The sequence below is a fragment of the Haemorhous mexicanus genome, chromosome 11, assembly GCF_027477595.1.
Source record: "Haemorhous mexicanus isolate bHaeMex1 chromosome 11, bHaeMex1.pri, whole genome shotgun sequence".
Classification (NCBI taxonomy): Eukaryota; Metazoa; Chordata; class Aves; order Passeriformes; family Fringillidae; genus Haemorhous; species Haemorhous mexicanus.
This window is the reverse complement of record NC_082351.1, coordinates 4941625-5081065: the sequence shown is the minus strand read 5'-3', so window position 1 is coordinate 5081065 and position 139441 is coordinate 4941625. Positions and strand designations below refer to the sequence as shown.

The 139441-nt window shown below is 47.4% G+C and overlaps 6 protein-coding genes across 15 annotated transcripts; 2 read left to right on the top strand and 4 right to left on the bottom strand.

The window, feature by feature from the left end:
* The first annotated feature begins 1310 nt into the window (after nt 1-1310).
* Nucleotides 1311-8279, top strand: ISY1 (ISY1 splicing factor homolog). Of its 4 annotated transcripts, none has more exons than XM_059856113.1 (11): nt 1311-1432; nt 2575-2597; nt 3247-3298; nt 4049-4114; nt 4547-4589; nt 4755-4867; nt 5050-5167; nt 5755-5877; nt 6072-6175; nt 7136-7222; nt 7504-8279. In XM_059856113.1, exons 1-11 carry the CDS (start codon nt 1430-1432, stop codon nt 7609-7611), a joined length of 840 nt encoding a protein of 279 aa, XP_059712096.1. In that variant the 5' UTR covers nt 1311-1429; the 3' UTR covers nt 7612-8279. The 4 variants fall into 4 exon arrangements, with proteins under 4 accessions (XP_059712096.1, XP_059712097.1, XP_059712098.1 ...); XM_059856114.1 differs by lacking the exon at nt 1311-1432 and adding an exon at nt 1486-1512; XM_059856115.1 differs by lacking the exon at nt 1311-1432 and adding an exon at nt 2150-2176 and having other exon boundaries at nt 2576-2597.
* Nucleotides 8280-10740: 2461 nt separating this feature from the next.
* On the top strand, nt 10741-19878 carry LOC132332134 (haloacid dehalogenase-like hydrolase domain-containing 5). The gene is made up of 8 exons (XM_059856111.1): nt 10741-10895; nt 12877-13086; nt 13743-13855; nt 14550-14643; nt 15763-15796; nt 16690-16864; nt 18323-18511; nt 19308-19878. The coding sequence occupies exons 1-8, from the start codon at nt 10782-10784 to the stop codon at nt 19702-19704; spliced, it is 1326 nt and encodes a 441-aa protein (XP_059712094.1). The 5' UTR covers nt 10741-10781; the 3' UTR covers nt 19705-19878.
* A 3671-nt stretch (nt 19879-23549) lies between these two features.
* RAB43 (RAB43, member RAS oncogene family) lies at nt 23550-39552 on the bottom strand. 4 transcript variants are annotated; one of them, XM_059856108.1, is made up of 3 exons: nt 39259-39537; nt 30062-30239; nt 23550-28764 (listed from the first exon to the last, which is right to left on the bottom strand). In XM_059856108.1, exons 1-3 carry the CDS (start codon nt 39466-39468, stop codon nt 28511-28513), a joined length of 642 nt encoding a protein of 213 aa, XP_059712091.1. In that variant the 5' UTR covers nt 39469-39537; the 3' UTR covers nt 23550-28510. The 4 variants fall into 4 exon arrangements, with proteins under 4 accessions (XP_059712091.1, XP_059712090.1, XP_059712092.1 ...); XM_059856107.1 differs by having other exon boundaries at nt 30062-30245; nt 39259-39534; XM_059856109.1 differs by lacking the exons at nt 23550-28764; nt 30062-30239 and adding exons at nt 30252-30719; nt 30781-31182 and having other exon boundaries at nt 39259-39552.
* Nucleotides 39553-51101: 11549 nt separating this feature from the next.
* On the bottom strand, nt 51102-53740 carry GP9 (glycoprotein IX platelet). The gene is made up of 2 exons (XM_059856940.1): nt 53621-53740; nt 51102-52321 (listed from the first exon to the last, which is right to left on the bottom strand). Exon 2 carries the CDS (start codon nt 52313-52315, stop codon nt 51722-51724), a length of 594 nt encoding a protein of 197 aa, XP_059712923.1. The 5' UTR covers nt 52316-52321; nt 53621-53740; the 3' UTR covers nt 51102-51721.
* Nucleotides 53741-69946: 16206 nt separating this feature from the next.
* On the bottom strand, nt 69947-105793 carry LOC132332130 (EF-hand and coiled-coil domain-containing protein 1-like). Of its 4 annotated transcripts, none has more exons than XM_059856102.1 (7): nt 105210-105793; nt 80819-81012; nt 79387-79504; nt 78901-79126; nt 76509-76667; nt 74991-75060; nt 69947-72964 (listed from the first exon to the last, which is right to left on the bottom strand). In XM_059856102.1, exons 1-7 carry the CDS (start codon nt 105494-105496, stop codon nt 72831-72833), a joined length of 1188 nt encoding a protein of 395 aa, XP_059712085.1. In that variant the 5' UTR covers nt 105497-105793; the 3' UTR covers nt 69947-72830. The 4 variants fall into 4 exon arrangements, with proteins under 4 accessions (XP_059712085.1, XP_059712086.1, XP_059712087.1 ...); XM_059856103.1 differs by having other exon boundaries at nt 79387-79501; nt 105210-105792; XM_059856104.1 differs by having other exon boundaries at nt 78967-79126; nt 105210-105780.
* Nucleotides 105794-106754: 961 nt separating this feature from the next.
* Nucleotides 106755-107592, bottom strand: LOC132332131 (EF-hand and coiled-coil domain-containing protein 1-like). The gene has a single exon (XM_059856106.1). It carries the CDS (start codon nt 107523-107525, stop codon nt 106770-106772), a length of 756 nt encoding a protein of 251 aa, XP_059712089.1. The 5' UTR covers nt 107526-107592; the 3' UTR covers nt 106755-106769.
* Nucleotides 107593-139441: the final 31849 nt, after the last annotated feature.

The following is a 139441-nucleotide window of genomic DNA, read 5'->3' as shown; positions in this document are numbered from 1 at the left end:
TTTGAGCTGTCACAGTGGCACTGAGAACTGAAGGCTTCTGCACTTGTCCTGTCCCTGTGCTGGTTCACTGGGGGTCAGTGACCAGGCTGAGAAAGGAGCTGATAGAGAGGCTCTTCACATGCACTCAGTGAGTAAAGTCAGAGTAAAGCGGCTCTTGGCTGACCAGTGCTTCACCCTAAGGCAGCTGGAGGAGGGGTGTGCTAACACCTGGTGGGAGGACTGGGCTTTGCCTGGAGTGTCTGAGCTGCTGGCTGTGCTCCAGCTCTGGCCGCTCCCCTAGAATCTGGAGTGCTGGATTCGTGTTTGAATTGTCACTAAAGGTTTTCCTTTCCAGTCCCAAAGGCTGTGGGTGCTGTAGCACTGAGAAGGGGGCTGTGGTGTCTGTCCCTACAGAAGTACCAGACTGGCATCTGCAGCTGTGCTGGAGACAGCTGAATTGGCAGTGGCACTTGTAGCTCTGTTATCATTACAGTTACTGTCAGGGTAACATTCCTGGTAATTTTGGAAGCAGCAGTGAAATGTCTGGGCTCTTCTGGGGTAGTGCAGATACACAGCACAAGGTGGCTCAGCCTGCTAGGCTGGGACAAATTTAAGTTTTTGCACACAATTATCTTAGTTAAGCAGCAGTAAAGTTTGGACCTCTCTGATTGCAAACACTTGGAAGTCTTTGGGACTTCAATGACAATTACAAACTGGTATTTTCCCCTAAAAAGATCTATATTTTTATACAAAGAAAAAAAGATTTCAAAGCTGAGGAACACAAACTAGGCTGTAAGTTCCAGAAATAGAAAATTACTTCAAAAAGAGTTGTCTCTTCCTTAGTCGTCTTTCTGTGAGAACATTGGTGCTGCTGTTCATAGTGTTTCCCAAGCGAACAGGAGCTGGAAAAGCTTGTGGTGATTTCATACATTGTGAGACGTGGGAAAAATCAATTCTTCATATGTCTCATGTTCTTTTTCACTAACACTGAGGCATCTCCTCACTCCTTATGGCAAACTCATGAAGTGGTTACAGAGAAGGACTGTTCGTCGGGAATTGAGTGACCGGACAAGGGGCAGTGGGTACAAACGGAAAGGGGAAGCTTGGATCAGGTATTGGAAGGAGCTTCTTTGCATGTGAGGGTGGGCAGGTCCTGGCACAGGGCGCCCAGAGCAACTGCGGCTGCCCCTGGATCCCTGGCAGTATCCCAGTGTCGGTGCCATGGCAGGGGTGGCACTGCGGGGTTCCCAAGGTTCCCCCGCACCCGAACCCTCCCGGCTCATCCCAGCCCCGCCAACTCCAGTGGCGCGCATGCGCGGGGTCACCGAATCCTGCGCGAGCGGAGTGCGCAGGCGCACTGGGGAGCGGGGCAGGGTTCAGTTCCGGGGCGTGGAACTGCTCTGTGCATAGCGCGTTCGGCGGGACCTGGGGCTGAGGGCATCGCGGGACCATGGTGAGTGCGGGACAGGGGCTGAGGGCACGGTGGGACCGTGGGGAGTGCGGGACAGGGACTGAGGGCATCGCGGGACCATGGTGAGTGCGGGACAGGGACTGAGGGCACGGCGGGACCGTGGGGAGTGCGGGACAGGGGCTGAGGGCACGGTGGGACCGTGGGGAGTGCGGGACAGGGACTGAGGGCACGGCGGGACCGTGGGGAGTGCGGGACAGGGACTGAGGGGCTGAGGGCACAGCGGGACCATGGGGAGTGCGGGACAGGGACTGAGGGCACGGCGGGACCATGGGGAGTGCGGAACAGGCACTGAGGGGCTGAGGGCACAGCGGGACCATGGGGAGTGCGGGACAGGGACTGAGGGCACGGCGGGACCGTGGGGAGTGCGGGACAGGGGCTGAGGGCACGGCGGGACCATGGGGAGTGCGGGACAGGGACTGAGGGCACGGCGGGACCATGGGGAGTGCGGGACAGGACTGAGGGCACGGTGGGACCGTGGGGAGTGCGGGACAGGGCCTGAGGGCACGGCGGGACCGTGGGGAGTGCGGGACAGGGACTGAGGGCACGGCGGGACCATGGGGAGTGCGGGACAGGGGCTGAGGGCACAGCGGGACCGTGGGGAGTGCGGGACAGGGGCTGAGGGCACGGTGGGACCGTGGGGAGTGCGGGACAGGAGCTGAGGGCACGGCGGGACCATGGGGAGTGCGGGACAGGGACTGAGGGGCTGAGGGCACAGCGGGACCATGGGGAGTGCGGGACAGGGACTGAGGGCACGGTGGGACCGTGGGGAGTGCGGGACAGGGGCTGAGGGCGCGGCGGGACCGTGGGGAGTGCGGGACAGGACTGAGGGCACGGCGGGACCATGGGGAGTGCGGGACAGGGGCTGAGGGCACGGCGGGACCGTGGGGAGTGCGGGACAGGGACTGAGGAGGGCACGGCGGGACCGTGGTGAGTGTGGAGCTGGGGCTGAGCAGCTCCCGGGCACGGAGGGACCATGGGGACTGCAGGGCTGAGGGGCCCCTCGGCACTTGTCCCCTGGTGCCACTGCCCGGCGAGGGGCTCGGAGGGGACCGGCTGAGGCTGGCGGCGCTGGAGGAGCCGGCAGGGCCGGCAGTGCCTGAGGCCGCTCTGTTTGTGTCTTGCAGGCTCGCAACGCAGAGAAGGCCATGTGAGTGCGGTGGGGCACTGCCGAGCCCGGGCTCACCTCAGAGCTGGTCTCACACATCCGTGGCTGCTGGCCCTGACTGTACCTGATCTCTCGCACCTGTGCCTGCTGGCCCACAGAACACACATCTGTGACTGGCTGGCCCATAGAACTCCCTGTTCTGCCTCTTTTAAAGCACCAGAAGTTTAATGATATTTTTGGGTAGTCAGTTGTATATATACTGGCCCAGAGGTAGTGGGAGTGTGAGGGCACCTGCACACACGTACCTGGTGCTGTGCAGCTCCTGTAGCTCTGCTGGGTGGTTCTGTGCAGGAGAGACCCTGTAGTAATGTACTTGCCCTCCTGCAGGCTGGGGGATAAGTACACTGAAATGTCTGTAAAGGATCTTTGTGGGTTTAGGCAGTTCCCATTTTGGGAACAGAGATGCCAGGCCAGATAGGAGCAATCAGTCAGCATTGCTTTACTTGAGAAATGAACCACTGAGGATTTTGAGTGTTGAGAAGTTCATTAGCTGGAAGAGCTGGAGGTGGTCAGTGAATGTGTTCAGGCCTTTGTTTTCTGCAGGCTGTAATTGAATCCATAATAAGTATCCAGAGCAAAACTTGTTCCTGTTGCAATGTGGATTTGTGTAAATCTGCTTTCTTCTCTTTAGGACGGCCTTGGCAAGGTTTCGGCAAGCCCAGCTTGAGGAAGGAAAAGTCAAGGTGAGATGTAAAAGCCCTGGATGTTTGGTAGCTCAAGGCAGGCCTTGTTCAGAGCCTAGGTGTTCTGTGCTTGACTCCAGTTAGAAGGGAAATATTTTGGCTGACTGTATTTCATACTCACACAGCCAGGAAAATTCTCCACTAAAGTTTCTCCAAACCTTTTTTACTTTTCTGTTTCATATTACATATTAAGCAGAGAAAAGGGGTTTAATACCTTTTAATAAAAGGTGGAGCTTTAGTAAAAAGATAGAGCCTTTCAATAAAAGGTAAGACTGTGGGGAAAGGCACAAAATAACTGCACACAAAACCCTAGAAGCGAGATGATGCATCAGTTCGTGGAAGCAAGCCAGTGGAATGTGGAGAAGGTTGAGAAGAAGTTACTCTGTATAAACTGGAAAAAAATTACATAATTTAGTAGTAGCAGTTGAGAAAAGCTTAACCTTAAGAAGGTGGTGTGTGCTGAAAATGGTGAAACTGTCCTGAATGGAACATTTGTTGTATTGGAGAGGATGATGGGGTGAGAGATTTTGGTTTGGATAAAGTGGATTTAAGTAGGTTTTTGTAGTCTGTGATAGTTTAGTTTGTCAGGACTGTAAATCATTATTGTTCTTCACTTACTAAAACTCAATGGGAGCAGAAGGCCCTGGAGCTTGGTAGCATAATTTGGCATTAATGGAGCAGTAAAGCCTGTGTGAAATGCAGTGTGCCAGTGCTCAGCTGAATTTGATGTGTGTGGTGTTCTGTCAACAGGAGCGAAGGCCTTTCCTTGCCTCAGAGTGCAATGAGCTGCCCAAAGCTGAGAAATGGAGGAGACAGGTAATGGCAACCTGTGGATTTTCTAATTCTATAGGAAGGAGATCTTTACACTCCCTGCTTAGGCAGCCTGCTTACAAGGGGTTTTCCACACTTGTCAGTACCCTGAGAGTTAAATCACAGAATGCTTTCTAAGATTGTCCAGCTCAGTGTTCAGAGTAGCTCCTGCCACGTCAGGTTACTGCAAGGCCATGTCCTGCTGAGTCTTTACCATCTCCAGGGATTTAGATTCCAGTTTTTGTGGCTGCTGTTCCAGTGTTTGATTATCTTCCTAATGATTTCTTTCTCCTTGAATTTAATCAGAATTTCTCCAGTTTCAACTTGTATTTTATTGCTACTTGTCCTATTGCCATGCTTTTCTCAAACAATCTGGCTCTGTCCCCTTTGTTTCCTCCACTGATTTAGAAATTAATTTCTGTGTTCTTATTTGACTAGATCATTGGGGAGATTTCCAAGAAAGTGGCACAGATCCAAAATGGTAAGATTTTTCTAACTATGTTTTATTTTTTGAATATCCAGTCACAAGCAGTTACAGTAAAAACCCCATTTGCTGTGAAGTATGCTATTTCCATTGCATAAATTCTGAAATTCCCGTGGTGTTTCTCTGAGCTGCCTGATTTATTGGTTTTTTCTTCTCTAACAGCTGGATTGGGTGAATTCAGAATTCGGGACCTGAATGATGAAATAAACAAACTACTGAGGGAGAAAGGACACTGGGAATACAGAATAAAGGAGCTGGGAGGTCCAGATTATGCTGTAAGTGTGGAATGTGTTGTACTGCATGGTGGTTCTGCTTACAAGTGAAGTGACTGCTGAGAAAAATATGTAACATTTAGTTAGCCATGGATGGCTTGGCCTGTGTTATTTTTATTCAGCCCCTAAAATGTTTGGCTGTGTTAGAAGAAAGTTTTAAACTATGAACTCTGTTTATTTTCCAGAGGATTGGCCCAAAAATGTTAGATCATGAAGGGAAAGAGGTTCCAGGAAACAGAGGCTACAAATACTTTGGGGCTGCAAAGGATTTGCCTGGAGTAAGAGAGCTTTTTGAAAAGGAACGTAAGTAAAGAGCAGCTCCTCCCAGACATGAATCTGTGTGGTAGAATATCTTGAGTAAAATGCTGTTGTAGTTTGTGGGGAGTGCTGGTAACAGCATTTCTGAATGTCTTTGGCTGTTTGCAATTAAGGAAATGTAGTACTGGTTTCTACTGGGAATTCAAAATGCTAAGGACCGATGGCCTATAGAAACTTTCAGCATAAAGAGGCAAACTTCATTGAGAAGTTGGAAGTGGTACTCAAGAGTTCATGACTAGAAATAGGGAAAGCTGGGTTGAACATAATTTTAGGAGCAGGAATGAGTTTTCATAATGAAAAACTGGAGGTAAGGGGATGAAACTTTGTCATGAAATGAGTGGGAATTGCTTGGGCCTGAAAGTGAAGCAAACACAAATTATGGGAAATACTGCAGGGTGTGGGGGAACCACTGGGTCATGTACTGAACTGGTTTGTGCAGGCCACAGGGTGGCACCAGTGCCCCCAGTGCTGGCAGCAGCTCCATCGTGCTGGGTGCTGTGAGGTTGGGGACACCTGGGGACACCCAGCAGGTGATGGAGGTGACCTGGTGGGTGACAGTGGTGTTCTCGCAGCCCTGCCACCCCCACGGAAGACTCGGGCTGAGCTCATGAAGGACATCGACGCCGAGTACTATGGCTACAGGGATGAAGATGATGGGATTCTGGAGCCCCTGGAGCAGGAGCATGAGAAGAAAGGTATGTGAGATTCCAAACCTGCACAGAGCAGCCCAGGAAGGGATGGTGATGGACTCTGAAATTAAGGCACCATTTTTTTTCTGGTGTAGAGGATTTAGGCAAGGAGTTTAAGTCTATTAGAAAAGCTCTGGCAATAAGACCATGCAGCTCTGAGTAGCTCTCACTCAAACTTGCCATTTTCCTTTGCTCCCCAGTTATAGCAGAAGCAGTGGAAAAATGGAAGATGGAGAGAGAAGCACGACTTGCAAGAGGCGAGGAGGAGGAGGAAGAAAACATCTATGCTGTCCACGAGGAAGAGGTAGGGGGTGGCTCAGGTGATGTGACTTTCCTTGTGTCTTCTGTGCCTCCTTCTTGGACATGACATCACTCTGCCAAGGTCCTGTCTGCTGCTGTTCTGGCCCTCTCCCCACCTGGCCACTCCACAGTTTAGTCAGAATCAGTAGTTAGGGGAGTGCTCTTGGCCCAAGCTTAGGGAGTGCTGGAGGCTGGCAGGTGAGGACAGACCTTTCACTGCAGTGAGAAACACCTTGCTGTGATTTCAGTGGCACTGCTCAGTCTGGTTCCTGAGCACAACCTTCCTCAGTTACAGCACAAGCAGCTTTGGGGACAGGATAATGTCACACACTGTGTGAAAACCCAAGGGGTGCAGGGCCTTGATTACACCTGGATCGTGATGCAGCAGGGCTTTGCTGGTGCTGCTGTCACTGCTGTGACATGGCTGTTTGTTCTCTCTGCTCCCAGTGAGATCTGGAGGAGGGTAGTGGAAACAAGGTCTCATTTCTCAGTCTGTATCTAAGTGGGCTAAGCACAAGAATAAGAAGGAGGAATCCATCAGATTGATGTGGTGGCTCCTCCAGTACCTGTTTTATTTGTATGATCCCATGGACCAAAGCAGTACAGAGCTGTACAGGGAAGTGGTACCCATATTTTTAAAGCACTTGCTGCTTAGCTGGCTCCTCTTCTGTTCACAGCTCTGCTGTGGCAGCCAAAGTTATGGAAGGGGAGGAAATACAGCTTTACATTCATGACCATGCCACAGCAGAGCAAAGGCCATGTGAGAAATGGAAGCAGTAATGCTGAAAATGTCCAGGAGCAGGGTCTGTGTGTGATCCTGGTGTTCTTTTGGTGCCGGGTCCTCTTCACTCATTCCTGTGTTGTACTGTTGACCATGCTTTGTTCTTTCTGGCAAAGCAAATGAAAAAGGGTTTTTTATGACCTCTATAGAAAATAAACTTGATGTGATTTTTTCACTTTTTAGTCTGATGAGGAAGGTGGCAAGGAGAGAGAAGGTGAAGATGGCCAACAGAAATTTATTGCACATGTTCCAGTGCCAACTCAACAGGAGGTAAGGCAGAGCAGCACTCAGCTGTAGAGGTGCACACTGGCTTTTGCAAGACACATCTTAATGTACATCAGGTCAGCAGTGAAAGTGCCCTAAATTTGTGATTTCTGTGACTTGGCTCTGCAGCTGTTTAATCCCCTTGCAAATGCTATAACCCTTTTCACCTGCGAATTTCCAAAACCTTCCTAAGTATTCCATGAATTAGGAAGTGTTGTGGTATAGCTAAGCATCTGAGGTCTCAGCATCTCAACTGAGCTGAACCCAGCCTGTTTTTATCTCTGCAGATTGAGGAAGCTCTTGTACGAAGAAAGAAGATGGAGCTGCTCCAGAAGTATGCCAGTGAAACCCTCCTGGCCCAGAGTGAGGAGGCAAAGACACTGCTGGGGCTGTAACAGTGCGCCAGTGTCCTGGTCAGTGTGTAATCCCTCTGAAAGCAGCAGGCTCCTAAGTTCTGGTAGGAATGGGTTCTAGCTCTGCAGGTTCCTTTGGATGTGGAGCAGACTGCTGGAATTACAGTGTGGTGTGCAGGAGGAGAACCATCATTCTGGTTTCTCCACTAGGATGACTTGTACTCCAGTGCTGGAAAGGGTCAAACCTTGGTGAACTTGCCTGCATCTAAGAGCTGTCTTCACTGCTTTCAGTTTGGGAAGGGATCTGTGCAGTGGGGCCTCCTGCAGGCAGAACCACACCCACTGAGCTCCTAAATCCTGGAAGGTGCCAACCAATCCATGGTGTTCCTGCCATCCTGTCTGCTCTGTCCTGACTGTAAGTGTGCACATCTTCTCATACTGAGCTGAGAAGTAACTCACACTATTGCACCTGCTTTGTTTACTAGAATAATCTGGAACCTGTCTAGAGGGGCCTTGAAGGCAGATCTTAGGAGTGACTTTGGAGGTGATTTGATTTTTTCTAAAACACATGCAATGTCTAAAACCTGTTACCTTTTTTGTGGTTTGTAACTGTGCCCGGATGAATTGCTTAAATGCTGGATATTCCAGCAGCTACTGTAAAAAATTTTGCAATACCTTGTTCAAATATTTTTATTAAAACTTACTTACAACCTGGTGTCTGTTTCATTCTAGCTCAAAGGATTGGGATGATTCCCTAGTGGTAGCCAAAGACTGGGATCATAGACAGCCATCCCTGTAGGGATAGAAGCTCTGCATCCCCTACTGCTCTTGGCTTGTGAATCCTGGGACAGGAGGCAAGGTAGAGCCTGGTCAAAGTCTTATGGATGACTAATACTGTTGTACAGGTCTGAGTGAATGGCATTTGAAGGTGGACATCTGCAGCCCTGGAGAATTTCTGTCTTAAGAACAGAGTATTGAACAGCCAGGTCTGGGATCATTCAGCATTTCTGGGTGCTCTCAGTCTTTATCTATTATAATCTATTGTTGAATAATCCACTCTGGAACAATTAAAGCTCTAAATTATAGAGACAAGCTTTCTGTTACTTGATGGAGTGATCAAACAAAAAAAAATAGAATTGAAAAAGTAGAAAGCATAGCTGCCAAATTAAAACTAAAAAAAAAAAAAAACCCAGACTAAATCAAAAGCTCAATTATTGGTAGCAAGCAGACAACTAGCATCACAAACACATTCTTCTCTCTTCCTGGCAGCAGTGCAGCTCTCTCTGCTTTGTAAGAAAGCAGCAAACAATGTCTATGGCTTATGATAATTTGTTGTAGATTTGCTTAACTGTATACTGGAGATAACCAAACTAGATTGAAGCAGGGGGAAAACCAGCTAATTCTTATGGCTGATACAGTCTGAGGGCTTGGTAATACCAGTGGTAGATCCCTTCTGTTACTGTGTGAATCTATAAGATAAAAGAACACACAAGGGTAAAGGCAGATCAGGGACAGAGTGATGATAACAGAAATAGAAAAGAAGAATAAACAGAAAGAATGTGAAAAAACCAACAGGATTGTAATTACAGTCTTGTTCAAAGGAGTATGACCAACATCATGATGTAAAAGGCAGGTTTGTAAGGCAGGGCTGATCTCTGCCAGCCAACACAGAAAAGGAATAAATGCACAGAACTGCAGTGTGTAACTGAAGGCACACTGGCTGCTGCCTGGCCCTGCTGTGCCAGGTCCTCTCTCTGTAGCTCTGTGTGGAGCATTTTTGAGCTGAATGCTCTTGGCTGCATCTGAGGGAACAAATTGCACAGTAATTATTTCCCACAGTGGCCTATAGCAAAATCCTGTGTCCTGCCAGGCTGTGGAATTGCTGGTGGAGTCAGGGTGGGGAAGATGCTGTGGTCACAGCCAGGAAATGGATCCTGTTTGTCCTGGAGAATGGAGCAGTGGGCAGGCTCTGCCTCAGCTCGGAGAGTGCAGCTGTGCTGGGATGTGTGTGTGGTGCCAGGCTTATGGCTCATACCATCTCTGGAATGCCTCAGCCCTGAGCACATCCAGCTTATAAAACAAGTACTTCATGTATTCCTACATGTGTGCTTCAGAGTTCTGCCCTGTGTGTCATCCTGGCTTGAGCAAGGGCAAAAACTCTCTAATTGTTCTGTCTCCTGCATCGATTTGGGCCTGCTTTTGTCTCTTAGAAATGCATTTGTGTGTTTCATTTAATGCCGGCCACGTCAGTGCTGCAGAGGGAGGGCACCTTCCTTGTTCTGTGTCCTGGTGAGTGCAGTGCAGTCACTGAAGGATCAGTTTCCCCTCGCAGTCACAGGGGTGCTGAGGAATATTTGTGGGTAGCACTAGGAAATAAGTGGATTTACCTAATCTGCATTAGCAGATGAGCAAGATAAACAGAGAGAGCTTTGCAGAGTATCCATTAACTAATGGCATTTTGTGCTCTTGTCTCACTTTCAAGTCTAGCTGCAGGGGCTCAGAGCTGAGGGACTGTGCTGTTTGTGCATGTTAGGCTTTTTCCCAAAAAATTAATCACAGAATGGGTCAGTCTGGAAGGGACCACTGTGGGGCATCTGGTCCAGCCTCCCTGCTCCAGCAGGGCCATCCCAGAGCACCGGGCACAGGATTTGTCTGGACTCTTCTGGGATAGGTCCAGTGGGACAGCTCCACACCCTCTCTGGACAATGTTCCAGTGCTCAGTCACTGCACAGGGAAGAAGTTCTTCCTAGGCATCATTTCCTGCCCGTTCCTCATGTCCCAACGGCTGGCACCACCAAGCAGAGCCTGCTCCATCCTCTTGGCTTCCCTCTCAGACCGGACATGCGCAGCTCCCTCAGCCTTTCCTCGCAAGAGAGATGTTCCAGTCCCTCCATCCCTCGGCTCGGCAGAACCAGACAGAATGTTTCTTCTGCTCTGTTACTAAATTGAACAAGTTATCTCCTGGGTCGGGATGTCGTACTGACTGCTCTTGGCAGCGCTGCCAGCCGCGGTGCGCCGGAGGGGCCGAGCCCCGGGGGAGCGGTGGCGGAGCGGGGCTCGCCGGGCGCGGAGCCCTCGCAAGAGACGGAGGATGTCGCAGGGCGCTCCTCCGCTGGCCCGGGGCTGACGTTGGCCCGTGACGCTTGTGACGCTGCCCCGTGAGTTCACGCCGGGCCGGGCGGGGCGGTTGCCGGCCCCGCACTCCGCTCGCCATGCGCCGGGCGCTGCCGCCGCTCCGCGCCCTGCTCGGGGCCGCCCGCCCGCCGCGGCTCCCGGCGCCCCGGGGGATGTGCGGCCCCTTGGCCGGGCGGAGCGGGCACAGCGCGGTGAGCGGGGCCGGGGCCCGGGGCGGGCGGGCCGGGGCGCAGCGAAAGCGAAACGGGCGCGGGGCGCGGCGGAGAGCTGCCGGACCAGCCGCAGTGCCCGGGGCCGGGGATGCCTGGGGGCATCCTCGCTTCCCCAGGACGCCGGGACGGATATCCCGGGCACTGCCGGCCGCAACTCCTGTCCTGGGGCTGCGTGTGCTCTGGTCTTACAGAGCGAACGAGGGAAACTCGTTCCGACCACTGCCGGCTCTGTCCCTTTGGCTGTGCAGCGCGGCACAGCACTCCTGTCACCAACAATTTCTTTAGGGTCAGAAGGGAAACAAAGCTGTTGACTTCATTACTTCTATCTGTCCTGATATCTGTCATATATACATGTTCAGTTCTTTCCTTTGTGCTTTTCCCCCTTTAATACTTTCTTTTTCTTTCTGCTAGTGTTACCGCAAAATTCCCGTTTGTAATCTGTTATCTATACATCTGTTATTTATATGTCGCAAAATTAACGTAAGGAATCGCATCTGCTACAGAATTATTCCAATGCCACTCTAGTTTCAGCAGTTTCATGTACCCATTCACAAAGCCTGGGAAGACTGCTATACATTTATTAGCAAGCCTTTAGCAGCATCTCTGCAGCTGCTGGGTTATTTCTGACGTAGCTTTCCTGAAACGGGTGCAGGCTCTGCGGAGACAAGGTCTTCGGGGGTTTTGTTCTTAAAAGGGTGATGATTCTACAGAGGAGAGAGGAGAAGGCTTCAGGGGGAGTTCTTGCATGTAAAGACCAAACCCCAGCCTAATTTAAATGAATGGGAATGCAATATATTTACAGTGTTGACGTTATTAACTCGGGCTGCCTGGGGGGCAGATTTCCGCTGTTGTTTGAGCAGCCCTCCATTCCCAGCTGTGCCTGTCCCTGTGCTGTGCCCGGCTGCAGGAAAAACGTGCTGTGTGAATAACTGGTGTGGAACAAAGTGCTGCTCGAGTAGGCAAAGTGCCCTTCTCCTTCTGCACAGGAGAGGCGGTGGCTGCGGGTGCGTGCCCTGAGCCAGCCCCGGCAGCAAAGGCTGTCCCAGCTCCCATGGCTGCAGTCTTTTCTGTGCCTGTTCCCCCCACCGCCCTCAGCCTCGGCCCTTAACCCCTCCCTTTTCATCACTGACCATAAATCCCAAGGTTCGTGGTTCCTGCTTCAGGCTCGGGAGAGAGAGGAGCTTTAGATGATAGGTTTTGTTCCGTGCTTTCCCAGCCTGATCCAGTGACAGTTTCATTGCTCACACTCCTCTGTCTGTCTCTGCTCCTTGCCCTGACCACCCAGCTCATCCTTCCTCACTCTCCTTGCCGGGGCTCACCAAGTCCAGCTCCTCACTGCCTCAAAGGCAGGCAAGGAGATGCATTTTGGTAACTCTAGCAGCACCTAGGTTCGAGGAGGTGCTGCCTTTCCCAGTTAGCCTGCCCTGTGTGAAACTGGGACTGGAGCCATGTGTAGGAGCACAGCAGTCCCTTGGCTGTAATCAAACTCTTGTGGAACAGAACAGTTTCACTACAAACACCTTGTAAGGGAGCAGCCAAGTACAGCAGCTGTGTCCAAGACCTGCCTACTGCTGAAAAATTTACTTTTGCATATTTTGTTAGTATTCTGTGAGGGTTAAGCCATTAAAGAGTGACTCACTGGCAGAGCAGCATGTATTTTGTACCTCTTGGCATCAGTTAATTTTTCCCTATCTTCTGAAATAGTCTGGAACTATTTGTAAGGCAAAATAGCTCTCATGAGTCTGTATGCACAAGGCAGAGGGAGTTGTGGTGCTCCTTGTGTCAACATGCTTTTAGCATGAAGATGTGCCTATAGGGCACAATAAGATGTGCAGTGTTATAGCTCTCCTGCTCTCACTGGAGCTGTCTGTTCTCAGGGGGCTGTAGCTGCTGTAAACTCTATTAAATATGTGTACAGACATGCACAACTAACGACCCTTTGATTTCACCCTCCTCCCAGCTCAGGGGGCTGCCATCCTTTGGATTCCTCTTTGACATCGACGGGGTGCTGGTGCGAGGCAGGACCCCCATCCCTGCTGCCAGAGCAGCCTTTCGCAAGCTGGTCAACCCTCAGGGACAGTTCCTGGTGCCCGTGGTCTTTGTCACCAACGCTGGGGACTGCCTGTGCCAGAAGAAGGCTGAGCAGCTGTCTCACCTGCTGGGGGTCCCAGTGAGTCACCTCAATGCCATTCATTGCATTAGCGTGTTGGATGTGCCAGATGTGTTCTCTTCCATTCAAAGCTGCTCAGTCCATCAGGGCTGCTTTTCCCTTAAGCCCCCTGAGGTGCTTTGCTGAAAGTAAAAAGTGCTGTCCAAAACTAACTGGTGAAGGCACTGTTGTTTCCAATAGTAAAGCTAAAAGTATTTCTTGGGAAAGATGGTAAGTAGTGATTCACAGGAGCTTCTTTCCAGAATAATGGCTTAACTGGTTACTCCCTGTCCTGTTGAAGGGGTGGGGATGTGTGAGCTAAAAGAAGGTGGTAATCTGGTACAGTTAAATCACAGCTGCAGTTTAGCAAAGGGCCCTCAATTGGAACCACTTCTGATTCTCTTTCCCTGTTTGCATCCAAATGAATTTGGTGATTTTATAAAACCAGGAGAGAAAGGCTTGTTCATGTTGCATTGAGCTGGAAGCTGAAAGGGGATGTGTGGTAACTTGTCAGTAAGGTATTTTTTCCTGGCATATTGTCAATACATCATTTGTGAAAGGAGAAAATGCTGATTGTTATGCAATTCCTGGGATCTGTCACATCTGTTAATTGAATCTATGTACAAACAACGTCTCTGAAATGCAACAGACTCCTTTTGTTTTTAAATCCCAAACAGATTTCCCAAGATCAAGTGATGATGTCTCACAGTCCTCTGAGGATGTTCAAGCGTTATCATGAGAAATGTGTCCTGGTATCTGGACAAGGACCCCTTCTTGATATTGCTCAAGAGTATCTTTAAAAAAAGAGTTTTAAAAAACCAACAACTTTCTGTCAGTGTTTTCCTTATTCAGGTTCAGGGGAGCCTATGGATGAAGTGAAAATCAAATATTTCAACCCTACAAATGCAGTAATAAATAGTAATGATAGTTCCTAGTATGGTGCCAAATTTATGTTTTGAATGTGGTTTTATACCAAGTGCCCAAAGAACTTGAATTATATTGATATCATGGTTGTATCAAAATTTCAAACTGTATCTTGGCAACCTTAACTTCTGCATAAGCTTTGCTGAGGTTTCCATTAAGTCCCTTCTGCACTTCCTCCTTTAGTGAGATTTTCACTGAAGTTGGTGTAAATCATAAGCTGTAAAAACGTATATACAAGTTTTAAACATAAGCTCTATTTGAAGTACAAAACTGAGAAAGGTATTGTCTCTTAGAAAAGCATTTCTAAACTCAAAATTCATTAGGTTTGGCTAAGACAGAAGTAGATGAGAGAACTGAAAACAAAACAGAAGAACTTTGGTCTCTCATTTATCAGCAGTAGGATGATCATTTTTTGCCTCACAGAAAGAAAACCTGTCTTTGATGTTGCTTTCATTGCTGACTAATTTGTCAGTTGAATCCCTTTGAATGGTCAAGGTGGAATGAGCAGTTAGGAAACCTTTCCCTGTGAGCAGCTGTGTGTCCTTAGCTGGCTGCCCCAGCCTTGGCTTCTGCCAGCCCATCACCATTGACACTCTGAGGGAGAAACGCCCTCTGCTCGATGCAGTTGACCATGACAGAAGACCCAATGTCCTGGTGAGTGAGATTTTTGTTTCAAACCTCTCTGTTTGCTCCTTGCATGACATCCTATAGCAGGGATCAATGTTTAACTACCAAGCCAATGCTGCTGTTCTTACAGTGTATTTTGACTTTGCTTTTCTGCTTCCTTATTTGTTTTATTACGACGTTCTCAAGAACAACTCTTTTCTCTCAGCAGTAATTCTTTAACCCAGCCTTTGATTTTATCGCCTGCTGTTGTGGGAAAACTCACAGTCTAATCCAGATACCTAATGCAAAGTCTGCCTTGGAAAGCTGATGAGCTTCCTCAGAAGGTGTGGAAGATAACATAAGCTTTTTCCTGAATATAGGATTGTGTTGCTATTGTTTCTGACCCTTGAGGTTGCTTTGAAGAAAATAGTTTTCCCTTTGCTGTTTACAGCACTATTTAATGTCAGCAGCAGGTGCAGTGGTTCCAGTTGAATTGTGCAGAATTTAAGTGAATATCTGGGCGTGCTGTACATGCTCAAAGTGGATTTTCCCCACTTGCAATAGGGACATTGTGGCTCACAGAATCATAGCTCAGCTGTGGCACCTTTTGCTGGGCTCCTCACCCATGGGGATGGGGAAGGTCAAGAGCCTGTTCAAGTGTTTGTCACCACAGGGAGTAAATAATGAAGTGCAGACTCTTAATTGTTTAGCAAATATATTACATGTTATACAGTGCATTCTTTATTAGAACTGTTAAAGAAAAACATCTCAAAATCTGATTTTCAAATGTCTTGGTACTGCTGGAGGCCTCTTACTCCTGTGGAAAAATAAACACCATACTTTTATACACAAGTAGTTAAAACAACTAATTAAACAAGTAATTTAAACAAGTCAAATCACAACACAAATAATTTTAACAACTGGAGTTAAAAAGCTCCAGAGCTGCTGAGGAGAAGCAGGAGGCAGGGGCAGGTACAGCACAGTCACAGCTGTCCCTGTGCCAGAGATGTCACTTCAGAGAGGAAACAAAAGTTTTTGAGTGAACTGACATCAGGAATATACCAATAGAGAGTGCATTTCCTCCTGGAGTGGCAGGAGGCAGCTATTTATTTTGTTAAAAATTGATGTTTCACCTTGTAGAAAATTGTCACTTTTTTCTTATTGCAGTCCCCATCTGCTGTGGAGCTTCCCAAGATTGAGGGTCAGTTATCTTTATTTAACTTGCATTTATCCATTAATAAATGAAATATCTTTATTATTTTATTTTATTTTATTTTATTTTCAGAAATTACTTTTAGATTGTTGGGCACTTTGAAAATTTGTCTGAGACAATCCTAAAATTTCCTTGTTAATGACATCTGTCATTCATTTGAAAGCATCATGTGTTGTAAAGCTGTTTTTTAATGTGTGCAGTTTTCAGCCACTGAGTTTTGAAGTTTGAAGGGTATATGAGGTCTCCTTTCCTTTTCATCTGTTTTTAACAGGCTATTGTTGCCCTCCTTTCAAAAAAATGAGGAATCAGCTGATGTTCATTATCCAGAAATAATTGATCTTGTTCTTACAAGTAGTCAGAATGCAGCTGTAGTGTGAGAAAGGTCTTGTGTTCATTCTCCTCTCATCTGGACTACAGGAGAGTAGAAACTGGACCTTGGGATTTAAAAATACCCATGTCAGATTATTGCTGGAGACCAAAGCAATTTTTAAAAACAACATCCAAATTGTGCTCTGAGATTAGGAAATCAACATCTCTGGTGTTGTATTTAAATGCTGCACGTAAACAGGGAACTCATAAGTTATGGAAGACTTAGAAATACAGTTTAGAAGTTAATATTGTAATTTCTAGAGAAACTTCACCTGCCAAGTAAAATTCCTAAACCTGTAGATTTTGCAGTGGGGTCTTGTTACTGCTGAGATTTCTGTGACTGGATGTGCATGTGATATATTAGGCCCCTAAATTAATGAGACTGTTTGATCAGTTCCTGGTTATATTAAATGACTTGTTCAGACTCCTTAGGCCAAGTTTTAGGCCCAGTGTCAGAGACTCAGTGCCGTGTTGACAATTCCATGACTGTTCTGTGCCTGTGCTTCTCACAGCTGTGGTGCTGTTTGGGGAGCCAGTCAGATGGGAAACCAGCCTGCAGCTGATAATTGATGTTCTGCTGACCAGTGGCTATCCTGGAAATCCCTATGGGCAGGAAAGCTACCGTCACATCCCTGTGCTGGCCTGTAACATGGACCTGATGTGGGTGGCTGAGGCACAGTCCCCAAGGTAAGTGCTCTATTCGTATCCTTGGGATTTATTTGGGGCTTCCTCCTTTTTCCAGCAGGATTCAGAGTCAGCACTTGAATACAGAATGCTTCATGGCTTGGCTTTGAATGCAACATCCCTAATGCACTTTCAGCTAATGCTGCCTGGCTCTGGCTGCATTGTTGCATCCAGGAAATCACTTCTCAAGAGAAAAGCTGCCTTTAAGCTCTAAACCTTTGGTTTCCTCAGTCCCAGAACAATGGAGAAAAGAGAGTTTTTTTCCTGAGGGCCTCAGAGCCTCGGTTCAAAGGCAAAAATGAAAAAATTATCAGGGCCATTGTTTCATTTCATTAGGACCCTCTTTGGCATTTCTCTTTTCCTGGTAGGGTAAAGAGCTGACCCTGCTGATTGAAAGCAGTGAGTGGTTCTGAGCTGAGGACAATGCAGGGAGCTCTTTAAGGAACACAAGGAAAAACAAGTAGAACGTGCAGAACAAGGTGCCAGGACCTCTTAGAGTGGTTTTGTTTGATTTTGCTTTCAATAGAAGGTACTTCTTTAATAGGTTTGTTTCCCCTCCCTTCCCCTCAGTCTGTAATTTGAAATAGAAACTTGTTCCTGTGACTTGGTTGCTGCCTCAGTCCTGGGTCAAAGATCTGCTCAGGTACCAGTCTTTGGAAGCAGAGGCCATCTCTAATTAGCACACTGGAGAAGATAGATGTGTGATGGCTTCAGGCTGCAGTAAGGCAGCCAGGATACCTCCAGTGAGCAATTTTAAAATTAGATAAATCTGTTGTGCCATCCCAGTAATGTGGGTTTTTTGTGGTGTCAGTTGTTCAGCTAATCAGCACTTAATTTTCAGTGAACCAGCTGCAGAAATGTTGCATGCTGAGCAGAATTTGAAAGTTATAGGACACTATTTATTCCTAAAAAATAATGAAATAAAAAAGCCTTGTTTGATGTTTAAAATCTGTGCTTAATGTGATTTGATTTGGTATTATACCTGTGTAGGTTTGGGAATGGAACATTTATACCTGTATAGGTTTGGACACAGAATGATCATGGTTTGGTTGTATATCTGTGTAGGTTTGGGCATGGAAAGTTCATGGTTTGGATTTATATCTGTGTAGGTTTGGGGATGGAAAGTTCATGGTTTGGATTTATATCTGTGTAGGTTTGGGCATGGAAAGTTCATGGTTTGGATTTATATCTGTGTAGGCTTGGGCATGGAAAGTTCATGGTTTGGATTTATATCTGTGTAGGTTTGGGCATGGAACGTTCATGGTTTGGATTTATATCTGTGTAGGTTTGGACACAGAGCTTTCATGGTTTGGATTTATATCTGTGTAGGTTTGGGCATGGAAAGTTCATGGTTTGGATTTATATCTGTGTAGGTTTGGGCATGGAACGTTCATAGTTTGGATTTATATCTGTGTAGGTTTGGGGATGGAAAGTTCATGGTTTGGATTTATATCTGTGTAGGTTTGGGCATGGAACGTTCATGGTTTGTTTGGAAAACATTTACAAGAAGATCACTGGCAAAGACCTGAAGTACGAGGCGCTGATGGGCAAACCCAGCAGGCTGACATACCAGTATGCAGAGCACCTGATCCGGGCCCAGGCCCTGCAGAGGAGCTGGGAGCAGCCCATCCAAACACTCTATGCTGTGGGGTAAGCTGTGCTGAGCCCCACAGGTACAGCAGGAGATCCCAGACCCTCCAATAGACCAGGAAATTACTCACAGTGTAAATGCCAGCCAAGAAAAACACACAACACTTACCAGCTTGTTTCTCCTACCATTAAGACCATCTAACTTTCTTGGTGCTATGGTATACTTTTTATGATGTTTCTAATCTTAAAGATTAATGATGCTTTGCTCTTTTTATGTGTAATTTCTACAGGAGCACAAAAGGTGTTTTATATGCAACTAAGATTTCTCCTGATTTTTTATTTAGTTTTTTTTTCTGTAATAGGCTGTGTGAATCTCACAAAAAGGGTTTGCCTGGGTGTTTATTCTGTTGGGTTTAGTGGTGTAACACCAACTGCCTTTGAGCAAAGGACAGTTAGAGGCTGCAGAGCTAGAATTTATCTCTGAGGTCATTTAGCTTGGTCATATGCTTCTGCACGTGCTGCCACATCATGGAATCCTTTTCAGAGAAAAAGATAAAGCTGCATTGTACTAAAGACTGTTTCAGAATCTTCAAGATCTTTGGCAATATAGCAAGCTCCTTCATGGGCTGCTCATACCTTGATTTTCTCTCCCCTTGCCCCAATATGGGGAGTGATTCATTTTTATCCTGCCATGCTTCATGAAAACAGTGCAATAAAATAGCTGAGGGGTTGGCCTTCTCCCTGTCTGCCTGATTCCACACCAAGTGGTGTAAAGTGTACAATGAGCTGTTAGATGGAAACCTTGGATGCCTTTGACAGCTGCAGCTGAGGTGCTGACTGAGTTTCTGGTTTGCAGGGACAATGTGATGACGGACGTGTACGGAGCCAACCTGTACAACCGCTACCTGCAGGAGAGCTCCGGGAGCGGCCCCCGAGCTCCCCTGCCGGCCCAGGCTGCGGCGGGCACAGCCCCTGCCCGGCGGGCACAGCCCCAGCAGCCTGGCCCCGGCTGGGAGAGCGAGCTGGCTGCCGCAGCCGCTGCCCGCTGCAGCTCCGTGCTGGTCTGCACCGGCGTGTACGACCCCCACAGCGAGGTGGCCCTGCCCGGCAGGGACAGCACCGCCGAGAACGTGTTCCACGGGCACAGGGATTTCGGCTTCGACCCTGCCTTGGTGGAGCCAGACCACATTGTGCCCGACGTGGATGCTGCTGTAGACCTGGTCTTCCGGCTGGAGAACTTCGCACCTCCTTGAGGCCACAGGATTTCTTAGGGACCACTCAGTGCTGTGCTTTTCTTGCCCAAAACACACTGTGCTTTACAGGCGTGCCACAAAGTGCTGCCTTCTAAATTTTTTAACCTCTATTAGGTATGCTTATCAGTAGTACATGTGTTTAATTATATAAAACATCAATAATGCTTTTTATAATGCTTCTAAATATGTAATTTATGGCTGGAGTTACCCTTTACTGTCTTCCTCTATGTTATGTTAGGGACTTTAATAGCAATATTTCATTGTAACCTATTCATGTACTGGTACTTAAATCCCTCCACGACAGCACCTCCTTTTGTTTGCTGGAAGATTGAGCTTTTAGGTGTTGAGGATCTTGAGAATTCCAGATCGTGGTGCTGGGGTCACTCAGTCCATTCCGCGTGGGCTGGCCAGAGCACAACATGTATCAATGCCTGGAATGCTGCAAGTACTGAACGCTCCCTTCAATCAGAGAGGAGTTCAACCTGTTCCCCTTTGGACTTGCTCTCATCTGACCTGCTGCTGCCTTTCCTGGTGTCTGTTTTCCCATGTCCCTGGAGGTTTATTGCTCCTCTCTGCTGTGTGAAGCCTTAAGTGTGTTGGAACTCCATAGTCCTGGAGGGGAAGCAGCAGACCTGGCTGCCCTCTGTGGTCTTCTTGCTCTTTGCCTTTCTATATGCCTCTCCCTCCCCTCCCCTCCCCTCCCCTCCCCTCCCCTCCCCTCCCCTCCCCTCCCCTCCCCTCCCCTCCCCTCCCCTCCCCTCCCCTCCCCTCCCCTCCCCTCCCCTCCCCTCCCCTCCCCTCCCCTCCCCTCCCCTATTTTAGGAATTTAGAACCTTAGAAAGCTTTAGCAGTTTTGTTTCATGTGTTTCTGTGAGTTGGGACTTAACACTGAATCAGTGACTACTGCTCAGCCAAAAAGTGCCTCCTAATTTACTTGAAGCCTCATACCTCTGTGGTAATTAACTGGCCTTTAATGTAATATATTTCATCTCATGTCAATGTTATTTGTTGTTTGGTTCGTGGATTTTATAGCTGTTAGTTTAAAAATTAATTTATTTTTTGTTATTTTTGTAAAATACTTCCAAAGTTTTCATCCCAAAGATACCTTGGAAAATATTTGTGTTATTTGTTATAACACATAAGCTTGGAAAACATAACCCAATTAATTGTTTTAAACCAAAGTCAACTTACACACAAAGATCAATTCACTTAGGGACTAGTCAGGTTTTTAAGATTGTTTGTTTTTCAAATCAGAAATTGTACAAACAAAACCTGGTGTTCCTTTCTCCCAGGTTCCTGCAGGGCTGTCAGAATGACTTCCTGGCCAAATCCTTCCCTGCTCCCTGTCCCAGCAGCAGCTCTGAGAGCCCACAGCTGCTGTGCAGTCAGATTTTGTTGTTGTGTTCCCTCTGTTTGCAGAGCACTGCAATCCCCCTGCACTGTCAGGATTGTTGATTCATCTCTTGTAATGTTTCCTGAGTACTTTCAGTGTCTCACTGAATGCAGTGTGAGGACGCTGCTCTGAACAGTTCATGTCCTGCTTCTTCACTGGAAAAGTATTTACAGCAGCACATTCTTGCCTTTTTGTTGGTACAGTGAACAGATATTCACCTGTTTCTGTAGCACTTTCCTGTCATAAACCAAGTATTTGCAAAGAACGCTGAATCTAAGCAAAGATTGTAATTCTGTAAGGTCAGGATGATTTAAAGTCACATTGTTTCAGTACTAAAACATGTTGCAAAACTCTCTAACTTTACCAGAATGGGTGAAGCAAGGAATAAAAAATGTTGGAAGTTGCTGAAGAACAGAAAATGTTCCATTTGTTTCTCCTTTTTTTTTTTTTTTTTCCACTGTGTGGACAAACACTTCAAAAGGCTCTTGAAGGAGCTGCATATGGACCTCTTAGATCTCATCCCTCATGGAAACATGCACATAAAATGTGTTTGTAGAAGAGGAAGACAGCCCCTTTTTCTCTGTCACATCACCAGTAAAATCTAAAACCCTCCAAGGCTCAGGGTGTTCCAGATTCTCCAGCTCCATGGACTGAGCTCCAGCCTGGTGAGTGGCAGACCCTCAAAAAGCCAAAATGCTGAAAAAACAGCAGATGAAGGAAATAAAGGAAATTAGAAATAGTGACCTGGGTAACACTACACACAGAAGGCAGTTGCCAAAAGAGGTGTAAATCTCTTCCCATCAGTGTAAACGGGAGCAGCTGGGATTACAGGAGTTTCTCTGGAACTCAGTGCTGCCCTTGTATGCTCTGAAACTCGTGCAGAAATGGGGACCAACAGACATCACAGCACATCTCACACAGCCTGTGTTAAACTCCTCTGTCTGAATTCTGGGCTGATGGGATAAATCCTGTTTCCAACACTGACAGAAACAGGCTGCACACTTACAAGTTTCAGCAAAGTCTTCCTGTGGTCACTTCTGTGAATAAACCAGGTGAGTGCATATTCCAGACAGCACAGGTGGGTTTACTTTGTGTAAAGATTGCTTTAATTTGTCTAATTCACACCACCTGGCACTCAGCAGGTCTTAATTAAAACTTCTCCTCCTTGCATTGTGTTGGTTTTGAATGCCAAGCTCAGAATTCAGCACTGGGGTCATGTTAAATGTGCCTCACAGTTAACACCCAGCAGGTGATTTCTTTATTTACTGGTTTATTTACTGACCTTCTCCTGAAGCAGAAGCAGCACCTGCTGTACAGGCAAGAACGTCAGAATCAGATTTTCAATAGGATTTGGGATTGGTGTCTTGTTTTCTGGAATTGTATCTGGGAAAATGGCTTTTTGCTGGTTTAATTGCTAACTTCCTGCCCACAGATGTGGAAGATAAATATTAAGTGAACTTAAACTATAAAAAACACAGGGGTTTTTTTGCAGGTACAAACTACATTATAAAAGGTCAGGTCACCACAGCAAATGAAAAATGGTTGTAGTGTGTGTAGATCTCTTGCATCCAAACTATTTCACAGTCTTGGAGAATTCCAGGGAGAGTTCCCAGAAGTGGGAAATCATTTCTGGGAATCACATGCACTTACAACAAGCCATTAAAAGGGAAAGCTGGGTTTTTTGCCCACGCAGATTTAGAAGCTCCAGTTTAATGTGCAGAAGATGAGAAGATGCAGGTCAGTCCCTCCCAGGAGCAGGAGAGGTTACTGATGACACCTGCACTGATCCCCTGCAGGGCAGTCACAGCCACAGCGTCACAGCAGGAAAACTGTGTCCTTCGGGAGAATTCAGTGGGAAACCCAGCTGCACCAGCTCTAGAGCCTGGCCATTGCACTGACAACTCCTCCTTTGACACCTGAGGCTGTTCCTGAAGCAGCAGACAATGCAAACCAAGAAATTCAGCCTTTGGCTTCTGTGGATCACCAACTCCCATCTGCTGAGCTCAAATTAAAGAGCCAAGCAAAGAGAAATGGGTGTTGCTTTGTTTAATTTACAGCACCTCAATCAAATCCAGGATCTAAACATTCCCCTGGGGAGGTACAGCTGGAACTACATTGTTCACACTCAATTGCAAGCACTGGAAAGGTTATCTGCACTTTTCCAACACTGAGCATTTGGGGTTTCATTCTTCTTCTTCCAGACAGCTCTGCTGGAGAGTTTGCTAAGTGGGAACAACTGGAAGTGCATGCATTTCTGGAGGCAATGGACATTTGAAGGATAAGAGGAAGTTAGTCCAGCACCATTTGTTTAATTAAGAGTACATCAGGTCATATCTTGTGTAAAAGTAGACCATACATCACTGTAGGATAGAACACATAATTTCTTAAAATTGATTTTGGTTCTGATCAGATACCACGACAAGGTACCTGCATAAAATAACAACAAAAGGTATGAATTGCCAAATGTTTACTTTAATTAAACCTTTTTTAATGATACACAGTACAATGTATCCACTACTTTGCTAAAATTCACAACAAAAGCAGGTTTCATGTTTAAAAATACTTCTCATAATAAATTCATAAATAGATGAAGGTAAAGTATAAAAAATTACCGTAGTATGCAAGCTTGCTCCCTTGTCTCCTCAAATTCCAAATCATTTAGTCAGTATCGAGATAAGAAAGTTTAAAAGCAAAACAGTTACTGATGATTAGAAATGTACAGCCTGCATCTCTCGAAGAAACCTTGAAAAGCAACAGATTTGTCCTAGAAAATGCAGAACCATTTTAACACTGTTATCACCCAAACCCCTCAAATAATTTTGGAATGCAGTGAATGAATTCAATATGAATTAGAGATTTTTTTCCTTCCCCCCCAGAGGTGTGTGTGAGCCAGACTGGCTGGGATGCTCCCTTCTCTGGACTTGTGGGGTTTTTACCTGGCAGATCTCAGCAAGCGAGACACAGGAGAGGGAAAATCTGGCTGACAGCACAGAGCACACCTGCCTATCAGAAATCTGAAACAGAAATCTTTAAAAACAGTCACAAAGAACTAAATTCACCTTCTGCTCAGTACCAGCCTGTGTCTGTTTTCTGTCTGGCATGCAGGGCAGGGTCTGGTGTCCCCCACTGGCTTCCCCTGTTTTGGGAATGGTTTTTGTGTCTCACATCATGCCAACACAACTCTGTGGGGAATCCCTGACACTGCCCCACCAAACCCTATCAGCAAAGTTATTCTCCTCATCAATATTATCACTCTCCTAAGAAAGCATTAATTTTGTCAAGTATCAAACTACTCTTCACGCTTTATCTATTTTAATATCATTTATAAAGGGAAAAACCCTATGCACAGCATTGAACTAGGAAATGAACATGAAAAATGCAGAATAATCAAGATGCTCTGCCTTTCACATTAATGATTTTTTTTTCTCTGACAATGATTTCCCTTTAGTGCAAAACCACTTCCCCACAAGTTTTGTGCTTTATCTGCAATGGTACCGAGATGCTTTTGAAGACACTGGGAGGCATCTGCCTGCAGCTTTCCTGGCTGGGGGAATCCAGCTCCTGGCTCACTTTGAAAAAATGCCTTCAAGTTTTCAGGACAAGTTTGCATGCCATGTCCAAAGGACAATCTCCCAAACCCTTGTTTTCACATGTGACAGCCCAGGCACCCAAAAGGAGCAAGAGCTCCACTTTTGGAGAAGTTCTTGGAAATCTATCAGTATTAGCTAATAGGAGAGCTGTTAGTGGTTTTAGCTGGGCTTCAATTGGATTTTTCCCCCTGAAAAACCTGCCTGCCAGTACAGTGAGAGTAAGAAAATCATCAGGACTCTGGTCTTATTCTCATTTTTCTCAAATTCTGCTTTGCAAAGCAAACGCTAGCAGGTTTCTGGGCTGACATCTGGTTTTATAGTTACATAATTATAAATATTTGTACAGGTTCCATCCACGATGATGGACTGGATGAGAAACTGGAGATAAAATTAGCTTAAAATCAATACAAAGGGTAACAAAGGCTCCTGGGAACCACATTCTGCTGATGATTTCATTTCAGTATCTGCCTCTGCATTCCACTCCCAAGTGCTACAAGGCAGAGATCAATGTCCCCTCCTGTGCTTTTGTAATATTTTTGCACACTTTGGTACTGCCAAAAAGAAATGATAAATACTAATGCAAATACATGATCAGCCAAGGGGATCTGCTTAAAAGCAATTACTGCACCACAGCCTTGTTAATGTTCAACTGGCAGCAAACACAGTTCTTGGCAAATGTTTATGCTGTGAACTCTGAACAAGCACTACTGAATTATTCACTTGATGTACATCAGTGCCCATTTATACCCTAGAGGTGAAACTCAGCTCTTTACCCATAAATCTCAGATTTATTGCTCCTCACTCCCTCTACCCAGGTAGCCTTTTGGTTTCAGTAGGATTAATAGAGTTGAACCAACCTAAATTCCTAAAGCCTGAATTCCAGAGCTGTGTGTGAGCCCCAGGTTTGATAAAGCCTCCAGCAGGGCACTGAAAAGCTCCACATTTTCTGTTTATTTCTGGTCAAGGAGCTCCCAGCCTAGTGGGCAGTGAACAAAGGAAGGGTTTGGTAATCAAAATAAACTTTAACCACTGACAGCCCAGCCTAAAAAATCAACCAAGGCTTCAGGTTTCTTCTGAAAAAAAACCCAAAAAAACCCCCAAGTTTTCTTCTATTTCTTTTGCTCAGTTAGGAGGGCATGCAAACTTGTATTCCACTTGTTACAACACAGAAGAGCCAAGAATTAAAGGACAAAGCTGATTTAAAGCCATGGTTTTAGTTTTCTGCAGGAAACTGAGAACTAACTGGAATTGGTGCCTTCATTTAAAGTACAGCAAACAAATCACTTCTGCTGTATTGCACATTTTCTAACTGAACCAGACTGACCTGCAGACAGAGCCTAACCCTTCAAGCCTAATTTAACAGCTAAATCCAGGCCAATTGTAATGAAAAGTGTAGTGCCTGGTCTAATTCTACTTATTCACTAAACAAACCTCAAAATGAAGAAAATGGATCAGTAATTCCTCAGTTCTTCATCTACTGTAAAAACACAATCATTCACTGGCTGCACTGGAAGCAGGATTTATGTTCAGTTTGCTTCTTGTTCCAGTTTTAAGATGAGTTGCTATGTAAACTATGGATTTCAGTCTGAGAAGTAGCAATACTGCTCTTAAATGCAAATGGGTTTTTCCCAGCAGTCAGAAATTTGGCACTAATGCTGCAGGAAGTGGGGGCTGAGCTCATCTGGGGGTCCCTGCTCCAGCAGAACTGCAAGACCATGACCTACAGGTACAAACTGGAATGGGAAAGCCAAATGTCTGCAAATATTCTGTGCCTGAAGGACCTCACCAGCAGGAAAAGCAGCCACCTGCAGTTTTAGCTGGGACTGCCTTCACAGCTTCTCCTGAGAGCAGAACACAGGGAATACACCAGCACCCCCAGGGTTTGGAAAATTCCCATTTTCCTTCCCATTCCCAGTTTCAAATTCCCAACTGTCTAACTGGGCATTTATTGCCCACTCTCTTTGGAAGCAGGAATATTTTGGAAAACCATCCAAAACCACTACCAAGTACTGCAGCTCAGCCTGCCCTTCTGCAGAAAACACCAGAATTGTGAAAATTATACTAGTTGAAAAATTTAAGGCCTTTTCATTCTCTCAACTATAAAATTTGAAAACTAACCCCTTAGACAGAAGCAAACAGGCTACAAAGCACACATTACTCCTCAGTTATCTATCTCACAGTTTCAAAAAACAGGAAGAGCAGAGAATGATTCAACATTTGCTTCAGGAAGATGAATAGGATTAAAATTGGTATCCATTAGCCCTTTCCTAAATCTTCCTAATTCTCATGACACTGGATATGTTGGATGACTGGTGCAGCCCTCATAGCAAAACAATTCCAGTCCTTTTGTACCTGGATTTTTCAAAGAGACAAGACATTCCCTTCAAATGGTGCTTCTTGAAAGTGACTCCTTCCAATTATCAGATTGAAAAATTCCCTTGTCACACCTGAACACCTCTGCTTTATCTGCAGAGTTTAAAATATTGCTGCTCCTACTCTCTTTGCAAATCCACTTTTGTAAGGTGCCTGAGAGTGAAACTGCAGAGGAATCCATCAGTACCTCAGCTCCATCTACAAGGGACTCCACAGAGCTGCATCATGAAATCTATTTTACTTCATGTAGACTTTTGATTCACTATGAAATATTTTTCCTGCTGAGTGTTTTAAAGAAATGAAAAGCAACTGGTAACTTGTGACAGGGAGAGGGGAACATTTGGGTACAAAGCTGGGAGGGAATCACTCAAAAAGACACTGGTCTCTCACAACCAAGAGGTTGCAATCATGCAGTTCTCAGCTATTCTGAGGTCTTCTTTCCCATTATATGCCCGTGCAGTTTTTAAAGAGATGGTTTAAAAAACAAAACAAATTAAAAAAAAATCAAACCCACTTATGCCACTGATGCACTCTGGTAATGTAACACCAAATGCCTGACCAGAATGAACCCTATGCTTGACCATCAGGCACATGGCAAGAGATCTTGGCTACAGTCAGGTCAAGGTTTCTCCAGTTCCTGTTTCCAGTGGTGCAGGGCGTGAGTTGTGGAATGAAATGATGAGACCTGAGAGCAAAGTCTCAGTGATGCTTCCACCTGGAAAGAGGAGCTATCACTGTGCAAACAACAGGCAAATGAAACGCATCTCCCCTCTCCTCAAGGCTGCTTTAAATCAGCACCCCGGTGCAGTGACAGTGCTCAGGTTGGTTTTGCTTTCTGTTAAAACTTCAAATGACAACAAAACCTGAGAGAAGCTCCCCAACCTGGGCCTGCTCCAACAGCAACTAGTAATCCATATGTCCTAGGACAGGTGGCTGCTATTTGGTCCTGTAATCAAAATCTTGGCTATTCTGGCCCTTGAAATCCCATTATCAACGACACTGACACTTCCTGGTCACTCCTGCAGTGCTGAGCATTTGAAGAGATGCTGTCAAGACTGCCTATTCCAAAAGTGACCTCCTTTGCCACCAGCCCCATGCTAAATGCTCAGACCTTTGGGACTGCATCAGTCTCTTCCCCAGCCAAATGTCTTCCCACCCCAAAATACCAAGTTCAAAGTAATTTCCTCCATTTTTTGTAACTCTTATGAAGGTTACAGAAAATAAAACCGTGGGGACAAATGTTGAGTAAGTTTTTCAGAGGACCACCTCTCCAAAGTCCCTTTTTAAAAATAAGACACCAAAGCAAACAGGATTGTGTCTAACTTCTACAAAATTGCTGGTTTCACAGGAGGAGGAGGAGGAGGAGAAGAATATGGCTACCATGCTACTCAGCATTAGGGTGAAGCACCATCTAAATTCCAGTAAAGTTAGGGATATCAGCTAGAGCTTATCAGCAACCACACCCCCAGCCTTCCACAACGTCTTTGCTGTCAAGCTTGATGCTGTCAGTGTTTTTCTCACTGAACATGGGCCCTCCATGCCTCATCATCAGCTCTGTGGCCATCTTCACAAAGGCCTCCTCGACGTTGCTGGAGTCCTTTGCTGAGGTCTCTATGGCACAGATGATGTTGTCATAATGTTCAGCCAGGCTCTGAGCTTCTTCCAGCTGAACCTCTCTAAGGTCACTTAGGTCAGACTTGTTTCCTGGAAGGGAAGGGAACAACAGAGGGATTTGTAACTGCTTGTTTGTGCTTGGCAGGAGGGGCTGGGGCTGCCCAAGGAAGCTGAAGAATTTCCATTCCTTAGATTTTCAAAATGTGACTGAAAAGGCCCTGACCAGCCTGACTCTGGCCTTGCTGTGAGCAGGAGCCTGGACTGGATAATCTCCCCAGCCCTTTCCAACCTGTATTTCTGTATTACCCATAAAGAACAGGAAAAGGAACTGAAGAGTGGTGCCTGTAGACCCTAACAGAAGGGAACAGGCTAGAAATTGAAGTTAAAACCATTCTGTGAAAACAGCAGCTGTCTGCTGATTCCTAGGGAAATCCAGAATGGCACTGCTCTTGTATTAGCAGCTCTACAGACCCCCAGAGCCACATCTGAGTCCAAAACACTTGGGCTGGAAAGCAGAACTTCTAGCAAAGAACTGACAAACTCTGACTGCCCCAAAGTCCTTCCAGAATTCCATGTCTGCTCAAGTGGGTGTGTGCTCCAACTCGCCAAAACACATGGGAAGGTTTGGGAAGGGAAGGGAAGGGAAAGGGAAGGGAAGGGAAGGTTCGGGAAGGTTCGGGAAGGTTCGGGAAGGGAAGGTTTGGGAAGGGAAGGTTCGGGAAGGGAAGGGAAGGTTCGGGAAGGGAAGGTTCGGGAAGGGAAGGGAAGGTTCGGGAAGGTTCGGGAAGGGAAGGGAAGGTTCGGGAAGGGAAGGGAAGGGAAGGTTCGGGAAGGGAAGGGAAGGTTCGGGAAGGTTCGGGAAGGGAAGGTTCGGGAAGGGAAGGTTCGGGAAGGGAAGGTTCGGGAAGGTTCGGGAAGGTTCGGGAAGGTTCGGGAAGGTTCGGGAAGGTTCGGGAAGGTTCGGGAAGGTTCGGGAAGGTTCGGGAAGGGAAGGGAAGGGAAGGGAAGGGAAGGGAAGGGAAGGGAAGGGAAGGGAAGGGAAGGGAAGGGAAGGGAAGGGAAGGGAAGGGAAGGGAAGGGAAGGGAAGGGAAGGGAAGGGAAGGGAAGGGAAGGGAAGGGAAGGGAAGGGAAGGTTTGGGAAGGGACTCCACAGCAGTTGTGCTGCAGAACTGGGAAATCCTGGGCATCCCAGTTCTCCATTAAATGAGATGCAAAGGATTCAAAGCTGTCTACTCCTTAACAGAAGGCAACCAAAGCAAAACACCTCTGCTCCAGTGAATCAGTTCTTCTGGTAAAACTCCCAGTCGGGTTATTGCACACACCTTAACTCCAAGCAAAACCAAAACCTGAGGCCCTACTGCACAAGCACTGGCATTCCCTACTCACCAATCAGCAGCTGCACGATGTTGGAGCCAGCATACTTCCTGACATCCTCGATCCAGCGAGGGATGGACAGGAAGGAGCCCCTCTTGCTGATGTCATAGGCCAGGATGGCCCCGTTGGCGCTGCGGTAGTAACTCTGTGTGATGGTCCTGAAGCGCTCCTGGCCTGCTGTGTCCCAGATCTGCAGCTGGGAGACACAGCAGGGTCACACACGGCACACAGGGACACACAGGGACACAGCAGGGTCACACACAGCACACAGGGACACACAGGGACACAGCAGGGTCACACACGGCACAGAGGGACACACAGGGACACAGCAGGGTCACACACAGCACACCCGGACACACAGGGACACAGCAGGGTCACACACAGCACACCCGGACACACAGGGACACAGCAGGGTCACACACAGCACACCCGGACACAGCAGGGACACAGCAGGGTCACACACAGCACACCCGGACACACAGGGACACAGCAGGGTCACACACGGCACACCTGGACACACAGGGACACAGCAGGGTCACACACAGCACACCTGGACACACAGGGACACAGCAGGGTCACACACAGCACACCTGGACACACAGGGACACAGCAGGGTCACACACAGCACACCTGGACACACAGGGACACAGCAGGGTCACACACAGCACACCTGGACACACACGGACACAGCAGGGTCACACAGGGACACAGCAGGGTCACACACGGCACACCCGGACACACAGGGGGACACACAGGGACATACAGTGACACACACAACATACATGGACACACAGGGACACACACAGGGACAACCTGCAGCACTCCTGGCCCGTAGTGTCCCAGATCTGCAGCTGAGGTGACACAGCAGGGTCACACACAGCACACCCAGACATACAGGGACACACAGGGACACAGCAGGGTCGCACACAGCACACCTGGACACACAGGGACACAGCAGGGTCACACACAGCACACAGGGACACACACGGACACAGCAGGGTCACACACAGCACACCTGGACACACAGGGGGACACACAGGGACATACAGTGACACACACAACATACATGGACACACAGGGACACACAGGGACAACCTGCAGCATTCCTGGCCCGTAGTGTCCCAGATCTGCAGCTGAGGTGACACAGCAGGGTCACACACAGCACACATGTCACTGTCATATTTTATGAAAAATCCCTTCTCCAGGACTTTTCTCCTGAGAAGCTGAGAAGCCTCAGAAAAGAAATGTAAACAATAATTATCTGATTGCTTGGAATGTGGCTTGGAGGTTGCTCACCAACAGGTGCATCTTTGATTGGTCTCATGTGAATTATTTTTAATGAATGACCAATCTCAGTCCAGCTGCATCAGGACTGTGGTCAGTCACAGGTTTTTATTATCATTCTTTTCCAGCCTTCTGATGTCTCCTTTCTCTTTTTTTAGTGCACCTTTAGTATATCATTTTCATATAATATAATAAATATAACAGAATAAATACAATATAACAACATAATATCAGCCTTCTAAGAAATATGGAGTCAGATTCATCTCTCACCTGGTCCCGGGGACCCTCACAACACCACAACAATGAATAACCACACACACAGGGACACACAGGGACACACAGTGACACATGGGGAACTCAGCACTCCTGGACACCTGACCCCTGTGATTAGGCAGAAGCCATTTATTGTTTACATGATGCACTCTGTGATAGATTCCAGCCCTGCTGCACACACTGAGCACTCGTTTCCTATCGGTGCCTTTGCCTGTCCACGTGCTCTGCGGGCACCTCTCAGAAGATGGCACTGGTCACAATCCAGGTGGCTCACAACTCTCTGCCAGCTCTTTCTTGTGGTCTTGGAATTCAATTTCTTAGCTTCTTTACTATTTTAGCACAGTTATGTCCTAGTAACCTTGATGAATTCCAGAGGGCCCTGAGAAAATTCTGGTAAGAACAGTTACAAAGGGGATGGCTGGTGTACGCTGCAGCCTAAGTGGTTCAGAAACATTGCTACAGTGACACACAGTGACACACAGTGACACACAGCAGCTGCTCTCCTCAGCCAAAGCAGAGGACTTGATCCAAATCTCCTGTATATGCAATGCATTGTACCCCTGAGTTTATCTAGCCTTTTGTACATGATCTAAGGACAAGAACATATGCTTAAGATCTTTGATACAGACATATATATAATAACTACATACATATATATATATGTAATCTATGCTGAGAACTTGGCTGCTCAGAGTTTGTAGCTGCATCAGTTGGGACCCTGGTTTCTGACAGCAAGCTCCTCCTGTGCCAGATTTTGGAACTCTCCGGTGTGCCCTGCCCTCTGTCACCCTTGGCAGCAGAACAGGGTGCCAGCCTGCAGCCAAGGCCACCCAGCGTGTCACTGACACTACAGGTGGGTTTTGGCCACCACACCATGTGTGGCTCTGCCAGTTCTGCAGGGCAGGAACAAAGGGAGCAGGATGTGGTCACATAATCTGAGAGCACTGAGGCTGCTTTAGAAGGAAATAGCAGACACTTAAAAGAATATAGATAAAAGAGTGTGTAAATGAAGTGCCAGCAATCCTAGGTCTCAATAAAGACAGTGAAGGATCTGTCAGTCTCATCACCTGTCCTTTTCTGGGTGTAAAACACACATTACAACTGCCCAGGAAGAAGAAATGCTTGGTTTCCATACTTTTGCCTAAATCCAGCAGCATAAGAATTATGAGTTTGGTATCAGAGTTTGAGTTGCCAGTACTAGATGTCCTTCCAGAGGAAGAAACCAAATAATTCAGTGTGGACAAACACAGTATGCTGCTCATAGGGAATTTCTTAATAAATTCCATTGTTTTATAGGTTGTCTGATGTCCTGGAACATGATGGCTTATATTCCAGGATCTGTTAATCTGAAGTAACTGTGGATGTTCTCATCCTCAGTATAAATCTCTAATCCTTTCTGAATCTTCCAGAGCTCTTGGCTTCAATATATAGTCACACTGAAATGAAAGAACTTCCTTCTAAAAATTTATGTTCTGTTGCACTTTCACTTCTCACATTTCACATTTATCCAAGTGATAAATGGGAGACCACTGCCTGTCTTTTTGTGCCATTCCTTATATTCTGCATCTCCACTGAAAAAGGACATAAGCAAATATTACTGGGGTTTTGAGTCCTCCCATAGCATGGACCTTTTATTTATGGTTTCCCCTCTCTCTGAACTTCCTTTTTCTGAAGTGTTGTCAACAAGCTAACACCATGTGCCAGAGCTATTTTATACCAAATAATATGGAACCATTTTTCCTTTTATTTCTTTTGCACAGTAGTGTTTTCTTTGTATCTTCTGACTCTGCTGCATTTTTGAGCAGCAAATTTCCTTCTGGAAGAGGCTGTGCTGATAAGATCTCATTTCCTGTGCTAAGCAAGCATTCAGACCCAGCTGATCTATGTACAGCTGGAAGGGAATCAATCCCAGCAAAAAGGACTTCTCAGAGCAGGGGAAGGACTGTAATGGACTCAGAAAACCACAAAGCACTGATTATTAATGACACTGATAATGGTTCAGAGCAGTCAGCAGCAATTAGCAGGGAGCAGGAAACTGGGGGCAGGTTTATGGCTGATCTCTGCACTCAGGTCTCTCACCAGCCCTTTGTGTTTGTTAAATCTCAGTACCTGATCAGGTCAAGTGCTAGAAAAGGCTAATGATGATTACCCAACTCTTGGGAAGGGCCTGAGGGATTCTGTGCACACAGGCAAACTGGAAACACTTGAATTAAGAAAAATTGTTTTAGCTCACACTTTTCCTGTGATGTAAATAAAAGTGCAGAGTGATTGAGCTAAGAACAATTCCCCCTCCAGTTTGGAAGCTTGAAAACCTTGTCTGGTCACATATAGTTTGTAATTTGAAAAATGTCTTCCAGCATTAAGAATACACACTACTGACACAGCAAGGAGGTGTTATGAACCAGATCACTTACTGTAAAGCAAGTTGTATTTCTAAAGGAAAAATACAGCTAGTTTGCTTGACAGCATCTTTAGAAAATTCTGAGAAATATATCTTCATGTAACATTAATCAGTCTGATACACAGTTAAAAATATAATTTAAGTAATTACAAAAATACCATTTCTGATCCTAAGTAAACACTATCTTCTCCAGCAAATCTACAGAGATAAATGTCACAGAATTTCTACTGAAAAAGAACCATGACAACTGTAAAAAAATACCAATCACAACTATAACTTTAACTGTGAAAAGTTAGTAAAAGTTTTATATATGATTTCTGTTAAACTGTTTTTACAAGAACATAACTCTTGATAAAAAATAGCAATTGAAAACTCTTTGGGGAAAAAAAAAAGTAGTCTTAGTGTTTCTCATTCCAAAGTCCCTCAGTTTAATTAAAAGTTAAATACCAAAAGAACTGTACTAGCCACAGGTTACTAAAAAAGATATGCTCACATATTCTTTTGTACTGTACAAGGGTATGATGTATGTTGTAAATGACATAATAATTATTATTAATTTTGAATATTCATTAAGATAAATATAGTTTTAATAAAATTTAACTAATAAAAGTTATTGTTTTAATAATTAAATAATACTAATAATTAAATAATACTAATAATTAATGCTTAATTAATGCTTATTAATAATACTTAACACTTTATTATTTCCTTGATTTAAGTGCTTCAGCTTTGTAAATAACATGATAGTAGCCATGTCTGTCACTCAGTGACCTTTGAAAGCTGTTCCTGATTCTGTAATTACTTTGGCAACTCCTTTGGCGTAAGAAAGGCAGAAAGAAGTTTGGATTGCTGGAGAATTGTGCTGAATTCGTTTGAAACTACTAATTAGAAACACCTATGAAATCAGAGATTGGTGGCAGGGGGACCACTGCTAGGAACAGCAGAGAACAGGGAATAAATACTCCTTGTTCAAAAGGAATATGGCAAAAGAAAGGAGCCACCTTTCTCATTGTTTCACTAATTGTTTCACCACTGAATACTCATTTACTCACAAATGTTAATTGTTTCACCACTGAATACTCATTTACTCACAAATGTTAATTGTTTCACCACTGAATACTCATTTACTCACAAAAGCTGGGTATTTTGATCTCCTCTTAGCTTGGAATTTTTTGGACAGCCACACTCCTCATGGTGGCACATAAAGGACAGGGAGAGACACCAGAAAAAATCTGGGACAAGGAGTGTTTCAACTGGATGGAAGAAGAAAAACAGAAGGTGGTAAAATTCATGGAGGTTCCCTGGGAGATCATTCTGGGATGTCTGCTCAGGCTAACAGAAAGCAGATTTTGAGCTAGAGGGACAGAGAAAATGCTGAAGATGGTGAGTGGCAGGTTGGCCAAAGAGCACAGCAAATGACCATTATCAACTGGGCCAATGTGGCTGTTCCTGCATTGATCAACATATTCTTTATCAAAGGTTAATGCTTAACAGATGGCCCCAAGACACAGTAAATAATTTCTCCCTCCCTTACTTCCTACATAATTTATTAAGTACTTTCCTGATTCTTCTAAAGTACCACAGGAGTTCAAGTGTGCTTTTGCTTGTGGAGCAGCATAAATAATGGCTAAGTGCATCCTCCAGCTGATACCTTGCTTTACAAAAATAGAAATGTCACTTTTGCAGCAATATTCCATAAAATTTTCCAGCAGTGAAACTGGACCTAAAGACTATGCTAAATGACTCTTAACCAACTGTGTCTGAATCCTGTCATTTCAAATGGCAAACAATAACATACATTCCTGTAGGCTGGCAAATCACAACACTTGCTCCTAAAAACATTTACTGAAAACAGCCTTGCAACTTAATCCAGGCAGTTTCTGCCAAAAGCAACATCTCTGTGGCACTGTATTTCAGTTTAAAGTGATATTCACAGACAGAGCAGGCAGGATAAACTGCCCCATTCAAATGTTTCCCTACACAATTTTCAGAGAACGAGGAATCCCTCTTTTTTGGGAACACAGTATTCCCACTTGCTGCAGGTTATGAGTGCCAAATGAGTTGACAGAGAGCTAAATTTTCCTCTGGATATCAAAGAATATTGCTTCCAATAGCTCTGCTTTTATCTGTGCAGCAAAGTCATTAAATCCCCAGTGAGGAGACAGGACACTTAACAAGTCACAACTCTGTATTACTGGCAATTTGGCCAGATCATGACACAAAATATATTTTGGGCCATTCTGAAAGAAATGCAGTTCACAGCCACGAGGCCTGAATCAAAGCCAATAATCTTGATAACATATGGGCTGAAAAAGCCTGTAAATGGAAAAGTGCAATGGTACTTCTTCATTTAAGCACTTCTTCAAATAAAGAAGTATTTGTTGTAAAAGGAATGTGTTTGCAACTGTTCTTCTCTCCTGCTACTTTCTGAAAGTTATACTGAGGGAGAAAAACTGTGGCATAGAGGAAAAAACACTTTATGTAAAACAGTATGAAATGACAACATAAAGTAGGCACTAAAGGCAATTAATTAGCTCACAGGAGGTAATTCATCAAAAGAAAAAGACTTTTGTTCTTACTAACCGTGATTTATGGACTTGGACTTAGGAATGTCCTTGCCTATCATTATGTAAAATGTTGGTTCCAGCATTTTATAAATATCTTTTCTTACAGTGACATAACAGTTATAAAACGTTTTTGTTCTGTTTGCCAGATTTTTTTCCATCACTCAAAGAACACATAATTATTTTATCAATAGGACTTCAATCACTATGCATTAAGTGATTAACAAGACCAACTTTTAGGCACTGCAGTTTGCACTCTAGGATTGAGCCAGCCAGGCAGGATGGCTTTTAGAGAAAGCAGCATGCCACAGTTTCAAACAGCACGTACTAGAACATTTCTGTAAATGAAGACAGCCTGCAGACATTTCACAAAGCTGATCTCCTTCTATATGAAGTTTAGTCAGCTCCAGCAGTGTGTGGAACTCCACACACTTTCAGGTGAGACACCTGAAAGAACACAGCTGCAAGGTGCAAGGAAAGCCTCAAGTTTCATAAATAATTAAAAAAAAAAGTTATTTGCAGCGCCTTAACCTTCAGCATTCCAACATGCATCTTTTCCCTTATCCAAAAAAACCACCAAAAACAACCCCACATCAAAAGAAAGGGAGACCTAAAATCCTTGGGTTCCAAATGTTTCAGAAATGTTACGTAACTGTGACAGGAACATCTGAAGTTTGAAACAGAAAGGGACATATTTCACCTTAAATTGGTTGTTTCAATCTCAAAATAGGTGTTGTTGGGTTGCAGTACTACCCCTAGCCAGACTAAAAATGAAGTTCAGGCCACTGGGGAGGGGGGACAAGTTTTTGTAGACACTTTGTTTAGAAGGAATTTCTTAAGATGAGCCTCTAAAACATTACAAAACCAGGAATTGTCTCATTCCTGCACCATTTGCTAAATAGAAAACAATACTGTCTAGAGTGGCATAAACCCCTACCAGAACCAAAGCAGCAGACAACTACCTGGCCTACTTTTGTGAGGCAAGAAGTGCAAGTGTGAGGGAGCTCCAAAAAGTGCAAGGAAATGCTTCCTTATTTCCTGTTTCCAAGAGCACACTGAGCAAACCTAACCCAGGTTAGATGGGCTGCTCTGAAATCTCAATCCAACTGGAAAAAATCTGATTTAAACTTCACACATCCCCCACATCTTAACTGACCAAACAAAAAAAAAAACCTCCAAGCAAATGCTTTCATATTCAGGCTGTGTCCCTGACCCAGCAGCTGACAAAAGTATCTGTAAGGTAAAAAAGCAAGTGTTGGAATCATTTCCCTAAAGTAATACTTAAAATAGTCTTCTTCAATATCTGCATTCCTCATTTTTTTCTAAGTGGAAGTACAGAACAGCCCAAAACAAAAGAAAGCTTCAAGACCTTGAACTTTCTGCCTTGTTTTTTGTAAAACACTTAGAAATAACACCCAGGTTTTGTTACAGCCAGGCTCCTAATCCTGGAATACCCAGGTGTAAGCAGTGACAATATGAAAAAGCACACCTGGGAAGTTTGGCTGATTTGGGGCATTCCTGAAGTCCCTGGCACCAGGAACAGACACATCTGTCACTTTCTAGTGCCCAGCACTTAAACAGAGGCAGGTTTCCACCTTCAAGGAGAAGCCCCACTCCTCACTTGCCAGAAGTGTGGGAGAGGCACCAACAGCTCAAACAGAAAACCTGAGTTTGCTCTTCAGCTCCTCGGCCAGACGTGACAGGGAAAGGTGGGACACTAACAAGGAAATAAACACTGCTGCAGGGTATGGCTATGGAACTGCTAATCCCTCTCTTTCCCTAAAAAATGCCAGCCTTCGTTTTTGTTTTCTACAACTTTCTCACCTTAATATTCTGCTCACCGAAGTTAATTTATAAGAAAAAAGCAACAGAGGACTTTGACACCTACTCTGGCAAACACAGGCCAAAACTTAACTGCATCACTGTGTTTGTATGTTACCACAAGCTTTACAATTCCATCATCTTCCTCCAGGCAGTGACTGAATTAAATGCTTTTTAGTCTAACTGGGGGTAAGGATAGCTGCAGGACCCCACTCTGGAGGGGCTGCTGAAGGGACTGATCCCAGTTTAAAGCATCTACCATAAATCACAGATGCTTTAAACATTTTCTCCCCACTGTTGACTTGCACTCCTGTGCTCAGAGGGTGAGAACAGTTGCAGGGAATCTGTGCCACTGAGAATCTGAGGACAGATCCACGGGGTACCTGTCTTGGGCTCTTTCTAACCCTAACAACCAGCTGATTTCCTCCAGCATAACCAAAAAAAAAAAAAAAAAAAAAAAAAAAAAAAAAAGCAGATGTCAAATTTAGAGTTTAATGGTTCTACAAAGAAGAACCGTGAAAACAGCACTTCCTGTGACACCCTGTAAACAGTGTCTTAAGATAATAGCACGCCTAATTTAAGAATCTTCTCTCAATCTGCCAGTTCCACATCTCTTTCTGGAAGCACGGCAGTCCAGCTGAGCTTTCTTCTGCCTTGTAAACACACCAGAAAGAAGCCTGAGCAGAGAGGGGTGCAGCTGGGGCTGCCGCAGGCGGGCTGAGCCAGGGCTTGCCCCGGCTCTCGGCGGAACCGGCCCGGCCCGGCCCGGCCCTGGGCGCGCTCGGAGCCGCCCGGCCCGTCCGGGTCCCTGCGGGCAGCCGGGGATGGCGGCCCGGAGCGAGCCCCGCGGGCCCAGCGCCGCTCACCTTCACCCGCTTGCCCTGGATCTCCAGGCTCTTCATGGTGAAGTCCACGCCGATGGTGCTGCCCTGGCGCTCGGAGAAGGCCCCGGTCTTGAAGCGCTGCACCAGGCAGGTCTTGCCCACGCTGGCGTCGCCGATCAGCACCAGCTTGAAGAGGAAGTCGTAGCTCTCCTCGGGGTCGGGGCCGGCGCCCAGCGCGGCCACTCCGGGCATGGCGGGGCGCGCTGCGGCCGAGGGCAGCCGGCTCTGCGCCCCTGCCCGGCCCGGCCCGCCCCGCTCCGCCCGGCTCCGGGACCGCGCCTGCCCGGCCCGGATCCACTCCGGGACCGCCCCTGCCCGGCCCGCCCCGCTCCGCCCGGCTCCGGGACCGCGCCGGGACCGCCCCTGCCCGGCCCGCCCCGCTCCGCCCGGCTCCGCCCGCGGCCGGGCTGTGAGGGCTCCGTGCCGGGATCGGTCACCGAGCGGGGCTCTGTCGCCGCCCCGGGCTCTGTCGCCGCCCCGGGCTCTGTCGCCGCCCCGGGCTCTGTCGCCGCCCCGGCACGCCCGTTCCGTTCCGGCCGCAGGTCCCCGGCGTGTGGCGGTGCCAGCGCCCCCGGCCGTGCCGTGCGGCCCACAGGCGGCAGCGGCCCCGCGGGGCTGCCGAGCCGTCCGGCGCTGCCCGGGCAGAGGATCCGCACCGGCCGTGTGGCCGCATCCTCGCCGCAGTGACACGTTTTGTGTTGCGTTCTGCTGGTTTTGTGTATTCCTTTTCCAGAAATAAACGGGTGCCGCCGCCGCTCAGCCTGCAGGAAGCGCAGCTGGCTTGCCAGGCTCGCTCTCCGGTCTGCGCTGGGTATGGATTGTTTCCACAGGCACACGCCAAGGCTCAGGGCTATGGTTTCTCACCCTTACGAGGTCCTGTGAGGATGAGAGACGGCTTTGCAGCTCTTAACATCCAGCGACGTGTCTGACGTGCACATGGATGTGTGTGACCATTACATCACACACTGCTTCTGTGTTTTGAGATAAAAATATTTCAAGAGTCTGGAATTACTTGTTTTTACTGCTATCTGGGTTATCTGCAAAGCAAAACTCTCCTTTAGGTTATGTGGAAAATCAAGATGCTTATAAAAATGAGATTGACTAAAGTCACGTTTTGTCATTCTGTTCTTTCTACCGAAGATCAGCTAAATTCCATCCTCATCGTTTCAGGTTATAAAACTGTGACATGTAGCTCTTTTATGGCAAGGAGTGAGAATTAAATTGTCCTGTAGATAGTTGTGCAGGAGGAAGGCAACCTGGTTATCTCTGAGCCAGCACAGCCAACCAGGCCAGCTTGGCTTGAATTGCCTCTGAACTCAATCTATTTTTGGGTGGCTCCACGATTATTCCTTTTCAGGTCTGGATATATTTTTTGGTGATCCATGGTTGCTTTCCAGCCAAGAGCAGAGGTTTGAGTCCTCAGTCAGGCCGGACCAAAGGCTTTCTGTTCCTGCAGGACACTGCATCCTTGGATGTGGACCAGCCAGGACAGAAAAGGTGTTAAAGAGATAATAAGACATCACTGTGTGTATGCTTTCATGCTAATTATATTTTCAGAGCTGAGAAAAACACTTAGGCTTGTTAGGAGGAAGCATTGCTAGAGTTGCCAATCTTTAATATTCATAACTCATTGTATCCCGTTATTTTAATGTAAAAATAAAGGTGCTATTTTTGTGAAGATAATTTTAAATCAACTATTGCATTATCCTTGCTAGAGATCATTCCAAATATTTTTCTATTAGCTGTTATTGTTGCTGCTTGTCATCATGAGCCTTTAACTGCTTTTAAAATAAAGAACTCCTCAAACAAAACCCACAAATTGTCACATTATATTGTTGGGCTTGCTTGAGGGATCTGTGATGAGCTCTTTCACACTGTGAAAGCTGTGAGTAGTGGTCTGAGTGTTAAAATATTTGGTTTTTTGATTAATCCCCAGATTAACAGCTGGGGTTAACAGCTCTTTCATGCAAAGGTAAAACAGGAAAAACAAAATGGGTTTGAGTCAATTCCAATTTGTATCTGGCTGTATTTGAGAGTGGTTCCTCAGAGAAGAGTAGAGAGTGCTACAAACACTCTGTAGCAGTCTCTGACCTAGTACCACTCTAGCAATACCTGGAAAACAGTATGAAAACCTGGGAGAAACCCCCCAAAACTGGCCTTGGTCACAGTTTCCTGTTCTCTCTGTTCCACAGGGGAAGTGAAATTTCACCTCCACCGAACTGAGCTGCAGAGCCCTGGGTGCAGGGGAAGGCTGTTGGCAATTTCCACATTGTATTTGGGGAGTAGGGCTGGTTCAAAGCAGCTGCTGGAGACTTGAAGTTTAAAGGGAAATTAATTCAGTTCTGATCTTCTAAATAATCATCTACAGTGATCTCAGATGAAACAGAAAAAACACAGATTTTAGGGAGATCCTGAAATCTGTTCCCCACTCTCCTGCAGCACTGGAGAAGGAGCCAAGGGCAGGGGCTCCAAGAAAGCTCTGTGAGGACACAGTGAATTTACTGAATTCTCTGCAGTAGCAAACATTCATTCCCACTGGGGATGTAGAACAATCACCAAAATTGCTCATGAAAACCAAGATGACTTGAGTTATGGCTTGGTGGGCACATTATTCATGCTGTGTTCCAAGAGAAATTTTCCAGCAAATTTCAACATTTTGTATTTACAATGCAGGCATGATGTTTGATGTGGTAATGCTCCTTTTGTGCTACAGCCTTTCCCTGGTTGGATTTTGGTTAAGAGAATGTTTAAGCATCTGCAGTTCTTGATATAATTTTATGGCCTGCTGATTTTACAGCTGACTCAGCTGGAATGGGCTGAGTTCTTTCAGACAACAAAAGTAGTGATATATTGTAATTTCTTTTTAAAGAGAACTATTTGTTAAGTATTGAAAGATCACCTTTTATAATAAATATAATATATAAAATATATGCAAGTGTGTATATATATATATATATATATATATATATATATATGCAGAAACCTACTTCTTTGGTTGGGTTTTTTTTTAAAGTAATAAAACCATGTTCCCACACTCAGCATTACCTGACATAGCCCCACAGATTTGATGCATAAATTCTTACTTGTGCACATTAAATTATACATGCTCTGTGACTCTTGAGTTTCTGAGAGCAAGCTGCTCTTGTACTAATCTAATAATAGTTTTAATATTTTGAGCTTTCCTTCTTGAGGAGAGTACCTGAGTGTTTATGTTTACAGGAGAGGCAACATTTTGTCCTCTTTGTGGATGGGGTGTAGAGCTTTTAACCCCCAAAGGGCGTTAAATGAATGCATGGGTGTTTTGAAGCCCATCACCAGGGAAGAGATATTCCTGCTGTACAGGAATCCCTGCTGGCAGCCTCTCCTTGCCATGTTTGTGTTGTGTGTGAGCAGGAGGTGGGGAGCAGCACATGGACAGAGATGCTCTTTAGGGTGATGCCGAGAACTGGGTTCAGTTGGGAAGTCCCACCTTGTTGCAGTGGGATTTTCCTTCTGTGCTCTCCTCCACCCTTAACCCTTGGTTCTTCTGAGCAGCAGTGGTCCCTGCCCTTGAAGGACTCCTGGAATCTCAGAAAGTGATGTCATTTAAACCTATTCTAGCAGCTATTTTCCCTCGGCCTGGTGTCCTTTTTCTGTAGTAGCACGGGTGGCAGCAGAACCATTGAGGTATAAGGAAATCACTGACAAATAAACAGGGATGAATTCGGTGTCCAAAACTTCTCCAGCCAAGGCTTTGTACTGAGTACTCCTCTAAGCCTTGCTATGAGGAAAATTGAAAATGTCTCCCTCATGGTGACTCCCAGCAGTGAAATAGTTTTTGTTCTGCAGCTGCTCAGCAGCGTGTGTGACTTTGTCACGTGTGATGTGCTCCTTGCCCTGTGTGGGTGCTGCCTTTGTTATCAGCCAAGTTCCAGAACAAGCTGTGGAGAACAAAAAAAATGTAATTGGATTCATGAAGTTTTCCAAGTTAGGCATTTTGAATATTAGAAACCATCAGCTATTTCCAGTTCCTTTCAGATGACTCAGTTGTGGAGACTGGCCTCTGTCGTTTGAAATGCTGCATTCACATACACAGCTGAATCATCTTCTGAATGAATGAAGTGCAAATCCTCCTCTGCTTGGCTTCTTCAGGCTTTTATCACCCCTCCTTTTCTCCTGGTCTGTGCTCTGTAGAGGATCAAAGGCAGTCATTGCAGGGGTTTTATCTCAGGGGGCATGAGGACACACACACCACTCCACAGCCATGCCAATTGCAGAACTGATTCCTTAAACCCAGCTGGAAGTCAGTCTCAGACACCAAAGAGTGGCTGATGAGACCAAACCCTCTGGTTTATTTGGCCAATCCTCCCAGCCAGCCCCCTTGTCTTGGGTATCTGTGCAGTTCTCTGAGCTCCTTGGGGACCTGCATCATCTTGGCTGGAGCTGCACCTTCAGGAGTACAGTCAGGGAGTTTTTGGGTACCTTTAGCAGCATTTGCACCCCCCAGGATTCCTGCCTGGTGTTTCCAGTGCAGCCAGTCCCACAGAGCAGCAGGGTGCACATGAACTGGGGTTTACCAGCTGGCCTGAGGCTGTATGACCATGAAATACTGCACAAAGTGCTAAAGGCTCAGTAAAGAAACACCTGGAAATCTGCAGGGTCTGCTGGCTCTTTATTCTTTTTATCAGACATCCTAAAATCTGGGTTTTCATTCTCCTTGTGTCTGTTTGGGATCCCTGATGTTTTCACAATAGTTGGATTTTTTTGATGGTAATTCTCCCTGGTACAGATTGCTGAGGGACCTCAAGTTGTTTTAAAACAACTTGATAAAAAAATATTTGGGCCTTTAAAAATTATGATGCTGGACATCAACTAGGTAGGGGGATGGTAGGGAAGAAGACCCCCAAAGGCATTTGATTTCTTTATTTTGTTCTACTTAATATACATTTTTTCCTTTTTTGTTTTATCAGACTTTGATAGGATGAAGTCATAGTACAAAGGTATTAGTAGAATTTGGATTTACATTAAAGTTCATCTTCACTTTGGGAGAACAGAAGGAATAAAACCTCAGTCAAGTTTCAATATAAATATTGAGCTGTGACTTTAGGAATTGTAGTAGCAGAAAATTCCAGGCATGTCTAAAAATGATTAATCACAGTGAAGAAAACAAAGTCCAGAATTATAATAACTCCAGGCTTCTGTCAAGCGAAAACAATTTGTGTCTTGCACCTTCTGACACTTCAGGACAGAAAATTTGCATGCAAACTCTGGGAAGAGCTGGCAGTAATTAGCAGCTTGTTTGGAAATCCTCAGCCCATCACTTGAAAAGGGTGACAAATTTCAGAGAATTTCTGTCCCTGTGGAATTCAGCAGCCACTAGGTGCCATTGTTGGTCCAGTTTCAGAGCAGTCGGACAAAGCAGTGATGGGAGGCAAAGGAATCCCTTCGGGAGGACTGAGTTTTTGCTGTGCACGATTTGTGTCCTTTCTTTGCTCCTTTCACAGAATTCACAGAATTCACAGAATTCACAGAGTGACTGGGTTGGAAGAGACCTTCAAGACCATCGAGTCCAACCCAGCCCCAACACCTCAACTGAGCCCTGGCCCCCAGTGCCACATCCAGGCTTTGTTAAACACACCCAGGGATGGGGACAGCACCACCTCCCCGGGCAGCCATTCCAGAACTTTATCACCTTTCTGTGAAAACTTTTTCCTGCAGGAAATATTTCCAACCTGTATTTCCCTTGGCACAGCCTGAGGCTGTGAGCTCTGGTTCTGTCAGTGCTGCTGGAGACAGAGCCCAGCCCCAGCTGAGCACAGGCACCTTTCAGGAGCTGTGAGAGTGATGGGGGCACCTCTGAGCCTCCTTTTCTCCAGGCTGAGCACCCCCAGCTCCCTCAGGGGTTCCTCTCAGGGTTTGTGTTCCCAGCCCCTCTCCAGCCTCGTTGCCCCCTGTGGATGTGCTCAGTGTCCCAAGGTCCTTCCCAACTGGAGGGGCCAGAGCTGGGCACAGCACTCCAGGTGTGACCCCACCAGTGCCAATGACCTCCCTTCTCCTGCTGGCCACACCATTCCTGATCCAGGCCAGGAGCCCTTGGCCTTCTTGGCCACCAGGGCACACTGCTGGCTCATGTCCAGCCTGCTGTCACCAGCACCTGTTGGGAAGGATGAAAGTTTGACAAGAAAGTCTCACAGCCGTGTGTGCTTGGCAGAAAGATTTTTGAATGTAGAGTCTGATGAAGAAATAGAGATGGAAGCAAGTTTTGGTACAGAAGAAAAGAATTGCTGAGCCATTCTTACTGAATAACCAAGGAGGCAAAGGCTGTGTTAGTGAGAAGGGGTTTTATGGCTCAGAGCAAAGGATAAACCCACCTCAAACAAGAAGATGTTTTTACCAAGCAGGAAGAGAGCACAGGCAAACAAGGCACAAATATGGCAAGGAGAAAAAAGGGCTCAGAATTTTCCACTGCAAGAAAACTGAAAAACAACTTCTGGCTTAAACTGTGATGTACTGGCTGTGAGTGACTGGAGAGCAGTGCCATGAATGTGGGAATTACAGCAGGTATGATGGGCTGTAGGTGATAGTTCAGGTATGGATTGGTTCTACTCTATGAAGATGCTCAGCAAAGAAAAGTACAGAATGCACTGTAACCAAACCAAAGGGTGTCCAGGCCTGCCTGCAGCTGGAGCTGACAGCTGTGGGCACAGCTCTGTCACCCACCACCCTGGGCTGCTGCAGCGTCTTGGATGGAATAAACTGCATTTTGGATACAATAAACTGCATTTTGGAGAGCTGCCTGGAGTCCCACATCCCTCATTTCAGCTCTTACAAGTACCCCCAGGTCCCTTGTGCCTGGGCACTGTCCGGCCACACTGTCCCTTCAGGCTGTAACTGCTGCTGGTTTAGTTTCTGTTTTTCCCTAATCCAGCTTTTGATAAGTGCACCTGAACATTACATTACTGGGTTTTGCAGTGTCCCTGCAAACTCAGGGAAATCAAAATACCCTCAGTTCTAAATGCTCTGCTGTCGGGAGGGCAGCCTGTGGTGGTGTGGCCATTGCCAGACTTCCTCTGCTTTGCCCTGCTGCTGATGGGAGAGGGTTGCAAAGGTCGATTTTATTTGGATGTGTCAGGTTCCAGAGTCCTTCTCCATGGCTGTAAGAGGCAATCTATAAATCCTTGTCAAAAAATAAATTATTAGTTAGGAGGTAAAACCCTTTTGACCCCTGAAGAGGACACAAGAGAGATGATTCAAGGAGAAAAGGGAGGCTGCAATCCATCCCTGCTGACACTCCCTTCCCTAGAGATCAAGGTCATTTAAGAAAAGGCCTCATTTGAATTTTTTCCCCTTGGACTAAGATGAATGCTCTGTATTTCTGTAGCCCTATTCCTTAGTAGTATTCTGAGGGAAGAGGTTTCAGTCCAGTTTTCCCAGGGAATGTCTTGATGCAGACCAGCACCATTCAATTTTAATAAATCTGGGTTGCTGGTTGCATCAGAGAACTGGATGCTTGCTGGTCAGACTAGCCAAGCCAAATGAAATCTGAGCAAAATTCTAAATGCCAACATTTCTTTTGGCTAAAATGAAGATGCCAGGTCAGGCAGTGGCTGTGACATCACTGGGATGAACACTGGGAAGTGCTGCTGGGGAAGGCACTGGAGAGGCCATGGCAGGAGCACAGTGCCCCTGGGAAGGAGCTCAGTATAAATAGCAGCCATGTGGCCATTATGCAACTGGAGCAATTTGTTGTCACACACCCATTATTGAGTGTCCTCTGAATTTCAGTGGAGCCAACCTAATGGCAAAATATTTTCGTGGGTTCCAGCGACAGAGCTGCAGCACTTTGGGAAATGGTTTTGTGCTCTGGAGAGAAAAGGCATTAAGATAAATAAACTTAGCACTGCTAAGCATCACAGTAAACTTAGCACCATCAAAGGAGTCATTAGGTGGGAATTGTTAATATTTCATCTGTTGGCAGTGAAACTAAAATCCTGTAATTCAGGTATAAATCATAACATGCTAGTGTGTGGGCCTTAGGAATCCAGGAAGAACAGCAGTTTTATGAAGCCTCAAATTCTATTTTAATAATTTCCCAAACAGTGCATTTAAACATAAATCAGCATGAGAATGAATGTGTATTGGCTAATTAATTTAGAATACAAGAGTGGCAGCACACACCAGCCAAGAGCCCATTTCACTGCATTCAGGGTGTGTTTTGTACATTGAATTAGTGTTTAGTTCTTACAGTTTGTGTTTTCTAGTTCAGAAATAGGAGAAATTTCCTGTTCACCTGAGGGAATCCCTATTTTTTCCTGTATTATTAGGCTAGGAAAAGTCTTGGTTTTCTGCTGTTTGAAACTTTTTCTTGGGTGAGTTTTTCTCTTTTTATTGGATGAGTTATTCTGGTAGTTTTTAATGCAGTTCCATATCTGGTCAGTGCAAGCAGAAGGTGTGCAAATAAAATGGAAAATTATTGTCATTATGTGACATCTCTCTTATGGCTTAGCAGGGGTTTAACTGAACAGAAAGAAATATTTTACTTTGTATTACTCATTTTCTGTGTAGTTAAATTCTTTGAAAGGGAGCACTAAATCTGAACCCTTAAATTCACAGCCACTTAGCCAAATGATAAATGCAGAACAAGCTGGTCAACTTTGCAATGTATTTTGTTCCTGAGAGCAAAGCTGTGCTTGGTCTCTGGTATGAATTTATTGTGAATTGATTCAACCCAGGCTGCTGAGCAAACCTTAGGACAGGTTTGCAGTCAAAATCCTCTCAGGTTACATATGAGTGTGAGCCCATGGAGATGTATAAATTAAAATCTTCTTCCTACACTCACTGACACTTAAGAGAAGAGAGTCAGAACAGAAAAATGCCACATGTCCACGTCATGGAGCTGCCCAGAGCTGCTGGGAAAGGCTGGGGTGGGTCTCAAAGCATGGGTAAAACAAAAAGCTGTTTTCAGAATTCTTCCTGAAAAAGAAAAGCTGTCAAGTGCACTTGGGTCTCATTCATCTTTTACCCTTCACCTGCAGGACGTGGGATTTGAAACACATGAGAAATGGATGTTCTTAAAATACCAACATCCTTAGAGCATGGGACAGGGCAGAAATCATGCAAATTCAGTGACCCCACACCAGTGGTAGGTACATTTTAGTGAAAATATTGCAATTTTACTCTGAGTAAGCATCTTTTCTAAAATAACTTGCATCACAGGCATGCACTTTTGCCCCTCTGTGGCAAGCAGCTGCTCCTGCCAGGGCAGGAGGGCTCGAGCTGGCTCCATTCCCCAAGCCATGCCACCTCCTGCACTGTCCAGGTGCCCAGCCCTCCCTGGCACTGCCACTTGGATTGGAGCTGCTGGCAGTTGCCACTGCCCTGTCCAGGCAGGAGGAAGGTATTTCCTACTAAAAATAAAAATAAAATAAAAAACATATAAAAAAGCAGGAATATCAAGTGTCCATGGCAATGCCTCTGTTTTTCCCACTTGCTCAGCTCCACCCTTGGCACCTTTTGGGCAGCTCCTCCTCAGGCTCCACTGCTCCTGCTGTGCTTTCCCAGGAGCTCCAGTGGCCCCAGCAGCTGCTGCTGCCCAGGGCAATGGTGCTGTTGCTTTCTTTCTGGATTTGGAAATCCTTCTGTCTTATAAACGAGCAGAAGTGCTTCAATTCTTTCAGTCCTGGTGCAGAAAAGAGTTATCTGTAGCTGACTGCAGCAGTCAGCCCCAGAGTGGCTGCACCCAGAGGAGCCACATCAGTGCTGCAAAGCCAGAGAGCTGGGCTCCACAGGGCAGAGCCACTGCTATTGCCTGGGGCAGAGCTGGGCTGGTTTATTCCATGGGGCAGAGCCACTTTTATTCCATTGAGCAGAGTTGGGGCTGTTTTATTTCACTGGCCAGAGTTGGGGCTGTTTTATTTCATTGGGCAGAGCTGGGATGTTTTATTTCACTGGGCAGAGCTGGGATGATTTACCCCATTGGGCAGAGCCAGTTTTATTCCACTGGGCAGAGCTGGGATGTTTTATTCCATTGGGCAGAGCTGGGGCTGTTTTATTCCCCTGGGCAGAGCTGGGCTGTTTTAATTCATTGGCTGGGATGTTTTATTCCCCTGGGCAGAGCCAGTTTTATTCCACTGGGCAGAGCTGGGCTGTTTTATTATCTTGGGCAGAGCTGGGGCTGTTTTATTTCATAGGACAGAGCTGGGCTGTTTTATTCAGCCTGCTCTGAGCTGAGGCAGGGTGGTTCTTAGGGAATGAGCTGCCTTGTGTTCCAGGGAGCTCCAGAGCTGGCTGTTAGCACATTAATAATCATATTAATCACAATAATCACGTTCTGTCAGGAGGGTGGCCCTGTAGCAGAAAGGAAAGCAGAGTTTTGTGATGATGGAGCCTTGCAAACTGCCCTGCTGCATGAGCTCAAACCTGGAATAAACTCTAACTAAAGCCTGGCAGAAGGCAAGCAGGAAGCTGGACAGTTCAGCTTGAGCAATGCTGTTTGCTCCAGTGTTAACAAAATACAGAGAATTTACAGGCAAAAAGGTGATTCACAGACTGTGCTATTTAATTAATGAAACCTGCAAATATCCCTCACCTTAACTGAGTTTCAGTATACAGAATTACAGTTCACCAGAATTGCTGTTCACACAAACCTTCGCTGTGTGCTACTGTGAGGTTCTGGTCAATAATGCTGACCCTGATGACTTGTCCTGCCCACTGTGGAAGCAAACCTTTATTTTATTTTATTTTATTTTATTTTATTTTATTTTATTTTATTTTATTTTATTTTATTTTATTTTATTTTATTTTATTTTATTTTATTATTTTATTTTATTTTATTTTATTTTATTTTATTTTATTTTATTTTATTTTATTTTAATCATCCCAGCAGTCACACCTGTGTTCCCAGACTGTTCAAGCAGATCCAGCCACCAGTTTGCCCCTTGCAGGCAGGATGCAGTGACAGTTCCTGGGGTGTTCCAGACCCATTTTGGGAGTGCTGCCTGCGTGTTTCATTTTGATAGCTGATGCATTTTCCTGCCTTTGCACGTTGTTAGCAGCTGTGGTGTTATTTATGCAGTTTGATGGAGTGTGTGGCTAAGCATGACACAGTGGCCCTGCCAGATAAACACTGAGTGTTGCTTTTGACCCTCAGTTAGTTCCAGCTGTCCCTTTTGCAGAGGGTTTTTTCCCAGATAAAACCCAAATGGATGAAAAGTTATAAATGCAAGGCTGTTTTGGTAGAATGTGAACTACTGCCGTGGAAGAGATTCCCTCCTCTTTCCTTTTATAAGGACAGAAAAGTTCTCTCAATTATTTAATTCCTGTGTATCCTGTGTATTCTGTGCATTTTATTTGATGTGTTGGTTGGTGTAAGCAGAAATGTTAAGGACAGAAAAGTTCTCTCAATTTTTTTTCCTGTACTCTGGGTATTTTACTTGGTGTGTTGATTGGTGAATGCAGAAATGTTCACTAATTGCTCATTCAAAAAATACTTGTACTGTTGAAGCCATGTAGTAAAGCAGTTCACTATTCCATGCATATCTATTTTATAGGTACAGCAGAGAGTAATAAACTTTTAGTGGGAATGATTTATGTAATTTTTGGGAAACAAACAATGTCATGTAGGAAGTTCCATGGGAGATGGCAGAGTGCATTTCTACTGTAATATTCTGCATTCTTACAGAATGGTGGTTATCTTTTAAAACATTGAAAAGCTCAGTGCAGGGGAAATATTCTAAAATTATCTCCAGAGGACAAGTTCAGGAAATATCTTAGAAATTTAATCAGAAATATTTAGAATCATGGAAGAGATCAAATTTGGGTCAATAGGAATGTTCAATAAGCATCCATTATTTCAGTTCCACACAGAATGCTTTATTATTGCTCGCCCTCCAGGAAATTCCATATGATTCACAATTATTTTGCTGATTGTAATGCCATTACCAGTCCATCTTTAACTGCATTCAGTTAGGGATGCATTCAGTGTCTGGTCTGTGTAATCTGGGTGGTTTTGGTGGCCTCATGAACCTCAGGAAGAGAGGGCTGAGTTTTCCTGCACACAGGAATGGTCCTACCAAGCCCCCTGGGACACTGAGAGATGCTGATGGGTTGTAAACTCACAGTGAGAAAAGAGTTGTTAAAGTAACACAATTGGTGTTCATCTCCATTTATTAACAAGTGTAGGGCTGTAAATCTTCTTTCTATAAGAGGTGAGGAATTCAGTGGGAAAATGAAAAGTTAAATGATTTTTAAAAATGTGGAATCTGCTCTTCACGTGAGCAGATGGCAGCAGGGTGGAAGTTGTCTGTCCAAACCTCACCAAGCTTCTTTTTGGACAAAAATTAAATCAAACTCGCCTGAGGACCCAGACTTTGGGCTTTTTTAGCACTGACTATTCAAACCATTGCAGCCAGTGCTTTTTTTGTTGAGGAGGAGTTTGGAGTTTCTGCCAGGCTGGGGCAGGAAGAGCTCACAGTACCTTGCAGGTTTTGGGGATGCTCCTCCTCAGCCTCCTCCCGAGGCGGAGCTGGCAGATCAGCTTTTTGGAAAGCTTCAGAGCCCACGCCACTAAAAGGAGGGTAATTACTGCTCCAGCAATTAAAATGAGGTCTCGCCAGAAGAACTGGAGACACTTGGTTGGGAGAAGCCTGGTACAGACACCCAGATCATTCCCAGTCAGCTGCCCCAGGGGCTTCATCCTCAGCGGAGCGGGACTGGCGCAGCGGAGCCGGGCGAGCGCGGGCTCGGAGAAATCCTGCAGCCAGAGCTTCAGGTACAGAATGTGACAGTCACAGTGCCAGGGGTTGTCCCCCAGCTGCAGCTCCTGCAGGTGGCCCAGGCTGTCCAGGGCCCCGGCGAGGATGGAGGCCAGGCTGTTGTTGTGCAGGTGCAGGCTGCGGGTCAGGCGGGGCAGGGCGGGCAGGGCGCGCAGCCCCCGCGAGCTGCAGTCCACCCTTGTCCCCCACGGCTCCCCCAGGGACCAGCAGCTGCACTGGGATGGACAATCCTCCCCCAGCACCGTGGGGAGCAGCAGGGCACAGCCCAGCATGGCCAGCAGCTCCATCTCCAGCTGCAGAAACAATAAAAAGGGAGGTTTATTAGTGTGGTTCCACAGTGGTTATTTCTCGCCCAGGTTTAGGTGTCTGGAATAAAATCTTTGTGGAAGAGGTTTTACAGTGACTTCTGTGAGCCATTGAGAAGTCTGACAAGAGGATCCGTGTTTGCCTCTGAAAGAATTTTTTTCCACGGTTGTTGACATAGAAACCTGAAAAAAGAAGGATAAATAGGAGAAACGTGTAACTGCCTATTCCAAGAAGCACTTTGCTTGTCTCTCGTGACCGATGAGCAAAGTGTAAACTTAGGAGCTTTCTAAGAATGTAGAAAAAGCAGGCATGCTAGAATAGAAACAGGTTTGGAAGCCTTCTGGAAATGGAGTATGTGTCTTTGCATTGTCTCTGTCTCAACTATGACAAATCTTTAGCTCTCTGTATGTCCCACAGAACCACTCTCCCCATCTTCAGCATAAACATAGAAGACAGTGCACAGTTCTTCCCTTTCCTCTCTGGTTCACTGTTTTCCCTTCATAATTGTACAAAAAATATTTTTGATCAAAATTCTGGGACAGAATGTCACCAGGAGAGGATGGGAAAAGCCAGTTTAGTTTTAGGCAAAGGTTTCTATTCTGCTTCCATATTGTCATAGATCCAGAGTTAAAATCGTGTGTTTAAACCAGTTTTCAAAATGAAGCTTAAGGGATTGAATAATTGTAAATGTCTGAAACTCTTCTTTCTTTCTGAAGCTGAAATACTCATCTAACCCATCTCCTATGTCTTTGTCAGTGAGTTGACAAATACCCTGTGGTTCCTCTTTGTGTCCTGTGCCACCTGTTGCTTATTTTCTTTTCCACATGTTCCTCTATAACTGCCCAGACTTAACTCTGCTCTTGACAGTCATAATTTACCTTCTGTATTGTGCTTCCACCCACCTCCCCCACCCCCAATTTTTTTTTGCTAGGATGGTTCACTAACCAATTTTTGACATGGCACATACACTACATGTTTTGTTCATCCTTAAAGCCTATTGCAGCCATTAAGATAAACTGAAATCCAGGACTGGGTGTTCTGAGTATCTGTGCTCTGAACCCAGATACTCATCTGTGATTTTTCAAGAAATCTACCAGAGCTCTTTTTCCCAAAGTAAACATCTTAGAAGGAAAGATTATGACAGCTGGCTAAAAGAAGTTAAGTGTTATTTATGGAAAAGATGATCTCCTCTGATTAAATATAGAAGCAGCAAGAAACCCAAACTCCAACAGAAACCAGAAGTGGGGCAGAAAAGCAGAAGGGAGAGCTGGGGAGGTGACACTTACCCTGTCTGGCCCCTCTGATCCCTGTCCCTGTGCCTGCAGTGGGGCTGGCAGGGCAGGCTGAGTGCTCAGAGTCCCCAGGGAAGTGTGGCAGGGGAGATGAGCTCTTTCCTCTGCAGGATGGGGCAGCAGCCCAGAGCTGCTATTTATGGTTGTGCCATGGCATAAAGTGCTTGGGGTGGGTCTTGTGCTTGCTGCAAGCAAGAGGAAATGCTTTGGGATTTTTGTTTGGCTCCTAATGTATTTTTCCTATTGCATCTGATAGGATCTGAAAAAACTCATCTGAAATTTCTGGGTTTTTTTAATCTCCAGAAAATCTCCAGGTATAAAAGTTAGTTTGGGCCTGAACTGCTGAGACACACAAGCCCCAGCAGGTGAGAGAGATGAAGTTAGCCTGTGAAATTGAGTTTTTCTGTATTAGTCAGCCAGGTTTGTTTATTATCTGCCTTCTCACCATTTAATAAAACTTTTAAAAGCACACCATAACAGCAAAATAACTATGATAGGCAGGTGACATCATTAAGGGATAGAGAAAGACAGGAACAGAGAAAGGAAATATTAATGCCATTGAATTGAAAGAGATGAAATTGTGTTGAAGTCACCCAAATTGAAAGAGATTAAATTGTGTTGAAGTCACCCAAAATATAGTATTTAATTTGGGTCACCCGTGTTCAAAAACAATAACTCCAGCTGGTGAAAGGGAGGTTTCTGAAATGTCTGTGTGTATTTGGCTGCAAAGCCAGTAAATGAGGGTCAAACAAGTTTGTAATACACATGAATCTGTTCCTCTGAACACAGAATGCCATGTCTGTGTGAAGGGAAAGCAAAAATAAGATTTACTTTTCAATTTGATTGGGTGTGCAAAGTTTTGGATATAAATTTTCCTTTGCTTTAGTTACCAGCCATGAGCCCACAAGACTTCTGATGGCAGCTGGCATTTGGAAACCCAGCTGGTTGTGGGCCTGCTGTTCCATTCAGGCCAGATTTGGGTGGTGTTGGTTTGGGGACAGGCTTGGAGCTCTGTTCTGCTTTTGGAAACGAAGCCCAGGTGAGGTTTTCATGTTGCAGATGTGCAGCAGAGCTGTGGTTTTGAGCTGTCCTTCCTTTATAACTGGCTGTTCCTGGGAGGAAAGGAAATTTCTGGTGTATAAATTGTCCTGACAGCAATTCCTGTTGTCTAACTTTCACTTATTTTTAAAGAACTTTTCTTCATTAGGTCTAATGAGTTACCAGGAGCTGGAAATTTGTTAGGAATTTCCTTTAAAAGATGCTTTACTGTGTATCTGCTCTTTAGCATTTGAAAAGGCAATTCAGACAGTGCCAGGGGGAAAAGACAAAAATACTTCAAAGCCCGTTAGGATTTTGATCTTTTCTGTGAGATTAAGAGATGATTCCTCCATGCTGAGGTGAGCAGATCATCACTGTCAGGAGGGGATGGCTGTGAGTGCACTGCTCCTGGTGCTCCCATCCTCGGGGTGCTTCCCCTGCCTTTGGGGAGCACATCCATGATTCCATAAATGTCTGTGTGCCCTGTGCCTGCTCAGTCTGTGCCTCTGTGCTGCCATGGAACCAAAACCTTCTGTCACACAGTGAAATCAAACTCTGTGTCCTTCTGCACTGACAACATCTGGAATCCCTGAAATCCACACCTCCATTCTGTGCTGCCCTCAGAGTTAGTCCTGTGTTCCTCCAGGTTTCCTGGGGGTGGCAGAGGTGCCCAGATGTGCCCAGCTGCTCCTGCTGAGTCCCCAGCCCTGTCCCCTGGCCAGTGCTCCAGCTCCCTGTGGAGCTCAGGGTGTGCAGGGAGTGGCTGCCAGAAGCACCAGGCATTTGCATTTCTGATTTTAGGGCTGTAGCTTTTTGTAGGCCAAATGAAGATTCTTCATTTAAGAGGCTTTATTAAGAGCCAATTTGAAAAAAAAATAGTTATAATCTGCTATAATCTTGTTAGGGTATGAAAGTAATTTTTTCCCACAGAGAGAATCCTGGTGAAGTTTTTGTGAATGAGAGAGGCTCTGTCTCCTCTCAGTGGAGAGGGATTTCTGGAAACTCTCATGTCCCAAACAACCCCTCCCTCCTCAGCTCTCCCCTGAAAGCCCTTGTCTGGGGATCAGCTTTCTTTGGAGGCCTTGACTCCTCCAGAGAGTTCTGTGGGGGCTGTGTGTGATCATTCAGGGAGGAAAAGGGCTGAGGGAGATTACTGCTCTCCTCCTGGGTCAGAATAAAAGCTGCAAGCTGGAGATAAATGAGCAGATCAAACCTGTGACCTGCTGAGAGCAAACTCAGCCAGAAGATGCCATTATCTTTTCTAGTCCCTTTTAAGGAGTTCCAGGCATTTATTGCTGACAGTGACCTGTTCTTGACCAAGAAAGGCAGAAGTTTTCTCAAGCACTGTTTCCATTCCTGAAAAACTGCCCACCTCACACTGCCAATGCACAGCTTCTCATTTAAAATCTCTCACCTTGATTAATTCTGTTCTTCTGTATTTTCAAATAGGTTGGTGAGAGCAGACTGACCAAAATAGATCTTTGTAATTGGATGTGAGTCACTGGTAATTAATGAATTCTACAAATAAGCAAGAAGAAGGATAAAAAAAATCAATCACAAAATTCATCCTCACATCCAGGAATATTGCTGGCAGAAATTAATTAAAGAAAAACTGTGTTTTCTCTTAAATCAGGAGCTATTATTGCCTGAAGGCCAAAATTCTCCTCTTAGCTACTTCCCTCTGCAGAACTGGCTGTCAAACCTTCTGAGTATTTCCACATAGGAGGGCTCAGAGATTCCTCCTGACCATATTTTTTCCTGCTGCACATTTATCATGGTTTTGCTCTGGGGTTTTGCCTCTGTCAAATCCAAAATCCCATTTCCTCAGATTATTCCACAGGCAGATAAAGTCTTGTCATTTAGGAAATTCTTCTCCTAAATTATACTCCATCCATTTTATCCAGAAATTCTCTCTCCTCCTGCCTGTTCTCATTGAGAACCTCCCTCTTTGCCGTTTTCCCCATTCACAATTTCACCAGTGATTGCTTATTTTCCCACTAGGTGTCATCCAAGTTATTTTATTCTCAAATACTGAGCATTCCCCCCCCCCCCCAGTCGGCCTTTGAGCTATAATTTCCCAGTTCAAAAGAATTGCCTGAAAGAACAAAATATTGTTTTATTTTTAGGATATTGTTTTCCATTGTCTCCAAGATACAAATAAATCTGAGGTACAAAATGTGTACATCAGAGGGCTAAAAGCACATGTTTGTGTTTTATGGAACTCGGAGGGTTTTGAGCCTGTAAATGAAAATATCCATGGTCAATCTGGATTTACACCGCCCTGGGCTGGGCAAACTGGAGGCTCTGTGCCCCTCTCTGCCTTGCTTGCTTGGCTCTAATGAAAAGCAGGTCTTTTTCTAGCTCTTTATGCACAGTCACTGTCATTAAAAATACAATCCAGTGTTCCAGGCAGGCACAACACCACACTGCATTTATGGGAATGTTTTATTTAGGATTGGGACTGAGCTGTCAGAGCAGATCTCCTGCTCTCTATTTTCCATGCATGACTTTATATTAAATTAAATTGCAATATTCCCTCAAGAAATCCCTGAGATTGGTGCTAATGGAGGTTCAGTGCTAGGACCAGACCAAAGAGAGTCCAAAGCAGCCACTCCTCTCCTGGAATAAATGGTTACATGTGGTGTCCTCAGTTCCAGATGATTTCACTGCTCTGTTTGGCTGTTTGGGACATTGGTTGCTGAATTCCCAGTGTGACAAAGAGCTATTCATGAATGTACCTTATTCCCATGCTCTGCCAACTCTTCAGGCAAACCTGCTACAGGTGTTTAAGCATCTTTACCAATTTATTGCATAACAGCTGGAGTAGGGCTGGGAAATGCCTGAGATTGTTCAGCCCTCTGAGTGCTGTGGTGTGCTCCTTGTTTGAGGAGAGTGGTGACAAACAAAATCAGCTAAATCATCAGCTAAACTGTCCTGGTTTGAAAGGACTGGTGTGTGCTAAGGAAGGCAGGAACCTCCCTTGGAATGGAAAATGTCAACCTCCTCCCTCTGAATTATTATAAATTTGAAATTAAGGGGCTCTCAGGCAAAGATATGGGAGTAGGAATAACAGTTCTTTATTAGGAAAACTAAAAAACCAAATGCAATGGTACAAACAAAGGAAACAAACCACTGCCAGAGTCAGAGCATGCCCTGTCCCCTGTGTGTCAGGATGGTGGCACAGTCCCATCCCAGGATGGTGGCACAGTCCCATCCCAGGGGGGCTCAGGGTGGTGGCACAGTCCCATCCCAGGGGGGCTCAGGGTGGTGGCACAGTCCCATCCCAGGGGGGCTCAGGGTGGTGGCACAGTCCCATCCCAGGGGGGCTCAGGGTGGTGGCACAGTCCCATCCCAGGGGGGCTCAGGGTGGTGGCACAGTCCCATTCCCAGGGGGGCTCAGGGTGGTGGCACAGTCCCATTCCAGGGGGCTCAGGGTGGTGGCACAGTCCCATCCCAGGGGGGCTCAGGGTGGTGGCACAGTCCCATCCCAGGGGGGCTCAGGGTGGTGGCACAGTCCCATCCCAGGGGGCTCAGGGTGGGGGCACAGTCCCATCCCAGGGGGGCTCAGGGTGGTGGCACAGTCCCATCCCAGGGGGGCTCAGCCCTCCTGCAGTGCCAGCTGTGGTTCTGCTGGAGCAGGGATCCTGCACAAGGGGGGAGTTTTCCTCTGCAGCTCCAGGGCTGCTGGAGATGGGCCTGCTCTCCTCTGGGAATGCAGGGCAGGAGAAAGCTGCTCCTCTGGGAATGCAGTGGGCAAAGGCTGCTGGGCTGTTCCCAGGGCAGATTGGATCCAGGTAGGAATGCTTGGCTCCTCCCCTGGGCAGAGCATCTCCCCGTGGGATGGTGGAATTTGATCAGCCCTGCAGGGACTCTCAGAGGCCATGGACAGCAGAGATCTCCTGGAGGGAGGGTGGGTTTGTGGAGGAGATAAAGAGAACTGCCCCAGGAACAGAAGAGAACTGCCCCACCTCTAACAGATGGGAATTGAATACACACTCCCAGCCACATTTTGCATTTTCCAACCTAAGACACTAAACCCTGCTATTTTCTACTAAAAGAGCTGGAAATGTAGAAGGCAGGGCATTGAACTTTATGGCCACACTGAGCAGTTGTTCTTGGTGAGATCAATTAGATATTAATTAGTGTCTGATGTAAAAGACTGCTTTGGGAAAGCCCAGGTGACGAGTTTGCTATGGGAACTCACTGTGGAATTTCACTCACTGTCCATAACTGATAAAATGGTTATTTTTATAAGGTCCTTTACAAAGCTATGGCTTCCTGGTTTTTGAAATAAAGCAGTCAGCTCTGGTTTATGAACTCCTGATGAATTACTTTTCCCCAGTGAGAGCAGCCCCAGTCCCATCGCTGCTGCCCCACACTGACTGTGGGCCCACCCCTGCAGATGTGCCCAGCTGTTTGCTGTGCAGAGAACTGCAGGAGAGTTTGCCCACACTGCTGAGCAGTCATGGAGAGCCCCAGAAAGTCACTGCAGACAGATCTGAGCCCGTTCTGCTGAATTCCTGCTGCCAGCAGGTGGATTGGTGGGAATGTTTCACCCACGAGGAGATGTCAGAGTGCAGAGCAGTCCTGGGCTTGGGAGCACAGTCCTGAGTAATTCCCAACTCTGCAACCACTGTGTTTGCTGCAGGATGTGAGGATGTGAGATAACATTATTGCCAACTCCCATTTCCAGTTCTAGCATTGCATCCTCAAACCCTGATATTTGCATTTCAAAGCCATGTAGATTTTTTTTTTTTTTTTTTAAGTGGGCTTGATATTTTGAGCCATAAGAGTGCACATTTTGCAAGTCCTGCTCCTGCTCCTTCAGGCTGTAGGTTGCTAATGAAAGCTGATCAAGTGCCTTGGATTCTGAAAGAAATCCTTTATATAGTGTGACCTGTGATAAAATCTCAAGAGCTGAAAATGCTGCTGTGCTACTCCTATTATTTCCTATCACGGAATGCTGATATACAAACAATTTGGAGAGTCAGTTTGATCAGGCTGGCAGCTGAATTAATCACATGGTCACTTATAGCAGGGTATAAATAAGCAGCAGTTCCTCTGAGGAGAACTGTGCATTCATTAAAAGATGCTGCAAGCCTCTTCCTGCATTATGTAATTATCTCTTCCTGCATTATGTAATTATCTCTTTGCCCTCATTTGGTGTCTCCAGCCCAGTGCTGATGACTGAATCCAGTGAAGCTTCCTACATTTAATGGAGCTGGTTGGAGGTTATTTACAATTTATTTCCTCATCAGTTTTGATAAATGCTGGTGGTTTGATGCTGTCCTGCAGTGCCACTCGTGGTGTCACCCTCCCCAGGCTGACAGGCACAGCTCAGCCACAGCATCTCTGCCTCTCATGGGGAAACAGAGCCTGGAATGGGAGCAGAGCTCCCTGTCCTCTCTAATCAGCAGCTCTGAAATCCCTGAGGGTTTGCCTCATGCCTTGGCTGTTTCTGCACCTGCAGCTGCTCCAGCTAAAGGGCACTGCTCAGGTTCTGTGACTGCAGAAGATCTGCCACCTTTACTTTACTTTACTTTTTTTTTTTTTTTTTCAATGAGGAGTCATCCCATGAACTGCTCTGAATTATGAGGTGTCTTCAGCTGAAAGGATGAGGAAAGAGAAATCCCTGGGATTCCCATTAAGTGTTGGGGATTAAGTTAAGTGTTGTCCCCATCACTGCCTCCCTTCAGTGGCACTGGATGCTGTTTTAAGGCCCTTTCATGTTTGTGAGAGCAGAGTGCTTGGCCTGAGGTTTTGCTTCTATGCTTTTACTCACCATCTCTATTCTTTTGGATGTTCCAGTTTGTTTCCTTTTCTTGCACTTCAAACTCTGTGGCATTTCTGATTAATCTCTATGAATAAAGCTTAATTTAGAGCAGAGTATTTCCAGAGCACAGGGCCAGTTCTCTGTGCTGCCTCCAGTTCCAGCACTGCTGCAGCTGAAAAGAGCTTTTACAAACCTCAGCTTCTGCTCAGTTTGCAGGTCTGGCACATGGAAAAACACATCCAAATCCCATCAATTCCTCCTAAAGCTTGCTCTGAAATTCAACAGGATGAAAAAGAGTGTTCCAGGGCTGTGAATGCAGCTGTGCTGGAGGGTTTCACTGGCACAGGGATGTGCAGAGGCTGTTTGGGGTGCTCTGTTTGGGGATGTTTCTGCCATTGAACTGAGTCCAGGCAGCACAGCTTTCTGAGCACGAGTGTGTTTGGCACTGCACTTCTGAAGTAGGTATAAATCTTGTGGCTTTTGGTATTTCACCCACCAGACTGCTGAAATAAGTGCACAGAATATGAGCAGGAACACATCATCTGTCTGAAAAGCAAACAAAATTAACTCTCCCTGACACTTTGATTTGGGCAATACCTCTGCCAAAAAAAAAAAAAACAAAACACAACAAACCAACCAAAAATAACCAACCTAAGTTTTCACCCATCTCTTCAGGCAAAAATCTGTGACAAGGGCTCATTCCCTTTTGCTGTTTTAAATCTGGTGATGATGTTCCAAGCCTCAAGCAAGTTCCTATTAACTCCTTAAATATCTCACATACTGCTGGTTTCAGGCTAGAGGTGATTCTGTAAGCAGCCAGGTAAAAAACAAAGGAAATAAAGATAAAAATAATTTCCAGGTCCTGGGGTAAAACTGGAGAAAGGGGGAAGAAAGTTCAGCCTGGAAGAGGATAATGTCAAACCCAGTGACACAACAACCCTGCAGTGCAGACAGAGGGTAAAGAAGGAAAACTCTCTTTGATCAGATTGTGCTAGCAGGTGAAATAGAAGTGTGTGCTTACTTCTGTCATCTGAAAATTCTCAGGGATCTTTTTATGGATCTGTAGCTCTGTGTTATTTTTTTCATTGAAAACCAGATTATTTGGGTGAGAAATACAAGACTCTTCCCCTACACCTCTTTTTTCCCCCATTAGCCCCCTTAGTGACCCAAGACTTTGACAATTTTAGTGTTTCTTGGTGTCTTACACTGTGCCTGGCTGAGTTTATCTATTTGGCTTTTCCTTTTTTTTCAGGGTACTTAAGAACCACATTCCCAAAGAGCACCCACATTGTTGATATTTTTTTCCAAAGCCATTTTCAGTAAATTAGCAGAGAAGAGGGGAGGTTTTACTCCCTTTTGCTGCTTTGGAGCTGTAGAATATAATTTCTCAAATGTTTCAGCACGGGGATGCTTGTATTGGCATTGGCTGAAATCTCTCTCAAAAATTATTCAGAACACTCTTTGCAAAAAGAAAAACTTTCGTATCTAAAATGAGAAATTCCTACCAGCCTTAATTTGCAGGAAATTCTGGCTGACCCCCCTTTCAACTCAAGGTCAGCTTAAGCTCTCTCTGGGTGAGAATATAATAGAAAAAAATATCATTATATTTACAAGAATATGTAACTATATAACACTGATTGTTCTTCCTTTGGTTAGAAAGACAAACTAAAGATTTTGCATCTTTCATTAAATCTGTGGAAGGTTCCTTAGGTTGATTTTAAATTACAGCTTCTCTGCTACGTTTTTTTAAATTTTTTTTTTACTATATGCTAATATATAAGAATCTATCCAACTTTCTTTGATCAGAAGTGCTGGAGATCTGCATTTATTAAATGAGGTGAAGGTCAGTGTTCTTACTGGTAGACTGCATTTAAAGCAAAAGGGAAATACTAAATATTAGGAGTTTTTAAAATTATTATAGCATTTATTATAATTCTGTAGGCATGGAGTTCTTGATGAGAAGGAAAAACCTGTCTAAATAAATTGCATTTCTTTATGGATAGCTACTTTAAGGGATGTTTACTGTGCTTTAACCCTGAAGCACCCCATGTAAACCATAGGTAAGAGGAAATCTAAACCAGACTGGCAGTGATGAGTGACAGGGACAAGTATCTAAAATATTTGAAACAGTAGGAAGATCATTTTAACCATCTGATTACTTCAGATTTGAGTTGTTTGATCTGATATAGTTCACTTATTCTTTATCCAAAAGCAGCTTTAATCTGGTGGATGCAAAGCTGAGGTGGATGCTCCATAGGTCAGGGTTTCACCCAGGATGTGGCAGCACTGGGTTTAATTCCATAAATGCAGTTACTGATGCAGAGTGGAGCAGCTCCAGTGGGGAAGACTGAAGAGAGCCAGGGGGTGAGCAGTGCAGGGACAGGGAATTTGGGATGGGGTGGGAGGCCAGAGTCCCTCCTCAGTCCTGTCCAGTGCTCCCCCTCCTGGGTGAGCCCCAGGCCCTGGAGTGCTCTTGGGCTGCAGAGCTCCTGGAGGAATTTATAGCAACAAAGCCAAGTTCAGTTTGATGAAGTGCACTTTTTCCTGGCCAAAGGGTTTCACAGCAGAAAAATTCCTGTTCTGCTTGCCAAGTTTGTCCCTGCTCCAGCTGTGAGGAGGGACTGATGCATCACCTGCTCTCCTCTGCCCCCAGGACCTCCCCTGCCAGGTTCCTGGCACTGTCTGGGAGACAGAGCCACAGCCCAGGTTCTGACAAACCCAGCACTGCTCTTCTTCTCTGTGCAGCTGCTGCTTTCCTTGGTCTCCATTTCTCCTCTCAAATTAACAAAAATAGCTTAAATAGCAAAACAATTAGAAAAAATATTTACCTGTGTTAGTGGGTAAATAGCTACCCCTAACACAGGTAAATAATTCTTACTTTTATTCCTCAGAACCACAGCCAGGCTGGACTTTGGGGTGCCAGGTGCAAGGGACAGTGTGGCTGTGCTGTTCCTGCTCCCACTGTGTCCACGGTGCCCCCTGGGCCCCCCTGCTGTCCCCACCCATCCCTTGTTTAAGGTCACTCTGCTGGCATCATTCCTCACCCCAGTGTGCCCTGCACTGATTTCCCCCCTTTCCCAGACTCCCAGTTTCCATCATGATGTGCTTAGCAATGGTTCCAGGGCAGGATTCATTTCACACTTTTGGACGGGCACACTCACCTGCCAGACTGGATTCCTGTTAGTGTCAGCTCTGTTGGAATGGTGACACCACTTTCTCCTCTATTGTCTGGTCACTTTGATTTTTTTTTTTTCTTTAAACTTTCTGAACAGAAATAAAATTTTCCCTCCTTACTATTCAAGGCAGTTTTTTTTTTTAATTGCAAACAAAAAATATCTTTCTTCACACAAGCTGAGGCAACTTTTAGGGTGTCCTGGCTTTCTGCTGGCCCTGGTTTGGAGTGCCCCCAAAGCCCCTGGCCCATGTACACACTGTGCACTCACAATCTCACTGCTTTGAGGTGGGCAGGGATTAATCCCTCTGCACCAAGGTCATTTATCTTCTCATAATTGTGTAAAAGACTTCCAAGCCTTTTTTTGGGTTTGATTTGGCATTGTAACATGGTCATAGTGGGCCATGAAGTGACCAACCAGCATTTCTGTGTCCAAACCTGCAGTAACTTGTGTGGAAATTTTTATTTGGCAGTGGCTGACAAGGAAAGATGGGGAAGAAAGAAAGAAAAATGTGATTGTTTGCCCTTTGCTTGTGTGACAATTTATGAGTCAGCCATAGCCTAAACTACAGTTCCACTGTCCTTCAGAGACCTCCAGCTGTTTATTTTCAGCAGAAGTTAGGACCAAGTCTCCAAAATGTTATCATTCAAGAGCAGATGCAGCTTTAAAACTATTTCTGGTGTTTACTCACCTGTGCAGGAATGAAGTGAATCTGCAATGAGGAATTTCCAGAGATTTCATCCACATTGCTGGAATTAGTTCTTTCCACTTTTAGCCCCAGTAGTTATGGACCTATATGCTGATTTTTGTCATTAAGTCTGTTTCTGATTATAAGGCAATGTCAAATGTCCTGTAGGATTTGAAAAGCCTTCCTACTTTTTAGTGTTAGGTTGGCTTTTGCTTAAAAAATAGGAGAAGGTTGGCAAGTTTGGAGTTGCTGTTTTCTTGCATGAGCAAAGGAATAAAGAAAACCAAGGTTTTAAAGGCCTCTGCATTATAAACCAGGTTAGATTCTCATGACATTGGGGTTTTTTTCCATCACACAATGGGATTCAGTGGAAGTGAAAGAGTTTAAGTGAGCTGACAGAGATGTTTTGTCAAAGCTGGAGTTTCTGGTGATGCAGGGATGCAGGTTTCTCCTACTTGTGCTGGAGAGTTTTTCCTCTTACAGTTCTTGTCAGTAGAGTCTCCTTTCCTGTAGATTCTGAATTGCCAAGTATGATTTATTTTAGAGTCTCAGCCCTGCTGTTTTCCTCTCTCCTGTCCTTTTCAATGGTTTGTGATCTTGGCCATGCCCAGCTCTCAGGAGATTGGGAATCTCTTCTGCAGTCCATGAAATAATGGTACAGTCTGCTAAATGAGCTCACTCCTTAAATGACATTATTCCCTAAATTTTTTCTGAACTGGAACCATTTCAGACTCTGGTGAATTGCCTGCTCCTAGATTGACCCCCCACCCATTTCCAGACTGTAGAACAAAATAAGAGAAAGAAAAGGCTCAGAGGAATTCTAAAATTCCTAAACTGGCATTTTAGACCCAGTCACCAGCTGCACAGCAAATCCAATTCATGGCCATTTTTACTCCTGCCAATACAACTGTATTTCTGTCTCATGAAACTCCCAAAACTCTAATAGCAGAGTGTCAGAATTAGGAGGAAAAGGTCTCCTTAAATGACTTGCAACAATTTCCTTTGATGAAATGGGGGTTGCTGGGTGCACTATTTCTTCCTGGTTGGGGGAAAACCATACAGCAAACTGCAGAGTTGCAAAAAAGAAAACAAAGGACAGCAATAAAAAATGACACTTGTGGCTGCTGGGATGGAGCACTGTGCCCTGCACACAAGCTGGAATACCTGCAGTGTAAATTCAGACTTTAGCTCTTGAGAGCAACTCATTGTGGTTCAAATTATCACCACAGAATGAAAATTTCCAGGTTTATCAATGCAATATGAAACATTAATCTTCCTTTTCCAGAGAGCATCTTGTTAAGACACTTCCTTTGCAGATCTGGGCATCCTAATTTCATACTAAAGGTTAGTGCTCACTGACAGGTGCTGTGAAAATTAGATTTCTTCTCCCTGTATCAGTTTTTCTTTGGTGTTTTCTGAGCACAGAAGAGCCACCCTTGTAGTTATTTATCTCTTATGTCCTGAAATATTTCTGTATTCAGGATTTGAAATCCTTCCTGTCCCTTTTCTCTCTCCCCTCAACACACTGCTGTTCAGTTCAGTAGCTCCCTGAATCTGAGTGGTGCCTTGAATTAGAGATTCTGTCAGTTTTATTTCTGTCTGGCTCCAGTCAGATGTATGAAGGCAGCTCCAGCTGCACTTGGTAGCTGCTCTCCAGAGCTGCTGAACTTCTCCACACAATTAACCTTCTCCTCATGCAGAGTTAATTCTGGTTTAGTTCCTATTGTTTATTTCCTATTTTCCTATTACTGATTTATTATTTAACTTAAATCAAACAGCTCTCTGTGTTCTGTGCTGCAGCTTTTGGAGAGGAAGGAATTTAAGGAGATCTTTTCCTCCTGATTCTGACACTCTGCTGTTAGAGTTTTGGGAGTTTCATGAGACAGAAATACAGTTGTATTGGCAGGAGTAAAAATGGCCATGAATTGGATTTGCTGTGCAGCTGGTGACTGGGTCTAAAATGCCAGTTTTGGAATTTTAGAATTCCTCTGAGCCTTTTCTTTCTCTTCTTTTGTTCTACAGTCTGGAAATGGGTGGGGGATCAATACCAATTCCAAACTGTCCATTTCCATTGCAAATGGCTGCAGAGGAGCAGGCAGGGGCTGTGCTTCCCTCCTGGATGACTCCAGGTGGGAGAGCAGAGTCTGAGCCTGCCTGGGCTGCTCCTCCTCATCCCCACCTGGGCAGAGGCTCCCCGGTCTGCCTGTGGCACCTGGGTGTGACATGGCATTTCTGAGTGACAGAGATGTGGAGTTGTTGCTGCAGTGCTCATGCAGGGGTGGGTGAGGGGCTGCTTTCCCTGCTCTGGGATGTGAAGGTGACCTGGGAATGGTTTCCATGGCAGTGGGATGTGCTCGGTGCTGCCCAGGGCAGGGCAGAAGAAAATGATACTGAAAACCTGAGTCCATCCGTGAGCGACTTTGAAATGCTCTGAATAGCTGGGTGTCAGATCCCAGGACATTCCTCTGGCTGCCCTGGAGGACTCCAAACCCTAGCAGGGGGCTCAGAGACCTTGGCACGGAGTCAAAGACACCTGTGCCTTTGATTTTAAGCCATGGAAACAATTCCCAACTTTGTGTGAGGAGTTACAAGCCACAAGGGTTTGAGAAAAATATTAGTGAATTAATCACAGGGTGAAAAAGTAGAATTTTGGGGATCTAGAATAGGGGCTCAAGAGGCAAGATGGAGGAATCTGGGCATGTCCTGTCCTCCTTCTTCTTCTCTTCCATCTTCTGCTGTGATGGTGGCACTTCTGGATTGGTTTAGAGTAGAGACAGACTGTCTGAAACAGGGGATAGGTATTGGAAAATTATTGTAAATAAAGTACAGGTAGTTCTTAGCATAAAAAGCCAACACGGCCCCAAGGGCAGGGACTGTGCCACAACCCAACCTGCTGGACAGAGCTCAGCAGGTCTGAAAAAGATTGTAATGGATAAGAGAAAATGAACAACCTTGAAAAGCAGAGCTGAGGAACCTCAACTTCTTCTTTGGTGGCGGGGCTGGGAACAAAGAGACTTTTTAATACTTCAGGAGCCATTTCAGCAACAAGAAACCCAGGAGCTGGGGACGTTTTTGGGGCCCATCAGTGCTTGGGTGGATGAGTCACCGTGTGTCTGAGCCTGGGCATGACAGATGTTGGCTCAGAAGCAATTAGAGCCTGTTGTGACTTCTGCTGTCCCCTGTGCTGCTGGAGCTGCAGAGCCTGACAGGACAGCAGCTCGTCCTGCTGTGTGCTGGGCTGGCACTGCCTGTGCAATGGATTTAACTCCCACAGTCAGCTCAGAAACAAAAAAATCCTCCCATGGGAATTGCATCTTCTTTATTTCAAACTAACATTTTTTATCTAAATGGTATTTTAAGTCAAATTGTATCAGCCTCCACATATTTTTCTCTTGTTTTTTTTTTCTTTATCTGTTTTTGGCAACCTTAAGAGGTAGAAAATTCCTCACAAAAGAATGGACCTTGCCTTTGTTAGAGACCATTTTTCCACCTGTCATTGTGAAAAAAACCACCAATGAGAAGCAATCAGCAAAACCAAAGCTATCAAACAATAAAACCTTGAAGCACAGAAATTATCTCCAACTCTAATACCCAAACCCTCAGCTCTTGTGACCTTTCTGCTTTGCAGGGTGCAAGTGGGTGAAACCACTTGAATACTGACAATTTTTCAATGTCATCCCACAGTCCTTGTTTTCTCCCTGACAGAGATAAGTTACCTCCCAGCTCTTTGAGGCAGCACCAGAAACCAGTAATTAGGAAGGTAATTTGCTTTGAGCACCCCAGGGAACACGGGGAGCTCCCTGGGGTTTGAGTCCTGCCCGCTGGGAGCCAGGGGAGGCTGCCTGGAGGGAGGAATTTGGGCTGCCCTTCCCTGCAGTGAGGGTGAGGAGGAGTTACAGCATGGGGAGGAGCAGGGAGGATGAGGAGGAATCACACCCTGAGGAGGAAGAGTGAGGATGAGGAGGAGCAGGGAAGGTGAGGAGGGGTCACACCCTGAGGAGGAGCAGGGAGGATGAGGAGGAATCACACCCTGAGGAGGAGCAGGGAAGGTGAGGAGGGGTCACATCCTGAGGAGGAGCAGGGAGGATAAGGAGGAGTTACAGCATGAGGAGGAGCAGGGAAGGTGAGGAGGGGTCACACCCTGAGGAGGAGCAGGGAAGGTGAGGAGGGGTCACACCCTGAGGAGGAGCAGGGAGGATGAGGAGGAGCAGGGAAGGTGAGGAGTGGTCACACCCTGAGGAGGAAGAGTGAGGATGAGGAGGAGCAGGGAAGGTGAGGAGGGGTCACACCCTGAGGAGGAGCAGGGAGGATGAGGAGGAGTCATGCCCTGAGGAGGAGCAGGGAGGATGAGGAGGAATCACACCCTGAGGAGGAAGAGTGAGGATGAGGAGGAGCAGGGAAGGTGAGGAGGGGTCACACCCTGAGGAGGAAGAGTGAGGATAAGGAGGAGTTACAGCATGAGGGGGAGCAGTGAGGATGAGGAGGAGTCATGCCCTGAGGAGGAGCAGGGAGGATGAGGAGGAGTCATGCCCTGAGGAGGAGCAGAGCTCACAGGAGCAGTTTGGGACACTTTGTGTGACACTCGTGGCATCCCAGGATGGTTTGGATTGAAGGGCCCTTCAAGCTCTCCTCATTCATTCCAGGCCCTGCCATGGCAGGAGCACCTGCCACTAGGCCTGGTCGCTCCAAGCCCAGCCTGGAACCTTCCCAGGGGAATCCACAGCCTCTCTGGACAATCTGTCCCAGTGCCCCAGCACCCTGATAGTGAAGAATTTCCTCCCATGGTCCCATCTAGCCCCACTCTCAGCTTAAAGCCACCTCCCTTGTCCCTGAGCCCAGACCTGCATGGAAAGGCCTCTCCAGCCTCCCTGTGAGTGCCCTTTAAGGGGCTCTCAGCTCTCCCCAGAGCCTTCTCCTCATGCAGAGTTAATTCTGGTTTAGTTCCTATTGTTTATTTCCTATTTTCCTGTTACTGATTTATTATTTAACTTAAACCTAACAGCTCTCTGTGTTCTGTGCTGCAGCTTTTGGAGAGGGAGGAATTTAAGGAGATCTTTTCCTCCTGATTCTGACACTCTGCTGTTGGAGTTTTGGGAGTTTCATGAGACAGAAATACAGTTGTATTGGCAGGAGTAAAAATGGCCATGAATTGGATTTGCTGTGCAGCTGGTGACTGGGTCTAAAATGCCAGTTTAGGAACTTTAGAATTCCTCTGAGCCTTTTCTTTCTCTTCTTTTGTTCTACAGTCTGGAAATGGGTGGGGGATCAAGTCTAGGAGCAAGCAATTCTCCAGACAGAGTCTGAAATGGTTCCAGTTCAGAAAAATATAAACATTTTAGGAAATAATGTCATTCAAGGGGTGAGTCTCATTTCAGGGAAGTTTGCTGTAATTCAGACACCCCTTCTAAGTGAAGAAGTGAGTGAGCTGCACAAAACAAGGAGGTTTTGTTCTGCTAAGCTGAGCTCTTCTATGGGTACCTCAGTCCAGGTTTGGGCTGTGATTTCAGCCTCGAGGTAATTTGAAAGAAGTTGAGGGGGCAAAATGCAGTTGAGCTATTTTGGCATGCTGAGGCAAAAAGAAGAGACAGAAAAGCAGAATAGAAACCCAAGACCTCTGAAAATCCCAGTCTTTTGAAAGTAAAGTGTAATTAAGGACATAAGGATGATTTTAATTAAATTTCACACTAGGAAACACACTCTATAGCTTTTGTATCTTGGGGAATTATACATAAAATTATTAAGACAATAAGACAGTGTAAATACCAACGGATTCAGTGTCTTAAACGCCATGAAATTATAAATCTGAGAGCGGCCCTGGGGCTGGTAATGCCACATGTCACATGCACCCTGTGAAGGTTTAGTGTCACTCTCACACTGAGCAATTCCATTTTATTCCATTTTTATTTTAAAAGTGCTCCTTTCCTCCTAATCCCAGCTCCTTCCATCACCATGTACAGATTAAGGACAGTATCCTGGAAGGGAGGAGTTTGAATTCCAGGGTTTTTTCCTGCCAAAGTGTGCACAGATGCACTGAACCCCTCAGAGCAGCTCTGGCTGGACAAGGCCACTCTGCTGCAAAAATTCTGTGACTCAGAGTAACAGCTGTGACGAGTCCTCACTGCCAAATACTCCAGAGAGAGCTTCAAAAATAAATGGGATAATTATTAAACAAATTTACAGATCAGGTGGGCTTTAATTTAATAGTTAGTGCCTCCTGTAAACAAAAAAATCATGTGAGGAGGAAACTCTCCTTGAAAAATGCCATTTGTGCTAGAAATGTGAACCCCTCAGAGGAGAAATTTGCCAAATGGGAAGTGAAGAGGGCGTTGGGAGGGGAAGGGACATTGAGGATGAAGTCAAATCATTTGTGGAAAAAACCCCAAAAACTTCATGGTGGAGGTCAGGGGGAAAAATACCCAAGCTTCTTTTTAGAGCCAGTTTGCAGGTTTAATAGAAAATGAATAAACTAAAAGTGAGTTGGTGGGGATCTAAGGAAATACAAAGTGTGTGAGAAACAGACTCCAGGTTTGGGGGACATGGGAACAGGAGAAAGGATCCAGGTGGTGACAAATCCAAATGCTGCAAGAACCCTGCAGTAAATTAGAATCCAGAGCCAGGTGTGTGCCTGCATTAGAATCTTGCTCCTGAACACACAGATCAGGCTCATTTCATCATTTCCTGGCATTTTCCCTCCTTACACCTCTGCCACATTCCTGGGAAAGTCTGAGAGTTGCACACAACAAAAGCTGATACTTCATGGGATTTTTAGCAAATGAAGCCAAGCAGAGATCTGATTTCTGCTCATTTAAACTTTTACTTGTAGCACAACTAGAGGCTGTTTCTGGATATAATCCTAGCATGTGCCTCAATATATACTCACTAACCATATATTATGCTCTGGTATTTTGTTAGTAATATATTTAGCATTAAGAGACAGTTTTCTTTCTTGAAGGGTGAATATTGTTCTATGTATAAATATCCTGTCTAATGTATCTTTGAGAAAAATGTACATTAACAATATAGACCTATTCTTACAATCTTCCTCTGCTAAACCACAAAAACCCCCCAAAATAAAAAAAAACCCAACGAGGTAAAACACCACTGGACAGAGTTTGTTTCATTGTTTGCATAACACCTTTTGTTCTCTCCTTTAAAATGAAATTAAAGTAATACAAATTTTTGTTCCTATTATGGCTCAAAGGTGCCACAATTTTCAGTGGAGGTGTGTGTGAGCCACACAGTGTGGAAAGGGATGGAAATTTTATTCCCCAGCTTGCACTGTGGACCTTATTCCTGTATGAAAACCTTTTTCCTGGCAAAAATTCATACCCATACAGTTGAATGGTCGTATTTCATCACTGGCATTCTCTCAGGCAAATCACATTCTTCAAAGATCCACAGTGCATCTTTTCAGTAACATAAATTCAGCTGGCTTTTAGGAACTCTGCCCCTGTTTGGCAGGTGAATGACACAACAAAAGCACCTTGGAAGAAAACTATTTTTTTTTTTTTTTACTTTTGCCTCAGGAATTATTTTATTGCTGATTAAAACATACCACGGCACCATGATTAGACCCAGCTCTTTACATTAATTGGCCTCCATGTGGGGCCTAATTTTGTGTCTCTGCAGCTGCACTGAGGGAAATTAAAATTTAGAAATTACTTGTGCACTGCACAAGTTGTTTGCTAACACAGAGTGACAGCAAAGTGAATTTTCCAGCCCTTCCTTTCCCTGAGAGCCTGGGAACAAGATTGCTTTGGACCTTCTTCAAGCACTTAAATTTAACTTCTTATGTAAAATCTGACTGTTGTCAGGAAAAGCTGTTGCATATTCCTAAGGCATCTCTATAACTGCAAATATAAAATTCAGCAAAGCAATAAAAAAATCTAGCTTCAGAGTTAAATAAAGTGAATAACTGAGTGAGAAACACAAAGCCCTTAAAACCTGCACTGCTGGCACACACTCCTGGGTGTGTTTGTCACCTGCAGGGTAAGGGATTAACAAATCCAGGGAAAACACAGGCTGCCTTGGCTTTGGAGTGGGGCTTCCACAAAGGCTGCAAACTGTGCCCAGCCCCTGCATAGCCAGGGCTGTAAATCACTGTGGGTCAGGTGAGGGTGGTGGGCACAGTTTGGTGCCAGTCCAGCCCCAGTTTTGCAGAGCTGTAATCCCTGTGGGTCAGGTGGGTGTGGTGGGCACAGTTTGGTGCCAGTCCAGCCCCAGTTTTGCAGAGCTGTAATCCCTGTGGGTCAGGTGAAGGTGGTGGGCACAGTTTGGTGCCAGTCCAGTCCCAGTTTTGCAGAGCTGTAATCCCTGTGGGTCAGGTGGGTGTGGTGGGCACATTTGGGTGCCAGCCCAGTCCCAGGGGCATGCCAGGGCTGGGCTTTGCAGTCCAGGTAAGGCAGGACTGTGCCCAGCCCAGGGCTGCTGCTCCTCCCTTGGGTCACTCCTTGCTTCTGGCCAGTCCAGGCGTGGCTGAGCTGGACAAATGTCCCTCATTCCTCCTTCCAGCTGATCTGGGGCTTCCTGGGCTCAGCAGGAAATCACCAGGGGGTTGGAAAGGGACCGTGGGCTCTGTGCCTGCTCCAAGGGCTGCTTGTGCAACAGTTCACAGGCTGCCAGCTCCTGCTGAAGGGTGTCTAGCACTTCCAACAGCTGGGCTTTGCCTTGGGAAAGCAAATTGCAAACATGAGCATTTGAACAAAGTCAGGAAGTTGCAGTTTCACAATCATAACAGGCCCTTTTCTTCTTTTCTTCATAGGTGCCCTTTCAAGTGGTTATCATTAAATGTCTAAATTTTGTGACCAAATTTTTGAATTCCTGTCCAAAAAAACCGTGAGCAAATCTGGGTTCAACTGTCTTCTCTGCTCTCCTCTTGCTTCATCCCCTGCCCACTGAGGTCTCAGGTACTTGTGTGAACAAAGACTATTTCATATCACCATTGCCAACCCAACCCACTTTGGCTTGTCAGAGAAAAATGTTTGATTACAAAGGCTGAGAAAGCTGCTGAAGCCTCCCCAGGTGCACAGGCAGACAGTGGGAAGCAGAGAAGGTGAGCTGTGTATGACAGTGGTGATGCAGAATGCACAGAGAGCAGCACCTAGAGTTTTGGGGAGCTGAGCTGTGCTGTTGTTACAAAGGGAGGAGCTTTGAGCAGCATCCATTGGTATTATTGGCACTGCTAGTAATGAAGGGATGGGACTTCTTTTAGGCTAAAAACAATTTATTGCTCAGACAAACATCAGTCTCAGAGGCTGTGAGAGTTTAGAGGAGCAAGCAGTCAGCCATAGCTCAAGAGCAGTCACAAGTTCTTCCTTACAAGGGTAACAGGGTTTATTTTGCTTTTCTAACCCATCACCTTCACTCACTTCTGCTGCACTGTGGATACTTTTGTCCAATGGTTTCTGTCTCACTTGCACACAAATGCCTCTGTTATAACTTCTGAACCCTCAGCTCACTCCATACAGCCCCACCCTACACTACAAACCCTTCACCATCTCATCACTACAGCTGCTCACTTACTTAAGGCATTTTCTTACAACTATAGAATCATAAGTTTATGATTTTTCTGCTTAATATCTGTGTATTGTATTTTTACATCAATCCAAGCTTTTTCTAAGGTTGCAAATCAAACTCTTCAGTGTCTGTGGAAGTTTCTGTTTTTCCAATTCCCACACCTTGGAGTCCCTGTTCCTGTGCAGGGTAATTGGCAGCACCTTCTGGACACTGTGCTGTGGATCCAGAAAGTCTCTTCTTCTGTTCTCTCAGGAGAACATCAGACCCATGGCTCAGCTGTGGTTTCTCTCTGTAGTGGTGCCCTGGAGCCTATAAAAGTCTGTCTTTGCCCTCTTTTCTCTGCTTCCTCTGCAGCTGAAGAGCACAGCTTGGCTCTGGGCTGCCTGTGCCCTGGATTGCTGGGTACAAGGAAGAACAGCCTTTGAAACTGCAAACCCCAAAGGGTTCCCATGCTGTTCTCCTTAAATCCCTGTAAATAATATTCTCCAAAACCCAGCCCCTGGGGCACATCTGGTCTTTTCTAATCTAGTCTTTGACTGCTGCCTGCCTATTAAAACCCCTCCAAGCCATGTTCCTGGGACAGGATGTTCATTCCTTGGAGGGAAGTACACATGCTCTACTAATAGGAACAAAGTAATCAAAGCAAAGCCCTGGGGCTGTCATCCCTGCAGGGCTCCTGCAAAGGCAGCTCCAGACCACTGGCAAGGGACAGAAGCTTGCAAGTTTAATTTTCACACCAGGATCATGAAATGCTGTTATTAGAGGAGTGCAGGTTTGAGCTGGTTTCTGCACAGAACTGCTCTGGTGGGTAAATCTTGTGTTGCAGCAGAGGAACCCAACACACTGGGCTAGCAAACCTGAGAAACAGCTGCATTACATACTTGGTCATTTCTGCACTTTCTCGTATCAATGAAACCCTAAAAACATTTGTAGGATACTGAATTATCCCCCAAAGGCCAATTTTTAATTAAAATTTGACTAAAAAAGCACCCTGGGTGTGGTTTTGATGCACCACAGACTAGAAAGCATCACTTTCTATAGGTATTCTTCTTGCAAGCTACCTCCTTCTCCCCAGCCTGTACCCCAGGATTTGAAATATCCTTTTCCTACCCAGTGTTTGTGCCCAAAGGACACTTTTCATGCTTCTTGGTCTTTAGATGTGATTTCTTTCCTTACCAGGCTGGGGGTCACGGCAGGATTCCAAAGTGCTCAGCAGGATTTTCCCCAGGGCTCGCTTCGAAATGTTCTGTAAAAAAGAAAAAGACAAAATTATGGCACCAATGTGTCCTTCACCAGCTTACAGATAAGCAACAGAACCTGTGTGCAGGGTATTTGCATTTGGAAACTAAACCAAAATGCCACTGAATCCTGATTAACACAAGACTTGATATTCGCTTTATTTTCAAGCATTTGATCTTAGACCCTGCTCAGACAGTTTGTAGGGGGTTGTAATTCCTTAATATCGCTGTGGAAAGAGAAATAACAATTATTCAGCAGGAATACAGAATTTTCTAGAGCTTGTGCCTAAGCAACTGTAAGTGGCAAGGAGGGTAAGCAGAGTAAAAGCTCTTTGAGTCCTCTGCCAGGTCGGTGGGAAGGTGAACTGGACCTGGTGGTGTCGTTTTAGGAAGGGTCTTCTCAGACCCAGCTGAAGGACAGAGCAAATGTCCTGTGGCAGGGCTGGATGTGAGATGTAATAAACATTAGCCAAAGTGAGAGCACTGTAAAAAGTACTCAGGATTTGGATGGTCTCTCTCAGTGGTGGTTTTCCATACGAAATCTGGTGGGACATTACCTAATGTGCCTGGGAAAGCCAACTGTCCTAATTTGCTGTCAAGACACTGGTGTACTTTCTGGGAGATGATCTTGCAATCAGTTTAATTAGCACTTAGAGAGCCCTGAGTATCTGCAGGGACAGGTTGTTCTTGCTAAAACTTCAAGAAGTGGAAGTGGAAGGGAGCAATTCTGGGAGGAAGATGCTGTTACCTCCAGGCAGAGCTGGCCCTGCTCCCTGCCTGGAGCCTCTCCCATCTGCCTGGCTGCCCCAGTGGGGACTGGGGCAGAGTGGGAAGCAGTGTGAGGATTTCCCATGGCCTCAGCAGCACTGTGTGAGGTTTTATTAGTCCTGACAGGATGTGTGTGTGCCTTTGGGCAGTCACTGTTTGGTGGCAGGTTCTGTTGGGAACGAGATATTTCGGACTTGAAGGTGAATATGCTGGGGAAGTGACACCTAAACCCACAGGTTCTGATGGGTCTCTTTTGTCTTGGTTACATCCCATCAGGGATTATGGGGATTCTTCCTAAACTCCCCTGGCAGTTGTATCTCTTTAATGCTGACTCAGAGTTGCATTAGCAAGCAGTTAAACAAAGGTCCTGTTCTAGAAGGAAAAATACATATTCTGGAATCTTCCTGATTGCTCACTCCTCTGTTTTCCTCGTTTGCCCCCAGTTTTGGTTTAGAGGGTAATGAGCTTGAAGATTCAGCTCCAAGGAGACCTCTAGGCTTTTAGAAAGCCAGGCAAAGGGGTCTGAAAGCTTTCTGCAATCACCAGGCAGCTCCCAGGGCACACACCTGCAAAATGCTGTCCTGCTGTAAAGGATTTTGTACTTCCTAGAAGGGATGAACATATTCTCAGCTTGGAAAGGTCTCCAAAGCTAAAAGTTTTCAGTCCCAGGACTGCTTTCTCACCATACCAAGTCTCGGAGCTGTTGGAGAAGCTGCAGAACATCCAGGAGCTTCTCTTCCACCAGGGACAGCCGAACCCTCTCTGTCTCCAGCATCTGCAGCTCCATCTTCAGCATTTCTGTCTCCTCCACCTTCTGCTGCAGCTCTCCGAGCCAGGGGCCCTTCATCTGCACAAAACACAGCAAACTGAAGGCACTGGAGCTTCTCCTTTCTTGCCCAAGGATTGCCGAGCTGAGTTTTCCTCCTTTGGTGGTAAATGGGGCTCACTCCAGAAGATTCCCTTGAAGGGAAGTCCATTTCTTTAATATGCTACATAAAGTGAGGTATCAGGGGTTGATAGGAAATCAGAGCTTTGTTGTTGTGCACAATGAGAGCTCATTCATCACTGGGTGCAGGCAGCTCATTCAGGAATTTTAAATATTACATTTATTATGTATTTTATACTTAAATACTAGCACTGCTATGTCAGCCTTCTCCCCTTTTACATTACTGTTGTCCTCTCTAGAGCAAAACTAATTTGTGTGCCCTCAGCACAATCATCTCTTTGTCTTGCAGCTCCTACCTAGCAATCATCTGTACATCCAGTGAGACAGGAAGATGTCTCTGCCCCTGGTGCAGTGGGAACCAGGTGAGGAACATCGAGAGCAACAACCTCTCCACTGTTTCTCCTTGCTTTTCTCCAGATGTTGGGATGAACTTCTCCTTTGACCCTGCATGGCAGTTCATAAACTAATTGTCTTTTTAATTAAGCTTGCATGCAAGCCCATATAGAAAATAACTGGCATTTCTTTTTACACTACACTTGGCAGCGTAACACTTTATTTTTAGACTTCACTCATGTTCTCCCCATCTATCACCCCCAGGTCACCACCCTGTCTTCAGGAGGAGCTATTTAAAAGTGTTTGCCTGTTGGAAAGTAGAACTTTCTAGACATGACAAATCTCAGAACTCTCTCAAACTCTGGTTTTACAAGCCTCAGGTGGAGCAATTATTAATCAGTATTTGAGAGTGCTGCCCTTCACTTGCCTGCTGAGGCTCTTGCTTGTTAGCCTTGTTGTTATTTGTCTGATGTTCCACACTGAGCAGGTACAAACAAGCATATACAGCCATGTGTAAGGCACTTTTGTCAGCCTCAGAGAAGGTTTTGGTGATTTTTTTATTAAGCCAATATATTTATTTGCAACGTGCTTGACAGAGAGCATTTCTCAGTCCTACTATTTGCTTTCTGTTGATTACAAGGAGAGTCACCTTTTTGACAGGAATTTTTTATTACTTGTCTGTTTTGTAGCAGCAAATTCCTCTCCTATAACTGCTGGCTAATATAAAAGGGCTTAAGAATAAATCTCCTAACAGGCTCAACATGATTCATTCTACTGCTATTTAATTCATGTCACAGTGAGTTGGCACTGTGTCTTCTTCACCTCCCTGTTTGCCTCTAAATCAAGAGCAACAGATTCCATTTTTCTTCTGGAATTTTGTATTAATCTGTTGATAATGGTGCTTTTCCAGATAAGCTGCACACAACTAATATCCATCAGCAGAGATGCAAAAGAGAGCAGTAAGATGCTGCAGAAGAAGATGAGCACCTCAGAATGGGGAAAAAGGAGAAGAAAACTGGCACTACCTGCAGGTATTTTTTTTCCTGTGGACTGATGCTAAGCAGTAGAGAAGGAACTTTTGTGTTTCTAAATAAAGAATACTGCAAGGATAAACTGCCAATGAATACTGCAAATTATGTAAAGCAGAAACAGGATTTTATTCTGGTTTTATTTTTTTTTTTCCCTAACAAGTAAACTCTTTCATTTTAATTTAGTCAAGGGAGAAAATTATATGAAACGCTGTTAAAACACAAAGGATGGCAACATGTATAGAAGCTGTATACTTCACCCTCACTTTAAATATTTCACTGATTCACATAATCCTTCCAGAACTACTGGAAGCTTTCTGCTTTGTTTAAAGATGGGGTATAAAATACTGAACAAGCACAGGAGAAGGCAGACCAGGGCAATGCAGTATTTTTGTTTCACAGAAAGATTGCTGGCACTTCTGTGCCCATCAGGGGCTGAAGTCTGCAGAATTTAAATAGTGAGCTCACACAGGACTGCTGGGGCACAGCACTGAGGCTTTAAATAATGTGGTTATAACCTCTGCTCAAGGGGAGCTGGGCATGCTGCAGAACTAATTTTATTCATATTTTATTATATTAGATTTATATATTATATTTATGACATAAATATGTCAGTCTAAACTCAAGAAAAAGACAGAGTTAATGGGATCATGTACTCCAAAATGCAGTAGAAATGCAGGTGTTGGAGGAAAGCAGATGTCTGAGCTGACAAACTACAGCACAATGAGAAACATCAGCAACAGAGAGCTGAATGGCCAGAATAAAATACTAACACACATAGATGCAGCTCCCCAAAGATGCATAAACAGCTCTTTCACACTCTGCTTGGCACCTGTTACCTCTTCCATGCTTGTTTCCAGTTTTTTCTCTTGGTGGCCCTTGAGTTCTGGCTGCTCTCTGAGGGGGCAGATTGTCCCCGAGAGCCCCACAGAGTCCTTTCCCTCAGTGCTGGTGGTCTCCAGGTAGGACAGCAGCTTTCTCCACGTCTTTTCATCACATCTACACACATCATTAAGAGAAAAGAATTAGTGAGACCTCACAATAGAGGTCTGTGTTTATTAAAACCAGTTTTCCTGTGGAATTCTTGGTAGCACAGGTCACAAATGAGTGTCTGACACTAATTAGGGCTCGGGGGGAATCTCCAGCAGGCTGTTCCCCACAGGCCACAGGATGGGCAAAAAGCTCCCGACTGCAGCCACAGGTTGTGAAATGATCTTTGCAAAGGGCTCATATGGCATTAATTAACAAATTAAACTTACCCACTGCCACAGCAAGGCAGCTTGGCCAGGATCCTCTTCCCGTGGCCCCCTGGCCACTGCTCCTCCTCCTCGTCCGAGGCAGCCTGGCCCTCCACGGAGCGGAAGAGCTGCTCCTCTGCTGGGAGACAGGCAGCCCTCAGCAGCACCCCAACAAGTCCAGCTACACCTCCAGTCTGAGCCAGAATGAAGTGAGAGCCCAAACCCCCAGAGAAACCCCGGGCAGGTCCCCAGCAGCCCTGGGAAGGGGCTGAGGCAATGGGCTTTGCATGGGAAGCGTTTACAGAAGGGATACAAAACCACCATAGGCAGCTGCAGCCAAGATCCTTATTTTAAGAGTCTTGAACATTTCAGTGCTCTCTTGTGGGTAACTTGGGGCTGTTTACCTCAACTCCCTTCTTTCCTTGAGTTGAGGTAAAGATAAATGTGAAGGATCAGTTGTTGTGGGGGGCAATTACTGGTCAAGGACACAGATTTTTAACCTGTTCATCTCTCTAAGTTAGTTTTTCTGCCTAACTAATCCTATTTTATTTGATGGAACATTTCCCCCTGCTTTAGAATCTATGACCCCGTGATTTATTTGTATGAAAAAATTTTGCTAAAAAGCTGTTTGTTCTTGAAATACAGGTAGTGTAATTTTATGTGGAAACTCTGAGCTGGCAAAGTGGGTGATTTGATAAAAACATTTATAAAAGCAGGTTTGCTTTCTAAGTAGCCAGGTGAAGAACATGCTACAATGTTAATTGTATTTACTTATCACTATTTTTAACATTCCCAAGCAGCTGCTTGCCAGCTCCACTCAACACACACCTAAAATTCAATTTTTTGTCACAACAAACAGCTCTCCAGCCTGCAGTAAAAGTACCTTGTAACTCAGAATTATTGTCACATAAGTGCTTTTGTGGTCTTTGAACTGGATGTGCCCAAAAAAATAAATCACTGCAGGGAAGCCAAAGCATGCAGTGTTATGGCAGCTGTTGGTGCTGCATGTGCTAAACAGTTTGGGCGTGTCCAGAGCCACTGGAGCAGCCAGGATGTTTCCAAGGAGCGTGGCTGTACAGAATATTAACTGCTAATTGTTTCCTTGGAAATTATTTTTGCTGAGGTTCTCCGTTTTTATTTCCAAAGAAATGAAATCTTTATACTTTTTAAGCCAGGGAAAAAAGTTTTGGTGGGATGACTCATGTGGAAAAAAGCAGTTTTAAATCATAGCTCTAAGTGATAAGTTCAGTCTTTCATTAAACACAGAATTATGTGGGGACTGAGGAGTGGAAATCTGGCCTATAAGGTTTTGCATAGGTCTGAGATTTCACGACTCTCTAGGACTGGTTTGTGCTGTGGTGCTTTGACCTCTCTGGTGGTTTTGCTGCTGCTGGCACCAGAGATGAGAGAGGCCAGGCAGTGTTTGGGGCTGGCTTTGAGCTGGGGTCAGTACCGTGGTCGGCGGTGCCTGGCGGTGCCACGGACGCTCCGCGGGTGCCCCCGGGCACGGCTGCTCCCTCCTGCTGCTCCTGCTGCTGCTGCTGCTCAGGGCTGCTCTGCTGCTGCTGCTGCTGCTGCTGCTGCTGCTGCTGCTGCTGCTGCTCGGGACTGCTCTGCTGGGCCAGCTGGCATCGCTCCAGTTCCGACCTGCAAAAGAGGCCAGAGTGTCGTAGCTGAGACAGAGACAGTACAAAGGAACACACTCCATTCCCAGAAGGCTTCAAACCCTGTTTTTATTCTGGCATGCCTGCTTGTTCTACATTCTTACAAAGCTCATAAGTTTACACTTTGCTCATTGATCACGAGAGACAAGCAAAGTGGTTCTGGGAATAGGCAGTTACAGATTACTCTTATTTATCCTTCTTTTTTTCTTGGTTTCTATGTCAATGACCTTGGTAGAAAATTCTTTCAGGGGTAAACATGAATCCTCTTATCAAACTTCTCAATGGCTCACAGAAGCTGCTGTAAAACCTCTTCCACACCAGAGTGAGGCTGGCGTGCAGGAAATTTGGAAAACCAAGACGTGCCCAGCATGGCTTTAGTTCAATGCAGCTGCTGGGACTGGCTGAAGAACGGGGCCATCAATCCCAAGGGCTGCCTGAGGTGACTTCCCTAACGACCAAAGGAAGGTGGATTTCAGCTGTCCTGTGGTAAGAAGAGCTGAACAGTGCCTGTAACCTTTAGGTCAGGTCAAAGACCTCTAGGAAACCTCTATGGAGTAGTCACTGTGGCCACAGGTGCCTGCACCCAGTCCCATGGGCTCAGACATGTCAGGGAGTTGGATCCATGTCTGGTGAGCGCTGGGATGAAGCAGAGTCAGAGCCTGAGCAGTGAAAAAGAATGATCCAGGAATGGTGACACACCTGGAAACCAGGGACTTGCAGGTGAGGAGTGACTCAGAATGGGTGTCAGCATTGCTGATAGCCTCCTTTAGGATTGTCTTTGAGGCAAATGACAGGACATCACACTTATGTGTTTTAAAGGAATGGCTTTCAAGGGATAGGACACGGATCAGATAATGTCACTGAGGAATAGGAGCCCTCACAGGCGCCAAATTCCCTCCAAATTCTTCCATAGGTTAGTTTTGGTCTGGCGAATGTTGAATATTTCCTTTATTTAACAGATGAAATAGCAAAAATGAGAGCTAAACCACTTAGCAGGTGGGTCCTGCTGACACAAGTTGTGTAATGTAAGCTTTCTGTACAAATCTTGTGCTTCCTGCCAGGTGATCCAGCTGCAGCTGGGAGGGGACTTTGGCTGCAGGGACAGAGCAGCTGAGGCCACGCTGGCCACCAGAATTGCAGAGCTTTTGTTTAACTCAGCTGCTCCTGAGGAGCCACACCAATGATAGCTCCCTTACTGCCTGTGAAACTGTAAGGAGTAAACAAGATCATGAATTTAATGACAGAAGTCACTACTTGAAAACATCTGTAGAGGAGAAGCTGAGCTCAGCCTTGCAGAGAAGCCAGCACTAGCTTTACCCCCTTGAGTAGGGCTGACTGCATTAAAAACTAATGACTTACTTCATTTGCAATGCATGGCATTATTCAGCTCAGCAACAACTGGATTTCCTGTAAAGCCAAGGGAAACAGCAATCCCCAGAAAGGAGCCTGGGCAATCATCACTTCTGGAAGAAATAATTCTGGAGTAGTGCACAAATAAAATGCACTGTAAAGCCTGGACATTCAGAGTGGGGGCTCTGAGAAGCATCACAGAGCTTCAGAGTTCTGGAGAGCAGCTGGGGAATCCTCCCTTCACAGGGATACTGCATTTTACTTTCCTGCAATGTGCTGATTTTCTGGTACTCTACAGGAATCCTTTACAATTTCTTGAGCACCATAGTTGGTGCCTGAGCAGATTGTTCTCAGTTTTGAGCTGCAGTGTAATTCAGATTGCTTGGGTTTCAGATTCTAGAGTTAGAATACATAACACAGATGCTGATATTTCAGTGAATATTTATTGCAGTGGGTTTTGTGTAATGTATAAAACATGGAGAATTTTCAAGTATCATGGAAATCTTTTCCAGCAGGTGTGGGTGAAAGGGACTCGAGGAGGAGCTGGAAGCAGGAATCCTCACTGCTTCTCAAACACAGGTTTAATTCTTTCCTCATTGCTATTCATACAGCATCAAATGGGTCTCCATAAATGAGGAGCAGAGTGAATAAACAGCACATTTGTTTGGGGCAAAGATCAGAGGGGGAAGGTTTGTGTGGGGTGAGCGTGGCAAGGCTTCCATGGAGACAGGGAAACTGCTCCCATTCATGCCAGAGCCTTTGTCCCCAGCACAATGGGCAGCAGCACTGCAGAGGGGAGAGTTTGCAAAGTACTGGACCTCAAAGTAATGTCCATGACTAATTGCCTTTTAATTGGCTCTGCTGTATTGTTATGGAAACATGGAGCTGCAGGAAAACCCACCTGCTTCTGGTGCTGAGCAAATCTTGGGCTTGAATAATTCCTGACTGATCAGAAAATAACTCTGAGGAATTATTAACTTGTCATTCACAGACCTTTAACTGGTCTCTTTTAGAGACCTCATTGGAGCAGATCAAACAGCTGTGTGTGTACATTGCCCTGAGTGTAGTTATACTCAGAGCTACACTTTATTTTCAAAGTGTAGGACTTGTGGTTTTTAACCAAAATGAGGTGTGATTTTTATTTTTGTACTATTTTACCTAAGCTGCCAGAGTTCAGGGAACTCAGAATGGTTTCAGATTTGGCTTACTCCCTGTGGGAATTAGAGACTTCAGTTATCCACGTTTTGGAATTATTTATGACTTTTCATTTACTGCTGAGATTTTGTTTTCATGCTGGAGCTGAGTGTCTGGGTGGGTTTTCTGAATTCATCTCTCTCTAGTTCATGCTGTGAGCTCCTCCCCAACAGAAATCCTATGAATGAACTTTCTGTGATCAATCCAGATGCTTCATCTCAGCTTTTAAATAGCTTGATCTGTCAGGCATTAAAGATAAATGTTTAAAAGCATTAATTTTTAGTGGCTATAATAAAGATCACTAAATATCCTGGCTTTATATGGGCAGTTCTAAAGCATAGTTATAACTTCAACTATAATGGTTACAGTTCTGGGAGGTTTCCAGTTCTGGCTGATGATTTTCATTTTCTTGCCAAAATCACCAGCCTCTAGGAAAAAAATCATTGAATGATGGCCATGTGTTTTCTTGCAAACCTGTCCATCTCCCAGCATGTTGGATATGAGCAGGCAAATCCTGGGATGGTGCTGTCACACACAGCAGGTCTGTGCCTTGCTGTCCTTCCTGGGGTGGCTTTGAGCACTTTGGAGGCAGCACCAACCTTTGTGCACACATGATGGAATGGCATTGTTTGAGGTCTGCTTTTAGCCCAGCCCACAAGGAATAGCAACAGAGGCATGTGGGAGCAAACACAGCCTCACCCCCACATGCCCGTGCCAGAATTGCCTGGATACAGTCTGTTTGTCCTTCCTGCTTTTCAAACTCACATTTTGAGAATTCTGTCTCTCCTGGTGTCCTGACTTGGATTTTACAGAAAGAGGCTTGAGAGCCTACAATGAAAAAATGAAAAACTAAAATCCTGTGGTGTTCTGAGCACTGACAGCTCTAACCAAGGCACCTAACATAAATCACTGAGGCCAGGGAAAGCAGAGCTGTGCTCTTGTGATCACTTCCTTGTGTAACAGCCCTCACCTCGTGTGTTCCTTCACGTAGACCTGTGCTCTTTAATCCCCAGGAATCCCTCCCTTATCTCCTGGGTGCTGCAGTGTGTGGCAGTAAAAATTAAATGTCCAGGGTGCCTTTTTGTGTCTTCAGAAGTGTTCTTCCTAACAGACTATTTAACAGCTGGGTGAAGATCCGGCAGAATTCCACTCTGAAAGCTTAAAAATGTGCCAGAGCTCTTTCTGATGTCTGTAAAACTGCAGCTATCCCTGAGTGTGGCACAGACTGAGAGCTCCTACTTAGTGGCACGTAAATTCCTTCAGGAGTTATTTCAGCACCTCCCAGATTTAGAGCCTCGTGGATCTGGATGCCAGGAGAGAAGATGGCTCATTTAACAGCAAACACTGTGCCTTCAGCTGGCTGTGAGTTATTTCTGACAGAGTCTTCCTGAGTTTGGGAAAATCCGACAGGAATGTATGAGGGAGGGGCCCTGAGCAGTTCTGCATCCAAGCTGGGTATTTCTTAGGAGCTGTGCAAAGGGGTTTTGGTGCCTGCAGGTTCCCCAGGAGAGCTGAGCTGAGGTGTCAGAGCCAGCAGCTTCCACTCCTCAGATCCTGCATCAGGAAGCAACAACAATTACCTCACCCTGCTTGCTGCTTTGCAAAAACATCCTCAGAGCTTCAGATAGCTGCTCTCCACCTAAGACTCTGGAATTTTGCATGATCCTTCAATCCAAGATCTGTGCCTGCTAGCTTGGTGCCTTTAGAAAGTTATAAGTTTCCCAAGAGCAGCCTGTCCTTTGCCTTCTTGAAGTATTGTTCTGGTAGGTGACTGAAAAGTAACTCCTGAATTGATTCACAAAACTCAGAATGTTCTGAGTTTAACTCCCAAGGCTCAATGTTAAGTGAATGGCCCATGGTTGGATCAAATCCACAATCTTGGCATTATTAACACCATGCTCTGACCAACTGAGCCAATCTCAGGGTCAGTTATGTTCCTTTGCAAATATTTATAAGTTATTTGCCAGTTCCTAAAGACCAGAAAATGCTGCCTAGTGATTCTGCATTTATTAGGACTCTGCATTTATTAGGATCCTGTCCTTTGGCAGCAGTTATAGCAGCTTCTATTTTGTCTTTTGTTGCTGATATGGTTGAATAAGAAACATTACTGGGAGGTCCAAAAGCCACTGGCAGGAGTGTAATGTGACCATTGTAGCTGCTCCCTGGGTGTAAGAAGTGATTTCTGCCAGTTTCAGCACTGGCTCATTTCCCTTCTCCATGCTGGACCTCTGCCTGTCTCAGCAGCACCTCCATTTCTTTGATGAGCCTCAGTCCAAGCACGTTTGCATTGCATTCATCACCAAATTCACTTAAATTTAGATCTAAGTTTAAACTGACATAGACTCTTTCCTAGCAGAACACTTAAGCAGGTGCATCATTTTAGCCAATTATGACATCTCATTGACATAAACCCAGTTTAACTTGAGTTTAGCTCTAATTATGTGGCCATCACAGGCTGTAGGGCAGAGCTACTAAATGAGGTGAAGGAGAGAGATGGTCATAGGTACAGGAAAATTTCTCTTGGGGAAATTGGGTAAACGGGATTCCTATTTTCAAAATCAATAATATTTTAACACAACTCTTTGTTTCTTTGCTTCTCCCTCTTAAAAAAATAAAAAGCCAATGCTTAATTGCAGTTTTCCCCTCATTATTGGAGCCTCTCCATGGGGGATCCCAGCTGTGTGTGAGGGGTTGGAGCTTTTTTGGTGGGGGGGACACATCATGCTCCCCATCACGAGCAGCCCCTGCCCTCCCCAGGAGCCCACAGAGGGCAAAGACCCTTCCTTTGGACACAGGTATTTAGAAACAGATACTTCCTCTTGTTTTCAGAGCTTTCTCAATAGTTTCCCACAGGAAGAGAGAGAAATCTGTATGAAAAACAGGAAGCAGTCCTCAGAAGCTGTCTGTGATCAGCACTAGGAGGAAGACTTAAAATAAATGTGGTTGTTTGAAGCAGCAGGTGATACCAGTGGTGTTATCTTATGTAAGAACAATGATTAATAACATGACAGGGCTGCAGCAGGATTAAAAACCTCAGGTGTTCATATATTTAGCTCTTCATTGTAGTTGACAGTAGGTGACCAGCACTGAAACTTCTGTAACCTGGATTTTACACCATATTTTCTATTTTCACTTTACTGCCCTGGGCAACCCTTTTGGAAAACTTCCCATCTCTCTCGATCTTGGATGGCATCCCAAACTTTCTCATGCTGATTCTGTTCCTCTTGTCCCCAATATAAGACTTCATCTTTTCCCTTGGCTTTTTGACCTTCTATAATTCAGTCTCAAATCCTGAGATTTAGGCATTAGAAGGGAAGACAGGTCAGGATAACATTTGACAAAATCTGACATGCAGAAATATTTGTTAGTTAAAACCTTCTAGAGGTTTTGCAATGATCTTTTTTGATCCATCTTCAAACTCCCACAAAGTTCTAGATGTTATGGAGTTGTTATATACTTTACTGTGGGCACTGAAAAGGGAAGGGAAATTTGTAAGTCTCCACCTTAAAAGCAGCTATAGTCACACAAGGAAAATGTTCCAGTTTTCTCCCAAATTTGCCCTAAACCATAACATGGCTGCACTGGAAATCTTGGGCTATGAAGTGTAAGGTAGGTGACACAGGCCCATCAGAAATGGGGATATAGCATGTGGAATGATTATTCTGAGGGGAGAAACTCTTACATTTGTAAATCTTTCAAAGGAAATTTGACTTACTTTTACTGCACTTTCTTCATTTCATAAAGCCAAACATCAGAAATGAAAAAATGGGTTTGGCCTTCACAGTATGTTGTTTGCATTTGAGAACTTAGGGATAATACATTCTGTGCTCATTTCTGATACAGAAAATGGCAAAAAATGAAAGCAGAGGATGTTTCTGAGTTCCACAGCTAGGCTTTAGTAATTAGACACATTGTATTTCAAGAGCTATATGAAATAAAAGCTCAAAATCCTCACAATGCAAAAGCATCTGAAACAAAATCTGTTTTATCCACTCCACTCAGCTGGCAAATGCTGCTAGTTGGATTTTTAAAGGCAACACCCCAGAACAGGGAAACATTTCATATTGTTCTTTTGTACTTTTGTGCTTTTTGAAGTTTCCATCAGAGCAAACACAGAAGGCTTTGGAAATGTGAGAGGGTCCCTTTGAGGCCAGAGCACAACCAGCAGGGATGTGCTGCACAGTTCTGGGCTCCTTTCAGCTCAGTGCCACAAGAAAGCCTGCTGGTTTTGGTTTGCTGCTCCAGCTAGAACTGCTGGCAGCACTGGTGTTTGTCAAGAGACTGTTTCATCTGAGAGAGACTTAAAAAAACAGCAGCAGGGCTTTGGAGTGAGTGTAGATATTTCTTGGTTTCGGTTTCTCTAGATACCTTAAACAGCTAAATGGGGAAAAAAATCAATATAGTCTGTGCAAAGTGCAATATTGTTGCAGTGTTCAGCCTGAGATTTATCAGCAGAGGGCCCTTCTCCCTCCAAACCATCACTGATGGTTCTTCAAAGTGCTCCTGATTGCTGTGAGTGCACTCAGTGCAATCTTTCACTGGGGAATGGCTGCTCCCTGTGATGTGCCATGGGGTTCAGGAACTGAGAGAGGCCCTGGGAGAGCACTTTCACAGCTGCAGTGACCAGCCTGGCAAGAACAGCTAAAGGTGGCATTGACCATGCCCTGCCTGCCTTTTGGGCTGCAAATTCCTCCAGCAGAGTACATGAACCATGGTATTTCTGGAGGGTTGTTAAAGGAAGCTGCTGGCAGCAAAGGGAGCCAGCTGTAGGTTTGTGTCCTCCAAGGATTAATGACAGCATCCCTCAAGCATGCATGAGTCTGCTTTGCATTAGCAAAGGCTCACTGAACTGCACTGATCCTGCCCAGAGCTGGGGAAGTCAGGATAAATACTGCTTGTTTTCAGGGCTCTCATCCCTCTGGGAGCAGAAAGAACCTTCCTTTCAGATGTGAGGGCCACTATTAATGTTGGTTTGAGAAGTAACAGGCTCCACATCTGATGGAGGGCCAAAGCCAGGGAAAAAACCCAACCGGTGCATAAGTTTCATTTTCTAGCAGAAACATTTGTTAAAAATGCCAGATCATTCCCAGATCTCAGTTAAAACCCAAGCACATCATTAGGAACAGAAATCAAGGCTATTCCACATGCAATCTGTTTGAGATGACTTTTCACCACTCATGCCCCAGTGCCTCAGGCAGCCTCCAGGTGTGAGCACCTCGGGGTGAGAGTGCTGGCCCCTGCTTCAGGAATTGCCATTCAAACACATTTATCAGAATCAGGGGAATTCAGCCCTTGGCAGAGCAGGAGAGACACTAAGTTCCCAATATCCCTTCAAACCCCTGTTCACTTCAGTTCCTAGAAAGGCCATGCAGGATCAAAGGTGACTCTGGAGTGTATCACTGATGTTTGGGAGAGGGTTTAACAAAACTCTGGCCTGCAGCAGAGCTTCCAGGCCTGCCTTTATTCCAAAGGAGTTCCTTGTATCCAGCCCTTTGTCAGGCCCAGACAATGGGATTCTGTGGAGATCTTTCGGTGGCTGTGCTTTCCCACCAAGACTGAGCAAGGTTCTAGGAAATATATTTTTCTGGCCATGTGCAATTTGACACGGACAGTCTGCTCATATTCAGCTGAATATTCTAAATTTCCTGATGCAATTGCTGTGAAAAAAGAACTGCTTCTCTCCTGTGTCTGCTCTGTGCTGCTAACCCATGGCTGCAGATGGAGACAATTGCAGGATTGCAATTCCCTTCCTTGGTAACCCAGCAGAGCAGTCACATCTGAAGTCCTGGGGCCTGTAACTTCTGCAAGAATTGCATTTGTTTCCAAAACCAGGGAAGAGAGTCCACAGGGCTGGTGCTGCTCTCATGGACTCCTCACGTCACTACATTATTGGAGAAGAAAATGTAGAAAAATCTCAAGATCCACGAGATGCCAGCTCCAAAGATATTTACTGGGTAATCACTGCAAGCCTTCCAAGGATCCAGCATCTGCAACTCTTCACAGTTGTTGGGTTTTGCCTGTTCAGTTTTAAATAATAAATACAATGACTGTAATCATTGTAATTATTATTTAATTGCCTCTGGCAGGTGCATCTTCCATTGACTCTCTGGGTTTCCTCACCTTCCAAGGCTGATGGAGACCTGAGACCTCTTTGTTCTTGTGCCCGAGGGCTGCAGGAGCCAGCAGGACCTGAGGGTGATGGACACCTCTCCAAACCACCCCTGATGTTCCACCAGAGATAAACTCTATAAAAGCTGCTGAAATCAGAGTAACATCATTTAGAGGCAACACATTTTACTTTCCTTCTACAAGATGAATAAAACCCAAATCAAATGTTACAGGCTGCCCGTGCAGACCTCAGCCTGCCTTCAGACCCATCTCAGCTGGTGCAGGGGGTCATTTCCTGAGCAATCACTCTGGAATCCACATTTAGACTGCTTTAATCAAATTATTTTTCATTCCCTGTGGGTCTGTGACCACTTGGAAAGTGCTCTAAGGATTGATACAAAAAACCACATAAATTTTACTGGAGCAGCATGTGCAGTTATGCATTTGTACTTCTTTGCCAGCATAGCATCAAGAACAATGGAAAAAAGTTCCTTAAATGAAAAGCACAAAACAGCCCATAAAGAAAAATTTCTCCTGTCCCCTGGTGAGGATTAGACCTGCAACTCTGGAATCTGATAGAATGTGGTTTATTTTTGTAAAATGAATTTCCTGAAGAGGAAAACTACAATGCCATGTTTAAAAACCTGATGAATTCTTCTTGTAGAATAGAACAGTTCAGTGGGAAGGGACTGACAGCCATCAGCTAGTCCAAGTGTAACTCTTCTAAATCAGTGTTTGCTTTTTAAATTGTCTGTATTTGATATTCATGGTGGAGTTCTCTAGAATTCATAGCACTCAGCCTTCCCCAAGTCATGCATTGATATGAAGAGATTTTAAATGAGATTTTCCTGAATAATCTGACCAGATAATTTCATCATGCTCCTTTATCATATAGGCATTTCTCTAGCACTAAAATATTCAGGATACAGCCTGTGTTTTATAGCTCTGCTTCTGGCAAGGACAGTGTAACCTCTATAAAACAGATTTCTGAAATAACAAACGTGAACATCAGATTCAAACTATTGCTAAGTCCCTGGCCAGGGTAGGACAGTACAAAATAATAAGATCTATTACACAAAATTACTTTCTCATTTTGCCACTTAAACCAGCAGTTATTTTTCTGTTGATAGGAGCTGTTACAATGACTGAAATAATCTGATACTGAGTAGTTTGAGTGGTGGTAGAATATGTCCCAATAAAAGCCATGCTGCTGGAAATCCAGCTCCTTGTATTCCCCAGCAGTGCTGGAGGGGGCAGTTTGGGATGAGTTTGGGATGATTTGCTCTTGTTGAAGTGAATAATGCAGAGCGTGCCCTGCAGTTAAGAACTCCTCCTGTGCCATCTGCTTAAGCTTTGAGTTTTACAGCACAGCTCTCCTGTCTGGTTCTTCTCCATTTGTGGAGTCAGGTTATTCTCATATCCTCAGAGGGGTTTTAAAGGAAGAGAGGGCTCACCATTAATACCTCAGTCCTTTTTTCAATGAGATAAAATGTTATATTTCTATCTCAGGAGTACCTGGACTAGAAATAAGAAAAATCCCTCTTTCCAGGGTTATAAAACACCATTTATTTTCTCTCCCTGACAGTCCCAACAGGGTGTGAGAAACCAAGTTAGAGCTGCCTTTATGGGCGGAGAGAGGTGAGGCACTTGGATATGAATGATATCACACAGATTATTGAACAGAAGCTTTAACATTGGTTATACATGCACATACCAAGCAGCTTGGAGTGAAGTGAGCAAATGTGCACAGAGAAATACCAGTGCCTGTCTGTGCCAGCCAGCTGCAAACAGCACAAAGGAATGGAAATATTAAAAATATAGTAAGATATCAAGAAATATGTAAATTAATATATTAAAATGGAAAAAAAATTAAAATATTATATATTTCTGATAAACACACAGTGTTCTGAAAATGCTCTGCTTGCCTCCAGATTCCAGCCTGTTTTGAGAACCCCTGGGCCAACACTCTTACAAATGATGTTTTTCAATTATGTGGGGAAATATTTGCTCTGCCAGCATGTCAGGAGCACTAAGCCTAGCTTTTCAGGTTAGATTTTGCTGTTGGCAGGAAGGGCTGAAAAGGCTCCTTGCAATATTGGTGTGGCTGTCTCTCCCACAAAGGCTGACATCTCCATTGAATGGCCCCTGCTGGTTCCCAGCCCAGCAGGAGCTCCTGGGCTCTGAAAGGAGATTAAATCAGTGATTGCAGACTGGACAATGCCAGAAAGGGAAAGCCTGACCTAAAGGCGGGGACTTGTGCAGGGTTTTGTCACACCAGATCTGGGCTGGGCTCTTCAGCCACCTAATCCTGTATCCTACTCATTATGTCCCACAAGGAGAAGCTTGTGAGGGGTGTGCAAGAAATCTGTGAGAGCTTGCTAACGGGGAAGTTTGGGCCAAAGCTGGGAGTCAGAGATTTCCCCAAATCTGAGCTAATATTTACCACTGTAGCTCAGAAATTCTCCTTGCCAGAGGAACACTTAATCCATTTTAAATCCTGCTAATCTCCAGCTATCAGAGATATTTGTGCACCTGAATGAGAGGGGGGTGTTACAGAAGAATGAAATGACATCTCTAAGCTTGGAGGTCACCTTAAAGGTGATGGTGGGAGTAGTGGCTGATGTGGGTAACAGCCGCCTGCTTCTGTGGATTAAAATCACTTTTTAGAAGGGGAAATTGATGTGAAGGGACAACATCCAAAGCTGGGGTCTGGAGTGTGAGTCAGGACTCAGCTCAGAGCATGGGAGCTCTGAGATGACAGATGGAGATGAGCTTCACTCCCAGAGCTGTGACCTTGGACTCCTGCAGATGAAGCCAAGGTGATGTTAGGAACCCAAACTCTTATTTTGTCATTTCATGTCTATTAAAGGCTCAAAGACAATACCTAGAGATACACTTCCCCTGCTCTTCATGGATCTGGTGCATCCTTAGTCCTCCCCTGGCCTTCCACTGCAGTATTTCAGTAATTCCCATGGTGACTCAGGCGGAGTCATCTTTCTATTTAACACCTGCTAAGTGCTTGGGGTTTTTGAATTGATATTTTAGTTGTTTGTTTAATCTGTTTAACCTTTCCTCAAGCTCGGCACTGTGCAGGAAGGTGCTCCAAGCCTGTGGGACCCACTGGGTGAGAAGAATTTTATTTTCTGTCTGCTTTGAACCTGCCTCTGCTTTCATGAGCTAACTCACAGTTCCTGTGCTGAGAGACTGAACAATTCTCCCTAGTCATCTTCTGGATGAAAATTTTACAGACCCATTTCACATCTCTCCAAAGCTATCTCTCTTGCACATCTGCAAGTAGCTAAAATAATTTCCATGCCTTTTTTCCCACACTTGTTGCCTTTTCTAGGCCTCTTCCAGTTTAATTGGTTTCAGTGAAATGATCATTAATTTCCTTGTTCTGATACAGGTGTTCTGTGAATGTGCATAATTATTTTCTTTGTATTGTTCTCTGTTCCCTTTGTAATACATTTCAATATCTTATTTGCTTTCCTCCCTGCAGCTTAATAACTGAACAGATACATCCTAGAGTTATAAAGCTCAAAGTTGTAATTTTTCAGCAGCTGTAATAGAGTCTGAGTTCATTACTGTATCTGTTTCACTGAAGCTGAGAGTGTTGTTTGGGGTTGGTTTTGGTTTTTTGCCCCCAAAATGAATCTGATTTCATTTATTTGGTACCTGCCACCATCCCCTCACTCAGTGTCCTAGGATCATTCTGCAATTCTTCACAGTTGATCCTGGCTTTTCATATCTTGACTAACTGAGCAATTTAAAAGTCTTTTTTTCCAGTATTATTTCACTTAAAAATCAAATGATAATCACAATATTGTGGCTTTCCTTACCATGTGATATAAAGCAGATTTCTCCAACTAAAATACAGAAATCTCCAAACTAAACACATTTCCAGACTGCCAGCTGTGGTTGAAATTAGGATAAAGCCAAAGTTAGGTATCCATCTCCCTCTCAGTGGATATTCTGATCTGAATCCAAGCTTTGTGATTCAAATGCACTTTTAGTGGAGAGTTGAATCAAATTACTGAGGTGGAACTTCACTGCTTTTAGTTGCAGAGATTGGTTCAGACTCATCTCTGAGGGATGCTCTCTTCTGCAGGGTATAATGAGAGAGAAGCAATCTGAAATATCCTGGGGTTTAACATCAGACAGGGTGCAGCATTTTAGGCACAAATTAATCTTCTAAAATATAAAATCTAGAATGCATTTACAATGCACAACTTCATGCACTAAGTACATTACCAGTGTGTGCAGATGAATTTGTTTAATCAAGGAAGGAGGGGAAGCCCTTTAAATTTAAGGACACACAATCTAAGCCACCTAGGCTTTATTACACCTGTTTTATAGCACTCACCTCTGACCTGGCACTTTCTATATTATATTCTGGGCCAGATCATGGGTTTACAGTTTCACTTATAAAGTAATGGGAAAAATAAAGCATTTTTGTAAAGCTTGGCATGGCAGTATATGTTCCCAGAGTCCTGGGAGCACTTTTGTCACTGAAAAGTTCCTTCATTCTAAGTTTGGTTAAAATGCAAACCAAAATCCAAAAGCATTGGTTTGCTTCACTTCATTAAAAATATTAAAGCCCTGAAAGTGAACTTGGGTCTCTGCATGTTGAGCTGATGGATGGTTCATAAACCTGCTTTAAAAACAATGCAGTGCCTGGTTTTCTACTGTACTTCAGCAGCTCCCCCAGCCCACATTTGTCTTGCCCATTGTGAGCTGTTACAACACAGAACTCAATTCAAATGAGCCATTTAAATTTTAATTTTAGCTCTTCTGCAGGCTGCCTGAGGAGATTCAGGTGCCCATGACAAGGACAGCCCGGAGCACAGGGGACATGCACACGGAGCACAGGGGACATGCACACGTGGGTGGTGGAGCTTCCCCTCCTGGCAGAATGAGGGGGATTTCTCTGGAAATATCCCTCTGGAAAAAGGGATTTCTCTGCCCACCGTGCTGTGCAGGCAGCAGCCTGTGTCCCATGAAGTGGAGGAGCCCAGAGAGGAGCTGTGCTGCCTGCCCTGCCCATCCCCACTTGTGGGAATAGGAAAACAGAAACGTCCACAGACACTGAAGGGTTTGATCTGCAGCCTTGGGAGAAGCTTGGATTGATGTAAAAATACAATACACAGATATTAAGCAGAAGAATCACAAACTTATGTTTCTATAGTTGTAAGTAAGAAAATGCCTTAAGTAAGTGAGCAGCTGTCCTGATGAGATGGTGAAGGGTTTGTAGTGTAGGGTGGGGCTGTATGGAGTGAGCTGAGGGTTCAGAAGTTATAACAGAAGCATTTGTGTGCAAGTGAGACAGAAACCATTGGACAAAAGTATCCACAGTGCAGCAGAAGTGAGTGAAGGTGATGGGTTAGAAAAGCAAAATAAACCCTGTGGCAGCTGTGCATTGGGTTAGAAAGTTCTGTATTGCCTCTTAACAAAGAACCTGGGACTGCTCTTGAGCTGTGGCTGAATGCCTGCTCCTCTCATAGCCTCCAAGACTGATGTTTATCTGAGCTATAAATCCTTCTTAGCTTGAAAATTGTCCCACCCCTTCACATCTAAAGGTGCCAGTGACACCCCAGCACACTGTGTTCCCTGCAGCTCCATCCCCCACCCCACCTCTGATTTCAGCTCCATTCCGGGTCAGAAAAAGGCTGTGGAGGGAGGGAGGATGAAAGGAGGAGATGATTTGACAGCTCCTTTCTCATGGTAACAAGCAGAGCTGCTCCTTCTCCCCCCTCTGCTCTCTTTTCTTTCTTTAGAGAAGGAAGAATCCAGCTCTGCCTTCCAGGCACTGAGCAGACAAACTGGAGGGCTCAGGGTGGTTTGTGGGCTCTGCCCATGGAGTCATTGCTGTGTTTAGGGGTTATTTGCTGTTTGTTTCCTGGATATAATGACAGGTAAATGTGGATTAATAGAATCAAAGGCTTGGCTGGAGGACATGAGGTAGCAAAGCATCAATTACTTCCTGGTGATTTCTGCTCTGTGAGTCATGTTCCCTCAGGAAACAGAGACCCATTAATTTAGCTACTCCATGGGAACCTGCCACAGGAAAGCTCCCTCTGCTTGGAAGGGGAAGCAATAAATGCTGCCTTGAACAATTTTCTGTTCTAAAAACAACATCATTTGATACAGAGGTAATTTGGATTATAAGCAAGTATTATAAACAAGCACTGGAAATGAAGCAGAGCCATGTACATTCATTAATGGAAACACAGACCTTTCAGACTAAGGACCAGCTTCTCTCTCAACTTTTCCTTGTAACACTTTGAATATTTTCCTTTACTTTTTGCTTTGGTTGGATTAGAAATCTGAGGAAAAAATATCTTGCAACTAAGGAAACTGCTTCTTCAACATGGAACCAAAGTGAAGTAGTCAAGCAAGGTGCACCTTAACTAGCAGAAAACACTTGTTTGATGCAAGATATTGCTGCTTGCAGAAGCTGGGCCTTAACTGGTGAGGCTGGAGAACTGCAATTTAAACATAAATGACTTTGAATACTTCAAAACAAGTGCCAAGCCTTAGGGATTGACAGTTCCTCAATTTTATAAACAGTACAGGTCTAAACTCTAAGGATCTTAGATCCTTAATGATGGGGGTTTGATGTGAAATCAAAGCTTAGATCATTCATATCCTACACAGTATTTACCTCAAAAGCTTTATACTTATTTAATCTTCAAGTTTCCTATTTTTAAATGCATTTGAAGCATCCTTTGGAAACTGTAAATCATGATGAACAAAAACCCCCAAACCAAAGAGAGCAAAGCAGGCAGGAACAAGGGGAGAGGGAGGAAAGCAGCAAAGTGTAAGACTGACAGCACAGGAATAAACCTGGTGTATAATTCTGCTGTAGAGAGATTAACCACAGCTTTTCTGAGAGATCCCAACCCCTGGCTACACTGAAAGGTCTTTTGTTCCAAATCAGTGCATCTACCCAGGAATATCCTGGAGTGGTGGGAATATTTCACAGCTGGAAGGCTTCTGAAAAACCAGTCATATCCCAGCCAGGGCTCCAGAAGCACAGACACAGTTTTACTGACTAAATAAACAGACAACATCCTTATTCTTGGTTTTCTTGTTCTTTTTTCCCTACTGAAGGAATTGTCCCTGGGGAATGTGGACAGCAGTGGAAATTAGGTAGAGCCATGTACATTCATTAATGGAACACAGACCTTTCAGACTGAGGACCAGCTTCTCTCACCATTTTTGCTTATAACAGTTTGAAAATTTTTATTTTCTTTTTTTTTTTTTTTTGTTTTGTTTGAATTAGAAATCTGAGGAAAAATAGTTTGCAGCTAAGGAAACTATCTCTTCAACATGAAACCAAAGTGAAGTATTTAAATTTATTTCTTCTTTGTATCTTAAAGTGGTACTTTGATGTCATTGTGGTATTAAATGTCAATCAGGAAAGTGGTATTAGTGTCATTCAGACAGTGCCAGGGGGGCTCATGGGTGACAACAGAGTGATGCCCCACAAACCACAGGTGTATCCTTATTGGAAATACCACCCTTGCCTGTTTGCTGGCACAGAAATGGGTAGCAAAACCTCCTCTTCTCCAATTTTCACAAGCATTGGCTTTGCTCTGACTGCTCCTATTTCTGCCTCGTGTAATTTTGAGCCAAGCAGTGCCCCTTAGCAGCTCCAGGACAGTGAAAATGCTGCACTCAGAGCTTGGCTTAACCCTGCCAAAGCTTTAACCTTGGCTGAGCTGAGCCTGTGCAGCCCCAGATGCTCTGGTGCTGGGTGAGCTCACGCCAAGGACGTGGGATGGGGTCAGGACAGGGAGTGAAAGCAGAGCAGATGTGCAGGGAGCACCAGATTTTTCAGTGCTATGATTAATGGGACACCATGGACCCTCCCTGAAACGCTGTGCTGTGAGCAGAGGCTCTGCACAGAACAAAGCACAGGGCCTGATTTTGATTCTGGAGATTTATTGGAAGGTTTGGGGTCTTTCCACTGAAATCTGACTCCCAACACTCTGCTCCTGCAAGAGGTGATGGCTGCTGATGGCAATTAGCACTCCAGGTTCAGGCAGGTCAGGGAATAGTTTTCTCCTCAAGCAAGGAGGAACTGCAACCCACAGTCAGTCACAGCCTCTGCACCTTATTTTCCAAGTGGTTTAGGAACGATGCTGTGAAGTTGTTCCACAGAAGTAACTTCCTAATGTGTCACTGTGATGTTTTCTGAAAAATCCCTTCACCAGGATTTCTTCTCCTGGCAAGATGAGGAGCCCCAGCTTCTCCCTGTTTTGTTGCTTTGGAATGTGATTTGGAGAATTGTTTCCCCAGCATGTGAATTGTTTTAATTAATGGCCAATCCCCGCCAGTTGTGTCAGACTCTCTGAGTCTGTCAGGGCTTTTTATTATCATTCTTTTCCAGCCTTCTGATGGATCCTTTCTCTTTCTTTAGTATAGTTTTAGTATAGCATTTCTTATAATACAATATCATAATAAATAAACCTTCTAGAAACTTGGAGTCAAATTCTCATCTCTCACCTCATCCTGGGGACCCCCCAACAAAACCACAACACTAATGCTCACAGATTACATTTGGCAATTATTGGCCAACCATTTCTTTTTTTATGAAGTACATTCCTCTGTGGAACGGTGCACAGAACACAGGCAAATCCTGGATTACAGATACCTACAATAATGGTCAAGCTTCAGCCCATGCTTTATGTTTACAGTCTCTGATGTTGAGCTTTATCTTTGTGATCCCCTAAGGCCACACATACCTATTCATTTTTATCAGAATTTGCCAAATTTTCAGATGGGTATAATAAAAAGCTATAAAAATTGATAAAAATTCCTTTTTTCAGAGACCAGGAATAGTCTGAGTTAAAGCCAGTCTCTTGATGCATTTTACAACTTTCAGGTTGCTTGACTTGAGCACACAGATCAGGTTTCACAAGTGGAATTGTGAAAATATCATCGAATTAGAGAGTGGTTTGGGTTGGAAGGGACCTTAAAGTTAATTTTTAGATCTTTAGGTGGTCTTAAAGATCACCTGCCATAGGAGAGGTGGAATTAAGTATACCTGGATATCTCTTTTCTGTAATAAAGGACTGAAACAGATACATTGACCAGCTCCTTCTCCCCACCACCACCTCAGTCTCTGAATTTCTAGTCTGGGATTATCTCAGGACATGAGTCTGTAAGATCCATTTAACCCAAGTTTTACTTATAGTGCAGGACATCCTTGTCTACATTTTTTTTTCTGTTTTTTTCACTTTCCTTGGGATGTGACTGCAGTTCTCTTTAGGTTTTTTCATGGGCTGCAGTTCTGAATAGCTGAGGTTCAGATTCTCAGGCAGGTCCAGGGAAACACGCTGAGTACCACAAAGAGGATAACCCCAGCCAGGCATGAGAGAGGCAAATATCAGTCTGGATTTTAATCATGCTGCTAAGCAGGCAGATGAGACACTGACAAAGTTGAAAGGATACCCAGGAGGATGAAGGGAAGGGGACAGAACAGCAAACATGCGCAGTGATTTCAGCAGGAGTCCCAAACAGAACAAATATTTGCAGGGCTGCTGAGTAACTGCCTTGTGTCACTGGAGCTGCCTGCACTGTATTTCCTCACACCAGTGACATTTATTAGCTTAGCCCCAGGCTCCTGGGAGTCCAGGCAGGTTTAAATGCTGCTTGACAGGCTATCCCTGGGTGCCTCTGCTCCTGGCAGTGTGCTGAGGAACACGAGGGTATTTACAGGGTGGCTGGGGGCTGTTGGGATCCAGGACCACGGCTGGTGCTCGTTCTTGCTGTAACCCCAAACTCTGGACTGGGAGCTCTGCTTTCTGAGGGTCACAGCCTCTCATGGAGACTCCAGGGTTTGGGTTTGAAAAGGGTAGGGGAGGAAGTTTTTTCTTTAAAGTGATGATTGTGTGTGAAATCAGTCCTTCTGTGGGGGGGATAGGCAAGATGGGTAATCTGTTGATCATCCAGAAAGTTGGTGCTGTAAGAGAGTGGAGCACTGGGGGGATTGTACAAAGTCAGGGTGGCAGATGAAGGAGGGATATGCACAGCTGTCACCAAGCTCTGCCTGAACTTCCAGGCACTAATTCAGGGAAGAAAAGCTGCAGAAACACTGACTGTTCATCCCCTTGGCAAAAACGAATCTCTCTGGTGTAGGAGGGGTGAGCTCGATGCAAACCATGCACAGAAGGGCGGGGGAGGCAGCTGTGAAAGGCAGCTGGGGATGGGTGACAGAACCAGCAGCAGGGCTGGCAGGGCACTGCCACCCCTCCATCCCCAGGAAGGGATCAGCTGGAGGACAGCTCCAGCAGGGCCAGCAAAGGGAGCCAGGAGGGGCCAGGCGGGTGTCCCTGCGTGTGGCACTGCCATTGAGCCACCACCGATTCACTCCCACACAGCAAACACAGCCAGCAGATAAAAGGAGGATTTAGGGAGAAGCCAGGGAAAGCCTCCCCAGAATAAACACTGTAGACAAGAACCCAGCATGGAAAAAGGCAGGGAAGTGGCTACACTTTCAGTGTTGCAGCACCATGGGGTAAATGTTGCAGTTCTTTTGGGATAAATCAACTTGCAATTATGTGACTGGATTTGAAGTCAAGGCTTTGCTATTATTATTATGGAAAGCTTTGAAAGACTCTTGCATTTGAAATAAAAGTAGCCCTTCCACAGAAAGAGATGCTATACATTTTCTACACTGCCAAACTGATCTATTTAAATTGCTCTGCATAGTTCTCTCTACGATAAATAACAATACCTTCCATTATCCCCTTTTGTGAAATAAAAATGCTGCTTTAAAGTGTCCCCAATGACAGTAATCTGGTTCGCTTACTTAGCTTATGATTCTTTTATGACAAGTAGTCTAAGGTTTGTGTGATGGGAATATATTCACCTGCTACAGCTAACTTCTTCCAAACCTTGAAGCTCTGTGGTTTTTGGCAGACTTCTCTGTAATACAAAACTTCTTACACTCTTTAGTAGAAAACAATATCAGCTCCAGGCAGAGTTAGAAAATAAAAAGACATCAGTTCATCCAGAAGAATCTGAGTGTTTTCACAGATGAGCCTCTGCAAATTTAAAATTTCATTTCACTCTCTGAGCTCAGTTCCCTGAGTGCCATCAGTCCCTGCTCCTGTCCAAAGATTTCTTTCTCACCTGCACATCTGTCCAGCATATGCACACCCACAGCCTCCTCTCAAATTCTGTGCCACCTGGAACAAATTGCCAAGATGCCCCTCACCTCACAACAGCAAGGAGCTGGTATTGATGACAACAGTCAAGAAAAAATTGTCCAAATTTTCTTTACCATCTAATTTTTTATGCAGAAGAACAGTTCTAGGCTGCCTAAATATAAACCATTATCATTCTGACTGGAAATAACCTACTACAGACACCACAGACACCTTCTATTGTGTCTGAGTATTTCTTTCCTAGGGCTTTTTTTTTTTTTCCTGCACTTAATTGAGCTGATCCTCTATGGAATATTTCCATATTTCTCTCCTGTTCTTGGATTATTGAGATGGACTTGTTTGGTCCATCTTGTTATATTTTACAGGGTGAATAATTACCTGAGAAATTATTCAAAAGATCAGGGCACTGCCTCCTGAAAGAGAAGAAAAACTGAACTGCTTCCAGTATAAATAAACAAAAGCATAACTTTTTAGAAAAATTGACCCTGATGAAATAAATAAATGGAAAAAATTATGCTAGAGGCCTCAGCTATCATATTCAAAGGAAAATATGAGAGGCTGAAACAAACTTCTCTGCATTCCATGCCAAAAGGATTCCTACTCATTGACACATAGAAATGCTGATGGATAATTAAGTAATTTGGGAGACAGACCATGCATATGGGAACATTTTTGGTATTTTATGACCTCCTTCACTGACCTATGTAATTACTGTGCTGCTGACTAATGCAGCAACATAAACCCTCTGTCAACATCTCTATTATGAAGTTTATTTCAATTCTAAATGACCTTTCCTTTTATTCCTTACACTGGGATCAAAACCATGCTTCTTAAATCATTCTATTCCCTCCAGTGCTCTTAAAGAGAAAAAGAATATGGACACTTTATCAAGTAATCAATTTCTAAGCCACCTCCAATCTAGTATAGAAAACAAAGCCAACTTATATTTGGCAAGAACAATTCGTGTCAAACCAATCCAATTTCCATTTCTGACGGGGCAAATGGCTCAATGGGTGAAAGAAGCAGCAGATATGGCATTTTTACTGTAGTAATATTTTAATGTGTGGTATTTTTAGAAATAATACTTAGAAATCATAGGATTCTATTAGAATACATGCATGTTATCACCTTGTGCTGCAGCAGAACTTAGTGTGGGGAAAAAGGAAAAAATGGATTTTAGGGAATAGTGGTTAATGATTTGTCCTCTGGAAATAACTCCCTGGGCACTGCAAAAAAATGGAACTCGGCTGACTTCCTAAACTCTCCTGTCATCAGGCGCTGGCAATTACACACTTTTGATACAATACCAATGGTAAGTATACAATTTCTTGAGATGTCTTTTTCCTCTGAAATGAATTGAACTCCAGCTTTTCAGGAAGGAATTTATTGAGGTTTACCTTTATAGTTGAGCTGACTCACTAACTTAACAGGAATCAAAAAAGAAAAGCTGAAAGATAGTCCAGACAGAAACCTGAGACATTCATCAGAGTAGGAAGATCAGGATGGGCACCTGAAGAAAAGAACGATGAACTATTTGGTCAACTAGGCTGGTTTAGGAACCCAGTGATGGGACAGGGGCAGTTCAAGCCCTGGCACAGGAACCTGTGCACTCCGAAAAAGATCATGTTTAAGTCATACAGATTGCAGGAATATGAATCTGGAATATGAAATCAGGAATAGGTGATTATAATTACACACTCCAATTTAGGACAACATTTAATCACTTGCAGGTACTTAAAGACTTGCTTGACTAAATGCAAACTGTTGTTTCCTGCATTAGGGATTATAACTTAAGGGCACGGTTGGGATTTCAGATCTAAGTGATTGCAAGTTGATGAAGGTCTAGAAGAGGGATTTAGATGCTAAAAGAGCTTTTAAAATCTGATCCTAAAAGAAGAAAGCATTTCCTTGATAAATATGAAACTATAAACAGGAGCAGTGTGTAAAGCTCATAGATTAGAGTCATTCTTGAATATGATCCTCTCTGGAAGAAACTGGACTTTAGCTGGAGGAAACCTGTGGCTCACCAAGCCAGATAGGGTGAATTCTCAGCAGAGATACCTGCAATTGTCAGTGCTTTCTGCAGAACACCCAAATCCCCCCATTCCTCTCCAGCCCTACCTTGCAGCATTAGCTCTTGCCAACTGCAGACCCTGCTCACAAACTCTGTGTGGCAGCTGGCAGGGGAGAAAACTGCTCACTGGAAAGGTGACTGAAACACAGGCAGACTTTAACAGTACAGGTAACAGCAACCGAAAGACAGCCTGACTTAAGCAACAGGACAAGTGACACTCTTGCCAAGTGACAGCCAGAACCCTGTGGATTCCCAGCTGTCCCTCCCTCTCCATGCCTCAGCCAACCCATCTCTTCCCCTCACCAAGCACTCCCAGCAGCTCACCCGAGCCACACCCATGGATGTGGGCTCCTGCAGGTCAGGAGAAGGTGATTCTCTCGCAGCAGGAGGCGTTTGGGCTGCCTGAGCAGCAGCGTGAGCAAGCAGAGGGAGTGGGACAAGCTGGGACAGCCAAGGCTGCGTGGGGCAGAGCTGCTGCTGAACCCTTTCCTCACCCTAACACACAGCTCTGCACCGCTTATTCACCATTTTGTGCCGTTTGGGCCCCTTGTGTGCCACTCCGGGAACACGTGGAGTGGTGGGATTCCCTGTGTTATGGAATATGAGCACAGGCATGCAAGTCCCAGTTATCATTATGCATCTCTAAGTTAAACTGTTTGCACCAAGAGCTGTTTCACTGGATGGGGAGGTGCAGGTGCTTTGTGGCCAACAGAGAATCTCAGAGGCTGAAAGCTGGCCTGGGCCTCTGCTAAATGTGCTACAGGGCTAAAAAAGGGGTGTAGTTCCCACATGGTCAGTCCAGCACCATTCCTGAGCTTGACACTCACTTTAAATTAGCATACAATTAAAAAAGAAGTATTACAAATGAAGGTTGTCTTACAAGGAACATATAATTTACATTTCTAAACTGGCACTCTTTGTTTTGATGTAACCCATGAAGTTCCAGTTCTGCAAGGCCAGTGGACATTGTTGATTGCCTTTAACCTGTTTCAAGGTGATCTTTTTTAACCTTCATGGTACTTTGGAAAAGCAATTCCATAGGACAAGAACCCATCTTAAACCTTTGGTGCCCATGCCAAGGAGAAGGTGACAGCCCTGACAAGCTGTGTGATCCCTTTTAGCACCAGGAGTTGTGTCATTCCTCCAGAGTCCCCTGACAGTCACCTTGAACGTTACATGCCCTCGCAGGGGTTTTTAAATCCTACAGGTGTTTAAAGAAATGCTTCTATTTTCTTTGATCTTCTGCAACCATGCATGTATTAACATTCACAATGCTGCCAGAAAGACACTGGATAAAATGGTTCTTTTTAGAACTTCCTCACTTCATAAAACAGTACAATAGCTAGGATGCCACAAATAACTCACTATGAATTCTTCTTATAAGCAAACAGAGGAAGTGTGAGTTTAGGAAGAGGCAAGGACTTCAGAAGATGCAATTTATTAAAATACTAGATTTAGCGTGTAAGTAAAAATATGTCTAGACATACTGATTTTCTTTGGGTCAGTGAAAATATAAACTAGATTTTATTCCTTAGGTCAGTCTGGAACTTGGGCAGAAATGACTAACACTTAATAACCATCGGTGAGTCCAAGTTTGGTCTGAGGTTAAAAGCAACAAAAGCAGTGGACTATTAAATTTGTGACCAACTTTCTGACTCCTGGAAGGATTTGTTTATGCCGTTGCAAAAGTGGGGTTTAGTTGGCAAGTGTTTTTTGAGATTCCCACTCTATTATTTTGTGGGTTTAGGAACGTTTCAGCTTCCCTCCTCTATCACCTGTTCTCTCAGTGAAGAAGCAATGAAGTCACAGCAAGTTTCCAACCAGCAGCCAGAAGTTGTCCTTGTGTGCTTTTCCCCAATTCCTAGGACAAGCTGAAGAGCTTTTATACAAAATGGAGAGTCAGCCATCTGATTACAGCTGGCTTGGGATGGGACCTAAGGACCAGGAAAGGCAGTGGAAAAAGTCTGTTGGAAATGGTTTCTGAAGGACGTTCAGCAATTTGTGTTGGGGCTTTCCTGAAGCATTAGCATGCTGAGTTCTGTTGTTGTGTGTCTGAGGAGTGACTTCAGCTCTCTGCAGACCAGCACCCTTTGGCCTGGAAGACTGCTAGATCTCCTAAAGACCCCTACCAAGAAAATGGATGAGCAGCTTCTAATTTCCCTCTGGCCAGATTTTACAAGGTGTTCTGGAGACATCTAATAAGCCCCAACCAGAGATTCTCAAACTCACCTGTGCCCCAACACTGAATTTATAGGCACTTTTTGTCAGACTCCAACCTACCTGTAGTGCTGCAGTTGTGATTCCAGCTGCTGGATGTGTATTTGCAGATGTGGCACCTCCTTAGCTCTCACTTCCAGCTCCTTCACTTTGCCAAGACTGTTCAGGACAGCGTGTCTGGCCTCTTCCACCTTCCTCCTCGTCTCTGCCTGCTCCCTCTTCAGGTTACGGTTGCAATCTTCCAGGCTGACCAGAGCTTCCTGAGAGCTCTTCAGCTCCTTCTCCAGCTCCTGGCTGAACCTGATGGCTTCTTCAATCTGCCCATCCCTGGAGCTCCGCATGAGCTCCATTTCCTCCAGGACACTTTGGAGGCACTTGGTCTGGGCGTGCTTCTGTGTTAATGGTCTCTTCCTCCCTATGAAGCAGGATCCTCCTTCTCTATGGCTGGCATGGCTCTTCCACAGTCCCACCTGTAATGACCAGGAGCACAAAGCAGGGAGAAAATGATGGGCTTTAATGAAGACTGAAAGTGGCTGGATTGTGCTTTGTTGGTTTGGTTTTTTTTTTCAATCACATCGAGCTGATCAGCAACTAACTTTGCCAAATACAGAGACAAGGAAACAATCTCTGGAAAGTAGGTTTTAATAACTAGCTATGTATTTAATTTTCAACCTACACACTTATCATATTAGTGCACAAGTTTCTGTGTAGCTTTCATGTCATTACTATGGTCTGTACTCAGGAGTCAGGCAGTCTGCTGAAAAAGATATTTACAATGAAGTTGTGTTCAGAAGAAGAGAGCAGGGAGCAGCTGGGGGTGCTCTGAAGCTCTCCTCTTTGTCGTTTTCATTTATCCTGGGACCTCTGACTGGTGACTTTGTGTTTGCTGTCGATTTCCTTTCCCTTTTGCAGATGAAAATGGTAAAGGTGTCTCTGACCTGCCTTGCTGGACATTGGGAAGACAACAGTCATCTACTGCAAGTGGAAGTGTCACAGGTGGAGCAGAGTTCTGTCAGTGCTGTGTTAGTATCAAATCACACCTGGTGAGACCTGCCAGAACAATGGGTCCATGCTGCCCTTCCCTGCTCTGCCTGTTCCATGCTATTTCATGCCAGAGGAATTTAACTGCTGTTAAGTGTGTATGTGTGTCACTCGAGCCCGTACAGCAGAACCAGCAGAAACCAGCCCCGGAATTAATGGGGCTGTGCAGAGGAGCCCCAGACTATTCATCAGCCTGCCTGCAGAACTGGCTCCAACTCTGAACTCTTGTGACCACACTCTGAGGAAAACATCCTTCTAATATTCCTTACAGGCACTTCTGACTGAGACACTGCTTGTGCTTGTGCAGGCAGGAATCCAAAAGTTCTTTCTCACTTCAGGAAAAACCCTGCACTGGTGCACATCCAGCGTATGCTATCAGCACATCCTGACTGCGCGTGCAGTAGAAGAAACAGCAGCATTGTACGCGTGGGTTTGTTAAGCCGTAGTCCCCTACACGGTAAACAGAGTGCTCATCACAACTATATTTATGGTACACCGGTGCCATACATTTCTCCTTAAAGCCTCCCTGTAACCAAACTTTGCTAAAAAGTTAATGCCGACGATGAACGAGCAACTTCGGTCTCAGTCTGGCAGCGGAGGGGTTATAAACACCGACTCTCCGAGAGCAGCATCTCTCCTGAAGCACTCGGGGCCAGCCGAGCCGCCCCCGGGAGGCCGCTGCAGAAGCCGGCCCGGACTCACCTGCAGCGCCAGGCACCGCGCATCGCTGCTCTGCAGGGCGGCGCGCATGTCCTCCACCAGCTCCCGCAGGCTGCCGTTCTCCTCCTCCAGCTTGGCCATGCGGTCCTCGGCCTGCTCCAGCGCCACGATCTCCTCGTAGCACTCTCGGGAGCGGGGCCCCGGCGGCCGCCGCTCGGCGCTGCCCGCGGCTCCGCGGCCGGCGGGGTCGGTGCGGCGGCGGCGGCGGGGGCTGCGCAGGCGGATCTGGGTCTCGATGTGCTCGCTCTCCCGGCCCAGCGGCAGCCGCGGCCCCGCGCGGGTGCTGAAGTGGCCGCAGAGCCGCGCGTGGAACTGGCGGAAGGTGAGCTCGGCCGAGAGCCCGTCCCACAGCTCCGCGCACTCCTCGGGCTCCGCCGCCTCCTCCAGCCCCAGCACCTGGCACAGCGTGCGGAAGTCCTCGCCGGGGATGCGGCCCGAACCGGCGCAGTCCAAGTGGTGGAAGATCTCCTGCAGGTACTGGTCCAGGCCGGTGGCCAGCACGACGATCTCGTTCTCCACGCCGCGGTCCAGCCCGTAGTGGTAGGCGAGGGCGCTGACCAGCCACTGCGTGCGCCGGGCCGGCCGCCCGTAGGGGTCCCAGCCCTCAGGCGGCTCCATCGCGCCCGCCCGGCCCGCGGCGCTGCCCGAGCATCCTGAGCTCCCGCCCGGCCGAGCGCTCGGCCCCGGCCCGCGGCGGGGCGGGACGGGCGGGGCGGGGCCGCCACCGCTCCAGCGCCGCTCGCCGAGCGCTCGGCTCGCCCCGCAGCGGAGCCGTGTCCGCCTTTGTCCGGCACCAAAGAGGATTCCGGCAAAGCGGCTGGGTGCCAGCGTGCTCCGTTTGGCTGCCAAGCCTGCGCCCCAAGTGTCTTTCTCATTTCTTAACTCATTTCTCCCTTCTGCTTTCTCTTTAGCCCAAGCAACACAATGGCATCGCACAATCCACTTTGACAAGGAAGGCTTGTGAACGAGTGAGTGCTTCCACTAAACTAAAACCCCAATGTGCGTGAAAGCCCACCTTCTGTTCGCTCGGACCTGCTCCCCTCTGTAGATGAGGTGACTTTATGGTGTTGCTGGCTGGGTCTTAAGAGGTCTGGGACAGAGGTGAGTAAGCGTTAAACTCGTTCAAACGAGCTGCCCAGAGCAGCGACTTTAGTCTCTCTTTGGCTGGGGAGTAGGACCGGCGTTGTTGAACGCAGGCAGCAGCACCAGCAGGGCTCCTCCACCAGCAGGGACATGCCAGGAGTCAGGAGGGGACCGTGGCACCAGCCGTGCCCAAAGGCTCAACAGGGTGCCAAAGTCAGGTGCTGCTAACAGGCTGCATTAAGAGCCCAGGCAAGGCGTGGTGAACAGCAACCAGTTTGGGAGCCATCCAAGGAGTTCTGTCAAGAGCAAATCATTCTAATATTCTCTCTAGGACAAAAAAGGAGCAACCCAGCCTGGCTGATAGGTGAGGAAAGAGAATTCAACTTCATTTAAAGTGCTGCTCAATTCAGGGTTGGTTTTCTTTGAGTGAACTGATGCTAAGAAATATTTGCTCACGTCTGATGGGGTTTCTCTGCAAACAGGCTTGGATGAGAAATTTCTGACCACATTTGCTTTTGCTCTTTAAGATAAGAACCTGAGTAGCTTGGTTGAGGAATGGAGAATTGTTTGTAGCTCAGGAGGAGCCTTACATTTTAGCACAAGAGGAAGATAAGGCAAAGGTTGAAAAGCTTTCCCCTCCTGGACTGACACACTTCCAGAGGAGTCTGTGAGGAAAAGTCCCCTCAGTCACTGCCAGGGCTGTCTGCCTCCTCTGCAGGCTCAATATTCTGGGAGTTCAACAAGTCTCAGCTGCCACTGTATTTTCCTCTGAATATTTCTTGCTGTGCAGGACACAGGGGGAATATTTTGTGCTAGATTCTCCTCTGGGCTTTGAGGTAAATCTCAGTAATTCTGCTGATTGTTATGTCCAGATGAACATTTTATGGATAGCAATGAAAAGGGAAGTAGTAGTACCATGGAAAATTAATCGCTCAAAAGGTGAGTGTCATGGTTTGAGCTTGGCGCAATGCTAGTGCTTCTATGAGAATACTTTTTTTCTTGGTATCTATTGTGAGATGCGATCAGAGACAGAGCAGAGCAGGCTCTAACTTAAGATTGAAAGAAAAAAAAATGAACTTAAAACTACAAGGAAAAACACACAGAACACAGGATGAAAACTTTCTAAATTTCCTCCTCCTCCCCCCTCTAAATTTCTAATTCTGTTACTACTCTTTAGATTAATTCGCTCTCAGTCTATCACCACCTTTTAGATAATTAATTCTCAATTCTTCGAGAAGAGAGGAATCTTTCCCTCACTACAGACTTCTCCAGGAAAGAGTCAAAATTTCTCGTGTTTCTGTGTCACGTGTGGCACCGCCCGAAAAACATTTGCCATCGTGACTTCTTCTTTCTATGTCCTGTGCTCTCACCACTGCACATGGACTAGAGCTGCTTCTAGGGTTTTTTTCTTTAAGGATGTTTTGTCCAGTTTTAAAAAGAGCACAGTCTCTCTCTTTTTGGGACACTTGTCCCCCCCCAAATTTCACTCCTTGGGGTTGAGGGGTCTCTTGAACAGAGATCATCTTCTTCTTCTTCGAAGATGGAGGGCACTACTACTACTCTCTTCACTTGTCGTCTCTGTTTACACACTTTCACCGCACTCTCCTGGCTCTGAGCTATTGCTTTTCTCTAGAATGCAGTCTCTGTGTCACAGGAACTCAAGGGTTCTGCCATGGCTATTCAAGAAAAGTCCAGCCAAAGGCTACTCTATCATCTCTTCTTACCTAGGATTCTTCTCAACTTCTCTCAATGTCTTTCACTTGCTCATTTTCTTGCTATTCTACTCTATCTCTTCAACTTCAGGAAGAATCGGCATTTGCAAGGTTTCTGTCATCTCAAGAAGGGTTAAAAGTCTCAGGCTCTGCCGGTTTGGTTCATGAACTCCCACGGCTGACTGCCCTGCTGGGCACCCCCCTTCTTCTCTTTCACGCCAGCCGCGCTATCACAGGCACAGGCTGCTCTCTCTCTCTCTCTCCCTCCGGGGGGGAAATGGGGGATGGCTGCCCGAAGCCTCGCCGTGCTCTCTTCTACTCTTCGGCCCAGGCTTGGCCTACCTCCCTCCGGCCACATGGCTCCCCTCCCCCACCACCCAGCTCGGAGCAGAGCAGGGGAAGGTCTGCTCTCTTCTAAGACTGGAACTCAAAGAGAGTTTCCTCTGGGAGTTCACAGCTTTTAACTGCCTGTGTTCTCAGAGGCGTATCCATGCTCTCAGTGGACAAACTAGGTGCCAGTATTAAAATCTGAACACCGACTGGCATGACTACACCATCCCACAAAAACTTCATTTCCTCTCAAACGATGACAGTGAGCAGCCCAACTGCACTAAAAATGAAATCTAAACTGAAGAATTTTTTATTTTTTTTCCAGTGACAGGTAAGGTAAAGCATGCGGTGTAAATAAAGTCTTTAAGAGATGCAACCAGCTCCCAACTGTTTGAAAATCAAAGTGGTAAAGGATGAGAAAGGGTGTGGGAAGAATCTTCAGTCCTTCCTGTTGAAGGTCCAAGAGAATGAAAAGTGATTCTGGCTGTTGCCCATAGGTAACAGGGGCTATTTGTAGAGGAGAGCAGGTGCCCCAAGCTATTGGTGGCCCAAGCCCTTCGTGGCTGGCCCAGTTGCAGTCCTAGCTGGACCAGGGTGCTGAGCTCGGGAGGGGAGGAGGTGGGGGGATCTCGGGAGGCTTCTGCTTCAGGGCCGGGCTGGGGGGCCGTGGGGGAGGCACGGAGGGCTGGTGCTCTGCTTTCTTGGGCAGCTGCTGCTGCCGAGGCCACATGTGAGAGCTGGCAAACCCGACGGTCTCTGGGCTCTCCGGGGGAGAGGGAGAGGCACGCCTTCTCGGCCAGGATGCTGGAGCAGCGGCAGCACGACTGTGGAGAGAGGAGGTGGCTGAGGCCCACTGCCAGTGGCAACACAGGGACCCTCCTGCACAGCAGGGCCCAGGGCTGGCAAGGCTCCCCAGCACGGCTGGAGCTGCTGGCACAGCCTGGCCCAGCTGCACAGCTGCCCCTCACGGCCCCGGCGAGCATGGGATGGCTCTGGGCAGGGTCCCTGGCCAGGAGCAGGCCCCAGAGCGCCTCTGCCTTTCCAGGGCAAGCTCGTCCCTGCCCTTTCTCCTCCCCACCGGGCTTTGCCTCTGCCCTGTGCCCTTGGGGCTGCTCTTGGCCAGGCAGCCTCAGTGGGAGCCAGCACTGGCTGCAGCCCCAGCGGGACCCCAGGACAAGGCCCAGCAATGAAGAGGCCACAGAAAGCACTGGGCAGCAGCAGAACCCTCAGCAGAGTTATGTGCACAACTATGGAGTGACCAAACTCCACTGCAGCCTCACTGGGAATGCTCCCTGACTCTATGCAGCCTTTAAAGAAGCTGCAGGGTAGAGATCAGCAGCAACTTACCGTTTCTTTTCCTTCCACCACCGGAACCCAACATAGCAGAGCCCAATGAAAACTGGCACAGTGCACAGTGTCACTATGGTGCCTATCATGCAGGACCTGCGCACATCCTGGGGGCAAAAAGGTCTTGGGGTGTTCCGTGGATTCTGGGCGTTTGTGTCTGCCTTGCCAAGAAATCCTGTCGGAGCAATGGGGAGTGTGAGCACGTGCTGTGCTGCACTGCTGAGCTGGCAGCACGCTGGATCCGGGCAGGACGCTCTCCATTTCCCCCAGAGCTGGGGCCTGCAGGCACCTTGCCGCCCCTTGGCACAGGCTGTGCCTCCCAACCAAGCCCAGCAGGCCGGGAGGAGAGCCCGGGGGCAGCGCAGCTGCTTGGGCAGTCGCTGCTTCGAGGCACACGGGCCAAACCCATCCCTGAGCAGCCCCTGCCAGCCCTGGCCCTCCCTGCCCCGTGACAGCTCCCCCAGCCCCAGGGGACAGAGTCAGGCCCTGTCAGGACCCAGTGCAGCCCCTGCCCAGTCGGGAGCCAGGGCTGGCTCTGGCCCTGGACTCACGGCAGGGCTCCCGCTCGGGGCTGCTCCTGTGCCTTGGCCCTCTGGGCACTCAGGGCCAGCTCCAGAGCAGCTGCAGCGGGAGGGACATTGCTGCATGAATCCTGTTTCCCCGGGGCTGTGAACGAGCTCCAGATGCCTTCAGAGGCACCTCCAGCTTTGGCTGCTGCCGGGCTGTGCAAGGTCAGGCCCTGGGGGAATTGCTGCTGCCACACAGCCCCGCTGTGGGCTGAGCCTGGCAAAGCAATTACCTCCTGTGCCGGTGCCCATGTCTGGCATCTCCTCCTTTACGGCATCAGAGGCTGGCACAAAGCCACTGCTTCTTGTAGGATGTGGCACCATCTGCACGGACTTTTGATCCATTGCTTGAGAAAGGAAAAAGAAGACCTGGATCAGATGGAATGATTCTGCATTTTGGGGGGTGGCATCTTCAGGAGACAATACTTGTCAAAGTCATAGATAAGGATCAGGAAAATGGCCAGGTCATTGGGGCTGGGCCAGGGCCCTCCCTCATCAAATCAGGCCCTACACCTGATCAGCCTGGAGACTGAGAAATTGCAGGGGATCTCAGGGTGTGCAGGGCACATGGTGCAGTTTGGACTCCCTGTCAGCTGATGTCAAATGCCTTCCTGCAGAGGCTGGGGAGAGTCTGCAGCCAGGCCAGGCTGGGAAACAGCCCTGCAGGGCGTGGAAGCAGCTGTGGGGCAGCGAGGCTGCCATGGATCCCTTCCTGCTGTGCCGGGCCCGGCGTGTCCAGCTGTGCAGCCAAAGCCCCTGGCTGCTGAGCCCCAGGGGAAGGCTGAGGGAAATGCACCCACCACGGCGTCTCTCCAGATCGCTCAGCATCTGGTCCAGATGTTTGGCTGCCTCCAAGGATTTCTTGTCTCCTGTGTCTTGATTTTTCCATTTAGGAGGACCTTAATGGAAAGTAGTTCCATTTCTCCTTCAGGCCAGAGTGGCAGTGAGGGCACCTGGGTGATTGGTGCCCTCCAAGGCACTCCCTCGGCTCTGCCTTCCACTCAGGAGCAGTGGCAGGGGGACCACGTGCCTGCAGTGGCCCCACACTGGCATGGAAGGAGCTCCTTGCGGGCAGTTGGGGAAGGAAGGGCTCCCTGGAGCTGCCAGCAGCTCTAAACCCAGCCCCAGGCAGGGCCAGGCCTTGGCAGTGGCAGCAGGAGCAGCTCAGGCTCCCTGCGGCTGGCACAGGAGCTGTGAAAGAATGAGCACAGAGGCAAAGCCCTGGGCCTGGCCCCTTCCCTCTCTGCTCTTCTCCGTGGCTGCACAGAGCACAGGACACACTGGCATTGCACACGGGAGGAAGATGGACAGCTTAATGCTCCTTCTGCCCACTGAGAGCGATCCTGTGGGATCACTGAGGCCACCAGAAGGGAGCAGGCACGATTTCCAGATTCCTTACACTCTGAGCTTAACTTAAGGGAAAGGGCACATGAGTGAGCTGTTGCCACATGGACACTGATTATTTTGTCAGGAAAGGCACACAGAGAACTTACCTCCACCATGCACCTGGACCTTCAAACTGTCTTTCACCAGTTTTTCCATATATGCCATGTCACGATGCCAATCTAAAAGAGAGCAAAAATCAGGCCCATTTCCATGGTGTGCTGGGACCCCCCTCTGGCTTAGGGAAATGGGGCCTGCATGGTGGTCGTGTAAGGCCATGGGAGCCAGGTGTCAATGGACAAGGCCAAAGCTGCACCGGACCCTAAGGAGCTCTGGGTGGGCTCCTGGTCACTCTCCACCTCCTTTGCAGGCCCTGTGACACATTACTGGAGGGGTGGCTGGAGCAGACCAGGGCCTGTGAGGGCTCTCTCCTCCCGTGCTTTACCAGGGTTTCACAAGTCATGATCCCAGTCTAGAAAGGAGCACGGATGGGAACCATCCCATGGTGTGTTGGGATCCATTTCTACAGGGAGCCCAGCACTCCAAGGAGGTCAGATGATGCTGTGTTCCAGGAGTGCCAAGCAGCAGAGAGGGCAGCTCAAGCCTCAGCAGGGCTCAGGCCCAGAGGCACAGCAATTACCTCCTGTGAATGTGCCTGGCATCGCCTCCCTTCCTGCAGCAGAGGCTGCCAAAGAGCCCCTGCTTCCTTTGGGAAACTGAGCCTTCAGCACAGCCTCTCTTTCCATCTCTGTAGGAAGGAAAAGAGAGAGCTGGATCAGGTGGGGCTGTTCCCCAATGCGAAGGTGGCACCTTCAGGAGGCTATGCTGGTCAAAGACATTAATAACATTCAAGAAGTCATCCAAGCCTTGGAGCAGGGCCAGGGCTCTCCCTTCTGCAAACCACCACACCTCCTGATCTACCCAGAGGCTGCAAATCTTCATGGAGTCGAGCTGCTGGAGAACCCTTCCTAGCATGCTCATCTAGAGGGGAGCAAAGACCAGACCCATTTCCATGGTGTGCTGGGATCCCCTTCATGCCTTAGGGACCTGGGCACTGCCAGGGGGTTGGGTAAGGCCGTGGGAGGCAGATGTCAATGGACAAGGCCAGAGCTGCACAGGGCCCTGGGGAGCTCAGGGCTGGCTCCTGGTAACTCTCCTCTCTCTTTGCAGGCCCTGTGACACATTACTGGAGAGGAAAAACAGGGCCAACCCCGGGCCCGTGGGGGCTCTCTCCCTCCCCCAGAAGAAACCCTCCCTAAGGGCCTGGGGAAAACCATTCCCAGCGCTTCCCAGGAAGCCGGGAGCGCTGTCCCGGGAAAGGGGAGCCAGGCTGCCGGCTCACCTGCTCCCCGCACTTGAAGTTGAGCAGCCTTGGCAGCCCTTTCAGGCAGGGCCACGGCCAGGAGGAGCAGCAGGAAGAGGCGCAGAGCAAGGGCCATGGTGCCTTGTCCTCTGCCAGTCCCGCTGCTCTTGCTGCCACCGCTGTCCTGACACCGCTGTCCCAATGTCAGCACCACTGCTGCCACCGCCGCTGCTGCCGCAACAGTTGTGCTCAGGGACTGACTGCTCGGTCCTTGTGCTGCTGTGCAACCACGGGGCTCTGGGACCTCTGTGACCTCAGAGCCTGCTGTGACCTCATGGCTGGGGAAGGATTTTGTGGGATGGGAATGGATCTCAAGAGGTGCCTTTCCAGCAGGAGAGTATGTCCCTCCTGGTATCTCTTTGCAATCTAGGTTTTTTTCATAAGAAGTGAGTTTTACGATATTGGACAAGTGAGACTTTTCATGGTTCTACATACAACAGCAATGTCAATTCCACATGTTGGTGATTCCCACTATTGCAGGCAGCAGCAGCCCTGCCACGCTGACACCGAGTCCCTGCTGTGTGATGTGCTGGCCTTTGGCCTGCATTTAAGAAGTGAAGGACTTGATTCCATAGCTTCCAAAAATAATGCACCACAGGCCATCAGGGTAGCTGCATGCTTTAGGGGACACCGTAACCCTCTGCACATCCTATGGGGGTCCTCAGCCATCTGAAAATCCCTCTGTGTGCCTCAGAAGAGACCCCCGAGCCCTGCTCAATTTACAGCTGTCCCTCGGCACCTGCACACCTTTGGACATACATTAAATCCCCTGCACAACTTTTTGGTGTCCTCAGTCCCCTGCACAGCACAGAGGTGACCCAAAGCCCCTGCATGCCTTTAGAGGGACCCAAACATAACACTCAGGGGGCAGCAACAGTGCTGAACCATCTTCTGTGTGTGTGTTCACCATGTGTCCCTGGGCGAACAGGTGAGGCCTGGGGGGCAAATCCCCACTCTGCTCGAAAGAGATCCGGGGCTGCCACAGGCCCAGTGTCTGTGGGCCTCTGAGCTCATCCCTCAGGCTATGAAGGACTTCCTTCAGAGTCCAGCCTCACACCATTGTTCTCAAGGCTAGCACCTACTGATGGCTTCCCTCTTTTCCTGACCTTGCCACTGGAGGAGATCCAGTCTGACATGATCCCAGGGAAGGAAATGTGCCCTCAGCCCAGGGACGCTCAGCATGGGCTACCCCGGCCCTCGGGGCCCCGCTGCTGCTCACAGCAGCCCCTGCCTGGCTCCTGCCTGCCCACACCGTGGCATCCACGGCTGCCCCTGGGCATGGAGCTCAGCCAGGGCTGGTGCCGGCTGGGCTTTGCTGATGCTAGCACCCGGACACTGGGGTGACAGCTCCATCTCTGTATTGCAACAGAAGAGCTGATTTGGGAAGTGCTGCAGTGCTGGATTTCTGCACTCTGACTAGCTGCCAACACCAACAGCGAGCGTGGGCTGCCCCCAGAAAACTCTGGGCTCTGGGCTTTGGCTGCAGGGCACAGCTGCTTTACAGCACAGGTGGGCAGCGTTGGGGGTAGGGAGAAGAAACAGGGAGAGGTTTTCTGTATGCTCACTGCCCAGAGAGTAAGGGACAGAAAAACGCTGAAGAAAAGGCACACACCAATTTCTAAACTGAGGAGGTCCCAGGGCAGGATTCAATCTCTGGCCAATTGGGAGAAACTGAGGGTGGAACACAAGGCGGGGAATACAAGGTTTAAACCAACAGGGCATTACAGGGGAGGAGGACAACTTAAACAAACCAATGGGGTTTCAGGGGATACCAAATTGATAGGGAAGTTTCTAGAGAAAGGGGCAGGCCTGGGGGAGGGATTGACATTCAATGGGAGGAGGAACAGGGACAGAAGGGCAGGTCTTTGGGGAGATGGACAACCAGGGCACAACCAACAACTCAGGGGGGAATGGAGTAACTCATTAGTATGCTTTAATAGTACAAAATAAAGGGGGGCTATTACAATACAAAATAAGGGGGGGTTTTACAACTGACTACTAGGACCTAATTACAGTCAAAAACATGCAACGCAATAGGGAAGCTCTCAGTCAGGTTTCAGTTGAGCACTTCCAAATCCCTTCCTGGCAGAAAGAGAAGGCCAAACTTGCCCTTATCTCAAGCAAACAGAGTGTTCCCCAACAGCAACCCATTCTGAGCCCCTGTGAAAAATGTGTTTTATGTTTGGCTTTTTGCAAATATTAAAATGAATATTATATGTGTTCTGTTAGTAACTTACGCTGTTTTATTTATCTTAAGTAGTGTGTTAAATATAGTTTTATGTTTTACCATAATGTTAAAATAGAAACTACGCTATGTAAGATACTTTTTTAAAGAAAGACTCGCAGTGTGATAGCAGCCACAGGACACCTGTGTCTTTCAGAGAAAGAGAATTTATTGCTCTCCTGTCAGAGGAAATGAACTTCTTCCTGCCTCACTCAGCCATGAAGACACTGTTAGGATGAAGAGGAAGAAAGTGACGATGACCAGACAGAATCCTGTCTTTGAATGGAATTTATGCATCGTGTATGAGATGTGTGAATATGCAGCAGATTATTGTTTGGAAGGGTAAATCCTCTGTTAACATGAGTCCTTTTTCGGGCTTATGCTGCCCAGGAAAAGGTACCGGATGTCTGTAACTCTCTGCTTTGATTGTCTAATGTTGTCCTAATCCAAATTGTCCAAAATTTTAATTACTCTAATTATATTGTGATTTTTAAACCCATTTTATTACTATTAAACTTTAAAAATTTTAAAAACAAGTGATGGGCGTTTTTCACACACCTTCTGGGAATGGGGAACACGTGCTGTGGGGCCCGCTGCACCTGTGGGAGCAATGGGGAGCGTGAGCCCGTGCTGTGCTGCACTGCTGAGCTGGCAGCACGCTGGATCCGGGCAGGACGCTCTCCGTTTCCCCCCGAGCTGGGGCCTGCAGGCACCTTGCCGCCCCTTGGCACAGGCTGTGCCTCCCAACCAAGCCCAGCAGGCCGGGAGGAGAGCCCGGGGCCAGCGCAGCTGCTTGGGCAGTCGCTGCTTCGAGGCACACGGGCCAAACCCATCCCTGAGCAGCCCCTGCCAGCCCTGGCCCTCCCTGCCCCGTGACAGCTCCCCCAGCCCCAGGGGACAGACTGACAAAAAGTCTGCAGCCAGCAAAGAGATGGTCCCAGTAATTGTGTGCTGCTTTTCCTCCCTGCACTTGGTCCCAAAATCATCCCTCACACTGCTGTATATGCCCACACATGGGCTGACCAGCCTCTATGCTTTTCCAGTCTGCTCTCAGAAAGTTTGCAACAAATCCACCAATAAATTCCAGGCTACTTCTGTGAATTGCACACTACAGTTTCCTTCATTTTTTCCCCAATACCTGGAGGCTCCTGTATATAGTATTGGTCTTGAGGATCTCTGATTCATTTCAGCAATTTTTTTGTATGGAGACAGATAAAACAGCCCTATTGGTTTTAGCTTTGGCAGGTCTAGTTTTTTTCTTAGCATATGATTTACCTATTATCTACATGTAAACTTATTTGTATTGATGCTTTTTTTATTCCCCAAGCAATTATTTTGACAATCTCTCATCCAGTTCTTAGTGAATGTTCCATAGATGAACAATTTGGACTCTCTTTTAATAGGCATAGAACAATCTCAGCAAGCTGTGTTTTTAATTTTGATGACACCCTTTCTCCCCCCTCCCAGCTTCTACAATGTTCCTTTTGGAAACCTCCCTGAGGATAGGTAGAGTTGCTCGGGAAATGCTTGGCTTTACCTGGGAATGGATTATTATTATTTTTTGTCCTATAAACCTACATTGCTTCAAGCTCCACAGCCACAGTCCTGATTTGGGGCTCAATGCATGGATGCCTGCCTGAATTAAAACAATGTTTGTGAGGCAGCTGAAGAGCTTAGACCTCAGAGATGAAAATTCCTGGGAGGAGGAGGAGGAAGAGGAAGAAAGGGTAAAATCCTGTTTCAAAGGCTGTTTTTTCACTTCTAGTATGCCAGAAGTAGGGTAGACTACACCTGTCTTCAGATGTCATTCAATTACAAAACAACTCTCTACAGTGCCAGACACCAGGACAAATTCCTCAAGACTTTGCCTCCCAATGCATCAGCTTTAATTCTAGTGAGAGGTAGGCCTTGCTTGCAGTCTGATTAGAGCAAATCCACAAAGCAATCTTGCCACTGTGGGAATGGCAAGAAGAATTTGCTTGTGAACACATGAATACGTCCCACTCAATCAGGAACAAAATTTGCCTTGACTTGGAAGAAAGTAGACAAGGAGCAATGCAGTATTTGGGTTTTATCCAGTGATAAATGGGGCAAGAAGCTGTAACAACTTACCTGTTTGACAGAACACAAGTACGGATACAGCCAATAATGCACCCACATGAAGGGAGGATCTTCAGGACATTCCTTTATTTCTTTACAAGGAATGGGCAGCAAAATGCTGGCATTTTCCTGAAGTGGAAGCTCTGCCCCTCACCTGTTTCTCCTTGAGCACACTGTGTGTTATTTGCAGATTTCACTGCGATGCCCATGAATCCTGTTGTGGCCAATTGCTAAATGACACAACTACCAAAATACAGGGGCCAGCATAATCACCCCAGCACTGACCCAGCCCTGCTTTGATGGTGCACAGGAGCACAGAATGGCTTGGCTTGGAAGGGACTTTTAGAGGCCATCTAGTCCAATGCCTTGTAGTGAGCAAGGTCACCTTTAACTAGGTCAGGGAGCTCAGAGCATGAGCTTGAATGTCTGCAGGTGATAGTGGCGCCCTGGAAAATGCTAAGATAAACTCTGAAATGTTAAGCCTTGTGTTTTACCTGTGTAAGTGGTATAATTGCTAGCTGAAATGATTGTTTAGTGATTAAAATAATTATTGTATAATCATAAGAAAAACAATGAGAAACTGTATGTTCCTAGTCTAAGGTGGCCATGCTTGGCTGAAACCTATGTATACTATAGAACAATGTAAGTTTAATAATTAACATGAAAGTTACATAACGATAGAATATAAAAGCGTATCCATCCCGAACCTATGTCGGAGTCAGATTTGGGTCTTTACCCCTGACACCCAGAGCTCTTCAATAAAAGCACCTGCATATAATCATTTCTCGTGATTATGTGTTCCTGAACGCTAACACAGGGATGGATGTCCACCTCTCTGAGCAACCTGTGCCAGGGTTTCAAAACCTCCCGTGTAAAATATGGCTTTCTTTCATCTAGTCTGAATCGTCCATCTTTTAGATGAAAACCATTCACCCTCTGTCTGGTCACAAAAGGCTCTACAAAAAATTCTGTCCCATCTCTTTTACAAGCGCCCCTAATGTCCTGAAAGGCAGCAATCAGGTGTCCTTGGAGTCTGCTCTCTTCCAGGCTGAACACCGCCAGCTCTCCCAGCCTGTCTCCAAAGCAGAAGGGCGCCAGCCCTCGGAGAATTTTGTCCCTCCTCCGGACTAGAACCAACGTGACCATGTCCTTCCTGTGTGGGGAACCCAGAGCTGGATGCAGTACTCTGTCGTGGTAGAGCCGGAGACAATGCAAAGACACATACTCCGTTTCCAGAAGGCTTCAAACCCTGTTTCTATTCTAGCATGCCTGCTTTTTCTACATTCTTAGAAAGCTCCTAAGTTTACACTTTGCTCATCGGTCACGAGAGACAAGCAAAGTGCTTCTTGGAATAGGCAGTTACACGTTTCTCCTATTTATCCTTCTTTTTTCAGGTTTCTATGTCAACAACCGTGGAAAAAAATTCTTTCAGGAGTAAACACGAATCCTCTTGTCAAACATCTCAATGGCTCAAAGAAGTCCCTGTAAAACCTCTTCCACAGTACTCCAGGTGGACTGTCACCAGAGCAGAGGGGTGGAATCACCTCCTTCAAGCTGCTGGGCACTCTCCTTTGGATGCACATGCCTGGCTCATGTCCAGCCTCTCATCTAGCAGCACCCACAAGTCATTCTTGGCAGAGCCGCTCTCCATCCTTTCATGGCCCAGCCTGTGAGATCAGCTGGGCTGGGACTTTGTCACAACCCTTGGACAGAGCAGCTGGGCAGGATGAGCTCCCTTCCGAAGAAGGCAGATCCCACTCCCCGCACAACTCCACCCTGGCCATGAGGTCACAGCAGGCTCTGAGGTCACAGAGGTCCCAGAGCCCCGTGGTTGCACAGCAGCACAAGGACCGAGCAGTCAGTCCCTGAGCACAACTGTTGCGGCAGCAGCGGCGGTGGCAGCAGTGGTGCTGACATTGGGACAGCGGTGTCAGGACAGCGGTGGCAGCAAGAGCTGCGGGACTGGCAGAGGACAAGGCACCATGGCCCTTGCTCTGCGCCTCTTCCTGCTGCTCCTCCTGGCTGTGGCCCTGCCTGCCAGGGCTGCCCAGGCTGCTCCACTACAAGTGCAGGGAGCAGGTGAGCCGACAGCCTGGCTCCCCTTTCCCAGGACAGCGCTCCCTGCTCCCTGAGAAGCACTGGGGATGGTTTTCCCCAGGCCATTAGGAAGGGTTACCACTGGGGGAGGGAGAGAGCCTCCACGGGCCTGGGGCTGGTCCTGTTTTTCCTCTCCAGTAATGTGTCACAGGGCCTGCAAAGAGGGTGGAGAGTGACCAGGAGCCAGCCCTGAGCTCCCCAGGGCCCTGTGCAGCTTTGGCCTTGTCCATTGACATCTGCCTCCCACGGCCTTACCCAACCCGCTGGCAGTGCCCAGCTCCCTAAGGCATGAAGGGGATCCCAGCACACCATGGAAATGGGTCTGGTCTTTGCTCCCCTCTAGATGAGCGTGCTAGGAAGGGTTCTCCAGCAGCTCGACTCCATGAAGATTTGCAGCCTCTTAAGCCTCCTGCAGGTATGTTGTCCATGTTCCCCTCAGAGAATAATCATTGACAACCTGGCGGGAACCAGGTGACAGAAGCTTCTGTGGCTGTTGGGTTACAGGAGTGTCTGCAGGGAGGACTTTTCAGGCTCCTTTCCTGCTTGCTGCTGTAAAGCCCAGCTCCCATCGCAGGGGTGAGTAGTGTGTCCCTGCTGACCCCACAGGCTGAGCCCTGCTTTTGTGGGATCCATCTCAGGGAAAATGCAAATTCATCTCTTAAGGTCCTCCGAGAGGGAGGAACAAACCTAGAGGAGCCAGTAAGGTTCTAGAGGCATCCAAACACACGGACAAGAAGCTGAGTGATCTGGACAGCCAGCGTGGTGGGTGCATTTCCCTCAGCCTTGTCCTGGGGCTCAGCAGCCGGGGGCTCTGGTTGCACATCTGGACACGGGGTGCCCGGCACTGTGGGAAGGGATCCCTGGCAGACGCGCTGCCCCACTGCTGCTTCCATGCCCTGCAGGGCTGATCCCCAGCCTGGCCTGGCTGCAGCTTCTCCCCAGCCTCTGCAAGAAGGCATTTGTGATCAGCTGCCAGGGAGCCCAAACTGCATCAGTGGCCGGACATGCCTTATGATCACCTGCAGTTTCCTGGCAGATCTCTGGGTAGATCAGGAGGTGTGGTGGTTTGCAGAAGGGAGAGCCCTGGCCCCACTCCAAGGCTTGGATGACTTCCTGAATGTTATTAATGTCTTTGACCAGCATTGGCTCCTGAAGATGCCACCTTCGCATTGGGGAACAGCCCCACCTGATCCTGTTCTCCCTTTTCCTTCCTACAGAGATGGAAAGAGAGGCTGTGCTGAAGGCTCGGTTTCCCAAAGGAAGCAGGGGCTCATTGGCAGCCTCTGCTGCAGGAAGGGAGGCGATGCCAGGCACATTCACAGGAGGTAATTGCTGTGCCTCTGGGCCTGAGCCCTGCTGAGGCTTGAGCTGCCCTCTCTGCTGCTTGGCACTCCTGGCACACAGCATCACCTGACCTCCTTGGAGTGCCTGGTTCCCTGTGGAAGAAGGGGATCCCAGCACATCATGGCATGGTACCCAACCGTGCTCCTTTCTAGACTGGGATCCCGACTTGCGTCATTTGGAAACCCTGATAAAGCACGGCTTAAGGATCTTGGACCTTGGTGGAGGTGGGCTATCAACAACCCTTTCCTAACAGGGTAATCATTGCCCAGAGTAATGTTCCCGCGTCATTTCCCTTAAGATCCTCCAAAGTTTGATGGATTCTGGAAATCCTGGCCTCCAAATTTCTCCTCTTGTGCCCAACCATGAACCCACAGGATCACTGTCAATGGGAGGAAGTATTTAGCTGTCCACCTCCCTCCCGTGTGCAATGCCAGTGTGTCCTTCCATGTGCTCTGTGCAGCCACGGAGAAGAGCAGAGAGGGAAGGGGCCGGGCCCAGGGCTGTACCCCAGGGCTGATTCTTTCAAAGGTCCTGTACCAGCCCCAGGGAGCCTGAGCTGCTCCTGCTGCCACTGCCAAGGCCTGGCCCTGCCTGGGGCTGGGTTTAGAGCTGCTGGCAGCTCCAGGGAGCCCTTTCTGCCTCGACTGCCTAGCAAGGAGCTCCTTCCACCCCAGTGTGGGGCCATTGCAGGCACGTGGTCCCCCTGCCACTGCTCCTGAGTGGAAGGCAGAGCCAAGGGAGTGCCTTGGAGGGCACCAATCACCTAGGTGCCCTCACTGCCACTCGGGCCTGAAGGAGAATCTTCAGCAGTGTCACGGGAGTGGTTCTGTCCTTTCTTTGCAGATGAACCTGATTATAAAGAAGATCCTGATGATGACGATGATGCTTTTTACGAAGAGGATCCTGTTAATGAAGATGATCTGGATTCCCAACCAATAGTCATTATTGAGCCCCGAAGACATGGTGAGCATAGGTCAAGGCCTTTCCCTCTGGGAGAGCTGCCAGCTCAGAGCCCAAAGCTCGGCCAGGGGGGCATCGCTGCACGTGCCAGGACACAGCCATGCACGTGTGTGCCCTGGCCCTGCGCCATCCCCTCACCGCTCCTGCAGCTCAGTGGTGCCTGTGCAGAGGAGCAGAGATGGCAGAAGCTTCTGTGGCTGTTGAGTTACAGGGGTGTCTGCTGGGAGGACTTTCCCAGGTCCTTTGCTGGATGTTGCACGCAAGCGCAGTTCCCATCGCAGGCGTGAGTAGTGTGTCCCTGCTGACCACACAGGCTGAGCCCTGCTTTTGGGGGATTCATTCCTGGGAACTGGAAATATTTCTCTTAAGGTCCTCTGAGAAGGAAGAACAAACCTATCGGAGTTAATACTTCCTTGGAGGAATCCAGCCATCTGGAAAAAAAACGGAGTGATGTGGACAGCCAGCGTGGTGGGTGCATTTCCCTCAGCATTGTCCTGGGGCTCAGCAGCCGGGGGCTTTGGCTGCACATCTGGACACGCCATGCCCAGCACTGTGGGAAAGAGATCCATGGCAGCCTCACTGCTCCGCTGCTGCTTCCATGCCCTGCAGGGCTGTTCCCCAGCCTGGCCTGGCTGCAGCTTCTCCCCAGCCTCTGCAGGAAGGCATTTGGCGTCTGCTGATAGAGAGCCCAAACCGCACCACGGGCCTGAGACGCCTTGTGATTCCCTGGTCTCTGGGTAGATGCAGAGAGGCAGCTGTTTGCAGGACGGAGGGACCTGGAGCAGCTCGAAAGCAATGGGCATTTTCCTTGTCCTTATCCATGTCTGTGACATGTATTGCCTGGAGCAGAAAAGGCACAGCAGAGAGGGATTATAGCACACAGGCTCAAGGTTTTGGGTCCTGAGCAGTCCTGTGCCAAGGGACAGCAAGATGCCCGCAGGCTCCAGCTCGGGGGGAAACAGGGAGCGAGAAAGTCCTGCCCGGATCCACCATGCTGCCAGCTCAGCAGTGCAGCACAGCACAGGCTCATGCTCCTCATTGCTCCCACAGATGCAGCTGGCACCTCAACACATGCTGACAAATTGTGGAGAAGAGTTTTCTGCTGGGGAACACCTTGTTTGATTAAGTTTATGGCCATTGTGGCTGGTGCAGCACTTTGCCTGATGATGTTCGGTGCCGGAATCTGGTATTGCTGGAAGAGAAAAGAGTGAGTGTTTTGTGATTCTCTACCTCACACAGCTTCTTTAAAGGCTGCTCATAGTCAGGGAACATTCCCAGTGAGGCTGCAGTGGGGTTGTGGCCAGTCCATGGCTGTCCAAATAACTCTGCTGAGGGTTCTGCTGCTGCCCAGTGCTTTCTGTGGCCTCTTCATTGCTGGGCCTTGTCCTGGGGGGCCCGCTGGGGATGCAGCCAGTGCTGGCTCCCACTGAGGCTGCCTGGCCAAGAGCAGCCCCAGGGGCACAGGGCAGAGGCAAAGCAAGGTGGGGAGGAGAAAGAGCAGGGATGAGCTTGCCCTGGAAAGGCAGAGGCGCTCTGGGGCCCGCTCCTGGCCAGGGACCCTGCCCAGGGCCGTCCCCTGCTCGCCGGGGCCGTGAGGGGCAGCTGTGCAGCTGGGCCAGGCTGTGCCAGCAGCTCCAGCCGTGCTGGGGAGTCTTGCCAGCCCTGGGCCCTGCTGTGCAGAAGGGTCCCTTTGTGTCACTGGCAGCTGCGGCCTCAGCCACCTCCTCTCTCCTCAGGTGCTCCTGTGCATCTTCAGAAGAGGAGCCTAACAACTCGGGCAGAGAGAAGTTCCCCCGTGATCCCAGCTGTCCACTTCTGCCCCTATCTGCCCTGCCATGGCTGCAGCACCGTCACGAGCCCTTCCCAAAACCCACACCTCCAAAACGAGACCCTCTGCCCCTGAGCCCCTTAATCCTGTTCCCCAGCCAGCAGTGAAGGTGGGCAGGCCCTGTCTGCCTGGGCAGGGCTTGGCCCTCATTTATGTTTGAATAAAAAATGGAGTTGTGACATCTCTGTCTTTCTGGTAGCGGCAGCAAAGCCCAGCCGGCACCAGCCCTGGCTGAGCTCCACGCCCAGGGGCAGCCATGGATGCCCACGGATTGGGTAGGCAGGAGCCAGGCAGGGGCTGCTGTGAGCAGCGGCGGGGCTCCGAGGGCTGGGGGAGCCCATGCTGAGCTGACTGGGCCGAGGGCACATTTCCTTCCCTGGGATCATCTGGGCCTGGACCTCATGAGGCATATGAAATAAACAGTGCAGGAGATATCTCTCCCTTTTTGATGCCTTTAATAAAAGTGAACAGCTCAAGGTTGGGAGGCCCGACCTTTCCACAGGTTTGCAAGATTGGGAGGCCCGACGTTTCCACAGGTTTGCCACCACAGCTCCCTGGAGTGACTTGGAGGAGGAGGCAAGTGCAGCTTTGTCCACCAAGGGACAGAGCTGGGGGTCTGGCCTCAGGAGAGCAGGCAGGGGTATACACCCTCTGGATCCCAATTATGGGTGTGCAGCCTCGGGTCCTGGCTCTAACCAACATCTTCTCAAGTAGTGGTGAGGGGCCATTAAGGTTTTCAGAGTCTCTGCTGGCTTCTCACCTCACCCCTGATGCCTAGAGACCACTTTGATCTCTGAATTCCATATTGGCTCGCTGGTTTAGGGGTTTATTAATTGCGTTTGGAATAGGAGCTTGCCCCATTGCATTTTGGCTCTAAACTTATCTGCATATCAACTCCTGCTTCCCTCCCCTCTACCATCTGGGGAGGGATGCCATCCTCCCACCTGGCCCCAAGCAGGGTGATGCTGATACAATAGAGTGAATTCTCAGCCATAGATGGCTAACGACCCGATACCTAACAGGTGATTACAACAAGCAGCTAACAAAAGCACTCCTCTGCCAGAACTGGTTAAACTTGTAATTCTACAACTTTTGGAAAAAAAATGGGTAACCCTTTTTTTGTTCATAACAGCACACAGAGAAATTTCTGGGTTTCTACTGAAGGGTGCAGGGATCCCTCAGGCAGCACAAAGGAGTATTGATGGCCTCTGCTAAGGTGTGCTGGGATCCCTCATGAGGAATGCAGCTGGGTTACATTGGAGGGGGTTTTTTACGCTTCTCAGCACAGCAAAGGGTCCCTTGGCCGAGGTTTTGCAGAGCTGGGAGAAAGCCTCTTGCAAAGCCTCGGGCCCGGCCTGTGGGCACAGCGGGCGGGCGGAGCCCATCCCCTGCGGCCACTCCGGGCTGCTCAGGCCGGGCCAGCCTCGGGCCCCGGCAGGGAAGGGCCGCGGCCCTGGGCTCTGCTGAGGCTGCTGAGCTCCGCCCTGGCCCTGTGCTGCAGCCCAACACATTTACAGCCAGGGCCGGGCCGCAGGAAGGCACCCGGGGCCACAGCTCAGGCCGTGCCTTCTCCCACTCAAGGGAGCTGGCTCTGTTCCTTCCGAGGGTCCAGAGCCCTGTACCTCGGCCTGATGGTGCAAAGATCCCCCCAGCGTCTCTCAGTTTTCAAAAATAAAGGCTTTGTGCTGATTAATATGAAAAGGTGTGTGGGTGGTCTGCAGGTAATGTTCTTTTGCTGCCTGGACCCCAGTCAGTGCTTGAGTCTAAATCACTGACCCAGCCCCGAGCTGCACTGAAGACCATGATTTGATCAGAGGGACTGAAGCTCTGTTGACTGCAAATTCTCCAGGAAAACAAGTACAGGAACATGGATAATGTTGGTGACAAAAGCAGAGTGCAGAGTTGAAGCTGTGAGGCCATCTCACTGACACCTCCCCCCACCCTTTTAATTGATTTAATATTCTGAGTGCCAGCTCTTGCATGAAATGGGCCCTCAGCAAGGAGCTGCTGGGCCTCCTGGGTGTGTCCCTTTGTGCTCCCAGTGCTTCTGGTCTGGTTTGGCTGGGAAACTTGTCCATCCTGCCTCTGTGTCTGTTTCCTGTCATTCCAATGCAGAGCCCTTTCCCGCTCCATGGCATTTAATTACTCTGAATATTTTATTGGATAACTAACATCTTGCACTTCATGACATTAAATTGTGTTAATCAGACTCGGTCCTATCATGAGTTTCTGGAACACATTTACAAGCCTTCCAGCTGTAGCCCAAAGGAAGTTCTTTCTGTTTTGCATGACAAAATTGGAAGGTTTTTTGCAATGACAGCCCTATAAAAACAAATTGCTTTGTGCATTATCATCTCAGGGGCTGCTTTCAAAGACAGAAGGGAAACAGCCCTGCAGGGCGTGGAAGCAGCAGCGGGGCAGCAAGGCTGCCATGGATCCCTTCCCGCTGTGCTGAGCCCGGGGTGTCCAGAAGCGCAGTCAAAGCCACTGGCTACTGAACCCCAGGGGAAGGCTGAAGGAAATGCACCCACCACGGCACCCCTCCATAGCACTCAGCTTCTTGTCCAGAAGTTTGGCTGCCTCCAGAGATTTCTTGCCTCTTGTGTCGGGGTTCTTCCATCTAGGAGTACCTTAATGGAAAGTTGTTCCATTACTCCTTCAGGCTCGAGTGGGCAGTGAGGGCACCTGGGTGATTGGTGCCCTCCAAGGCACTCCCTCGGCTCTGCCTTCCACTCAGGAGCAGGAGCAGGGGGACCACGTGCCTGCAGTGGCCCCACACTGGGATGGAAGGAGCCCCTTGTGGAGCAGTTGGGAAAGGAAGGGCTCCCTGGAGCTGCCAGCAGCTCTAAACCCAGCCCCAGGCAGGGCCAGGCCTTGGCAGTGGCAGCAGGAGCAGCTCAGGCTCCCTGCGGCTGGCACAGGAGCTGTGAAAGAATGAGCACAGAGGCAAAGCCCTGGGCCTGGCCCCTTCCCTCTCTGCTCTTCTCCGTGGCTGCACAGAACACACGGAAGGACACACTGGCATTGCACACGGGAAGAAGATGGATAGCTTAATGCTCCTTCCTCCCACTGACATCAATTCTGTGGGATCCCTCAGGCCTCCAGAAGGGAGCTGGGCAAGGCTTCCAGATTCCTTCAACCCTGAGCTTCTGTTTAGAGAAAGCGCACATGAGTGATCTCTTGCCACATGGACACTGTTTATTTGGTCAGGAATGGCAAACAGAGGACTTGTCTACACCATTCCCTAGAATCTTCATACTGTCATTTACCAGCTTTTCTACATAAACCATGTCATGATCCCAATCTAGAAGAGAGCAAAAAGCAGAACCAGTTCCCTGGTGTGCTAGGATCCCCCTCTGCCTTACAGAAATGAGACCTTCAAGGGGTCGGGTAATGCCGTGGGAGACAGATGTCAATGGGCAACAACAGAGCTGCACAGGGGCCTGGGGGGAGCTGTGGGCTGGCTCCTGGTCATTCTCCACACTCTTTGCAGGCCCTGTGACACATCCCTGGAGAGGAAACAGGGGCCAGCCCCAGGCCCGTGGAGGCTCTCTCCCTCCCACAATGGAGACCATCACTAAAGGCCTGGGGAAAACCACTGCCAGCGCTTCCCTGGGAGCAGGGAGCGCTGTCCCGGGAAAGGGGAGCCAGGCTGCCGGCTCACCTGCTCCCTGCACTTGCAGCGGAGCAGCCTGGGCAGCCCTGGCAGGCAGGACCACAGCCAGGAGGAGCAGCAGGAAGAGGCACAGAGCAAGGGCCATGGTGCCTTGCCCTCTGCCAGTCCCGCAGCTCTTGCTGCCACCGCTGTCCTGACACCGCTGTCCCAATGTCAGCAACCGTTGTTAAGGACTGAGGAGCTGGATATTTTGATTCTGTAGAACCACAGGGCTCTGTGACCTCAGAGCCTGCTCTGATCTCAGAATCCTACTGTGACCTCATGGCCTGGGTGGGGATGGACCTCAGCACTGGAATTTTCCTTCCTGGGGAGGGAGCTCGTCCTGCCTGGCAGTTGTGTCCAAGGGCTTGGCCTGTCCCACCAATTCAAGCTCACTGCTCTGTGTTTTGGGCACTGGCACAGGAGATCACATCCAAGGATTTCTGACCTCCTCAGGCACTGTCAACCATAGCCCAGGATGCTGAGGAGTCAGTGGTCTCTGGCTGGAGACAAGTGCCATATTCCCTCCTGTCAGCAGCTTCCCAGCTGGACGTTCCATACCTTGGGTGAGCCATGGCTAACACAGCTCTTTGGTTTCATCGAAGGCTCTGCTTCCTTTTGTAGTCCTGAAAGGACATAGTCAGTCAATAAAACAGGGAGGAAAACCACCCAACCTCTTCAATGCTTTGATATGCCAAAGGAAACCTTGCGGAGCACAGGGTGGGTCTGTGCAGGCTGAGCAAGCCAGAGGCCTCCCATGACGGAGTGGCTGCCTCAGGGACGCAGTGCCAGAGTTCTTCAGCCGGGCCTGCTCCCAGCACTGTCACCAGGGGGGCGCCGCCCCCAAACAGCCACACAATTTGGGGTGCGGCTGTAGGGCACAACTGCTCTATGGCACAGGTGGAATGCATCGGGGGCAGGGACAAGGAACAAGGAGAGGCCTTCTGTATCATTCCCAAAGGTGTTTATTCCCAGGAAGGTCAGGGATTGAAAGACACAAATCCAGGCTGTAGAAGGGGTTTTTCAACAGGGGAGCTTCAAGGGCAGGGTACAGAACTTTAACCAATTGGGAGAAACCTGGGGAGAAGCATAAGGCAGGGAATACAGTGCTTAAACTAATTGGGAATTACAGTGGAGGGGAACAGTTCAAATAACCCAATGGGACCTCGAGGGATACAATAATGACAGAAAGGTTTCAGAAGAAAAGGGCAGGTGTGAGGAGGGACTGACATGGTTCATCCTAGGAGGAGGAACAGGGAACATTCAGGAACAAAGGTCAAGTCTTTGGGAAGATGGAAATCCAGGGCAAAACAAACCACAGAGGTGCAAAGGAACAGTCCATTAAGGATAAAATATGCTATAGGAATACAAATAACAAGGGTGGGGGGGGGGATTATAGAACCGACCATTGAAACTGAATTGCAATTGAAAACACAATAGATACACTCCACAACACCCCAGTGCACAAGGGAAGAGGTAGAGATGCCACCACTCCGGACTTCTGTAGTGCCCTGGACACACCAGCCCTGCCCAGCATCCTTGTCCCTCCCTTGGTGAGCTGTGGATCTGATGGAGGCACAGTTTGGAGAATGAGGAATTGCCTGGCTGGTCACATCCAGGGGGTTGTGGTCAATGGCTCAGAGGCCCAGTGGATGTCAGTGCTCAGTGGTCTCTCTCAGGGTGACAGCAAAACCTCCCTGGACACTGGGAACTCAGTGTCCTGATGGTGCTGCTGGACAAGAGAGCTGGAGGTGCCTCTCAAACAGAACTGTTCAGATTGCCCAAGTCTTTCAGACCTGCTCAGTGAATGAGCAGCTGATTGAAGTGCAAAGATACTGAGAAACCACACAATCCCTTCCTTGGGAAGAAACATCTCCCCATCCAAACCTCCCCTGTCTTTATCCAGCTCCAAGAGGAACAGACATATCTATATCTATATATCTATCTAGCTAACAAAATAACTTCAGCTTTAAATAAAATCTCTTTATTTATCCTTTTGCTATGAAGTAGTGGTTAGAAAGAAGTTTTATTTTAAAGAGATACATTTAGTAAAGACATAAAATAACAGATGCTTTTAAGGTGTCGAATATGGAAAGTGCAGCGAATTCCTCCCTGACTGACATTCTTGAGTGCCTGCTGTCAGGGAGGGATCGGAAGGTCCTGTCCAGAGGGTGGGAGCAGATGTATGCCCTCTTCTCCAGGATCTGCACTGCAGCTTTTTTAAAGGAATCATCCAGGTTTTCATCGGCGTCTATGGAGAAACAGAGAAAAGTCAACTAAGGGACCATAAAGAGCTGTTGTAAATTTCTTTCAAGAGTGTTTTTGAATACAAACGCAAGAGTGAGTACCAGGAAGAAACTGAACATTCTCTTCTGAAAAAGACTGATTATTACAGACTGAGCTTCAGAGAGCCAATGCCCAACTGGTCAGTACTTCCCAAAGAGCCCAAATCTCTCATTTCCATCAGTTACTTGCCAGGAGTATATACCTAAAATATAGATTTTATATTGCTCAATAAAGAACCGTGGCAGTTTTCTTTAGCTGTGAAGTGAAAAGACTCTTCTCAACAGGTTCCAGCTCTGCTGCTTATTTGAATTAAAAGCAGAGCAAAACTCTTCTATTGGTCACGTCAAACCAGTAAATTTAATGAGTCTGTGAAAGATGTAGGAGGGAAAAAATTATCTCATTTTTTAGTACTTACAGTCTTCTAATTCACCATGGGATAATCATGCCATCATTTACTATATCAAATAACTGTAAAAAAGACTGGAAAAGAAGTTATTTTCAAAACTGAGTTTTTTGATGAATTTCATCAAAAAAACCATGTAGAAAAAACACAGCAATTTAAACTTCTCAAAGCCCTTTGATAATGGAGCCCTGATGCCCAGTCATGTGCAGTGCAGCCTCAGCTGTCCCTTTGAGGCCAGAACTGCCAAGGCTCAGGGCTGGGATGAGCCTTCACCCAAAACCAGCTCCCAGACAGATTGGTAATCAATCAGAACAGGGCTCACACAAAGAGCAAAGTCTCACAGGCAAAGCCAAACCTTCATCAGGTTGGATTAGCTTTAACACTGAACTGGAGCAAACTTGCTTGTCCTGCAACACCAGTGTTCCCAGGAAACTTTACATGAGCTCCTACATGAGCACTGTCCTGTCCTGAACTGTGCTGCCCAAACACTGTTGAGAACTTGCTCTGCCTCTGCCCTGTGCCCCTGGGGCTGATCTTGGCCAGGCAGCCTCAGTGGGAGCCAGCACTGGCTGCAGCCCCAGCGGGTCCCCCAGGACAAGGCCCAGCAATGAAGAGGCCAATGAAAGCCCTGGGCAGCAGCAGAGCCCTCAGCAGAGTTATTTGGACAACCATGGACTGGCCACTGCTCCACAGAACATGACTACGAGTCAGGCTACCAATGCCATGAAGCAGAGTTACAACAAAACAGTGGAGAAAATCAGCAACTGACCGTCGCATCTCGTACAGCTTGCGAATGCCAAGATAGCAGCATATGAGCACAAGTGGCACAGTGATCACTGTCACCACCGTGCCTATCATGCAGGACCTGCGCACATCCTGGGGGCAGACAATTCTTGGGAGGCGCACTGGATCCGGGGCATATATTCCTGTTTCAGTGACAACGTCTGTGAGAGCAATGGGGAGCGTGAGCCCGTGCTGTGCTGCACTGCTGAGCTGGCAGCACGGTGGATCCGGGCAGGACGCTCTCCGTTTCCCCCCGAGCTGGGGCCTGCAGGCACCTTGCCGCCCCTTGGCACAGGCTGTGCCTCCCAACCAAGCCCAGCAGGCCGGGAGGAGAGCCCGGGGCCAGCGCAGCTGCTTGGGCAGTCGCTGCTTCGAGGCACACGGGCCAAACCCATCCCTGAGCAGCCCCTGCCAGCCCTGGCCCTCCCTGGCCCGTGACAGCTCCCCCAGCCCCAGGGGACAGAGTCAGGCCCTGTCAGGACCCACTGGAGCCTTGCTCTCCTCCTCTGCCCTTTCCCCACCATGGTCATCCCTTGCAGTCGCTCCCAGGTTTCTGGACATGTGTGCCACGGAGTGACCCCAGCAGGACTGCTCAGCCTGACTGAGCCTGGCACAGCAATCACCTTCTGTGGCACTGTCTGGCATCTCCTCAGTTCCTGAACTGGTGTCTGGCATGGGGCCATTGCTTCCTCCAGGAAGTGCTGCCTTCAGCAAAGCCTTTTGCTCCATCTCTGGAGAAATGAAAAGGGACAGATGGATCAGGTGGAGCCCTTCCCCATTGGGGAGGTGGCATCTTCAGGAAGTAGCACTTCTCAAAGACATGGATATAGATCAGGGAAAGGCCAAGGCTCTTGGGGCTGCTCTAGGGCACTCCCTCCTCCAAACAGCTGCCCCTCCAGATCTGACAAGAGACCAGGAAATCGCAGGGGATTTCAGGCCCATGGTGGAGTTTGGGGTGCCTGTCAGCAGATGCCAAATGCCTTCCTGTAGAGACTGGGGAGAAGCTGCAGCCAGGCCAGGCTGGGGAACAGCCCTGCAGGGCGTGGAAGCAGCTGTGGGGCAGCGAGGCTGCCATGGATCCCTTCCTGCTTTGCCAGGCACGGCATGTCCAGCTGTGCAGCCAAAGCCCCCGGCTGCTGAGTCCCAGGGGCAGGCTGAGGGAAATGCACCCACCACGGCGTCTCTCCAGGTCACTCAGGATTTGCTCCAGTTTTTTAGATTCCTCCAGGGATATATTCTGTTTTGTAGGTGTTTTCTTCCCTCTCACAGGACCTTAAGAGAAAGTTTTTCCATTTCTCCAGGAATGGATCCCCCAAAAGCAGGGCTCAGCCTGTGGGGTCAGCAGGAACACACTACTCACCCCTGCGATGGGAGCTGGGCTTGTGAGCAACATCCATCAAAGGACCTGGGAAAGTCCTCCCTGCAGACACCCCTGTAACTCAAAAGCCAGAGAAGCTTCTGACTCCTGATTCCTGCCATGCTGTCAATGAATATTCTCTGAGAACTTACCTGCAGAAGCTCCCAATGTTTCCAACCCATCTTCCACCCCGGTTGCTGGCAAAGCCATCCCAGCACTCTCATCTAGAGGGGAGCACAGACCAGACCCATTTCCATGGTGTGCTGGGATCCCCCTCTGCCTTTGGGAACTGGGAACTGCATGGGGGTCAGGTAAGGCCATGGGAGACAGGTGTGAATGGACAAGGCCAAAGCTGCACAGGGGTCTGGGGAGCTCAGGGCTGGCTCTGGTCACTCTCCACTTTCTTTGAAGGCCCTGTGACACATCCCTGGAGGACTGCCACACAGCAGAGATGGTGGCTCAATCCTCAGAGGGGCTCAGGCCCAGAGGCCCAATTACCTCCTGGGACTGTGCCTGGCATCGCCTCCCTTCCTGCAGCAGAGGCTGCCAATGAGCCCCTACTTCCTCTGGGAAGTGCTGCTTTCAGCACAGCCTTTCGGTTCATCTCTGGAGAAAGAAAAAGGGACAGCTGGATTAGATGGAGATGTTCCCCTTTCTGGGACGTGGCATCTTGAGCAGGCAATACTGGTCAACCTGATGGATAAGGAGCAGGAAATCATAAAAACTTTTGGATTGGCCAGGGCACTCCCTTCTCCAAACAGCAGCCATTCCTGATCTCCCCAGGGACCAGGAATTTGCAGGGGATCTCAGGGCATGTATGGCCCATGGTGCAGTTTGGGCTCCCTGTCAGCTGATGCCAAATGCCTTCCTGAAGAGGCTTGGGAGAAGCTGCAGCCAGGCCAGGCTGGGGAACAGCCCTGCAGGGTGTGGAAACAGCAGCAGGACAGCGAGGCTGCCATGGATCCCTTCCCGCAGCGCCGGGCACGGCGTGTCCAGCTGTGCAGCCAAAGCCCCCGGCTGCTGAGCCCCAGGACAATGCTGAGGGAAATGCACCCACCACGGCGTCTCTCCAGATCGCTGAGCATCTTGTCGAGAAGTTTGGCTGCCTCCAGGGATTTCTTGTTTCCTGTGTCTTGGATCTTCCCACTAGGAGGACCTTAATGGAAAGTTGTTCAATTTCTCCTTCAGGCCAGAGTGGCAGTGAGGGCACCTGGGTGATTGGTGCCCTCCAAGGCACTACCTCGATTCTGCCTTCCCCAAGGAGCAGGAGGACCACGTGCCTGCCGTAGCCCCACACTGGAAGAAGCCCCTTGCGGGGTAGCTGGGGCAGAAAGGGCTCCCTGGAGGTGTCAGCAGCTCTAAACCCAGTCCCAGGCAGGGCCAGGCCTTGGCAGTGGCAGCAGGAGCAGCTCAGGCTCCCTGGGGCTGGCACAGGAGCTGTGAAAGGCTCAGCCCCGGGACACAGCCCTGGGCCCGGCCCCTTCCCTCTCTGCTCTTCTCCGTGGCTGCACAGAGCACACGGAAGGACACACTGGCATTGCACACGGGAGGGAGGTGGACAGCTAAATGATCCTTCCTCCCACTGACTGCGATCCTTTGGGATGTTGCAGCCTTCATTGCTGCTAGTAAAGTCCGTGATAAAGAAGCAAAAAGGGCCTTTGAAAAATATCCACAGATATTTAATTCAGCAGTGCGGTGATATATTCAGGTCCCAGTCACACACACAGGGTGGCTCCAGCTTTCTCTGTCTGGGGGCCTGGGGGCTGACCTTGGTCTCAAGGCACTACAAAGATAAGGGCCAATGAAGGAAAGGGGAGGCAGTGGCTCAGGAACATAGGAACAGGGAGAGGAGTCAAAGGGCTGTAACTTAGGGGATGCCCCCCAGGGCCTTCAGAGAGTGATCCCGCATGCTCCAGAAGGGAGCAGGGCAAGGTTTCCAGATTCTTTCAACTGTAAGATTATGTTAAGGGAAAGGGCTCATGAGTGACCTCTTGCCACATGGACACTGATTATTTTGTCAGGAAAGGCACAGGAGAACTTGCCTCCAGCATTCTCCAGGGGTTTCAAGCCATCATCCAATAGGGCATCCAGAAAATCCATGCTGTCATCCCAATCTAGAGGGGAGCAAAGAAGGGAGCTTTCCATTGTGTGCTGGGATCCCCCCCACCTTAGGGAACTGGGCACTGCCAGGGGGTTGGGTAAGGCCGTGGGAGCCAGATGTCAATGGACAAGGCCAAAGCTGCACAAGGACCTGAGGGGGTGTGGGCTGGCTCCTGCATACTCTCCACCCTCTTTGCCGGCCCTGTGACACATCCCTGGCGAGGAAACAGGGCCTGCCCCAGGCCCATGGGGGCTATCTCCTTCCCCCCAGAAGAAACCCTCCCTAAAGGCCTGGGGAAAACCATTCCCAGCACTTCCAAGGAAGCCAGGAGTGCAGTCCCGGGAAAGGGGAGCCAGGCTGCCGGCTCACCTGCTCCCTGCACTTGCAGCGGAGCAGCCTGGGCAGCCCTGGCAGGCAGGGCCACAGCCAGGAGGAGCAGCAGGAAGAGGCGCAGAGCAAGGGCCATGGTGCCTTGTCCTCTGCCAGTCCTGCAGCTCTTGCTGCCACCGCTGTCCTGACACCGCTGTCCCAATGTCAGCACCACTGCTGCCACCGCCGCTGCTGCCGCAACAGTTGTGCTCAGGGACTGACTGCTCGGTCCTTGTGCTGCTGTGCAACCACGGGGCTCTGGGACCTCTGTGACCTCAGAGCCTGCTGTGACCTCATGGCTGGGGCAGGATTTTGTCGGAAGGGAATGGATCTCAAGAGGTGCCCTTCCAGCCAGGAGAGTATGTCCCTACCAGTAGATCTTTGCAGTCTCGTTTTTTTTTCACACAAGTGACTCTTACAATATTGGACAAGTGAGACTTTTCGTGGTTCTACGTACAACAGCAATGTCAATTCCACATGTTGGTGATTCCCACTATTGCAGGCAGCAGCAGCCCTGCCACACTGACACCGAGTCCCTGCTGTGTGATGTGCTGGCCTTTGGCCCCTATTTAAGAAGTGAAGGGCTTGATGCCATAGCTTCCAAAAATAATGCACCACAGGCCATCAGGGTAGCTGCACGCTTTAGGGGACACTGTAACCCTCTGCACATCCTATGGGGGTCCTTAGCCATCCGAAAATCCCTCTGTGTGCCTCAGAAGAGACTCCTGAGCCCTGCTCAATTTACAGCTGTCCCTCGGCCCCTGCACACCTTTGGACATACATTAAATCCCCTGCACAACTTTTTGGTGTCCTCAGTCCCCTGCACAGCACAGAGGTGACCCAAAGCCCCTGCATGCCTTTAGAGGGCCCCAAACATAACACTCAGGGGGCAGCAACAGTGCTGAACCATCTTCTGTGTGTGTGTTCACCAAGTGTCCCTGGGCGAACAGGTGAGGCCTGGGGGGCAAATCCCCACTCTGCTTGAAAGAGATCCGGGGCTGCCACAGGCCCAGTGTCTGTGGGCCTCTGAGCTCATCCCTCAGGCTATGAAGGACTTCCTTCAGAGTCCAGCCTCACACCATTGTTCTCAAGGCTAGCACCTACTGATGGCTTCCCTCTTTTCCTGACCTTGCCACTGGAGGAGATCCAGTCTGACATGATCCCTGGGAAGGAAATGTGCCCTCAGCCCAGGGATGCTCAGCTTGGGCTCCCCCGGCCCTCGGGGCCCCGCCGCTGCTGCTCACAGCAGCCCCTGCCTGGCTCCTGCCTGCCCACACCGTGGCATCCACGGCTGCCCCTGGGCATGGAGCTCAGCCAGGGCTGGTGCCGGTTGGGCTTTGCTGCTGCTGCCACAAAGATGGATATGTCACAACTCCATTTCTTTATTTAAACATCAACTGGGGGCCAAGCCCTGCCCAGGCAGACAGGGCCTGCCCACCTTCACTGCTGGCCGGGGAACAGGACCAGGGGGCTCAGGGGCAGAGGGTCACGTTTTGGCAGGATGGGTTTTGGGAAGGGCTCGAGACGGTGCTGCAGCCAGGGCAGGGCAGATAGGGGCAGAAGTGGACAGCTGGGATCACGGGGGAAATTCTCTCTGCCCGAGTTGTTAGACTCCTCTTCAGAAGATGCACAGGAGCAGCTGTGGAGAGAGGAGGTGGCTGAGACCCCAGCTGCCAGTGGCACACAGGGACCCTCCTGCACAGCAGGGCCCAGGGCTGGCAAGGCTCCCCAGCATGGCTGGAGCTGCTGGCACAGCCTGGCCCAGCTGCACAGCTGCCCCTCACGGCCCCGGCGAGCAGGGGATGGCTCTGGGCAGGGTCCCTGGCCAGGAGCGGGCCCCAGAGCGCCTCTGCCTTTCCAGGGCAAGCTCATCCCTGCCCTTTCTCCTCCCCACCTTGCTTTGCCTCTGCCCTGTGCCCCTGGGGCTGCTCTTGGCCAGGCAGCCTCAGTGGGAGCCAGCACTGGCTGCAGCCCCAGCGGGCCCCCCAGGACAAGGCCCAGCAATGAAGAGGCCACAGAAAGCACTGGGCAGCAGCAGAACCCTCAGCAGAGTTATTTGGACAGCCATGGATGGGCCACAACTCCACTGCAGCCTCACTGGGAATGCTCCCTGACTATGAGCAGCCTTTAAAGAAGCTGTGTGAGGTAGAGAATCACAAAACACTCACTCTTTTCTCTTCCAGCAATACCAGATTCCGGCACCGAACATCATCAGGCAAAGTGCTGAACCAGCCACAATGGCCATAAACTTAATCAAACAAGTTGTTCCCCAGCAGAAAACTCTTCTGATGTGGTCAGCATGTGTTGAGGTGCCAGCTGCATCTGTGGGAGCAATGGGGAGCGTGAGCCTGTGCTGTGCTGCACTGCTGAGCTGGCAGCATGGTGGATCCAGGCAGGACTTTCTTGCTCCCTGTTTCCCCCCGAGCTGGGGCCTGCGGGCTTCTTGCAGTCCCTTGGCACAGGACTGCTCAGGACCCGAACTCCTGAGCCTGCGTGCCAAAATCCCTCTCTGCTGCCCTTCTGCTCCAGGCAATATTTTCAAAGACATGGAAAAGGACAAGGAAATCTCCCAGCGTTTTTGAGCGGCTCCAGAGCCCACCCTCCTCCAAACAGCTGCCTCTCTGCATCTACACAGAGACCGGGAAATCACAAGACATCTCAGGCCCAGGATGCTGTTAGGGCTGCCAGTCTACTGATGCCAAATGCCTCCCTGCAGAGGCTGGGGAGAAGCTGCAGCCAGGCCAGGCTGGGGAACAGCCCTGCAGGGCGTGGAAGCAGCACTGGGGCAGCGAGGCTGCCATGGATCCCTTGCCTTCCTGCTGTGCCAGGCACGGCGTGTCCAGATGTGCAGCCAAAGCCCCCGGCTGCTGAGCCCCAGGGGAAGGCTGAGGGAAATGCACCCACCACGCTGGCTGTCCGCATCACTCCGTTTTTTTTCCAGATGCTTGGATTCCTCCAAGGACATACTAGCTCCTATACGTTTGTTCTTCCTTCTCAGGGGACCTTAAGAGAAATATTTCCAGTTCCCAGGAGTGGATCCCACAAAAGCAGGGCTCAGCCTGTGGGGTCAGCAGGGACACACTACTCACGCCTGCGATGGGAACTGCGCTTGCGTGCAACATCCAGCAAAGGACCTGGGAAAGTCCTCCCTGCAGACACCCCTGTAACTCAACAGCCACAGAACTTTCTGTCACCTCTGCTCATCTGCACGGGCACCACTGAGCCACAGGAGCAGTGAGGGGA

Coding starts and splice junctions, on each gene's coding strand:
- ISY1 (XM_059856113.1), top strand. Junction 3,299..4,048: donor TTGAGGAAGGAAAAGTCAAG/GTGAGATGTAAA, acceptor TTCTGTCAACAG/GAGCGAAGGCCTTTCCTTGC. Junction 4,868..5,049: donor TGGGAGGTCCAGATTATGCT/GTAAGTGTGGAA, acceptor TTTATTTTCCAG/AGGATTGGCCCAAAAATGTT.
- LOC132332134 (XM_059856111.1), top strand. CDS start 10,782: ATGCGCCGGGCGCTGCCGCCGCTCCGCGCCCTGCTCGGGGCCGCCCGC. Junction 13,856..14,549: donor CTTCTTGATATTGCTCAAGA/GTATCTTTAAAA, acceptor TGGCTGCCCCAG/CCTTGGCTTCTGCCAGCCCA. Junction 14,644..15,762: donor ACAGAAGACCCAATGTCCTG/GTGAGTGAGATT, acceptor TTCTTATTGCAG/TCCCCATCTGCTGTGGAGCT.
- RAB43 (XM_059856107.1), bottom strand. CDS start 39,468: ATGCCCGGAGTGGCCGCGCTGGGCGCCGGCCCCGACCCCGAGGAGAGC. Junction 30,246..39,258: donor TCCAGGGCAAGCGGGTGAAG/GTGAGCGGCGCT, acceptor TGTGTCTCCCAG/CTGCAGATCTGGGACACAGC. Junction 28,765..30,061: donor CATCGTGCAGCTGCTGATTG/GTGAGTAGGGAA, acceptor CTTCCCTTCCAG/GAAACAAGTCTGACCTAAGT.
- GP9 (XM_059856940.1), bottom strand. CDS start 52,315: ATGGAGCTGCTGGCCATGCTGGGCTGTGCCCTGCTGCTCCCCACGGTG.
- LOC132332130 (XM_059856102.1), bottom strand. CDS start 105,496: ATGGAGCTCATGCGGAGCTCCAGGGATGGGCAGATTGAAGAAGCCATC. Junction 79,505..80,818: donor GCCAGGCACCGCCGACCACG/GTACTGACCCCA, acceptor CCTGTCTCCCAG/CAGAGGAGCAGCTCTTCCGC. Junction 72,965..74,990: donor CTGCCGTGACCCCCAGCCTG/GTAAGGAAAGAA, acceptor TGCTTTCCCAAG/GCAAAGCCCAGCTGTTGGAA.
- LOC132332131 (XM_059856106.1), bottom strand. CDS start 107,525: ATGGAGCCGCCTGAGGGCTGGGACCCCTACGGGCGGCCGGCCCGGCGC.